The 137,679-nt window shown below is 52.1% G+C and overlaps 2 protein-coding genes and 1 pseudogene across 13 annotated transcripts; all 3 read left to right on the top strand.

Moving 5' to 3' along the window:
- Window positions 1-11,555: 11,555 nt before the first annotated feature.
- Window positions 11,556-40,243, top strand: ACER1 (alkaline ceramidase 1). 2 transcript variants are annotated; one of them, XM_024237681.3, is made up of 6 exons: window positions 11,556-11,656; window positions 33,500-33,614; window positions 33,709-33,850; window positions 36,419-36,556; window positions 38,987-39,124; window positions 39,391-40,243. In XM_024237681.3, the coding sequence occupies exons 1-6, from the start codon at window positions 11,564-11,566 to the stop codon at window positions 39,557-39,559; spliced, it is 795 nt and encodes a 264-aa protein (XP_024093449.1). In that variant the 5' UTR covers window positions 11,556-11,563; the 3' UTR covers window positions 39,560-40,243. The 2 variants fall into 2 exon arrangements, with proteins under 2 accessions (XP_024093449.1, XP_054397296.1); XM_054541321.1 differs by lacking the exon at window positions 11,556-11,656 and adding an exon at window positions 32,318-32,525.
- Window positions 40,244-66,384: 26,141 nt separating this feature from the next.
- On the top strand, window positions 66,385-136,462 carry MLLT1 (MLLT1 super elongation complex subunit). Of its 11 annotated transcripts, none has more exons than XM_024237300.3 (12): window positions 66,385-66,582; window positions 75,566-75,746; window positions 83,973-84,055; window positions 115,990-116,133; window positions 119,634-119,759; window positions 124,021-124,578; window positions 128,675-128,762; window positions 130,202-130,310; window positions 132,710-132,809; window positions 132,951-133,022; window positions 133,438-133,509; window positions 133,677-136,462. In XM_024237300.3, exons 1-12 carry the CDS (start codon window positions 66,571-66,573, stop codon window positions 133,803-133,805), a joined length of 1,674 nt encoding a protein of 557 aa, XP_024093068.1. In that variant the 5' UTR covers window positions 66,385-66,570; the 3' UTR covers window positions 133,806-136,462. The 11 variants fall into 11 exon arrangements, with proteins under 11 accessions (XP_024093068.1, XP_063575945.1, XP_054395430.1 ...); XM_063719875.1 differs by having other exon boundaries at window positions 66,398-66,582; window positions 132,951-133,085; XM_063719874.1 differs by lacking the exon at window positions 66,385-66,582 and adding an exon at window positions 73,629-74,114 and having other exon boundaries at window positions 132,951-133,085.
- On the top strand, window positions 134,461-136,462 carry LOC100939148 (uncharacterized; annotated as a pseudogene).
- Window positions 136,463-137,679: the final 1,217 nt, after the last annotated feature.

The raw sequence follows: 137,679 nt of genomic DNA, 5'->3' as shown, positions 1-137,679 counted from the left end.
TAGTAGAGACGGGGTTTCACCGTGTTAGCCAGGATGGTCTTGATCTCCTGACCTCGTGATCCACCCGCCTCGGCCTCCCAAAGTGCTAGGATTACAGGCGTGAGCCACCGCGCCCAGCCCACCCTTCTAATTTTTAAATTGATTGTTGATTAGGCATGGCGGCTCAGGCCTGTAATCCCAGCACTTTGGGAGGCTGAAGTGGGTGGATCACTTGAGCCCAGGAGTTCGAGACCGGCCTGGGCAACATGGTGGAACCCCAACCCTACCCCACAAAAATACAAAAATTAGCCAGGAGTGGTGGCACACTCTTGTAGTTTCAGCTACTTGGGAGGCCAAACAGGAGGATGGCTTGAGCCCAGGAGTTGGAGGCTGCATAAGCTATGATCGTACCACTGACTCCAACCTGTTCAAAAGAGCACGACCCTATCTCAAAAATAAAATAAAAGGGCTGGGCGCGGTGGCTCACGCCTGTAATCCCAGCACTTTAGGAGGCCAAGGCGGGCAGATCACGAGGTCAGGAGATCAAGACCATCCTGGCTAACGTGGTGAAACTCCATCTCTACTAAAAATACAAAAAATTAGCCGGGTGTGGTGGCGGGCACCTGTAGTCCCAGATACTTGGAAGGCTGAGGCAGGAGAATGGCGTGAACCCGGAAGGTGGAGGTTGCAGTGAGCCGAGATCGTGCCACTGCACTCCAGCCTGGATGGCAGAATGAAACTCCATCTCAAAAAAATAAACCAATAAATAAATAAAATAAAATAAAATAAAATAAATTGATTGTTGTGAAATATATCTTCACAAGAGGATATATAACATACATATATGGTTTAAAGAAAAAAACAACAAAATAATCCAACAATTGTGCCCCCTGGTATTTACCTAGATACATTGAAAATTTATACACACACAGGCCAGGTGCGGTGGCTCACGCTTGTAATCCCAGCACTTTAGGAGGCTGAGGCAGGCAGATCACTTGAGGTCAGGAGTTCAGGACCAGCCTGTCCAACATGGTGAAACCTTGTCTCTACTAAAAATACAATAAAGTAGCCAGGTATGGTTGTGGGCGCCTGTAGTCCTAGCTACTAGGGAGGCTGAGGCAGGAGAATCCACTATTTACTTAACGAGTCTTTATTTAATAAATAAATAAATTTATTTATTTATTGAGATGGAGTTTTGCTCTTGTTGCCCAGGATGGAGTGCAATGGCATGATCTTGGCTCACTGCAACCTCTGCCTCCTAGGTTCAAGCGCTTCTCATGCCTCAGCCTCCCGAGTAGCTGGGATTAAAGGTGCCCCACCATGCTTGGCTAATATATATATATTTATATATATTTTTTTAGACGGAGTCTCGCTCTATCGCCCAGGCTGGAGTGCAGTGGCGCAATCTCGGCTCACCACAAGCTCCACCTCCTGGGTTCGCGCCATTCTCCTGCCTCAGCCTCCCATTGCCTGGCTAATATTTTGTATTTTTAGTACAGACAGGGTTTTACTATGTTGACTAGGCTGGTCTCGAACTCCTGACATCAGGTGATCCACCCGTCTTGGGCTCCTGGGATTACAGGCGTGAGCTACCATGCCCGGCCTACTTATCAAGTCTTTAACTCAGGGATGCTTGTGAATAGTTCCATGGTTTTGCTATTGCAGGCAGGGCTGCTCTGAATAATCTTGTACCGGAATCCTGGGTCCATTTGTGGGAGTTTCTCAGGGGGACATAAATCCAGGAGATGAGTTGCCGGTTGTAGGACATGTTCATTTGCACCTTCACTGAATGTGATGGAGGCAGCCTGTTGTGGTTTAAAGATTCAGGCTCCCTTCCCACAGGGTAAAGTGGATACCAGGAAGTGGCTGCTGTGCCACAGATTACATTTCCCAGCAACCCTTTCATCTAGTGGAGGTCATGTGACTAGTTCTGACCAATAGGAGGTACAGCAAAGCCATGTTGGGATTCAGAGTCACAAATTGGGAGGAAGCCCACGTTTTGTTAGTGGAAGCCACACGTTGAGATGGAGGCATCATGAGAAGGAAGGAAGGAGCCTGGATTGCTAAATTCCCACTTGCCTGAGCCTTCTGGGACAGCTTCACCCTCCATACTCTTTGCTTATGTGAGATGTAAACTTTTAGGACACTGATATTTGTGGAATTGTCTTGTTCTAACAATTGAGCTACTGTACCCAGTAATGCTCTAGGTAATGTCAAATTATTTTCCAAAGTGGTTGGCCTCTTCATATTTCCACCACTCCCCCACTTCCCATCCTCACCAGTACTCGGAATCAGCAAGTTAAAGAAAAAACTTTCGGCCGGATGCGGTGACTCACGCCTGTAATTCCAGCACTTTGGGAGGCTGAGGTGGGCGGATCACCTGAGGTTGGGAGTTCGAGACCAGCCTGACCAACATGGAGAAACCCTGTTTCTACTAAAGATGCAAAATTAGCCGGGCGCAGTGGTGGGTGCCTGTAATCCCAGCTATTCGGGAGGATGAGGCAGGAGAATCACTTGATCTCGGGAGGTGGAGGTTGCAGTGAGCCCAGATCGTGCCATTGCACTCCAGCCTAGGCAACAAGAGCGAAATTCCGTCTCAAAACAAACAAACAAACCCACAACTTTTTATCTTAAAATAGTTTGTTTTTATTTTATTTTATTTTATTTTTATTATTTTTTGAGATGGAGTCTCGCTCTGTTGCCCAGACTGAAGTGCAGTGGCACGATCTCGGCTCACTGCAAGCTCCACCTCCTGGGTTCACGCCATTCTCCTGCCTCAGCCTCCCGAGTAGCTGGGACTACAGGCGCCCGCCACCACGCCCAGCTAATTTTTTGTATTTTTAGTAGAGACGGGGTTTCACCATGTTAGCCAGGATGGTCTCGATCTTCTGACCTCGTGATCCGCCCGCCTCGGCCTCCCAAAGTGCTGGGATTACAGGCGTGAGCCATCGCGCCTGGCCTGAAATAGTTTGTTTTTAAAATGAATTATTATTTTTTTTTTTAGAGACACAGTCTGCCTATGTTGCCCAGGCTGATCTCGAACTCAAACAGAGATTGCAGTGAGCCAAGATCAAGCCACTGCACTCCAGCCTGGGTGACAGAGTGAAACTCCATCTAAAAAAAAAAGAACCAAGATACTCTCTTACACAACCAGAATTCATTTATCTACTTCAGAAAATAAATACGGACACAATATTATTATCTATTTTATATTCCATGTTCAAATTTCACCAATTACCCAATAATGTCCTTTGTGACTTTGGGCATTGTCAGACTAAAATTTTCCCGATCCGTACAGTAACCATTATTGACTTAAACATTGTCTTTCAACAAGTTCACTTTCCAAAAACATTAATGCATACATTTACTTCAAAAGGAAATTTTATATTGCTCCACTACGTGGAAAGCTACTAAATAAATAGAAAGCAAGTATTAAAACCAACACTGCTGGGTGCGGTGGCTCACGCCTGTAATCCTAGCACTTTGGGAGGCCAAGGCGGGTGGATTATGAGGTCAGGAGTTCGAGACCAGCCTGGCCAACATGGTGAAACCCCTGTCTCTACTAAAAATAAAAAAAATTAGCCGGGCATGGTGGCGGTTGCCTGTAATCCCAGCTATCTGGGAGGCTGGGGTGGGAGAATCGCTTGAACCCAGGAGTCAGAGGTTGTGGTGAGTGGAGGCCGCACCATTGTACTCCAGCCTAGGTGACAGAGCAAGACTCCATCTCAAAAAAAACAAAAACAAAAACAAAACAAAAGAAAACAAAAAAAGCCCAATGCTAAGATGGGTATACTTCCTTTTTTCTTTTTTTTCTTTTTCTTTTTTTTGTGTGACAAGGTCTTGCTCTGTGGCCCAGGTTGGAGTGCAGTGGTGCACACATAGCTCACTGCAACTTCGACCTTCTAGGCTCAAGCAATCTTCCCATCTCAGCTTCCTGAGAAGTTAAGACCACACGTGTGTACCCCCACTGGCTAATTTTTAATATTTTGTAGAAACGGGGTCCCCTGTGTTGCCTAGACTGGTTGTTGTTGTTGTTGTTGTTGTTTTTGAGATGGAGTCTTGCTCTGTTCCCCAAGCTGGATTGCAGTGGTGAAATCTTGGCTCACTGCAACCTCCACCTCCTGGATTCAAGCGATTCTCCTGCCACAAGAATTGCTTGAACCCTGGAGGTGGAGGTTGCAGTGAGCTGAGATCGCGCCAGTGCACTCCAGCCTGGGCAACAGAGCAAGACTTTGTCTCAAAAGAAAAAAAGAAAGTCAGAGAGAGACTGGAAGAGGCTGCACTGTGGCTGTGAAGGTGGAGGACAGGACCCTGAGTTGAGGGACATGGGTAGCCTCTAGACACTGGACAGGGCAGGAAACGAGGTGTCTCCTGGAGCCTCCACCAGGAACACAGCTGTGATGACACCTTTAGCCTGTAAGACTCATTTCAGAGTCCTGACCTGTAGAAAGGTAAGATGATAAGTGTGTGTTGTTCTAAGCCATTAAGTTGGTGGCATTTGTTACAATAACTGCTGAGCGCTCACACGCCTCTGTTTGTCACCCTCTCTCTAGCCCCTCCTCTCCCCCTAGCAAGGGAAGAGCTCTCCCCGGGCTCCCACCCACCTGCCTGGCTCCTCTGTCCTCCCTAGTCAGCACCATGATTGCCCAAGTTCTCCAGTCTGGGCTGGGCGTGGGCGCCAGTCACTACCTTACTGCCTGCTATTAAACCCTCGCCAAGATTCAGGATCTCAGCAGCTGGGTCCTCTTCCAGCTATGAGCAGAAAGGGGCCTCAGAGACCATCTGCTTCACCCACACACAGAGCAGAGCCTGTTTCAAAATTACTCCATGTGGAAGGAGTCAGGGTTGCTACTGGGGAGCTGGGGTGGCAGTGGTTGTGTCTGTTTGCCCTCCTGGTCCACCTGGGAAGGGGATTTGGGGGCTAGGGCTGGAGCTAAATGGTGTACGTTTGTGGAGGGCTGCTATACAGAGTCAGGTCAGGCTTTTAGTTCTGTTTTTCTCCCTCCCTCCCTCCCTCCCTTCTTTCCTTCCTTCCTTCCTTCCTTCCTTCCTTCCTTCCTTCATTCTTTCTCTAGTGGTGCGATCTTGGCTGACTGCAACCTCCACCTCCCAGGTTCAAGTGATTCTCGTACCTCAGCCTCCTGAGTAGCTGGGACTACAGGCACGCACCACCACACCCGGCTAATTTTATTTTTTTATTTTTAGTAGAGATGGGATCTCACCATGTTGGCCAGGCTGGCTTTGAACTCCTGACCTCAAGTGATCCACCCGCCTCGGTCTCCCAAAATGCTGGGATTACAGGTGTGAACCACCATGCCCAGCCCCAAATCCCTCTTTTAAAAACCTAAATCAGGCCGGGCACAGTGGCTCACGCCTGTAATCCCAGCACCTTAGGAGGCCGAGGCGGGCAGATCATGAGGTCAGGAGATAAAGACCATCCTGGCTAACATGGTGAAACCCCATCTCTACTAAAAATACAAAAAAAACTTAGCCGGGCTTGGTGGCGGGCGCCTGTAGTCCCATCCAGAGGCTGAGGCAGGAGAATGGCGTGAACCCGGGAGGCGGAGCTTGCAGTGAGCCGAGATGGCGCCACTGCACTGCAGCCTGGGGGACAGAGCGAGACTCCGTCTCAAAAAACAAAAAACAAAAACAAAAACAAAAAACCTAAATCATTACTTTGTAAAATTGTGGTAAAAGATACATAACAGGAAACGGATCATTTTAATCATCAAGTGCACAGTTCAGCGGCATTAAGCACATTCACATGTCTATGCAACTGTCACCACCATCCCCTCCAGAACTTTCTCATCTTCCCAAACAGAAATTCTGTCCTCAAGAAACACTCACTCCCTATCCCCCTCCCCAGCCCCTCATACCCCCTGTTCTACTTCCTGTCTTTGTGACTCAGGACTTTGGGGACCTCCTAGGAGTGGGATCACACAGAATTTGTCCTTTTGTGTCTGGCTTATTTCACCCAGCTTGATGTCCTCAAAGTCCATCCACGTTGTTGCCTGTATCAGAATTTCCTTCCTTTTCAGGGCTGAATAATATTCCATGGTATGGATGAACCACACACATTGTGTTTATCCATTCATGTATTAATTAAAAATCTAAATCAATCCCTTCTAAAAAAAAGTTTTTTAGGCTGGGTGCGGTGGCTCACGCCTGTAATCCCAGCACTTTGGGAGGCCGAGGCAGGCGGATCACCTGAGGTCAGGAGTTCCAGACCAGCCTGGCTAACATGCTGAAACCCCATCTCTACTAAAAATATAAAAATTAGCTGGAGGCCGGGCGCAGTGGCACATGCCTGTAATCCCAGCACTTTGGGAGGCCAAGGCGCGTGGATCATGAGGTCAGGAGATCGAGACTATCCTGGCTAACACGGTGAAACCCCGTCTCTACTAAAAATACAAAAAATTAGCCCGGCATGGTGGTGGGTGTCTGTAGTCCCAGCTACTTGGGAGGCTGAGGCAGGAGAATGGCGTGAACCCAGGAGGTGAAGATTGCAGTGAGCCAAGATCGTGCCACTGCACTCCAGCCTGGGCGACACAGCGAGACTCTGTCTCAAAAAAAAAAAAAAAAAAAAATTAGCTGGACGTGGTGGTGGGTGCCTGTAATCCCAGCTATCAGGAGGCTGAAGTAGAAGAATCATTTGAACCCGGGAGGTGGAGGTTGCAGTGAGCCAAGATTGCGCCATTGCACTCTAGCCTGGATGACAGGAAGAGACTCGGTCTTTAAAAAAAAAAAGATTTTTAGGCCAGGTGCGGTGGCTCACACATGTAATCCTAGCACTTTGGGAGGCTGAGGTGGAAGGATCGCTTGAGTTCGGGAATTAGAGACCAGCCTGGGAGACATAGTGAGAACCTGTCTCTACAAAAAATAGAAAAAATTTGCCTGGCCTGTGGTCCCAGCTACTTGGGAGGCTAAGGTGTGAGGATCACTTGAGCCCAGGAGGTTGAGGCTGTGGTGGCCTGTGATTGCACCACTGCACTCAAGCCTGGTAACAGAGTGAGACCCTCTATCAAAAACATTAAAAAAGATTGGAATAATTATAAACTTGCAGGAACCTGCAATAATAATATAGAACAATCCCAGGTAATCTTCACCCAGTTTCTCCCAGTGGTACCTCTTTTATAACTATACATTTTCACAACCAGAAAGGTGATATAAATATGACCTATAGACCATATTCAGATTTCAATAGCTTTTCCCATGCGTTCATGTGTTAGACAATTTTCTTTTCATTTTCTCAGAAAAATGGGAGCAAATCTATGCAATAGTATCACATGTATAGATTTGTGCAAACACAACCATAATTGTAGCACATATTTATTTTAGCCAGGGCACAGTAGCTCATACCTGTAATCCCAGCAACTTGGGAGGCTAAGGTGAGAAGATTGCTTGAGCCCAGGAAACTGACATTGCTGTAAGCTAGGATTGTACCACTGCCCTCCAGCCTAGGCAATGGAGCAAGACTCCATCTCTTAAAAATATATATATTTATTTTATTATTTTATTTTTATTTAATTAATTTTTTTTGAGACAGGATTTCGCTCTTTTTTTCCGGGTTGGAGTGCAGCAGTGGGATTAGAAGCATGAGCCACTGTGCTGGGCTGAAATATCATTATTTTAACAAGAAAACTTTGGGTCTGGGCATAGTGGCACAGGCCTATAATCCCAGCACTTTGGGAGGCCGAGGTGGGCGGATCGTGAGGTCAGGAGATCAAGACCATCCTGGCTAACATGGTGAAACCCTGTCTCTACTACAAATACAAAAAAATTAGCCACACGTTGGTGGCGGGCGCCTGTAGTCCCAGCTACTAGGGAGGCTGACGCAGGAGAATGGCATGAACCCAGGAGGCAGAGCTTGCAGTGAGCCAAGATCGAGCCACTGCATTCCAGCCTGGGCAACAGAGCAAGACTCCATCACAAAAAAAAAAGAAGAAAAAAAGAAAAGAAAAGAAAAAGAAAACTTTGGCAGGGCAGAGTGGCTCGCGCCTGTAATCCCAGCTACTCAGAAGGCTCAGGCAAGAGAATCGTTTGAACCTGGGAGGTGGAGGTTGCAGTGAGCCGAGATCATGCCATTGCACTCCAGCCTAGGGGACAGAGCAAACGCCATCTCAAAAAAAAAAAAAAAAAAAAGGAAACTTTGTAACCCTACTGTGAATGGAAAGTAGATATGGCTTACCATGAATACAAACTTATCAAAAAATAAATACAATGTAAACAAATCATGTTACTAAATTCTAACTGAATATTGTTGCCTAATGAAGGGCTTTTCTTTTCTTTTTTGTCAAAGTCATTAAGTGTTAAGAGACATAAAACATATTAGCACTGACTGAGCCTCTCTCCTCCAAGTACTGGAAATTGAAAAAGTTGATTACTTTCAGACAGTACAGTGATTTTTTTTTTTTTTTTTTTGAGAGGGAGTCTCGCTCTGTCACCCAGGCTGGAGTGCAGTGGTATAATCTTGGCTCACTGCAACCTCCGCTTTCTGAGTTTAAGCAATTCTCCTGCCTCAGCCTCCTGAGTAGCTGAGATTACAGGAGCGTGCTGCTACACCAGGCTAATTTTTGTATTTTCAGTAGAGACGGGGTTTCACCATGTTGGACAGGCTAGTCTTGAACTCCTGACCTTAAGTGCTCCACCTGCCTCAGCCTCCCAGAGTGCTGGGATTACAAGGATGAGCCACCATGCCCAGCCATTCAGTGATTTGGAATGCAGGGCAACATAGCACCACAATTTATCTTTCTTTCTTTTTCTTTTTTTTTTGAGTCGGGGTCTCCCTCTGTCGCCCGGGCTGAAGTGCAGTGGCGTGATCTCGGCTTACTACAACCTCCGCCTCCCAGGTTCAAGCGATTTTCCTGCTTCAGCCTCCCAAGTAGCTGGGACTACAGGCGCCCACCACCACGCCTGGCTAATTTTTTATATTTTTAGTAGAGACGGGGTTTCACCATGTTAACCAGGATGGTTTTGATCTCCTGACCTCGTGATCTGCCCGCCTTGGCTTCCTAAAGTGCTGGGATTGCAGGCATGAGCCACCGTGCCCAGCCCACAATTTATCTTTTTATGGAAACATCGCGTCAGCTCACTAACTCTTCACAACAGGCCTGAGAGGGCAGTACTGTTATTATTTTCACCACCTTACAGGTGAGGAAACTGAGGCATCAGAGAGGTGGTGTGCCTTGCCTGTCTCTATCACTTCCTAACTGTGTGACCTATGGTAAGTTCCTTAACTTCTCTGGGCTTTAGTTTCCTTGCTAGTGATTACTAGCAGGAGATAGGATCGCATGAGCTCAGGAGATCAAGACTGCAGTGAACTATGATTGCGCCACTGCACTCCAGCCTGGGCAACAGAGCAAGAACCTGTCTCAAAAGAGAAAAAGAGGCCGGGCACAGTGGCTCACACCTGTAATCCCAGCACTTTGGGAAGCCGAGACAGGTGGATCACTAGAAGTCAGGAGTTCGAGACTAGCCTGGCCAACATGGTGAAACCCCGTCTCTACTAAAAATACAAAAATTAGCCGGGCATGCTGGCGGGTGCCTGTAAATCCAGCTACTTGGGAGGCTGAGGCAGGGGAATCGCTTGAACCCGGGAGGCAGAGTTTGCAGTGAGCTGAGATTATGCCATTGCGCTCCGGCCTGGGCGACAAGCAACAAGAGTGAAACTCTGTCTCAAAAAAAAAAAAAAAGAAAGAAAAGGGATAACAATAGTTTCTGGCGCTTAGGATTTTTTTTTTTTTTTTTTTTTTTTGAGACAGAATCTTGCTCTGTTGCCCAGGCTGGAGTGCAGTGGCGCCATCTCGGCTCGCTGCAAGCTCCGTCTCTTGGGTTCATGCCATTCTCCTGCCTCAGCCTCCCGCGTAGCTGGGACTATGGGCACCCACCACCACGCCCAGCTAGTTCTTTTGTATTTTTAGTAGAGATGGGGTTTCACTGTGTTAGCCAGGATGGTCTCGATCTCCTCATCTTGTGATCTGCCCGCCTCGGCCTCCCAAAGTGCTGGGATTACAGGCGTGAGCCACTGCGCCTGGGGTAGGGTTGTTAAGAACATTAAGTGAAGGCCGGGCGCAGTGGCTCATGCCTGTAATCCCAGCACTTTGGGAAGTCGAGATGGGCGGATCACAAGGTCAGGAGTTTGAGGCCAGTCTGGTCAATATGGTGAAACCCCGCCTCTACTAAAAATACAAAAATTAGCTGGGCATGGTGGCAGGTGCCTGTAGTCCCAGTTACTCAGGAGGCTGAGTCAGGAGAATTGCTTGAACTTGGGAGGTGGATGTTGCAGCGAGCCAAGATCACGCCACTGCACTCCAGCCTGGGAGACAGAGTGAGGCTCCATCTCAAAAAAAAAAAAAAGAACATTAAATGAGATAATACTGAACATCAAGCACTTAAAAAAAGAAAAATAATATAATATATAATATTAATTATTATATTACACTATTATATTAATAATATTAAAAATAATATACTAAAATAATATTTAAAATATATAACAATATTATTTTTAACATAATAATTTTATATTTTAATATAATATTGCTATTATATAATAATTATATAATATTATTATTGTTATGCACACTTGCTAACCGCTTGCTAAGGCCAGGCTCTTTTATTATTATAATAATAATTATTATTATTCCCACAAAGTTGACTTAAAGTTCAAGATCAGCTTCAGTAAGAAAACCCTGTAATCCCAGCACTTTGGGAGGCCGAGGCGGGTGGATCACCTGAGGTCAGGAGTTCAAGACCAGCCTGGCCAACATAATGAAACCCCATCTTGGCTGGGTGCAGTGACTCACGCCTGTAATCCCAGCACTTTGGGAGGCCGAGGCCGGCGGATCACGAGGTCAGGAGATCAAGACCATCCTGGCTAACACGGTGAAACCCCATCACTACTAAAAATACAAAAAAAAAAAATTAGCCGGGCGTGGTGGCGGGCGCCTGTAGTCCCAGCTACTCGGGAGGCTGAGGCAGGAGAATGGTGTGAACCCGGGAGGCAGAGCTTACAGTGAGCCGAGATGGCGCCACTGCACTCCAGACTGGGCGACAGAGCGAGACTCCGTCTCAAGAAAAAAAAAAAATTAGCTAGGCATGGTGGCAGCGTGTGCCTGTGGTCGTGGCCACGTTGGAGGCTGAGGCAGGAGTACTGCTTGAGCCCGGGAGTTTGAGGCTGCAGTGAGCTATGATGATGCCACTGTACTCCAGCCTGAGCAACAGAGCAAGACCGTGACTCTAATAAATAAATAAATACATAAAAGATAAAAAAAGTTCCCTCCACTGCCCCCACCCCAATTCCTATTCCTGGGTAATCTGGATGGGAGGCCTCTTCCCTGCCTACTTCTGCCCCCTGCCCTACCTGGACAGTGCTAACCCCACGGCTTATGCTCAGGGCTGCTGTCACTGCACAGCCAGGCTGCCCTGGTGCAACTGGGGAGCGGCCCAGCAGGTTTTTCCTCTCAGTCTGCCTGCCGCGGGGCACCGGGCTGTCCTCTCCCCGCCTCATCAGGGCCCGGCCTTCCCAAGCTCGCCTTCTCCTCTCTGCCCGGCGCAGCCGGCTGGTGGTGGCCACTGAGACAAGATGCCTAGCATCTTCGCCTATCAGAGCTCCGAGGTGGACTGGTGTGAGAGCAACTTCCAGTACTCAGAGCTGGTGGCCGAGTTCTACAACACGGTGAGTGTGCGGGTGTGTGAAGGAGTCTCGCCAAATGCCGGTTCGAATCCCAGTTCCTACCCATACATCCTTACTGGGGAATCTTGCTGGAGTGGTTCACCTGTCTCAGCCCTAGTTTTCTCATCTATTAGCCAAAGAGTGCCAGCTTTCATTCATTTACTTGTCTTTACTTGATGCCAGGCTCTGTGGCAGGTTTTGGAGACACGTCGGTGGCCAGGAAAAGAACCGGTCTCTGCCTTCCCTAAGCTAACGCTGATGTGACTGCAGGCATTTGCAACCGGGAGCTATGGTGCCTTCTCGGAGGGCACAGAGGCAGCTGTGGTAGGGGGAGGCAGAGGGTGCCCCTGAGCCAGAGGGGGTGGGCCAGTCAGGAAAGGCTTCCTGGAAGAGGTGATTGTGTCTGTCTTGTTCGCAGCTGTACCCTCTGACCAACTCGTCCCGGTGTGCCTGGGACTATCCTGGTTTCAGTATTTAAAAAGTTTCACCTCTTGGCTGGGCGTGGTGGCTCACATCTGTAATCCTAGCACTTTGGAAGGCCAAGGTGGGTGGATTGCCTGAGCTCAGGAGTTCGAGATCACCCTGGGCAACGTGGTGAAAGCCCATCTCTACTAAAACAAAAAATTATCTGGGTACGGTGTCAGGCATCTGTAGTCCAAGCTACTCAGGAGGCTAAGGCACGAGAATCGCTTGAACCCAGGAGGCAGAGGTTGCAGTGAGCTGAGATTGTGCCACTGCACTCCAGCCTGGGTGAAAAAGCGAGACTCTGCCTCAAAAAAAGAAAAAAAAGTCCCACCTCCTGGGAAACTCCTGAGTTCTGGACATTCTGGGATGGTCTTCTTTTTCCCTGTTAAAACACCACATGGGAAGTGCTAAAAAGTCATGGATGGACCTAGCGCCATGGCTCATGCCTGTAACCCCAGCAATTTGGAAGGCAGAGGCAGGAGCATCGCTTGAGCCCAGGAGTTCCAGACCAGCCTGGGCAACATAGCAAGACCCTGTCTTTACAAAAAGTTTTTAAAAATTAGCTGGGTGTGGTGGTGCGTGCTTGTAGTTCCAACTACTTGGGAGGCTGAGGTGGGGGGATTTCTTGAACCCAAGAAGTGGAGGATGCAGTGAGCTGAGGTCATACCACTGCACTCCAGCCTGGGTGACAGAGGGAGACCCTGTCTCCAAAAAAAAAAAAAAAAAAAAAAAGGCCGGGCGCGGAGGCTCACACCTGTAATCACAGCACTTTGGGAGGCCGAGGCGAGCGGATCACCTGAGGTCAGGAGTTCGAGACCAGCCTGGCCAACATGGTGAAACCCCATCTCTACTAAAAATACAAAAATTAGCTAGGTGTGGTGGCAGGCACCTGTAATCCCAGCTACTTGGGAGGCTGAGGCAGGAGAATGGCTTGAACCCAGGAGGCGGAGGTTTCAGTGAGCCGAGATCGCACCATTGCACTCCAGCCTGAGGGACAAGAGCGAGACTTCGTCTCAAAAAAAAAAAAAAAAAAAACAAATGCACAAATGATCACGGCATTTAGCCAAAGCTTAAAGCCAAAGATCAGTGCAGCTATGCCATGCCCATACTGGGTGCTGGGAACACAGAGGTGTTTGCCTGGAGCCCTGGAGATGATGGGATCCAGGCATAGCGCTTAGTTCTTTTTTTTTGTTTGTTTTGAAACGGAGTCTCACTCTGTCACCCAGGCCGGAATGTAATGGCGCGATCTCGGCTCACTGTAACCTCTGCCTCCCACGTTCAAATCATTCTGCTGCCTCAGCTTCCCGAGTAGTTGGGATAACAGGTGCCCACCACCACGCCCGGCTAATTTTTGTATTTTTAGTAGAGACAGGGTTTCACCATGTTGGCCAGGCTGGTCTTGAACTCCCGACCTCAGGTGATCCGCCCACCTCAGCCTCCCAAAGTGCTGGGATTACAGATGTGAGCCACGGCGCCCAGCCTCGTAGTGCTTAGTTCTATGCCCTGCACATAGCCCTTGCTCGGTGAGCAGAAGAGTGCTTGCTGGCCGGGTGCTATGGCTCACACCTGTAATCCCAGCACTTTGAGAGGCCAAGGGGGGTGGATCATGAGGTCAAGAGATCAAGACCATCCTGGCCAACATGGTGAAACGCCGTCTCTGCTAAAAATACAAAAAATTAGCCGGCATGATGCTGGGCGCCTGTACTCCCAGCTACTCAGGAGGCTAAGGCAGGAGAATCACTTGAACCCGGGAGGCAGAGGTTGCAGTTAGCCAAGATTGCATCACTGCACTCCAGCCTGGTGATAGAGCGAGACCTCGTCTCAAAAAAAAAAAAAAAAAAAAAAAAAAAAGTGCTTGCTGTGTGCCAGGCATGGCCCTAAACATTTTACATGAAATACCTCCTTTAATCTGCACGGTGACATTGGGAGTTAGATGCAATCTATATGATATAGACTTCATCCCATTTTCCAAGTGATGAAACAGGTGTTCAAGGAGTTTGAAGGCTGTGCCCAGGGTCACCCTGGTTATTAGAGCCAGAATTTAAACTTGGTGAGTCCAGGAGACTTTTCTGGGAGGAGGGTCAGAGGCTCAGATTCAGGATGCTCAGGTTGCTCTGACCCTGTTACCTTTGACCCCGGGGCTTCCCATACCTGGGAAGTGGGATTATGAGACTCCAGGATCCTCATGGTCTCACTGATTCTTGCTCTTCCTTAGCCAGAGATATGGTTTCTGGTCCTCAGTAGTCCCATCTCTGGCATGGGAGGGAGCTGAATGATTGGTCCTCAGAGGCTGAGCCGATGGGTAAGGGCTCTAGAGCTCTTCTCTCTGGAATTCCCAGCAGCCACTGTGGTCCAGTGTTCTGTTTTCATCCTGCACACAGATGAGAGCCCCTGCAGAAGGCACTGAGAGGCTGGGTGTGGTGGCTCTCACTTTTAATCCTAGTACTTTGGAAGGTCGAGACAGAAGGATCACTTGAGGCCAGAAGTTCAAGACCAGCCTGAGCAACATAGCAAGACCCAGTCCCTACACAAAATTTAAAAACTAGCTGTGGGCTGGGCACCACTGGCTTATACCTGTAATCCCAGCACTTTGGGAGGCCAAGGCGGGTAAATCATTTGAGGTCAGGAATTTGAGACCAGCCTGGACAACATGGTGAAACCCCATCTCTACTAAAAATACAAAAATTAGCTGGGCATGGTGGCTCATGCCTATAATCCCTGCTACTGGGGAGGCTGAGGCATGAGAATCACTTGAATCTGGGAGGTGGAGGTTGCAGTGAGCTGAGATCACACCATTGCACTCCAGCCTGGGTGACAGAGCAAGACTCCATCTCAAAAAATTAAAAATTAGCTGGGCGCGGTGGCTCATGCCTGTAATCCCAGCACTTTGGGAGGCTGAGGCAGGCGGATCATGAGGTCAAGAGATCCAGACCATCCTGGCTAACACGGTGAAACCCCGTCTCTACTAAAAATACAAAAAATTAGCTGGGCGTGGTGGTGGGCGCCTGTGGTCCCAGCTACTCGGGAGGCTGAGGCAGGAGAATTGTGTGAACCCAGGAGGTGGAACTTGCAGTGAGCCGAGATTGCGCCACTGCACTCCAACCTGGGCGACAGAGCAAGACTCCATCTCAAAAAAAATAAAAAATAAAAATTAAAAAATTAAAAAATTAAAAATAAAATAAAAATAAAAATAAAAACTAGCTGGTAGGCTGAGGCAGGAGGATTGCTTGAGTCCAGGAGTTTGAAGCTGCAGTAACCTGTTACTGCACCACCGTATCCCAGCCTGGGCAACAGAGTAATATCCTGTCTCTAAAAAATAAAAAGCACCTAGAAAGGGCTGATTCAGGTGTGTCCTGAGCCTGAGTATAGCTGTGTGTTCTTATCTCAGGCAAAATTGTCCTCCACTGGATTCTCCTGCAGTCTGTCCCCAAATAAAATAAATTGAGCCACCTGTAGCTACCGGGTAAGGCTGCAGTTGTCAAACTCCTCTGATCACAACACCTATTAGGAAAGAAATTTTACATCATCATCACCCTGTACCTGCCTTTCCAGATGTATATCATACAGAAACAAAAGTTGCACAAAACGAGACTTACCCTTCCCTGGTACAAACACACCTGAATCTATTCTATTCTATTCTATTCTATTCTATTCTATTCTATTCTTCTATTCTATTCTATTCTATTCTATTCTATTCTATTCTATTCTATTCTATTCTATTCTATTCTATTCTATCAAAAAGCCTCTCTCCAAACAGGTGAGGGGATGAGGAAGAGAATCAGAGTTATGTGAGAAAGGGCTTCCCCAAGACCTTCTCCTCCAAAACGCTTCTGAGTATCCCAAACCCATAGCTAATAAATCATACAGTTCAAAAGGGTGGAGTGGGTGGCAAATTTTTTCTTTTCGTGTTTATTTTATTTTATTTTATTTTTATTTTACCTTTTTTAGAGACAGAGTCTCACTCTATTGCCCAGCCTGGAATGCAGTGGTGCCATCGTAGCTCACTGCAGCCTTGACCTCCTGGGCTTAAGTGATCCTCCTGCCTCAGCCTTCAAAGTAGCTGGGACCACAGGTACATGCCACCAAACACAGCTAATTTTTAAATTTTTATACAGATGGGTGCTGGGCACAGTGGCTCACACATGTAATCCCAGCACTTTGGAAAGCCGAGGTGGGCCAATCACTTGAGCTCAGGAGTTCAAGACCAGCCTGGACAACATGATGAAACCCCATCTCTATCAAAATTACAAAAAAAAAAAAATTAGCTAGGCGTGGTGGCATGCATCCATAGTTCCAGCTACTTGGAAGACTGAGGCAGGAGAATTGCTTGAACCTGGGAGGTGGAGGTCGCAGTGAGTGGAGATGGTGCCACTGCACTCCAACCTGTGCGAAAGAGTGAGACCCTGCCTAAAAAAAAAAATTGTTTTGTATAGAGATGGGGTCTTTCAATGCTGCCCAGGCTGGGCTCAAGTAATCCTTGTGCCTTCACTTCCCAAAGTGATAGGATTACAGACATAAGCCATGGCACCCAGTGCCAACCTTTTCTGTACAGGGCTAGCTAGTAAATATTTTTGACTTTTTTTTTTTTTTTTGAGATGGAGTCTCACTCTGTTGCCCAGGCTGGAGTGCAGTGGCTCAATCTTGATCTTGGCTCACTGCAACCTCCGCCTCCCTGGTTCAAGCAATTTTCCTGTCTCAGCCTCCCGAGTAGCTGGGACTACAGGCACCTGCCACCACGCCCAGCTAATTTTTGTATTTTTAGTAGAGATGGGGTTTCACCTTATTGCTCAGGCTGGTCTTGAACTCCTGACCTCAGGTGATCCACCCTCCTTGGCCTCCCAAAGTACTGGGATTACAGCCATGAGCCACCACGCCCGGCCAATATTTTTGGCTTTCTGGGCCATCCAGACTCTGTCTCAACTACACAACTATGCCACTGTAGCTGAAAACCAGCCATAGATAATAGATAAATAAATGAGTGTGGCTGTATGCCAATAATTTTTTTTTTTTTTTTTTGAGATGGAATCTCGCTCTGTCACCCAGGCTGGAGTGCAGTGGTGCGATCTTGGCTCACCACAACCTCTGCCTCCCAGGGTCAAGCGACTCTCCTGTTTCAACCCCCTGAGTAGCTGGGACTACAGATGAGGGCCACCACGCCCGGCTATTTTTTGTATTTTTAGTAGAGACGGGGCTTCACCATGTTGGCCAGGCTGGTCTCGAACTCCTGACCTCGTGATCCACCCACCTCGGCCTCCCAAAGTGCTGGGATTACAGGCATGAACCACCGCGCCTGGCCAATTTTTTTTTGATTGACACTGAAATGTGCATTTCATATAATTTTCACATGTCACAAAATAATCTCTTAATTTTTCAATCATTTGAACATGTAAACATGATTCTTAGCTTGTGGGACACATGATACAAGGCAGTGGGCTGAACTTCGCCCACAGGCCAAAGAGTGTTTATTTATTTTATTTTATTTTATTTTTATTTTATTATTTTTTATTTATTTATTTTGAGACGGAGTCTTGCTCTGTCGCCCAGGCTGGAGTGCAGTGGCGTGATCTCGGCTCACTGCAAGCTCTGCCTCCCGGGTTCACGCCATTCTCCTGCCTCAGCCTCCTGAGTAGCTGGGACTACAGACGTCTGCCACCACGCCTGGCTAATGTTTTGTATTTTTAGTAGAGACGGGGTTTCACCGTGTTAGCCAGGATGGTCTCGATCTCCTGACCTCGTGATCCGCCGGCCTCGGCCTCCCAAAGTGCTGGGATTATAGGTGTGCACCACCATCCCCAGCTAATTTTTGTATTTTTTGCAGAGACAGGGTTTCACCAGGTCATCCAGGTTGCTCTCAAACTCCTGACCTCAGGCGATCTGCCTGCCTCAATCTCTCAAAGTGCTGGCATTATAGGCATGAGCCACTGCACCCGGCCTGCTTTCTTGCTGCTCTGTTTGCGAGCATGCAGAGCCCAGCAGCTCATGGTCAGGGTTACAGAAGCAGGAAACACCCAAGAACTCACCCCAGGTGTTTGGAGACTTCATAGAAAAGGACATGTAGGAATTGGGTTTTGAAAGATGAATAGGAGTTTGCCAAGTGGGGAAGGATAGCAGGAGAGCGGGGAAAGATGTGCTCAGTTCTGGAAGTCAAAGAGGAGCTGGTCAGATTGAGAAAGCAGAAAGTATGTTCCTGTAGCTACAATGTGGGGAGAGATGAAGACGTAACGGTTTGCATGCTTGGTTAGAATGCTGGAAATGTATCCTGTGTTCACTGATGGACTCATTCATTTATTCAACCAAAATGCTATAAACCCACCGCTGCTGGGTGATCCTGGGATTCCAGGGAGGAGGCTCGGTGTCCCCAGGTTGTAAGAGACCCAGAACTAGAAACAGATTTCCTCAGCCCCATGGTTAGCTTGAGGCGGAGAGAGGAAGGGGGCTCCAGAAGCGGGGTGTCAGAGGAATGGGGCATAAGGTCTCTGCTTGCTGAATGGGGAAAGAACATCAACAATGCTCTCGGGGCAAGTGTGGTGGCTCACACCTGTAACCCCAGCACTTTAGGAGGCCGAGGCAGGAGGATCACTTGAGCTCAGGAGTTTCAGACCAGCCTGGGCAATATAGCGAGGCCCCGTCACTACAAAAAATAAAAAAAAAAAAATAGGCCGGGCACGGTGGCTCACACCTGTAATCCCAACACCTTGGGAGGCTGAGGCGGGCGGATCACGAGATCAGGAGATCGAGACCATCCTGGCTAACACAGTGAAACCACGTCTTTACTAAAAATACAAAAATTAGCCAGGTGTGATGGCGGGAGCCTGTAGTCCCAGCTACTCGGGAGGCTGAGGCAGGAGAATGGCGTGAACCCAGGAGGTGGAGCTTGCAGTGAGCCGAGATTGCGCCACTGCACTCTAGCCTGGGCTACAGAGCGAGACTCCATCTCAAAAAAAAAAAAAAAAAAAAATATATATATATATATATATATATATATGTAGCTGAGCATGGTAGTGCACACTTGTGCTCCCAGCTACTCCGGAGGCTGAGGCAGAAGAATCGCTTGAGCCCAGGAGTTCAAGGCTGCAGTGAGCTATGATCACACCACTGCACTCCAGCCTGAGGGACAAAACCAGACCCTGCCTCAAAATAAAACAAAAACAAAAACAACAACGAAAAACAACAATACCATGGAAACCAAGTCTAAAAAGAATGAGTAGATGTCCTCTAAGCCTTTGAATTTTGTTTGTTTTAGTGACAGGGTCTTGCTCTGTTGCCCTGCCTGGAGTACAGCGGTGTGATCATAGCTCACTGCAGCCTTGAACTCCTGGGCTCCAGCGATCCTCCTGTCTCAGCCCCCAGAGTAGCTGGGATTACAGGCACGAGTCACCACGCCCAGCTCAAGGCTTTGGGGGCAAAGGGAATAGCATATGTAAAGGTCTTTGTTGTTGTTCTTGTTGTTTTGAGGTGGAGACTGGCTTTGTCACCCAGGCTGTAGTGCAGTGGCACGATCTTGGCTCACTGCAACCTCTGCCTCCCAGGTTCAAGCGATTCTCCTGCCTCAGCCTCCCGAGTAGCTGGGATTACAGCACCTGCCACCACGGCTGGCTAATTTTTTGTATTTTTAATAGAGACAGGGTTGCACCGTGTTGGTCAGTCTGGTCTCGAACTCCTGACCTCGATTGATCCACCCACCTCAGTCTCCCAAAGTGCTGGGATTACAGGCATGAGCCACTGCACCGGGCCAAGGTCTTGAGGTGGAAGAGCACAGCCTGGCAGGAAATAGTGAGCAGCTTGAAGTGGAGCCCAGGGGGAGTCTCCCCAGTCGATGGGGGAGAGACTGAAGGGTGAGAGAAAGGACTAGAAAGGTTTTCAGGGGCCAAATTGGGAATGTCAGGCTGAGGACTGTGTGCTCTGTCCTGAGAGCCCTGGGGAGCCGTGGGGTGGCTTTTGAACAGAGGAGAGTCATGATGTGGGGTCAGCTGGGGCAACTGGTGGCATTTGGTGGATGGGCAGAGAGAGCCAGGAAGGGTCATCCAAGAGGAACAGAGGTCAGCAGTGTGGGAGGGGCGGCTCGAGTAGGGAAGGGGAAGAGGTCCAGGTGTGGGCTCCCTCAGTTTGCTCCTGCTTGCATTGGCCTGGTGGCCTCCAGGTGCAGCCTTCTTCTGGGTTGATGACAACTTAGGAGAGTTTCCTTCCTTCCTTCCTTTCTTTCTCTCTCTCTCTTTCCTTCCTTTCTTCCTTCCTTCCTCCCTCCTTTCCTTTCTTTCTTTCTCTCTCTTTCCTTCTTTCTCTTTCTTTCTTCTCTCTTCTCTCTCTCTCTTTCTCTTTCTTTCTTTATTTTCTTTTTTTTGAGATGGAGTTTCACTCTTGTTGCCCAGGCTGAAGTGCAATGGTTCAATCTCTGCCTCCCGGGTTCAAGAGATTCTCCTGCCTCAGCCTCCCAAGTAGCTGGAGTTACAGGCATGCACCACCACACCTGGCTAATTTTGTATTTTTTTTTTTAGTAGAGACGGGGTTTCTCCATGTTGGTAAGATTGGTCTTGAACTCCTGACCTCAGGTGATCCGCCTGCCTCGGCCTCCCAAAGTGCTGGGATTACAGGCGTGAGTCACCTCGCCTGGCAGAGTTTCAAATGGTGCAGGTGGAAGTTTCAAGGTCCCCCAGATCCTGGAGGCAGTGAGTTATGATCACATCACTGCACTCCAGCCTGGGCAACAGAGCAAGACCCTGTCTCTAAAAAAAATTAAAAAGAGGCCAAGTGCAGTGGCTCATGCCTGTAATTCCAGCACTGTGGGAGGCCAAGGCAGGCAGATCACTTGAGGTCAGGAGTTCCAGACCAGCCTGGCCAACATGGTGAAACCCTATCTCTACAAAAAATACAAAAATAGCCAGGAGTGGTGGCGCACACCTATAATCCCAGCTACTTAGGAGGCTGAGGCAGGAGAATCGCTTGTAGCTGGGAGGTGGAGATTGCAGTGAGCTGAGATCACACCACTGCACTCCAGCCTGGGTGACACAGCAAGACTTGGTCTCAAAAAATAAAAATAAAAAGAGAGAAATGAGGAGATCAGAGTCAGAAGGGGGTGGGGGGAGGTAGTCTGCAGTGCCACCATCTCCAACATTCTCCTCACCTCCTCTCCTGAGTCTCCTTGAGGCTGGCCTCTGCAGTGGGGTTCCAGTCCCAGCTCTCCCCTGAATGCTGTGTGACCCAGGAGGAGACCTGCCCCTCTCTGAGCTACATGCAGTGGCAGGTCTCATGAGCTCTAAATTACAAATATGGATGTGAGATCCACTCATGCCTCCCTGTTCTGCTGTCCTTCTTATCAATATCCACAGCAAAAGCGGTTAATTACTGGGCACCTCTGGTGTGCCAGGCCCTACCAAAAGCAAGATGGGAGGGCAGGAAAATGCTTCTCTGTATTAGTCCATTTTCAGTCTGCTCATAAAGACTTACCTTTATGTCTGGGCAATTTGCAATAGAAGAAAAAGAGACTGGGCAATTTGCAAAAGAAAGAGGTTTAATGGACTTATAGTTCCACGTGGCTGGGGAGGCCTCACAATCATGGTGGAAGGCAAGGAGGAGCAAGTCACATCTTACGTGGATGGCAGCAGGCAAAGAGAGAGAGCTTGTGCAGGGAAACTCCCATTTTTTTGTTTTGTTTTTTGTTTGTTTGTTTTGAGACAGAGTTTTGCTCTTGTTGCCCAGGCTGGAGTGCAATGGCATGATCTCCGCTCACTGCAGCCTCCACCTCCCAGGTTCAAGCGATTCTCCTCCCTCAGCCTCCCGAGTAGCTGGGCTTACAGGCATGCACCACCACACCTGGCTAATTTTTTGTATTTTAAGTCGAGATGGGGTTTGTCCATGTTGGTCAGGCTGTTCTTGAACTCCCGACCTCAGGTGATCCACCCACCTTGGCCTCCCAAAGTGCTGAGATTACAGGCATGAGCCACCATGCCTGGCTGAAATTCCTGTTTTTAAAACCATGAGATCTCATGAGACTCATTCGCTATCAGGAGAACAGAGCAGGACAGACCCACCCCCATAATTCAATCACCTCCCTCTGGGTTCCTTCCACAACATGTGGGAATTGTGGGAGTTACAATTTAAGATGACATTTGGGTGGGGGCACAGCCAAATCATATCATTCTCCAAAGAAGAATCTTTTGCTTTCTTGTTGCTCTGTTTGCAAGGAGCTGAGTCTGGGGTTGAGGTTGCAGAGCCCAGACACTCATGGTTGTGGCTACAGGAGAAGAAAACACCCGAGGAGTCAGCCCAGGTGTTGGGAGGCTTCATGGAAAAGGGCACCCAGGGTTGGGTTTTGAAAGATGAATAGGAGTTTGCCAAGTGGGGTAGGAGTTTGGGGAAAGAGAGCAGAAGAGAAGAAAAAGATGTGCTCGAGTCCTCGAAGTCAAACAGGAGCTGCTACATATTTCTGCTACGTATTTTGTCTTTCATTTACATCCTTAGATCAAAAGCATCCTTTTAAATAGCTGCATAGTATTTCACTAGAATGTATTCAGCCCCATGCACCTGGGTGACAGTGTTACAGTTTCTATTTTATTTATTCATTTTTTATTGCAATTACAAATGACTTAGGGATGAATTTTTATATAAATCTTGTTGACCCAGGGAAGACAGATGCCGTAAGTTGGATAATTACATGCATGAAACCAGTGATCTGGCCCATGATACTCCCAGGCAAGATAGGTTCCTCTGGACCTCCTTTCTCCTTTGAAGAAAACAGGTGTTGGTGATCCCTTCCCTGCAAGCATCCTGGGGCTGATGGAGGGGTTTGAGTTGTTGGGACAACAATTTCTTCTTTATTCAACAAGAATTGCGGGAGCACCAGGCTCTGTTCTAGGCTCTGAGGACACAGCAGTAATCCAAGCATCAAAACTCCCTGCCAGCTGGGTGCAGTGGCTCATGCCTGTCATCCCAGCACTTCGGGAGGCCATGGCGGGTGGATGACCTGAGGTCAGGAGTTCGAGATCAGCCCAGCCAACATGGTGAAACCCCATCTCTACTAAAAATAATTTAAGGCCGGGTGCGGTGGCTCATGCCTGTAATCCTAGCACTTTGGGAGGCCGAGGCGGGTGGATCACGAGGTCAGGAGATTGAGACCATCCTGGCTAACACGGTGAAACCCCGTCTCTACTAAAAATACAAAAAATTAGCCGGGCGTGCTGGCAGGCGCCTGTAGTCCCAGCTACTCGGGAGCTGAGGCAGGAGAATGGTGTGAACCTGGGAGGCGGAGCTTGCAGTGAGCCGAGATCGCGCCACTGCACTGCAGCCTGGGCAACAGAGCGAGACTCCAAAACAAAAAACAAAACAAAAAATAATAATTTAAAAAATTAACCAGGTGTGGTGGCACATGTCTGTAGTCCCAGCTACTTGGGAGGCTGAGGCAGGAGAATCGCTTGAACCCGGGAGGCGGAGATTGCAGTGAGCTGAAATCGCGCCACTGAACCCCAGCCTGGGCAACAGAGTGAGACTCTGTCTCAAACAAAACAAAACAAAACAAACAACCAAAAAAAAACAACAACAAACTCCTTGCCCTGGTGGGGCTGATGTTCTGGGGATGGAGAAGCAGAAAATAAGCCAAAGTCAAGGCTACAAGATGCCAGGCGGTGGGATGAGCAAAGGAAGAAAAACTCATGCATTCACTCTCTTTTTTTAAAAAATGTATTTCGGCCGGATGAGGTGGCTCACACCTGTAATCCCAACACTTTGGGAGGCTGAGGCAGGTGGACCACTTGAAGCCAGGAGTTCAAGACTAGTCTTGCCAACGTCTCTAAAGCAAAGCCCCATCTCTACTAAAAATACAAATAAATAAATAAATAGACAAGCATGGTGACGGGCGCCTGTAATCCCAGCTACTCAGGGGGCTGAGGCAGGAGAACCGCTTGAACCCAAGAGGCGGAGGTTGCAGTGAGACAAGATCACTCCACTGCACTCCAGCCTAGGCGACAGAGTGAGACTTGGTCTCAAAAAAAAAAAAAAAAAAAAGGGAAAGAAAATGTTCTGGAATTAGCTAGTGTGATGGTTGCACGCCTCATGAATATACTGAAACCCACTGAATTGCATAGTTTAAAAGAGCGAATTTTATAGTATGTGATTTATGTCCCGATTTTAAAAATAGGGATGTTAAAAAAAAAAAACCCACAGCTCTTGGCACATCCTAAGCACTGAATACATTGTAGCTATTCTTATTACAAGTGAATACAGCACCCAGAGATGTGAAAGTGACATTCATTAATTTTATTAGGTATTTATTCATTTCATTGAATAATTAGCACCAACTGTAATCCTCATAAAATCCTATGAAGTAGGTACAATTATGCTCCCCATTTTACAGATGGGGAAATCAAGGCTCAGAGAGGGTATATTTCTTTCCTAGGGCCACACAGTATGCAAATTACAATTGCACAAAAGTTGCAGCTTCTTAAAGAGCCCGGTCCTAGAGTCTCTCCCTTAACCACAGTGCTGTGAGACCACTTAATTACTGGGTGATTAGGAATTAATTGTGCACATGTTGGATGGCACAGCGGCTCACACCTGTAATCCCAGCACTTTGGGAGGCCGAGGCGGGCGGATCACCTGAGGTCAGAGTTTGAGACCAGCATGGCAAATATAGCGAAACCCGGTCTCTACTAAAAATACAAAAATTAGCCAGGTGTGGTGGCACACACCTGTAGTCCCAGCTACTCAGGAGGCTGAGGCAGGAGAATTGCTTGAACCTGGGAGGCAGAGGTTGCAGTGAGCCGAGATCGCGCCACTGCACTCCAGCCTGGGCGACAGAGCGAGATATACACATTTTAATTCATGCAATTAAGTCTTGTGCTGTGGCTGGTGCACACTTCGTCCCTCCAACATTAGCAGGCATGTTTGGAATGAATGCAGGTGGTTGTCCTCAACTGGTGACAGAGGCCAGGTGTGGGTGGTGGGAGGGAGTTTGAGCTTTGGCAATGAGGACGAAGAATGAGGAGATGTTGGAGATGTATTCAACAAACTTTTCTTTCTTTCCTTTTTTTTTTTTTTTTTTTTTTGAGACAGAATCTCGCTCTGTCACGGGAGTTGGAGTGCAGTGGTGCGATCTTGGCTCACTGCAGCCCCCACGTTCAGGCGATTCTCCTGCTTCAGCCTCCTGAGTAGCTGGCACTACAGGCGTCCACCACCACACTGGCTAATTTTGTATTTTTAGTAAATACAGGGTTTCTCCATGTCAGCCAGGCTGGTCTTGAACTCCTGACCTCAAGTGATCTGCCCACCTCAGCCTTCCAAAGTGCTGGGATTACAGGCATGAGCCACTGCGCCCGGCCCCTTCTGTATTATTTACGCGAATTCTTTTCTACTAAAATGTATTGGGCGCCTACTGTGTGCCAGACAGTGTTCTAGATATAGGGTGGGGAGGGGGCAAAACACACAGAGCCCCCTCGTTCCGTGGCACTTAACTCTGTAATCCTCACAGCAGCCTCTGGAAGTAGGAGCAGGAAAACCAGGCACAGGAGATCCCCTGCTGTCCTGACCGTATACACCCTGAGAAGGCAGGGACTTTGTTTTCAGACACTGGTATGGTCCTTGAGCACATAGTAGGTACTCAAGGGATGCTTGGACAAATGAATGAATGAATGAATGAATGAATGAATGAATGAACGAAGGGAGAGAGGTGATGTCACCTGCTGGAGCTGGGACCAAGAAGGTCCAGCTCACTTGTGTCCAGAGTTCAGGACTGGGCTGGCTTTGGATGGGATCCCAGACAGGTGTCTCCCCTGCCTGGCAGAGCCTGGGTGGGGTGAGAAGCAGGGAACGTGGGGGCTGAGCCCCGGAAGGCAGGGAGGGAGACCCTGGCATCCAGGCAGTTTCTGATGTTATCGGAGACTCCGGAGCTGATTGGGGACCTCCATTAGTCAGTATCTCCACCCACAGCTCTGTCCTCCTGAGCACTTAGGGACACTGTTGATAACTCCTGGCTGGACTCTGCTGGCCCCTAAGCTTGGAATAACGATACCCATAACAGGCCTGTTATTATTATTATCTCCTTCAACAATAACAACAGCAGCAGCCCCAGCTATTTTTTGAGCTCATACCACATCCTGGGCAATGCACTTCTGCAATGCCTTATCTTGTGCATGGCCTGCATCAGGCTGCAAGGTACCATTGATGATGTGCCCTGCTTTTACTGATACAAGCAAAGAGAAACCAAGAGGCATTAGTCACAGGGCCAGGCAACAGGGGAGCGCCCTCTTAGTCACCACCACCTGTCTAGTCTTTCCATCTTTGTTTTCTATTTTTTTCTTTTTCTTTTTGAGTCAGAGAGAGATGAGTTAGGAATAATTTTATTTTTATTTTTTATTTATTTATTTTTTTTGAAACGGAGTCTTGCTCTGTCGCCCAGGCTGGAGTGCAGTGGCGCGATCTCGGCTCACTGCAATCTCCGTCTCCCAGATTCACGCCATTCTCCTGCCTCAGCCTCCCGAGTGGCTGGGACTATAGGCGCCCGCCGCCACGCCTGGCTAATTTTTTTTGTATTTTTTAGTAGAGACGGGGTTTCATCATGTTAGCCAGGATGGCCTCAATCTCCTGACCTTGTGATCCGCCCGTCTCAGCCTCCCAAAGTGCTGGGATTATAGGCGTGAGCCACAACGCCCGGCTAGGAATAATTTTATAAGGCAAGTTTAAGAGTTTAGATTTTGGCCGGGTGCAGTGGCTCTCACCTGTAATCCCAGCACTTTGGGAGGCCGAGTCGGGTGGATCATGAGGTCAGGAGATCGAGACCATCCTGGCTAACACGGTGAAACCCTGTCTCTACTAAAAATACAAAAAAATTAGCCGGGTGTGGTGGCGGGCACCTGTAGTCCCAGCTACTCAGGAGGCTGAGGCAGGAGAATGACGTGAACTCCGGAGGCGGAGCTTGTAATGAGCCAAGATTGCACCACTGCACTCCAGCCTGGGCGACAGAGAGAGACTCCATCTCAAAAAAAAAACAAAAAAAAAACCCAAAAAAACAGTTTAGATTTTATTTACAGGAGGCATGAACATGTTATTTATTTATTTATTTATTTACTTATTTATTTATTTTGAGATAGAGTCTTGCTTTGTTGCCCAGGCTGGAGTGCAGTGGCGTGATCTCGGCTCACTGCAAGCTCCGCCTCCCGGATTCATGCCATTCTCCTGCCTCAGCCTCCCAAGTAGCTGGGACTACAGGCGTCTGCCACCACACCCAGCTAATTTTTTTTTTTTTTTTTTTTTTTTTGTATTTTTAGTAGAGGCGGTGTTTCATTGTGTTAGCCAGGATGGTCTCGATCTCCTGACCTCATGATCCACCCGCCTCAGCTTTCCAAAGTGCTGGAATTACAGGCATGAGCCACTGTGCCTGGCCTATTTTTTATTTTTTATTTATTTTTGGGGGACAGAGTCTCACTATGTCACCCAGGCTGGAATGCAATCATGTGATCTCAGCTCACTGCAACCTCTGCCTCCCAGGTTCAAGCAATTCTCCTACCTGAGCCTCCTGAGTAGCTGGGATTACAGGCATGTGCCACCATGCCCGGCTAATTTTGTATTTTTAGTAGAGATGGTGTTTCTCCATGTTGGCCAGGCTGGTCTCGAACTCCCGACTTCAGGTGATCGGCTCATCTCGGCCTCCCAAAGTGCTGGGATTACAGGCGTGAGCTGTAATCCACACCCGGCTAATTTTTTTTTTTTTTTTTTTTTTTTTTTTTTAGGACGGGGTTTCACCGTGTTAGCCTGGATGGTCTCGATCTCCTGACCTGGTGATCCGCCCACCTCAGCCTCCCAAAGTGCTGGGATTACAGGCGTGAGCCACCGCGCCCGGCCTGAACATGTTTTAAATGGAGATTTTTAGAGGCTGAGGTGAGTGGATCCGCTTTGTTCAGGAGTTCGAGACCAGCCTGGGCAATATGGTGAAACCCGGCCTCTACTAAAAATACAAAAATTAGCCAGACATGGTGGTGAGTGCCTGTAATCTCTGCTATTCGGGAGGCTGAGGCAAGAGAATCGCTTGAACCTGGGAGGTGGAGGTTGCAGTGAGCTGAGATTGCCCCACTGGATTCCAGCCTGGGTGATAGAGCAAGACTCTATCTCAAAAACAAAAAAACACAAAAACAAAACAAACAAAAAATAAAATAATCACCAAAAAAAAAGTTGGAGAGAGATGAATTATGGAAGGAATTTATAAGCCAAGTTTAAGAGTTTAGACTTTATTTATGGAAGGCCCAGACGTGTTTTAATGGATGCTTTTGAATCTGGGAGACTGGTTGGGTCAGTATCTTCAGGCACGCGTTGATATTCAAGGGCTGGTGTTTGACTGGAGGCAGAGGGAACATGGTGTTTGTTTGGGAGTATGTGTGCATCAGCACAAATGGAGGTAACTGAACTAGGGTCACGGGCTGAGAAGAGGCGCATGGAGGCGTTGCCATGGCCCCTGTCCCATCTGTCCTTGGACCACTGAAGAGAAGGGCTTGCAGTCCAGAACTGTAGTCGTAATCTATTTACTGACATTGTCCATTTCATATCAATCGCTTGTTTTTCTTTCCACACCTGTCTTAGTTCAGTTTGTGTTGCTATAAAGGAATAACTGGGGCTGGGCGCAGTGGCTCATGCCTGTAATCCCAGCACTTTGGGAGGCCAAGGTGGGTAGATCACTTGAGGTCAGGAGTTTGAAAACAGCCTGGCCAACATGGTGAAACCCCGTCTCTACTAAAAATACAAAAGTTAGCCAGGCATGGTGGCAGGCGCCTGTAATCCCAGCTACTCGGGAGGCTGAGGCAGGAGAATCGCTTGAACCCAGGATGTGGAGGTTGCAGTGAACCGAGATTGCACCATTGCACTCCAGCCTGGATGACAGAGTGAGACTCCGTCTCAAAAAAAAAAAAAAAGATGGGGAGGGAAAGAGACTTGTTTCTGAGCTCATGTGACAGTTTCATGTTTTTCTTTTATTCGTATAAATTGAAGAAGTACAAGTGCAGTTTTGTTACATGTATGCATTGTGTGGGGGTGAAGTCTGACCTCTTTTTTTTTTTTTTTTTTTGAGATGGAGTCTCGCTCTGTCGCCCAGGCTGGAGTGCAGTGGTGCGATCTCGGCTCATTGCAACCTCCGCCTCCTGGATTCAAGTGATTCTCCTGTCTCAGCCTCTGGAGTAGCTGGGATTATAGGCATGCACCACCACACTCGGCTAGTTTTTTGTATCTTTAGTAGAGGCGAGGTTTCACCGTGTTGGCCAGGCTGGTCTCAAACTCCTGGCCTCATGATCCACCCACCTCCACCTCCCAAAGTGCTGGGATTACAGGTGCGAGCCACCGCACCCGGGCTGATATTTAATTTTCTGTTTCTGAGTTGTTTCACTTAAGATCATGTCCTCCAGTTCCATCCATGTTGCCGCAAAGGCATTTCATTCTTTGTGTGTGTGTGTGTGTGTGTGTGTGAGAGAGAGAGAGACAGGGTTTCACTCTGCCACCCAGGTTGGAGTGAAGTGGCACAATCACAGCTCCTGCAGCCTCCAACTCCTGTGCTCAAGCAATCTTTCCTCCTCAGCTTCTTGAGTAGTTAAGACTACAGGCACATGCCACTATGTTTGGCTAATTTTTTTAATTTATTTTTTATGGAGGTGGGGTCTCACTATGTTGCCCAGGCTGGTTGCGAACTCTTGGCCTCAGGCAATTCTCCTGCCTCTGCCTCCCAAATTGCTGGAATCACAGGCATGAACCATCACACCTGGACTATTTCATTCTTTTTCCTTTTTTCTTCTTTTGAGACAGAGTCTTGTTCTCTCACCCAGGCTGGGGTGCAGTGCAACAATCTCAGCTCACTGCAAGCCTTGTCTCCTGGATTCAAGTGGTTCTCCTGCCTCAGCCTCCTGAGTAGCTGGAGTCACAGGCACACACCACTGTGCCCGGCTAATTTTTGTGTTTTTTGTAGAGATGGGGTTTCACCATGTTAGCCAGGCTGGTCTTGAATTCCTGACTTCACGTGATTTGCCTGTCTCAACCTCCCCAAGTGCTGAGATTACAGGTGTGAGCCACCACACCTGGGCTCATTCTTTTTTTAATGGCTAAATAGTATTCCAGGCCAGGTGTGGTGGCTCATGCCTGTAATCCCAGCACTTTGGGAGGCCTAGGCGGGTGAATCGCTTGAGTCCCAGAGTTAGAGACCAGCCTGGGCCACATGGCCAAATCCCATCTGTACAAAAAATACAAAAATTAGGCTGGGCGCGGTGGCTCACGCCTGTAATCCCAGCACTTTGGGAAGCCGAGGAGGGTGGATCATAAGGTCAGGAGGTCAAGACCATCCTGACTAACACGGTGAAACCCCGCCTCTACTAAAAATACAAAAATTAGCCGGGCGTGGCAGCGTGCACCTGTAGTCCCAGCTGCTGGGGAGGCCGAGTCAGGAGAATGGCGTGAACCCGGGAGGTGGAGCTTGCAGTGAGCTGAGATGGCACCACTGCACTCCAGCCTGGGCGACAGAGCGAGACTCCGTCTCAAAAGACAAAACAAAATAAAACAAAAATTAGCTGGGCATGGTGGTGCATGCTTGTAGTCCCAGCTACTTGGGGGGCTGAGGTGGGAGGATTACTTGAACTTGGGATGTCGAAGCTGCAGTGACCCATGATCGTGTCACTGCATTCCAGCCTCGGCAACGGAGAGAGACCCTGTCTGAATAAATAAATAAATAAATAAATAAATAAATAAATAAATAAGGCCAGGCGCGGTGGCTCACGCCTGTAATCCCAGCACTTTGGGAGGCCAAGGTGGGTGGATCATGAGGTCAGGAGATTGAGACCACGGTGAAACCCCGTCTCTAGTAAAACTATAAAAAAAATTAGCCGGTCATGGTGGCAGGTGCCTGTAGTCCCAGCTACTCCGGAGGCTGAGGCAGGAGAATGGCGTGAACCCGGGAGGCGGAGCTTGCAGTGAGCTGAGATCGTGCCACTGCACTCCAGCCTGGGTGACAGAGCAAGACTCCATCTCAAAAATAAATAAATAAATAAATAAATAAATAAACAAATAAATAAAATTCCATTGTGTATATATACCACATCTTCTTTATCCAATCATTGGGTTGATTTCATATCTTCACCTGTGTGAACAGTGCTGCAATAAACATATGAATGCAGGTATGTTTTAGTATAATGATTTCATTTCCTTTGGGTAGATACTCAGTAGCGGGATTGCTGGATCAAATGGTAGTCCTAATTTTGGTTCTTTGAGAATTCTGCATACTGTTTTCCATAGAGGTTTTGCCCATCTACATTTCCACCGATATTATATAAGTATTTGTCATATGAGAGACTTGTCGCAGCTCAGACATATCAGAGAGAGACTTTGTGGGGAGTCAAAGTCTGGCCTCAGCACGTCAGGGTCTTGAGCCATTTAATTTTGGGTGCAAATGTTCTTGTGACCTTTTTTTTTTTTTTGAGGTGAAGTCTCAGGCTGTTGCCCAGGCTGGAGTGCGATGATCTCAGCTCACTACCACCTGTGCCTCCTGAGTTCAAGCAATTCTTCCACCTCAGCCTCCCAAGTAGCTGGGATTACAGGCACCCACCACTACACCCAGCTATTTTTTTGTATTTTAGTAGAGATGGGATTTCACCATGTTGCCCAGGCTGGTCTCAAACTCCTGACCTCAAGTGATCTGCCTGCCTCAGCCTCCCAAAGTGCTAGGATTACAGGTGTGAGCCACTGCACCTGGCCAATTTTTGTATTGTTTTACATTATTGTGAAATACATATTCACATATTATTTATATATTCACAATATATATTCACATACTGTTTTGTAGAGTTTCACTATGTTTTTTGGGCTGGCCTTGAACTCCTGACCTCAGGTGATCTACCTGCCTCAGCCTCCCAAAGTGCTGGGATTACAGGTGTGAGCCACCATGCCCGGCCATCACCTGAAGTTTCATTCACTCATGTGTCTGACGACTGTATGGGGAAGGATTGAACCACTGGCCCTCCTCTGGCATCTCTCTCCATCTCAGTGTGGTCTCTACACATGGTTTCTCCAGCATGGTGGCTTCAAGGGTAGCCAGTCTTCTTGTGTGGTGGCCTAGGGTCTGGACGTCTTGTCCTATGAGATAGAGAAAGGTGGAAGCCACAGTTCCTTTTATGACCTAACCTCAGAAGTCACACAGTATCATTTCTGCTTCATGCTGTTTGTTAAAAAGGTACTGCATCATCTTTCCTTGTCTTCAAGGGCAAGGTCAACTCATGACGTCCATGGCCACATTTCAGCCCACAGGAAGAGGAAAGAGGGCAAGCTTTCCTTAAGTGGTTTTTGAAAGGACTGACCTGGAAGTAGTAGATGTCATTTACATTCTTATCTCATTGGCCAGAGCAGGTCACAAGGCCACAGTGAGCTGCAGTGAAGGCTGGGAAATGTAGTCTTTCATTGGGTAAGCTGTGTGCCCAGTTCAAACTTGGGAGATACTATTTTTACAGGAAAAGGGGCTAGGTGCAGTGGTTCATACCTGTAATCTCAACACTTTAGGCTGTGGTGGGAGGATCACTTGAGGCTGGGAGCTTGCAACAAGCCTGGGTGACATAGTGAGACCCCGTCTCTACAAAAAATAAAAGAAAATTAGCCAGGTGGGGTGGTGGGCACCTGTAGTCCCAGGTGCTTGGGAGGCTGAGGCAGGAGGATCCTCTGAGCTCAGTTGATTGAGGCTGCAATGAGCCATGATCACACCAATGCACTCCAGCCTGGCAGCAGAGAGCAAGATCCTGACTGTAAAATAAATAAATAGAAAAAGTAAAAGAGAAGGAGAATATATATGGAAGTTTAGTGGATAGTCTTTGCCACACTCACTGAATGAATGAATGAACCAATAATGGATTGAGAAATTGATCTATGGATGACCAGCTGATGGTCAAGATCAGCTGAAAAGTGGCTAGGTGCGGTGGCTCACACCTGTAATCCCACCACTTTGGGGAGGCCAAGGTGGGTGGATCACCTGAGGTCAGGAGTTCAAGAGCAGCCTGGCCAACATAGTGAAACCCTGTCTCTACCAAAAATATAAAAAATTAGCTGGGCGTGGTGGCACATGCCTTTAGTCCCAGCTACTCAGGAGTCTGAGACAGGAGAATCGCTTGAACCTGGGAGGTGGAGGTTGCAGTGAGCTGAGATGGTACCACTGCACTCCAGCCTGAGTGACAGAGCAAGACTCCAAGACTCCATCTAAAAAAAAAAAAAAAAAAAAAAGTGTCAGGTGAAAGGTTGACAGGTGAGTGATTGACAAATCCTGGGTTGATGAATTGCCTGAAATGCAGCAGGTAACCGACTGGCTGGTGACTGAGTGTCTGGACAGAGGGCAGCCTCCTCCGTCTCCCCTATCTGACAAGCTCCTCCCTATGGCTCTCTCTGCTCCAGTTCTCCAATATCCCCTTCTTCATCTTCGGGCCACTGATGATGCTCCTGATGCACCCCTATGCCCAGAAGCGCTCCCGCTGCATCTACATTGTCTGGGTCCTCTTCATGATCATAGGTAGGGAGGTGTGGTTCAGGTCTGTGACAGTCGGGAGGCAGTGGGGGTTTAGGAGGTGGCGGCCCCCACTGACCACCTGCCCTTGCCACTGCAGGCCTGTTCTCCATGTATTTCCACATGACGCTCAGCTTCCTGGGCCAGCTGCTAGACGAGATCGCCATCCTGTGGCTCCTGGGCAGTGTCTATAGCATATGGATGCCCCGCTGCTATTTCCCCTCCTTCCTGGGGGGGAACAGGTGGGTCAGGGGCTGGCCGTCTGGACAGGGTGGGGTCTGAGTCTTCAGTTGACTCTACCTGAGTTCACCTGAGTCCCCTGGGTCCCCACCCTTGACCCCTTTTGGGGCCCTTGGAATTCCTCCCCAGACCACTTCGGGTTCTCTCCTGACCCTGCCTGACTCACTTGGGCTTCTGGAGACCCCACCCCTGAGCTTACCTGGTTTCTTGGAATCCCTCCCTTGATCCTACTTTGATAACCTGGGACTTCCTCCAGAATCTGTTGTAGCCAACAGGAGTTCCAGGACCTCATGTCTACACTTACCTGGGCCCGAGGAACTCCTCCCTGAGTCTCTCACCTGGCGTTCCTGGCATCTTTCATCTGATCTTGTTAGACTCCCCTGGGTCCCTCTCTTGATCTAATTGATCCCCACTCCCACCCTTGACCCCTGTGAAATAATCTCCTTCTCCTTCTTCTCCTCCTCTTCCTCCTCCTTCCCCTTCTCCTTCTCCTTCTCCTTCTTCTCCTCCTCCTCCTCCTTCCCCTTCTCCTTCTCCTTCTCCTTCTCCTTCTTCTCCTCCTCCTCCTCCCTCCCCTTCTCCTTCTCCTTCTTCTCCTCCTCCTCCCCCTTCTCCTTCTCCTTCTCCTTCTTCTCCTCCTCCTCCTCCTCCTTCTCCTTCTTCTTCTCCTCCTCCTCCTCCTTCTCTTTCTTCTTCTTCTCTGCCTCCTCCTCCTCCTTTTTCTTCCTCCTCCTCCTCCTCCTCCTTCTCCTTCTCCTTCTTCTCCTCCTCCTCCTCCTCCTCATTCTCCTTCTCCTTCTTCTTCTTCTCTGCCTCCTCCTCCTCCTTCTTTTTCTTCCTCCTCCTCCTCCTCCTTCTTCTTCCTTTTTGAGACAGAGTCTCGCTCTGTCACCCACGCTGGAGTGCAGTGGTGTGATCTCGGCTCACGGCAGCCTCTGCCTTCAGGGTTCAAGCGATCATCCTGCCTCAGCCTCCCAAGTAGCTGGGATTAGAGGCACCTGCCACCACACCCAGCTAATTTTTGTACTTTTAGTAAAGACGGTTTCACCATGTTGGCCAGGCTGGTCTCGAACTCCAGATCTCAAGTGATCCACCTGCCTTGGCCTCCCAAAGTGCTGGGATTACAGGCATGTGAAATTCTCTTCTAACCCAGTTTAACCCACCTGAGTTCTCCAGGACCCCCCAGCCCACCCTATCATCCTCTGGGACCCCTGTCATCTTTCCTTAATCCCTACCGGGTCCTGGAGAGCCACTGTCTGACATCTCTTAAATTCACCTGGACCCAGGATCCCTCCTCTCAGCCCAGCTGGGCTCCCCTGAACTCCTTGCCTGACCTCACCTGGGCCCTGGAAACCATCACGCTCTCCCAGGCCCCTTGGGACCCTCTTCTCATCCTACTCAGTCCTCCCTGGGATCCCCCTTTAAATGCTGCCTGGGCTCACCTGGGCTCCCTGAGACTTTCTGCTGAGTCCACCTGGGAGCCTCAGGACCTTCTTCTTCTCCTCCTTCTTCTTCTTCTTTTTTTTTTTTAGATGAAGTCTCGCTGTATCCCCCAGGCTGGAGTGCAGTGGCACAATCTTAGCTCGCTGCAACCTCCAATTCCCAGGCTCAAGCGATCCCTGCTTCAGCCTCTTTAGTAGCTGAGATTACAGGCACATGCCACCACATCCAGCTAATTTTTTGTATTTTTGGTAGAGACAGGGTTTTGCCACGTTGCCCAGGCTGGTCTCGAACTCCTGAGCTCAAGCGATCCTCCCACCTCAGCCTCCCAAAGTGCTGAGATTACAGTCACGAGCACCATGCCTAGCTAGGACCCTTTTTCTTATTGTCGTTTTTGAGACAGAATCTCCCTCTGTCACCCAGGCTGGAGTGCCGTGGTGTGATCTTGGCCCACTGAAACCTCTGCCTCCTGGATTCAAGCAATTCTCGTGCCTCAGCCTCCTGAGTAGCTGGGATTACAGGCATCTGCCACCACACCCGGCTAAATTTTGTATTTTTAGCAGAAATAGGGTTTCACCAGGGCCGGGCGCAGTGGCTCATGCCAGTAATCCTAGCACTTTGGGAAGCCGAGGTGGGCGGATCATGAGGTCAGGAGATTGAGACCATCTTGGCTAACATGGTGAAACCCCGTCTTTAGTAAAAATATAAAAAATGAGCCGGGCATGGTGGCGGGCGCCTGTAGTCCCAGCTACTCGGGAGGCTGAGGCAGGAGAATGGCGTGAACCCGGGAGGTGGAGCTTGCAGTGAGCCGAGATCGCGCCACTGCACTCCAGCCTGGGTGACAGAGCAAGACTCCACCTCAAAAAAAAGAAATGGGGTTTCACCATGTTGGCCAGGCTGGTCTCGAACTCCTGACCTCAGGTGATCCGCCCACCTCAGCCTCCCAAAGTGCTGGGATTACAGACATGAGCCACTGTGCCCTGCCTGGCTAGGACCCTTTTCTGAGCCTATCTGGGCTCCCCGGAATCCTGTCCTTTCCTCACCCACCTGGGCCACGAGATCTCCAAGTGACCTTGCCTACAATCCCAGGACCTCCCTTCCTGCCTACAGCTGAGGCCCTTCCTCCCCAGGTCCCAGTTCATCCGCCTGGTCTTCATCACCACTGTGGTCAGCACCCTCCTGTCCTTCCTGCGGCCCACAGTCAACGCCTACGCCCTCAACAGCATTGCCCTGCACATTCTCTACCTCGTGCGCCAGGAGTACAGGAAGTGAGTGAAGGCTGCAGGTGCCCGGGCAGGAGGCTCCCATCCCCCTCCTAGCACCCCTGACTCCAGGCTCACGGAGGGGACATCCCTTCTCCAAGATCACCCACTAACAAGTGGCCCTGCCAGGATTTGAACCTGACTGACTGCAGAGCTTGTCTTTTTTTTTCTTGAGACAGAGCCTTGCTCTGTCACCCAGGCTGGAGTGCATGGGCGTGATCTTGGCTCACTGCAACCTCTACCTCCCAGGCTCAAGCAATCCTCCCACTCCAGCCTCCCAAGTAGCTGGGACTAGAGGCGTATGCCATCACACCAGGATAATTTTTGTACTTTTCTTTGTAGAAACAGGGTTTCGTCATGTTGCCCAATCTGGTCTTGAACTCCTGGGCTCAAGCGATCCGCCCACCTCAGCCTCCCAAAGTGCTGGGATTCCAGGTGTGAGCCACTGCATCCACCCTACATTATCTTTATTTATTTTTATTTATTTATTTATTTATTTATTTTTGAGACAGAGTCTCACTCTGTCTTCCAGGCTGGAGTGCAGTGGTGTAATCTCAGCTCACTGCAAACTCCACCTCCCGGGTTCAAGCGATTCTCCTGCCTCAGCCTCCCGAGCAGCTGGGATTACAGGTGTATGCCACCATGCTCAGCTAATTTTTGTATTTTTAGTAGAGACGGAGTTTCACCATGTTGGCCAGGCTGGTCTCAAACTCCTGACCTCAGGTGATCCGCCCACCTCGGCTTCCCAAAGTGTTGAGATTACAGGCATGAGCCACTGTGCCCAGCAGAGCTTGTCCTTTTTATGATGAAATCCAGAAACAGACATGCAAGCAGAGAAAATAGCCCCACAAACCTCCCCACGCCCACTAACCAGCCACAACAACCACCCACATTTTGTCACTCTGTTACATATTTCTCCCAGATTTCATACAATTTCACCCCTAATTTTTTTAATAATTTAACTCCCCTGATTACAAAAAATGTATTATTCTTGCTGGGCATGATGGCTCATGCCTGTAATCCCAGCACTTTGGGAGGTTGAGGCACACATACCTCTACCCCAAAACATACAAGCACCAAAGGGCTTGTTGGTTAAGAATAAATATTATGTAGTCAGAAAAACTTGGTTTAGATCCCAGCTCTGCCATTTACCAGCTGTGTAACCATAGGGTGGGGTGGGGCATAGTGCAATCCCTGTGCCTCAGTTTACTCCTCTACAAAGTCCTTGTGAGGACTGAGTTAATATCTTTTTTTTTTTTTTTTGAGACGGAGTCTTACTCTTGTTGCCCAGGCTGAAGTGCAATGGCACGATCCCGGCTCACTGCAATCTCCACCTCCTGGGTTCAAGCGACTCTTCTGCCTCAGCCTCCTGAGTAGCTGAAATTACAGATGCACGCCACCACGCCCGGCTAATTTTTGTATTTTTAGTAGAGACAGAGTTTCGCCATGTTGGCCAGGCTGGTCTCAAACTCCTAACCTCGGGTGATCTGCCCGCCTCGGCCTCCCAAAGTGCTGGGATTACAGGCTTGAGCCACCACACCGGCCGACTGAGTTAATATTCGAAGGTGTTTTATTTATTATTGTTACTTATTTATTTTTATTTTTTATTTTATTTATTTATTTATTTATTTAAGATGGCGTCTCGCTCTGTCACCCAGGCTGGAGTGCAGTGGTACAATCCCAGCTCATTGCAACCTCCGCCTCTTGGGTTCAAGTGATTCTCCTGGCTCAGCCTCCCAAGTAGCTGGGATTACAGGCGGCCACCACCACGGCCGGCTAATTTTTTTTTGTATTTTTAGTAGAGTCAGTGTTTCACCGTGTTGGCCATGCTGGTCTCAAACTTCTGGCCTGAAGTGATTCACCTGCCTCGGCCTCCCAAACTGCTGGGATTACAGGTGTGAGCCATCACGCCTGGCCTATTATTGTTTTTTAAGACAGGGTCTTACACTGTCACCCAGGCTGGAGTGCAATGGCACAATTACGGCTCACTGCAGCCTTGCACTCCTGGGCTCAAGTGATCCTCTTGCCTCAGCCTCCCGAGTAACCAGAACTGCAGGCATGCGCCATCATGCCTGGCTAATTTTAACATTTTTTTTTTTTTTTAGTAAAGATGGGGTCTTGCTATTTTGCCCAGGCTGGTCTTAACCTCCAGGGTTCAAGCGATCCTCCCAACCTCAGCCTCCCAAAGTGCTGAGATTACAGGCATGAGCTACTGTGCCTGGCTTGAAGGACGTTTGAAACTGTACCTGTTGTGCTGGAAATGCTCAGTGTTAGTTCTAAGCACGAGATTGGGCCGCCTCTGCTTGCACCCTCAATTCCTGCTCTTTCCCTTCTCCCAGCCTCTGAGCCTCATCACTGTGAAAGGAGGAATTTCCCATCAGCCCCCTCAGGTGCTGCTCTCTGAGCCAGCCCCTGGTCCCCCTCTCCCCTCTCTAGGACCAGCAATAAGGAGCTTCGGCACCTGATTGAGGTCTCCGTGGTTTTATGGGCTGTTGCTCTGACCAGCTGGATCAGTGACCGTCTGCTTTGCAGCTTCTGGCAGAGGATTCATTTCTTCTATCTGCACAGCATCTGGTAAGTACATGCTCTGAGGCTGTGGGGGGCCCAGAGTCAGAGAATCTTAGATGCCAGAGCTCGGAGTAGGAGCCTGGGGGCTGGGGGTGGAGAAGCAGAGAGACGAGAGCCAGATACTGGGACCTGGTGGTAGGGGAAGGCTGCAGTCAGGGGGCCAGACCCAGAAGGCTCCCTCGGATAGTCAAGATCCATGAGAAATAAAAAGAGGGCCGGCGTGAGGCTATGGGTATCTTGTGCCCTCCCCACCTTTGCTCTGCATTCCACAGGCATGTGCTCATCAGCATCACCTTCCCTTATGGCATGGTCACCATGGCCTTGGTAGATGCCAACTATGAGATGCCAGGTGAAACCCTCAAAGTCCGCTACTGGCCTCGGGACAGTTGGCCCGTGGGGCTGCCCTATGTGGAAATCCAGGGTGATGACAAGGACTGCTGAGACCTGCCAGCCTCTTGACTATCCAACCACCCAACGACTTGCCTGTGTCTTGAGAAGAGAGCCCTGGTCAGGACTTGCACCTGAGGGACACTTGTGGTTCCTTCCTCCGTTTCCCCTTCCGTGTCCTCCTTGTCCTGCGCTGCCCTGCCTTGAGGCAGATGATGGACTTTGTGACATCTCTGAGCAGCAGCCTGGTGACTGTGGGGGGCTGTCTCGTGCATCTCCCCTCCATGACCCCCCCATCCTCTTTCATTTCCTCCTCTGTGTCCACAGCCTCCCAGTGACCATTGTCACATGAGCTGGTGGGACTGAGTCACCAGGTACTGGGGTGACTGAAAGATGTGGCACCTAAATATTAGCTTCTAGGCTGGGCACAGTGGCTCATGCCTATAATCCCAGCACTTTGGGAGGCCGAGGTGGGTGGATCACCTGAGGTCAGAAGTTCAAGACTAGCCTGGCCAACATGGCAAAACCCCGCCTCTACTAAAAATACAAAAATTAGCTGTGCGTGGTGGTGCACGCCTGTAATCTCAGCTACTTGGGAGGCTGAGGCAGGAGAATTGCTTGAACCCGGGAGGTGGAGGTTGCAGTGAGCTGAGATCATGCCATTGCAGTCCAGCCTGGGCGACAAGAGAGAGACTCCATCTCAAAAAATAATAAATAAATAAATAAATATTAGCTTCTAAATATTGGTGATCACTACCAGACTCCCTCATCTGTCTTTGGCCATGGCAATGTCCCTGGTTCTTGGGGGACACCCCAGAGAATGAACATGACTTCCAGGCACCTCATTCTACATCCACATGTGCAAGTGGAGATGTTACACGCAGACCCACTCACCTCCTCCCATGGACTTGTGAGGTCCTCAGGTTCACAGCTGAGGACAGCAGAGTCCCAGACTGGGCCATCTGGGTGCTTTGGGGACATGTGGACATGAGAGAGGAGCGAGGGTGGCCAGGATAGTCTCTAAAGCAGTGGTGGAGTGGTGGGGAAGGGTGGTTTTCATGGTGGTTAAGAGCACGGGGCTTGGGGTCAGGCAGACCTAAATTAGAATTCCTGCTCCACCATTTTCTAGTTGTACAATCTTGGGGAAGTGATTTTTCTTGCCTCAGAAGCTCAAGGACATTGTCTGTGAAACAGAAATAATATTCCTTGTCTTGTGGGGGTTTTTGTGTGGTTAAAACAAATGAATGTGTGTGAAGTTCTTAGCATAGAGTTTGACAAACATCCAGCCACCCACTCATCTTTTAATTCATCTGCCTTATAATTTATTCATCCATTCATTCGTCTACCATTAATTTATTCATTCATCCATCCACCCACCCTTTAATTCATCTACCCATTAATTTATTCCTCTATCCATTCATCATCCACCCATCCTTTGATTCATCCATCCATTAATTTATCCACCTAACCACCCACCTACCCATCCTTTAATTTATCTACCCATTAGTTTATCCATCTACCTATCTTTTAATTCATCCACACATTAATTTCTCCATCCTTCCATCCACCCGTTAATTCACCCATCCAATACTTTATCCATTCATCCACCCACCATTGATTTATCCATCCATCCATCCATTCATCTATTGAACTCTCCATTGAACTATCCATCTATTCATCCTTTAATTTGCCCATCCAGTAATTTATCCAACCATTCTGCTTTTCACCTATTATCTATCCTTTAATCCACCTATTCATTCATTAATGTATCCATCCATCCATTGAATCATCCATCAAACTATCCATTCATCCATCCATCCATTATCAATTATTCATCATCATCCATCATTTATTATCCTTTCATTCATCCACCTATTAAGCCATTTATCCATTAATTTACCCAATTATTTATCCATCATCCATCCATCCATCCATCTGCCCACATTTAGCCATTCATTTGTCCGTTCATTTATCCATCCAAATCATTCAACCATCCTTTCATTCATCTACTTTTCAACTACTCATTCATTCACCCATTCAACACACATACATATATTGGGCTCCTGCTATATATCAGACGCTAGCCTCAGGGGATCCAAGACAACAAAGACATACAATGTCCTTGCCCTAATGAAGGACATAGATATTAAACAAATAAAAAGACACACACACAAAGCACTTCCAGACATTGATGGGCGCTAAAAAAGATAAAATACAATAATATTCTGGAAGATGATGGTTGTGGGAGCAGCACTATCACATGGGTGGTCCAGGGAGTGCACTTTGCAGTTGAGCCCTCAATGACAAGAGGGAACCAATGATACCAAAATCCGGGGCAAGGCCATTCTGGACAGAGGGAATGGCTGTGTGAAACCCCTGGGATGGGAATGAGCTTGCAAGCTGGAGCAACAGCAAAGACTGTTGGCCAGGCTCGGTGTCTCATGCCTGTTATCCCAACATTTTGGGAGGCTGAGGCAGGAGGATCGCTTGAGCCCAGGAGTTCAAGACCATCTTGGGCAACACAGCAAAACCCCCTCTCTATGAAAAATTAAAAAAAAAAAAAGTTAGCTGGGTGTAGTGGCATGAGCCTGTAGCCCCAGCTACTTGGGAGGCTGAAGTGGAGGATGGCTTGAGTCCAGAAAGTGGAGGTTGTGCCACTGCATTCCAGCCTGGACACATAGTAAGACGTTCTTATCTGGGGGCCCTGGATGGGTTTCAGGGTCCACAGACCACTTGACATTGTGTGCAAAAGATGGGTGTTTGGGCATACAATCTAGGTGCCTGGAGTGCATCACTTTAGATAGATGAGAATATTCTCATTTTATAGATGTGGCTCAGAGAGGGCAAGTGACTTGCCTAAGGCCACACATCGTGGACTTGAACCCAGTCTGTCCTTCTCCAAAGCTCTTTGCACTGCAGTGAGACAGTAGTGGGACTGAACTTGGATTCCTGATCATCTGCTTCCGGGTCCTTCTTCCTTTCTTGTTCTAGAAGCCAGAGGTTTTTCACTTGTGGCTCCAGGATGGTTCGTGGTGGTAGAAGAGGTGGGGTTGGGGATGTCTGTAAACTTGTAAAATCATCTGCAAAATGTTGTGTGTCTTGGTGTATTTGGGGGAGAGGAGCTGTGATTCCATGACATCCCCTGAAGAGGTGTTTGACCACCCAAAGAGTTGAGAACCTCAGTTCAAAATCTTCTTGGGGAGGGTGGCTGAGCACAGTGGCTCACGCCTGTAATCCCAGCACCTTGGGAGGCCGAGGTGGGCAGATTGCGAGGTCAGGAGATGGAGACCATCCTGGCTAACGTGGTGAAACCCCATCTCTACTAAAAATATAAAAAATGAGCCAGGCGTGGTGGTGGGCGCCTGTAGTTCCAGCTACTTGGGAGGCTGAGGCAGGGGAATGGCGTGAACCTGGGAGGCAGAGCTTGCAGTGAGCCAAGATCGCGCCACTACACTCCAGCCTGGGTGATACAGTGAGACTCTGTCTCAAAAAAAAAAAAAAAAAAAAAAAAAAATTAGCCAGGCGTGGTGGCGGGTGCCTGTAGTCCCAGCTACTCGGGAGGCTGAGACAGAACTGTTTGAACCCGGGAGGCAGAGGTTGCAGTGAGCCAAGATTGCACCACTGCACTCCAGCCTGGGCAACAGAGTGAGACTCTGTCTCAAAAAAAAAAGAATCAACAAACAAAATCTTCTGAGGGAGGAGGATAGAGAAGTGCCTGCCTCCTCCCCTGACCCCATGGCTGTTCCTCTTGTTTGCCAGCTTATGTGGCCCAAGTGTAAAATCATGTAAAAAAAAATCCCACTCTATCCCCAGTATCTGTCCTCTGGCTCCTGCTGGCCCCTCGTCACAGCCTTCTCTTGGGGCATGAACATAGCTGATGAGCAAGAGGCCTGGGTAACCTCCGCCTCCCGGTTCAAGCGAGTCTTGTGCCTCAGCCTCCTGAGTAGCTGGGATTACAGGCACACGCCACCACGCCTGGCTAATTTTTGTATTTTTAGTAGAGACGGGGTTTCACTGTATTCGCCAGGGTTGTCTCGAACTCCTGATCTCATGGTCCGCCCACCTCGACCTCCCAATCCAGTCTGTAATTCTTTTTTTTTTTTTTTTTTTTGAGACAGAGTCTTGCTCTGTCGCCCAGGCTGGAGTGCAGTGGCGCGATCTCGGCTCACTGCAAGCTCCACATCCTGGGTTCATGCCATTCTCCTGCCTCAGCCTCCCCAGTAGCTGGGATTACAGGCACACGCCACCACGCCTGGCTAATTTTTGTATTTTTAGTAGAGACGGGGTTTCACTGTATTCGCCAGGGTTGTCTCGAACTCCTGATCTCATGGTCCGCCCACCTCGACCTCCCAATCCAGTCTGTAATTCTTTTTTTTTTTTTTTTTTTTTTGAGACAGAGTCTTGCTCTGTCGCCCAGGCTGGAGTGCAGTGGCGCGATCTCGGCTCACTGCAAGCTCCACATCCTGGGTTCATGCCATTCTCCTGCCTCAGCCTCCCCAGTAGCTGGGATTACAGGCACCCGCCACCGCGCCCAACTAATTTTTTGTATTTTTAGTAGAGACAGGGTTTCACCGTGTTAGCCAGGATGGTCTCGATCTCCTGACCTAGTGATCCACCCACCTCGGCCTCCCAAAGTGCTGGGATTACAGGCATGAGCCACTGTGCCTGGCCTCCAGTCTATAATTCTAACAGGCTACATGACCCTTGCACATCTTAGTCTCCAGCAGGGAAGGTCTCTTGGTGACAAAGGACAAAATATTCAACTCCAACTGCCTGAAATCACAAACGGACAATCAGCATATATACTTTTTTTTTTTGAGACAGGATCTCTGTTGCCTAGACTGGAGTGCAGTGGTGCGATCTCAGCTCACTGCAACCCCCACCTCCTGGGTTCAAGCGATTCTCGTGCCTCAGCCCCCCAAGCAGCTGGGATGACAGGCACCTACCACCATACCCGGGTAATTTTTGTATTTTTAGTAGAGACTGGGTTTTACCATGTTGGCCAGGCTGGTCTTGAACTCCTGACCTCAGGGGATCCACTTAATCAGGAAGGTCTGTTGGTGAAAAAGGACAAAATATTCAACCCCAACTGACTGAAATCACAAATGGACAATCAGCAATATGTACTTTTGTTTGTTTATTTGAGACAGAGTCTTGCTCTGTCACCCAGGCTGGAGTGCAGTGGCACAATCTCGGCTCACTGCAACCTCTATCTTCTGGGTTCAAACAATTCTTCTGCTTCAGCCTCCCAAGTAGCTGGGACTGCAGGTGCACACAACCATGCCAGCTAATTTTTGTATTTTTAGTAGAGGTGGGGTTTCATCATGTTGCCCAGGCTGGTCTGGAACTCCTGAGCTCAGGTGGTCTGCCCGCCTCAGCCTCCCAAAGTGCTGGGATTATAGACGTGAGCCACTGTGCCTGGCCAGCATATATACTTTTGAAGTTCAGCCCAAGCTGCAGACCTGGCTGGGTCCAGGCTTCAAATGATGTCACCAGGGCCAGGCTCTCTTCGTCCCTCTGGCTGGCTTCATGGGTGGGAGCGGCCACCAGGAGGGCTAGGCTGCCTTCCTTCCTTCTAAGTTTAAAAGTGAACTCAAAAGCTCCAAGCACAGGCTGGGCTTGGTGGCTCATGACTGTAATCCCAGTGTTTTGGGAGACTGAGGTGAGAGGATTTTTTGAGACCAGACTGGGCAACATAGTGAGAACCTGTCTCTACAAACAAATTAAGAATTAGCGAAGCATGGTGGTGTACACATGTGGTCTTAGCTACTTGGGAGGCTGAGGCAGGAGGATCGCTTCATGAGCCAGGGAGGTGGAGGCTGCAGTGAGCCATGACCACACCACTGCACTCCAGCCTGGGTGACAGAGTGAGAACCTGTCTCAAAAAAAAAAAAAAAAAAAAGAAAAAAGAAGGAAAGAAAAGAAAAGAAAAATAAAAAAAGGCTGGAGCAGTGGCTCAAGCTCGTAATCCTAGCACTTTGAAAGGCCAAGGTGAGTAGATTGCCTGAGATAAGGAGTTCAAGACCAGCCTGGGCAACATGGTGAAACCCCATCTCTACTAAAATACAAAAAATTAGCTGGGCATGGTGTCACACACTTGTCATTCCAGCTACTCAGGAGACTGGGGCAGAAGAATCGCTTGAACCCAATTGGCGGAGGTTGCAGTAAGCTGAGATTGCACCACTGCACTCCAAACTGGGTGACAGAATGAAACTCTGTCTCAAAAAAAAAAAAAAAAATGCTGGGTGCGGGGGCTTACGTCTATAATCCCAGCACTTTGGGAGGACAAAGCAGGCAGATCACCTGAGGTCAAGAGTTCGAGACCAGTCTGGCCAACATGGTGAAACCCTGTCTCCACTAAAAATACAAAAAATTAGCTGGGTGTGGTGGCACACACTTGTAATCCCAGCTATTCAGGAGGCTGAGGCAGGAGAATCACTTGAACCCAGGAGGCAGAGGTTGCAGTGAGCTGAGATCACACCCCTGCATTCCAGCCTGGGCGACAAGAGCAAAACTCTGTCAAAATAATAATAATAATAATAATAATAGCAGCTCCAGGCACACATGAAGATGCTCAATATCATTGTTATTAGGGAAATGAAAATCACTGGTTAGGCACAGTGGCTCACAACTGTATTCACCACACTTTGGGAGGTCGAGGTTAGTGGATCACCTGAGGTTAGGAGCGCGAGACCAGCCTGGCTGACATGGTGAAACCCCATCTCTACTAAGAATACAAAGTTTAGCCGGGCATGGTGGTGGGCACCTGTAATCCCAGCTACTCGGGAGGCTGAGGCAGGAGAATCGCTTGAACCCAGGAGGCGGAGGTTGCAGTGAGTCGAGATCACGCCACTGCACTCCAGCCTGGGCGACAGAGCCAGACTCCGTCTCAAAAAATATATATACTTATGTATGTGTATTGCAACAGGTGGCTGTGTGTGTACTTTTGTGGCGGGCAGCAAACTGGGAGGTTGCAGGAAACAGGCTGGAGGCCAAAAGGAATTCCAAAAAGCATCCAAAAGAGGGCTGGACCATCTACTAGGCGAAATAAAAAGGGAACACTCAATGTTGTTCCTGAGGTGCAAATAAAGTGAACCACTAGAGGGCGGTAGAGACTTAACGTATTAACAGTAACAGTTCCATTACGGACCAAAAGCAACACCAGAACATCCAAAATGTTACTTTCTTTGGAGTTCAAGACCAGCCTGGGCAACACAGGGAGACCCTATCTCTACAAAAAAAATTTAAAAATTAGCTGGATGTGGTGGCGCATGCCTGTGGTCCCAGCTACTGGGGAGGCTGAGGTGGGAGGATTGCTTGAGCCCGGGAGGTTGAGGCTGCAGTGAGCTATGATTGTACCATTGCACTCTAGCCTGGGTGACTAGATTTAAAAATCTAGGCCGGGCGCGGTGGCTCACACCTGTAATCCCAGCCTGGCTAACACGGTGAAACCCCATCTCTACTAAAAATACAAAAAATTAGCTGGGCGTAGTGGCGGGTGCCTGTAGTCCCAGCTACTGGGGAGGCTGAGGCAGGAGAATGGCGTGAACCTGGGAGGCGGAGCTTGCAGTGAGCCGAGATGTCGCCACTGCACTCCAGCCTGGGTGACAGAGCGAGACTCCGTCTCAAAAAAAAAAAAAAAAAATCTAAAAAGTTGAATGGGTACAAGTATAGTTTGTCACATGCATACATTGCATAATGGTGGTCTTGGCTTTTCCTGTATCCATCACCTGAATAATATACTTTGTATCTGTTATACAATTTTTCATCACTTTCTCTCCTTCCACCCGCCCCCCCTGCCCACCCAATGTCTATCATTCTACACTCTACGCCTATGTGCACACATTATTTAGATACCACTTATAAGTGAGAATGTATAGCATTTGACTTTCTTTCATCCATCTCCAGAACTTTCTCATCTTCCCAGCATGAAACTGTCCCCATGAAACACTCACTCCCCAGCACCCTCCCTTGCCCCTGGCATCCACCAGCCTATTTTCTGTCTCTATGAATCTGTTGACTTGAGGGACCTCCTAGGAGTGGAACCACACAGCATTTGTCCTTTTGTGTCTGGCTTATTTCACTTAGCATAATGTCTTCAGGGTTCATAGATACAAGGTCTTGCTCTATTACCCAGCCTGGAGTGCAGTGGTGCCATTGCAGAATCCTTGGGATGGTGTCACTTTTCTGGCTGTAAACCTCTGTGGCTGGTGGCATCTTTGCCCGAGTTTTGCCCAGGCCCACTGGGCTCATTCTGCGTACTTGGCCTGGCAGGCTGCACTCGGCTCTTGCTGCCAGTCTGGATCCCACGCCTGCCAAGGGCGGGCCAGGTGTGGAGTGGCAAGGGGTGTGTGTTCGAGCAAGCATGGGGTCTAGCCCCTGTGCACAGTCAGGCACACCGGCTGCTGCAGCAGGGTGAGCAGCTCCAGGTGCCGACATGGGCACCAGCTCTCTGCAAGGCTGTGGCTTGACCAGGTGCACCACATGTAGCGTCCATGGCTGCCACCAGGTACCATGGTGGAGCCCAGAAGCTTGGAGAGTCCAAGCTTCATGCTGGGCCTCAAAGAGGGAGTCACAACCCTGGCTCAGGGAGCTCCCGGATCTAGGCTTTCTGAAGGGCTGGAGCTCTTCTCTCCTCATCACCGTCAACGTGGCAAGCAAGGGGCATGTTTCAGCCCTGTTTGTGTTATAGCTCTTCCAGTCCTGCCATTCGGCAGGTCCCAAGCTCTTGTCCTGTGTCCAAGAAGAATGAGGTACATGGACAAGTGGAGGGTGAGCAAAGTGAAGAGGAGCTTTATTGAGCAACAGAATAGCTCAGAAAAAAAAAAAAAAGGACCTGGAGTGGGTAGCTCCTCTCTGTAGCTGGTCGTCATGTCAAGTGTTCAGCTCTCAGCAGAGAGGAGGCCCCGGAGTGGGTTGCTCCTCTTTGCAGCTGGTCATCCCTATATCTGTCCAGCTATGGCTGAGCCCGGGGCTTTGATGGGCCTCAGAGGGGAGGAAGTCTATGCTGATTGGTCCATGGGCAGCCTGAAAAAGGCACCACAAGTTCCCACTCTGGTCTATGGGACTGGCAGCCTGGCCCCCAGGCTTCAGGGCCTCCCTGGCTTGAAGGTGGGACCTCACCGGGGATCCACCCCCTTCCACCCAGGAACCTGTCTGCCTCCTGCTGCTGTTCGTGGTGCCGAGGCTGTAGATGCCAAGGAGCACATGCAGGCCAGCACCGAGCTGCCCTCAACCCCTCCCTCAGCTTCCCTCCTATGCTCATCAGCACCCAAAGTCCAGAGGCGGCTGAGGCAGCAGGGGACTGGAGTGTCACCACTGCCCCAAGCATGTGCACACCCAGCTGGGCTGTGACAGTGCCCGGGCTTGGCCCCAACTTTGCTCTGCGACTGGAATGGGCACCGACAGCAGGGAGAAGCCAGGCAGTGGGAGCAGGCATTTCCAAGCCTGCGAGGGCAGGGAAGCCTTCCCGGGACCCCAAGAGTGCAGGGATGCCTGGGCCCACAGCCTGTGTTTAGGTGGCTGCAGCTGCATTGGGGGTGTGTGGGACTCCTGTTTACTCTGTGGAGTGGGAGGCCCGGCTCTGCAGTTGTGGTTTGGGCAGCTGCAGCTGCACCTGGAGAGCTCTCACCCCAACGCAGGAGGGGCGGGACTCCTGCTTGACCCTGCCACAGCCATCAATCTCCCCTCTGAAGAGTTATGTCTAACTGCCGTTAGGGTAGAGATGATGACTATTCTTTTTGTTTTTTTTTTTTCAGAGTTTCGCTCTTGTTGCCCAGGCTGAAGTACAGTGGTGCAATCTTGGCTCACTGCAACCTCCACCTCCCGGGTTCAAGCGAGTCTCCTGCCTCAGCCTCCCAAGTAGCTGGGACTACAGGCGCGTGCCACCACACCTGGTTAATTTTTGTATTTTTAGTAGATACGGGGTATCACCATGTTGGCCAAGCTGGTCTTGAACTCCTGACCTTGTGATCCACCTGCCTCAGCCTCCCAAAGTGCTGGGATTACAGGTGTGAGCCACCAAGCCTGGCTGGATGATGACCATCCTTAAATGCTTCATGCTGACAGGGAGCATTGTTTTCAGAAAAATGGCAGTCAAATTTTCCCTCAGGGGCCTATCTAAGGGCCCCCAGTAAAAGGGAGTCATCGTCTGAGGCTCCATTTGCATCACCATTTGGAGTTTGATAGTCTGTCCCTTTAGTTTCTTCTGAGCTGCAGTCAGAGATCACTGATTGGTTCACTCCTACAAATGTCAAAAGCTACAAATAGCTGGAAAGAAAAGCTTCCTGATTCTGAAAAACAAAACAAAGGATCCGCAATGTTCCAAGCAAAAAAATAAAGAATGATTACTTTGGTCTTCTATTAGTTCAATTCACCCAGTCAACTCCTGTTCACAATCTCCAAAGTTATCAGAAACCTGCACTTGAGGTCTATAATCCACCCTTTGAAGAAGATCAAAACAAGACAACAGCCAGGCATGGTGGCTCACGCCTATAATCCCAGCACTGTGGGAGGCTGAGGTGAGTGGATCACGAGGTCAGGAGATCGAGACCATCCTGGCTAACACGGTGAAACCCTGTCTCTACTAAAAATACAAAAAATTAGCCAGGCATGGTGGTGGATGCCTGTAGTCCCAGCTACTCGGGAGATGGAGGCAAGAGAATGGCGTGAACCCGGGAGGCAGAGCTTGCAGTGAGCCAAGATCGTGCCACTGCACTCCAGCCTGGGCAACAGAGTGAGACTCCATCTCAAAAAACAAAACAAAACAAAACAAGACAACAATTGTCTATGAATGTCAAAATGTCCTAGGGTAGTCACAGTCAAAATCATGATTGACAAAGAAATTTGGTAACCGCTGTGGTCTATAATAACCTAACACAATAACCCTAATTATGATTCATAACACATCCTCCGATGTCAGAACTTTAGAAATCCCATACAATTTTGGAACACACATTAACATTATTCACTGAAATGTGACCCACAGGAGACTAAACACCACCTTATTTTGACAATCCTATGTAGCTAAACATGTCAAATCATCCTGTCTACTTATTCCCTGGACACTCCAGGGATCCTCTGTAGCATCCAAAAGTTAGGGGTTAGAAAAGACAATTTTGAAGTTGAAATGTGATTTCGGGAAGCCTATCAAACATATTAAAGGCTTATAACATTTATTATGATATTGCAGATCAGTGCCCTAAGAATAGCAGATCATGCTTCCATTCCAATGTTCAACTCATAGGAAAACCAAATAATACCCTTTTGAATTTAGTCAATATGGACTGAGCATGGTAGCTCATGCCTGCAGTCCCAGCACTTTGGGGAATTGAGGTGGGCAGATCACTTGAGGTCAGGAGTTTGAGACCAGCTTGGACAACATGGCAAAACCCCATCTCTACTAAAAATACAAAAGTTAGCCAGGAGTGGTGGCATGCACCTGTAATCTCAGCTACTAGGGAGGCTAAGGCAGAAGAATCGCTTGAACCTGGGAGGTGGAGGTTGCAGTGAGCCAAGATCATGCCACTGTACTCCAGCCTGGGTGACAGAGTGAGACTCCATCTCAAAAAAAAAAAAAAATTTAGTCAATATTTTCACACACAGAATTCCTTTTATAAGATTAATTTTTACAAACCTTCTATAACTTGTTTAAACCCTTAGCTTTATCTCATCTAATTTAAAACAATCCTTTAAATCTCTAAACTTGGCAAAAATTTACATTCCCATGCCTTCTTATATGCTTTTACTAAAGACACAGTTTACTTTCCTTATATACTTTGCATGTAAGTCTATTTTCAGCAGTCTCAATTACATGTTATAATGGTAACTCTTAGCAATTCTTATTTTTGGTAAAAAGAAAACCTGGTTAAAAAAAAAAGAAAACCTAGTAAGTTATTTTAATTATGTCCTAGGTGCAGATAAGATCTGAATATTTCCAGCATATCTAGGGGTGTGATTAACTCCCTATGTCCCTAGTCCTTACCAAACTGTAAAGCAGGAAAGTCGAACAGTTTTCAAAAGCCAAAGAAGCAGTTTATGACTTTAAAGCATTTAGCAAACGTAATATCTGAGCTGCATAATTTGGACCACATGTCTACATTTTGAAGACATTTTTATTTTACCAATAATATTTAAGACCGTTTTTATTTCTCTAAGATTAAGTCATGAGAACTAAAAGGCATTGCAGTTTCTATTTTTCTTCAAGAATATTTGACCTAAGTGCTTATTTTTCCTTAAGCTAATCAGTTAGAGTTCTTTTATATAAACATCACACATACAACACATATATAACTATACGACAGACAGAAGGAGATCCAGTAGTAGTTGTAAGATTTTTCTTTTTTCCTTTTTCTTTCTTTCTTTTTTTTTTTAATAGACAGAGTCTCACTCTGTTGTCCAAGCTGGAATGTAGTGGCACGATCTTGGCTCACTGCAACCTTTACCTTCTGAGTTCAAGCGATTTTCCTGCCTCTGCCTCCCAAGTAGCTGGGATTACAGGCGCCTGCCATCTTGCCTAGCTAGTTTTTGCATTTTTAGTAAAGATGGGGTTTTGCTATGTTGCCAGGCTGGTCTTGAACTCCTGGCCTCAGGTGAATCACCCACCTTGGCCTCCCAAAGTGCTTGGATTACAGGTGTGAGCCACCGTGCCCAGCCTCTTGTGCCAATTTCTTAATTGGATTACTGGCCCAGGGGTGGAGCCCTTCGAGAACCAGGGCTAGGAAAACATGTAGTTTCTAAGGCCTAATAAGTAGGCATAGCTGGAAGACAAAAATAGATTTTGAGAGGGATCCATCTGCCCCTAATTCCTGAAGTTCCATGAGGAAAACAGAGGTTTTTCCCAAAACGGATCAGTGGCGCCTCCTCTATTTTTCCCAAGGAGTCCCAGGCCACCAGAAATCATCCTGGAACCCCTCATGTGTGCATTAAGAGTGGCAAGACAAAAATGGAGAAAAATTGTTCAGTTGACTGAGAAGAAAACATCTTTTTCCAGAAAAACAAAATCTACAAAGATAAACGACATAAAGGCTTTTTAAATATACCTATAGTTTGGATATCCTCCATCTTTAATTAAGCTGACTTTTAACTGTCACATTTCCTTTTTTTTTTTTTTTTTTTTTCGAGACTGAGTCTTGCTCTGTTGCCCAGGCTGGAGTGCAGTGGCGTGATATTGGCTCACTGCAAGCTCCGCCTCATGGGTTCATGCCATTCTTTTGCCTCAGCCTCCTGAGTAGCTGGGACTACGGGCATCCGCCACCACGCCTGGATAATTTTTTTTGTATTTTTAGTGGAGACGGGGTTTCACTGTGTTAGCCAGAATGGTTTCGATCTCCTGACCTCATGATCTGCCCACCTCGGCCTCCCAAAGTGCTGGGATTACAGGCACGAGCCATCACGCCTGGCCAACCATAGCACTTCCTTTTTAAGAAGTCCTGGCCAGGTGCAGTGGCTCATGCCTGTAATCTCAGCACTTTGGGAGACTGAGGCAGGTGGATCACCTGCAGTCAGGAGTTCGAGACCAGCCTGGCCAACATGGTGAAACCCTGTCTCCACTAAAAATTACAAAAATTAACCGGGCATGGTGGCACATATCTGTAATCCCGGCTACTTGGAAGGCTGAGGCAGGAGAATTGCTGGAGCCCGGGAGACGGAAGTTGCAGTGAGCTGAGATTGCACCACTGTATTCCAGCCTGGCCAACAGAGCAAGACTCTGTCTCAAAAAAAAAAAAAGGAAGTCCTTTAAAATATGTTACTACCTGACCTTAGCCATGCCAAATGGCCAATACTTCTGACTTTTGAACTCATGGAGGGGCAGAGAATACAGTGATTTTTGTCATTCCTACAACCAGCTTGCACAGAGAGAGAGAAGCCAGAAGTCCAACTGCTAAAAACTCTAACCCTTTTGTCAGCATGTCAGGCTTCTGGGTTCCATTCCCCTGAGCCATGCAGCCCTATTGACCCTGGAGTCCTGTGAAGGGGAACAGCCAAAGAGAAGTTGTCCCTCCTCAAGAAATTGCCAAGCAGTTTAAGGCTTGGGGAAATTTAAGGCTTGCGGGATGGATCCCAGGGGAGTATCCTGTGGTACAGAGGTGTGATTACCCATCTGTGAAGAGAGAACAGAGGAGGAATAAAGGAAAAATGTTTTTTTTTCCAGAGTCTGAGGGTCAAAGGAGTTCCAGTGACTTTTTTTTTTTTGGCAGAGTCATGCTCTGTCACCCAGGATGGAGTACTGTGGCACAATCTCAGATCACTGCAACCTCTGCCTCCTGGATTCAAGTGATTCTCCTGCCTCAGCCTCCCAAGTAGCTGGGATTACAGGCACGTGTGCCACCATGCCCGGCTAATTTTTTGTATTTTCAGTAGAGATGGGGTTTTGCCATGTTGGTCAGGCTAGTCTCAAAGTCTTGGCCTCAAGTCATCCACCCACCTCGGCCTCCCAAAGTGCTGGGATTACATGCATGAGCCACTGCACCCAGCTGCATTCCAGTAATTTAGAATGCACTTGAGAGGAGTGCAGGCTGAAAATGATTGGTTGGTTACCCATCTGGAAAGAGGGGAAAGACATCCCTTTGTTCCTCTCTTTCCAGTGAATAGCTGGGGCACGTGATGGAGATTTTTTTAAAAAGGCATCTCTTTTTCTTCTTCCAACCTTATATCCTCGAGTCCCAGTGACCTTTGCAGGTGCCACTCATAGCTGCGAGTGCAACCTTCACCCATGCAGTGGGAAGGCCTAGTGGGTAGGAATATTCGCACTTACCTGCATACCACCCTATCCTTCTGCTGTTGGTAACCTTTGGGTTCCCTAGACCTTATCTATGCTTCCATCCATGAAGCAGGAGGGCCTAACTGGCAGGAATTAGTCATGCTCACCTGGGCTGTGCCTCTCAACTCCGGCTGTCATCTGCCTCAGGTCTAATGTCCCATTTCAGGACTTCAAAGTGAAGCTTGGGACAAAAAAGGTGCCTCAGATGGGTCTATGGACCCATTAAATTAGTCCCATGTGGCCCTTGCCAAATTGCAGATAGCAACTGGAGGGGGCTGCTCCTCTACTGCCTCCCTATCATAAGCAGGTGAAGCTGTGGGGCCAGGTCCTCCTCAAACAAGGGAGAGAAAGGGAGTCCCAGAAATTGGGGACCTGACCTAATAAGGTGTCTCCCTGATATGGTTTGGCTGTGTGTCCCCACCCAAATCTCATCTTAAATTATACTCTCATAATTCCCACATGTTGTGGGAGAGACTCGGTGGGAGGTCATTGAATCATGGGGATGGTTTCCCCCATACTGTTCTTATGGTAGTGAATAAGTCTCATGAGATCTGATGGTTTCATAAAGGGTTTCCGCTTTCACTTCTTCCTCATTCTCTCTTGCTGCTGCCATGTAAGAAGTGCCTTTCTCCTTCCACCATGATTGTGAGGTTGCAGTGAGTTGAGATTGTGCCACGGTACTCCAGCCTGGGTGACAGAGCATGTCTCTGTCTTAAAAATAAATAAATAAATAAATCACTGGAACTCCTTTGACCCTCAGACTCTGGAGAATCTCCTCATGATGTGGAACTGTGAGTCCGTTAAACCTATTTTCCTTCCCAGTCTTGGGTATGTCTTTATCAGCAACGTGAAAACGAACTAATAAACTCCCTAAAGGAAACAAAGGTAACCCCACACATAGAAAAGCTCCCTGTAGTCACAAGACTATGTTGACTCCTGGCGTGGTGGAGGAAGAAGACCTGAGATGCTGCTTATGGTCGTGCTAAGAGAGGAAGAGGGCCTGGGTTGGGGAGGAGGACTGAAAGGCCTGCTCCAGAGTCCAGGAGGTGGCTACCTTCCTCCCTTCAACTTCCAGAATCACCCAGGGCTCCTGGATGGTAATAGTGGTCTGAACCATCAGAGCTTGGGAAAGGAGCCCTAGAATCCATCAGTCCTGCTGGACCATCTGGGAGTCTGGTCCTGGACCCGGCAACCTGTGTCTCCAGGGACAGGCTGCCCCTACAATGGTCCCCATTGCAAACCAGACAGGGTTGAGGTGGCCTCCCCGCACTGCCCAGACAGTCTCTCCTGAAGTGGCCTGGCCTGCCACATTTGCAGCAGACAACAGGTGCATCGCAGGGACTATGGAGTCCATGAAGCTTCAGGGCAGGTATTAGAGCTTTTGCCTTTTTTTCCTGCATCTCCTCTCTCTCTTCTGGACTTCCTCCAAGTTCCCATAGCAAAGTCTAAGGTGACCACTCCCAGGAGGCCCTCCAAAGTACCATCTGGTCCCGCAGCCTGTTTCTGAAGCTCCCTCCTGACATCAGGGCCTGACTGTGTGATAAACTCATCCTCTAGGATCAGCTGTCCTTCTCCTCAATCAGGACATAGGTGTGTTTTACCAAGGCCTCTCTTAGCCTTTTCAGGAAGGCAGTGGGACTCATGCATAATCCCTCTCTACCATGGATAGCTTGGTGTAATTGAGAGGCTTTGTCCTAGTCCTTCGTATGCCCTCTGGTATGCACACCTGAAAGTGTTTCCTCTTCCATTCTTTTTTTTTTTTTTTTTTTGAGATGGTGTCTTGCTCTGTCGCCAAGGCTGGAGTGCAGTGGCATGATCTCGGCTCACTGCAACCACCTCCCAAGTTCAAGTGATTCTCCTGTCTCAGCCTCTTGAGCAGCTGGGATTACAGGCATGTGCCACCACACCTGACTAATTTATTTTTGTATTTTTAGTAGAGATGGGGTTTCACCATGTTGGTCAGGCTGGTCTTGAACTCCTGACCTCGTGATCTGCCCACCTCAGCCTCCCAAAGTGCTAGGATTACAGGTGTGAGCCACCGTGCCTGGCCTCCTTTTCCATTCTTTTTTTTTTTTTTTTTTTTGAGACGGAGTCTTGCTCTGTCATCAGGCTAGAGTGCAGTGGCATGATCTCAGCTCACTGCAATCTCTGCCTCCCAGGTTCAAGTGATTCCCTGCCTTAGCCTTCCAAGTAGCTGGGACTACAGGTGTGCACCACCATGCCTGGCTAATTTCTTTGTATACTAGTAGAGACGGGGTTTCACCATGTTGGGCAAGATGGTCTTGATCTCCTGACCTCATGATCCGCCCACCTTGGCCTCCCAAAGTTCTGGGATTACAGGTGTGAGCCACCACGCCTGGCCCCATTCTTTTATATCATCATTGAGGTCCCATTCAGGGTTCTTAGTTACTGCTATTCTTCCAATCAGATAAGTCTCATCCCCTTCCCTGGCCCTATATAAGATATAAAGCTCATCCCCAAAATTCTCTGCCACTTTCAGGGTGGCCTGCTTTTCAGTGGTGGTCAGGGTTTGATTCAAAAGTAACATGAAGCCGGGTGCAGCTTATGCCTGTAAGCCCAGCACTTTGGGAGACCAAGGTGGGCAGATCACTTGAGGTCAAGAGTTTGAGACCAGCCTGGCCAATATGGTAAAACCCCATGTCTACTAAAAATATAAAAATTAGCCAGTGTGGTGGTGCATGCCTGTAGTCCCAGCTACTTGGGAGGCTGTGGCAGGAGAATCACTTGAACCTGAGAAGTGGAGGTTGCAGTGAGCCAAGAGAGTGCCACTGCACTCCAGCCTGGATGACAGAGTGAGACCCCATCTCAAACAAAAATAAAAACAAGAGTAACATGACATCCTTCCAGGAGAGCTCAAATACTTGGATTAAGTTCTGGAAACCCTCTATATACCTGTGAGGGCCATCTGAAAACTTGCCAAGATCTCCCCTTAAATTTGCCTTAAGTTCTATAGAGAAAAGGAGACCTGAACCTCAATGGGACCATATTCACCAGGCATCTGCTTTTGGGCAGTTGAGACTGGGACCTGCCTAAAACAAGAATTACTATGCTGGGGCAAGCTTGAGAGAGAACCTGGATAGGGAGGAGTTGAGGGGATTGATTCCCCTGCTGGAGGTACCTCTGGGGTATGCTTCCCTATTTCCCTGGGATCACCCCTTGCAGCTTCTCCTGAGAAGGCCATTAGGACAGCTGAATCAATCCTACAATGTTGGCAAAGGTCCAGATTACCCTGCAAGGCAAAGAAGGCCTGCATGTATGGGACCCTGGACTATTTATTTGCCCTTGTGTTTACAGAAAAGCTTCCTTCCTGAGGCCATGCTTCTGTTCTGTGCCTCAAGGTGCCTTGCACCAAGGTGGCAACCAAGGAAATGACAATAACATTTTCCCCACAAAATTATGTACAGATACCAAGGCACACTTTGCTCATCTGTGCTACTCTTAACCTTCCATTTTATACTTTTGATGACTAAGCCAAATGCTCATTCTACCCAGTAATTTCTCTGTTTTGCAGCAACATTCTTAACATTTAACATTGTAGGCTGGATGCAGTGGCTCATGCCTGTAATCCCAGAACTTTGGGAGGGCGAGGCAGGTGGATGACCTGAGGTCAGGTGTTCAAGACAAGCCTGCCCAACATGGTGAAACCCCATCTGTATTAAAATACAAAAATTAGCCAGGCATGGTGGTGCATGCCTGAAATCCCAACTACTTTGGAGGCAGATGTTGCAGTGAGATAAGATCACACCACTGCACTCCAGCCTGGGTGGCAGAGCAAGGCTCTGTCTCAAACACACACACACACACACACACACACACACAGAAATTTAACATTGTATATAAAGAAGAGATAGGAGCTGGGTGCAGTGGCTCATGCCTGTAATCTCAACACTTTGGGAGGTCAAGGTGGGTGGATCACCTGAGGTCAGGAGTCAAGATCATGCCACTGCACTCCAGCCTGGGCGACAGAGCAAGACACCATCTCAAAAACAAAACAAAAACAAAAACAAAAGAAGAGATAAGAACCTTGACAACCATGAAAGAAAGAAAGATATGAGACTGCAGGTCCTAGTGCCAACACCCAAATTGGCACTTAGGGACTTGAGTTGCAGGAGTTAGTCCAGGGGCCTTTGGATAACACTGAGGCATAGCCTCAGCCAGATACCCTCAGTTGCCCCAGGACCTCCTTCTGGTCCCATGTAACAGGTAGACCTCATGAAAGGAAACGGGATTGAAACAAACCCAACATTCTCAACACTTGAGGATAATGAGGGATTGACAGTGTCCTCCCTAGCAAGGCTATCATCCACGTTTTAAGTCCAGCAGCTGTGTTAGTCAATTTTAACTGGCTAATAGAGGCCTGGTATTCTTCTTTCATTTTAGCTATTGTTGAGTTTAGGGACTCCTAAAAAGGGACAGAAAGAGCAGATCCACTTTTACTCACCCTTTCACTCACCCTTCTGCAGATCCTGGACGAGCCCTCAAAAATGTTGCAGGATCCTTGGGGTGTTGATTTCTGGTTGGAAACCTCTGTGGCTGGTGGCACCTTTGCCTGAGTTTTGCTTGGGCCCACTGGGCTCATTCCACCCACACGGCCTGGCAGGCTGTGCTGAGCTGACACTACTAGCCTGGATCTCATACTTGCCAAGGGCAAGCCAGGCATGGAGGGGCAAGGGGTGTGTGAGCAAGCAAGCAAGCATGAGGTCCGGCCACTGCATGCAGCCAGGCACATCAGCTGCTGCAGCAGAACAGACAGCTCCAGGTGCCGGCAGGGACCCTTGCTCTCTGAGAGGTTGCGGCCAGACCAGGTGCACCACAAGCAGCTTCCACAGCTGCCACCAGGGAATGCAGTGGCACTCAGAAGCTTGGAGACTACAGGAACCACTGGGCTCCAAAGAGGGAGTCACAGCCCTGGCTCAGGGAGCTCCTAGGTCCCTGAAGGGCCACAGCTCTTCTCTCCTTCTCTTCACCCACAACATGGCAAGGCACATGTTTCAGCCCTGTGGGTTTTATAGCTCTTTCAGCCCTGCTGTTTAGCAGTTCCTGAATTCTTGTCCTGTGTCCAAGAAGAATGAGGTATGTGGACAAGTGGAGGGTGAGCAAGGTGAATAGGAGCTTTACTGAGCAACAGAGTAGCTCAGAGGAGGCCCTGGATTGGGTAGCTCCTCTCTGCAGGCAGTCCATCCTGTCATTTTCTGTGGCTCTCAGTGGAGAGGAGGCCCTGGAGTGGGTAGCTTCTCTCTGCGGGCAGGTTGTCCCATTGCTTGCCCAGCTTTCAGCAGAAGAGAGGCTCTAGAGTGGGTAGCTCCTCTCTGCAAGCAGGTTGTGCCATCGTTCCCTGCAGCTCTCAGCAGAAGGAGGCCCTGGGGTGGGTTGCTTCTCTCTGCAGGCAGGTCATCCCATGTTCGTCCCAGCTCTTAGCAAAGAAGAGGCCTTAGAGTGAGTTGCTCCTCTCTGCAGCTGGTAGTCCCGACGTCTCTGCAGCTTTGGCTGAGCCCAGGGCTTTTATGGGCCTCAGAGGGGAAAAAACGCATGCCAATTGGTCCATGAGCAGGCCTGGAAAAGGCATCACATGTTTCCACTCCAGTCCATGGGGCTGGTAGCCCAGCCCCTAGCCTTCAGGCCCTCCCTGGCCTGAAGGTGGGGCCTCACCAGGGACCCATCCCCTTCCATCCAGGAACCTGTCTTCCTCCTGCTGCTGTTGATGGTGCCCAGGCTATAGGTGCCAAAGGGTGCATGCAGGTCAGCACTGAGCTGCCCTCAGCCCCCCTTTGGCTTCCCTCCTATGCTCGTTGGTGCCCGAAGTCCAGATGGGGCTGAGGTAGCAGGGGGCAGGCATGTCTGTGCTGCCCCAAGTGTGTGCACACCCTGCCTGGCTGCAACAGCTCTGGGGCTCAGCCCCAACTTTGCTTTGAGATGGAGTGGGCACCGACAGCAGGGAGAAGCCAAGCAGTGGGAGCAGACATTTCTGAGCCTGCAAGGGCAGGGGGAACCTTCCCGGGACCCTAGGAGTGCAGGGACTCCTGATCCACAGCTGCAGTTTGGACACCTGGGAGGGAGGGTGGGGCTCCTGCCTGCTTCTGGGCCTGAGAGCCCAGTAATGCCCAGGTCTGTAGCCGTGGCTTGAGTGGCTGCAGCACCACCCAGGGAGCTCCCACCCCAATGCAGAAGGGGCGGGGCTCCCACTTGTCACCAGCTTCTGCCAGATTTATGGAACATGCAGTCCTGGCCGTGCCTCTGTGCTGCAGCTAGTATGATGGTGGTGGCCAGTCCAGATGGCCAGCCACTGCCATCAGTGCAATCATAGCCCACTGCAGCCTCAAACTCCTGGGCTCAAGCAATCCTCCTGTCTCAGCCTTCTGAGTAGCTGGGACTACAGGTGCACACTACCACACCCTATTTTCTTCCTTTTAAAGTTTGAATAAGCTTCCATTGCATGGATTAACCATGTTTAGTTTATCCGCTCATGTGTCAGTAGACATTCAGTTCCTTCCTCATTATTCTTTTTTTTTTTTTTTTTTTTGAGACAGAATCTCACTCTGTCGCCCAGGCTGAGAGTGCAGTGGTGCAATCTTGGCTCACTGCAAGCTCCGCCTCCCGGGTTCATGCCATTGCCCGGCCTCAGCCTCCTGAGTAGCTGGGACTACAGGCATCCACCACCACGCCCAGCTAATTGGTTTTTTTTTGTATTTTTAGTAGAGACGGGATTTCACTGTGTTATCCAGGATGGTCTCAATCTCCTAACCTCGTGATCCACCCACTTCGGCCTCCCAAAGGGCTGGGATTACAGGTGTGAGCACTACGCCCAGCCCTTCCCCATTATTCTTTTCGATGTTCAAAGTATTCCACCTCAGCCAGTGGGAGCCCGAGGAAGGCAGTTTTGAAAATCCCCAACAATTTAGAACCTAATTAAATGGTAATTTTCCAACTGAATAAGGGGGAGGGGGCTGAGTTCCAGAAGCTCATATTTGTAGCAAGTGTAGCCTAAAGGTTCTTTCCTGCAAGCTTCCTTCAAAGACAGATGCTGGCCAGGCATGGTAACTCATGCCTGTAATCTCAGCACTTTGGGAGGCCGAGGCAGGTGGATCACTTGAGCTCAGGAATTCAAGACCAGACTCAGAAACATAACAAGACTCTGTCTCTACAAAAAAAGAAAATACAAAAATTAGCTGAGCATGGTAGTGTGAGCCTTTATTCTCGGCTACTTGGGAGACTGAGGCAGGAGGATCATTTGAGCCTCGGAGGTGGAGGTTGCAGTGAATTGAGACTGTGCCACTGCACTCCAGCCTGGACAACAGAGCAAAACTCTGCCTCAAAAAAAAAAAAAAAGATAGATGGCTATCCCTGACTCCCATTTTTGTCCCTTTACCTGGGGCAGTGATTCTGAAAGTTAGGTGAGCCTCGGAACCATCTGTAGGGTTGGTTAAGCCACTGCTGTCCAAGCACGTAGAATTTCTGATTCCATAGACAAGGGTGGGGGAAGACCAGAATGTGCATTTATAGCAACATACCCAAGTGATGCTCACACTGCTGCTTTGGGGACTACTTAGAGCAACTGATCTACTTACATCCAGTGATAGGATTAAAAAAAAATTTTTTTTTTTTGGCCGGGCACGGTGGCTTACGCCTGTAATCCCAGCACTTTGGGAAGCCGAGGTGGGCAGATCACAAGGTCAGGAGTTCGAGACCAGCCTGGCCAAATATTGACACCCTGTCTCTCCTAAAAATACAAAAAAAATTACCTGGGCTTGGTGGCGAATGCCTGCAATCCCAGCTACTCGGGAGGCTGAGGCAAGAGAATCGCTTGAACCCAGGAGGCGGAGCTTGCAGTGAGCAGAGATGGCGCCACTGCACCCTAGCCTGGGAGACAGAGGGAGACTCCATTATGGCCCAGTGTAGTGGCTTATACCTATAATCCCAGGACTTTGGGAGGCTGAGGCAGCAGGATTGCTTGAACCCAGGAGTTTGAGACCAGCCTGGGCAAGACGGTTTTTTTTTTTTTGGTTTTTTTTTTTTGAGACACAGTCTCACTCTGTTGCCCAGGCTGGAGTGCAGCAGCAGGATCTTGGCTCCCAGCTCACTGCAACTTCTGCCTCCCGGATTCAAGCAATTCTTATGTCTCAGCCTCCCAAGTAGCTGGCATTACAGGCATGTGCCACCATGCCCATCTAATTTTTGTATTTTTAGTAGAGACGGGTTTTTGCCATGTTGGCCAGGCTGGTCTCAAACTCCTGACCTAAAGTGACCCGCCTGTCTTGGACTCCCAAAGTGCTGGGATTACAAGTGTGAGCCACTGCACCTGGCCATCTACAAAAAATTTTAAAAGTTAGCTGGGCGTGGTGTTTATGTGGGAAATAGGCATACCTAAATAGGTGCATGCCTGTGTTCCCAGCTACATGAGAGGCTGAGTGGGAGAACCGCTTTAGCCCAGGAGGTTAAGGCTGCAGTGAGCTGTGTTTGTACCACTGCACTCCAGCCTAGGTGACAGAGCAAGACCCTGTCTCAAAAAAAAAAAAAAGTATCAACATTAAATCACTGCTTATTTTCTCAGCATGATCTCCATTTTTTTTCTTTCCAGCACCACCTGCCCTTGATTGAAAAGCATGGTGGTGTTACCATGACAGCAACCTGACCTTCTTTAGAGTTTTTATCTGGACTTACTTTCATTCCATAGTCATTCATTTTCTGGTGCTGTTTGTTGTTCAGTGCAAACACTGGCCCCACTAGCTAATAAATGTTTGACTGACACTTAAGTGAGAAAATAATCTGTTTCTTTCTTTCTTTCTTTTTTTTTTGAGACGGAGTTTTGCTCTTGTCGCCCAGGCTGGAGTGCAGTGGCGCAATCTCTGCTCACTGCAACCTCTGTCTCCCAGGTTCAAGCAATCCTCCTGCCTCAGCCTCCTGAGTAGCTGGGATTATGGGTGCCCACCATCATGCCAGGCTAATTTTTGTGTTATTAGTAGAGACGGGGTTTCACTGAGTTGGCCAGGCTGGTCTCGAACTCCTGACCTCAGGTGATCCTCCCGCTTCAATTTTTTCTTCGTTTTTAAACAATTTTATTACTTTTTGCCCATGACACAGCTCACAGGAGATCCCAAGAACGTGTGCCCCAACAATCTGATTTTTTAAATAGGGGTTATTTATTTTTTATCCAACTTTTAAGTTCAGAGATACATGTGCAGGATATGCAGGTTTGTTACATAGGTAAACGTGTGCCATGGCAGTTTGCTGCACTGATCATCCCATCACCTAGGTATTAAGCCCTGCCTCTGTTAGCTGTTCTTCCTGATGCTGTCCCTTCCCCCACCACACCCCCCGACAGGCCCCAGTGTGTGTTGTTCCCCACCATGTTACCATGTGTTCTCATCATTAAGCTCCCACTTATACATGAGAACATGTGGTGTTGGATTTTCTATTCCTGCGTTAGTTTGCTGAGGATAACAGCTTCCAACTCCATCCATGTCCCTGCAAAGGACATGATCTGGTTCCTTTTTATGGCTGCATGGTATTCCATGGTGTATATATACCACATTTTCTTTATCCAGTCTATCACTGATGGGCATTTAGGTTGATTTCATGTCTTTGCTATTGTCAATAATGCTGCAGTGAACATACGCGTGCATGTGTCTTTATAATAGAATGATTTATATTCCTCTGGGTATATACCCAGTAATGGGATTGCTGGGTTGAACAGTATTCATGCCTCTAGGTCTTTAAGGAATCGTCACACTGTCTTCCACAATGGTTGAACTAATTTACACTCCCATCAACAGTGTAAAAGTGCTCCTTTTTCTCTGCGACCTTGACAGCATCTGTTGTTTTTTGACTTTTTAATAATCGCCATTCCGACTGGTGTGAGATGGTATCTCATTGTGGTTTTGATTTGCATTTCTCTAATGATCAGCGATGTTGAGCGTTTTTTCATATGCTTATTGGCCGCATGTACGTCTTCTTTTGAGAAGTGTCTGTTCATGTCCTTTGCCCACTTTTTAATGGGGTGGTTTGTTTCTTTCTTGTAAATGACAACCCGATTTTTAATGATAAGAAGGAATTAAAATAACTGCACAAGGATCCCCAAATCACAGGCAGAAGTCCTAATGTCCAAGAGACAAGTGGCTTATAAAGTCCTGAAAAAATGGGGTTATGCCTATTTACCACATAAACACAGTTTACAGGTCATTGTAAAATTTTGTGATCCTCAATAAATCAAAACAGTTTTTTGAGAGATGGGTATTATTTAAAATTTTGTGGATAACATGAGATTCTCTCTTTAAAAATTATATCTTTGGTCAGGGCGCAGTGGCTCATGCCTATAGTCCTAGCACTTTGGGAGGCCATGGCAGGAGGATTGCCTGAGGCCAGGAGTTGGAGACCAGCCTGGGCAACATAGTGAGACCCCTCTTTCTATAAATAAATAAATAAATAAATAAATAACCAAACTAGCCGGGCGTGGTGACATGAGCCTGCAGTCAGTCCTAATTGCTTGAGAGGCTGAGGTGGGAGAATTGTTTGAACCCAGGAGTTCTAGGTTACAGTGCGCCACGACTGTGCCACTGCACTCCAGCAGAGACCTCATCTCAAAAAAAAATGTTTATTGACAAATAATAACTGCATATATGTATGGGGTACACCTTGATGCTTTGATACATGTATACATTATGGAATAAACAAATCAGGCTAATTGACATATCCATCACCACATATACTTATCAATTATTAATGGTGAGAACATTCAAAATCCACTTTTAGCATTTTTTTTCTTTTTTTCTCTTTTTTGAGACAGAGTCTTGCTGTGTCACTCAGGCTGGAGTGCAGTGGCATGATCTCAGCTCACTGCAACCTCTGCCTCCCTGGTTCAGGCGATTCTCCTGCCTCAGCCTCCTGAGTAGCTAGAATTACAGGCACGCACCACCACGCCCGGCTAATTTTTGTATTTTTTTAGTAGAGATGGGATTTCACCATGTTGGCCAGGCTGGTCTTGAACTGCTGACCTCAGGTGATCCGCCCCCCTCAGCCTCCCAAAGTGTTGGGATTACAGGCGTAAGCCACCGCATCTGGCCACTTTTAGCAATTTTAAAATATAAAATAACATTATTATGTAGTCACCTTGCTGTGTGATGGATCGCCAGAACTTATTCTTGGTGTCTAACTGAAAACATGTGACTCTCTTGGGTCATTTGAATGTAGCACGATTTCAAATTTGTATCATTCAAATTAGCACGAAGAATCACACAGTACTGTTCTTCAACCTATTTCACAGATGCACAAACTGAGACTCAGGGAAAGGTGAAGAAGGGGCTGACCAGGTTTGCCAAGGATTATGCAGGATTAGAAAATTAATCTCCACTTTGGGAGGTTGAGGCAGGCGGATCACTTGAGGTCAGGAGTTCGAGACCAGCTTGGCCAACATGGCAAAACCCTGTATCTACTAAAAATACAAAAATTAGCTGGGCATAATGGCGAGCTCCTGTAATCCCAGCTACTCGGGAGGCTGAGGCAGTAGAATCTCTTGAACCTGGGAGGTGGAGGTTGCAGTGAGCTGAGATTGTGCTAGTACACTCTAGCCTAGGCCACAGAGCAAGACTGTGTCTCAAAAAAAAAAAAAAAAAGAAAAAGAAAATTAATCGCCAGTTCCGGAGCCCAGTGCTCATTCCATTACATAGCAGCATCATGAGGTCAGGAAACTAAAGTGTCACTACCGGGGGGCTGGGGGATCCCTCCACAGGGCTCGAACCCGTAACCTCAGTTGCAGCCCCCGGGACGCTCCCTCCCTGGAGGCTCCAGCCACGAGGCAGCGCCCCCTGGGGGCCGCAGCGCGCAGGCGCGGCGCGCCCGTCCCGCCCCCGCCCCCCTCCACGTGCGGCGCACACCTCGCGCTCCCCTCCGCCAGGCTCGCCTCGCGCCTCCCTCCCTCCCTCCTCCCGCCCCTCCGGTCCCGGCCTCCCATTGGCTGCGGGCTTCGTCCCTCCGACCGCAGCCCGGCAGGCCCCCGCCAGGCAGGAAGTCCCGCGCCACAAGCGGCCGTCCGCGCCGTCGATTGGCCCGGGTGGCTGTCAGTCGATGCGGCGGGCCCTAGTCGGCGGCGGGGGCCCGTGATCGGTGCGCGACCCGGGCTGGCGGTGGTTTCCGGTTCCGCGGGGCTGGCGGGCGAGCGGGCGGCCGGGATCGGCGGCGGCGGCGGCGGCGGCGCTTGACAGACAATGAGGGCGGCGGGGCGGCGTTGAGCGGCGGCGGCGGCGGCGGCGGCGAGCGACGCGGGGCCCGGGGGCGGGGCGGGGCGCCAGCCATGGACAATCAGGTGAGGAGCGGCCGCGCCGCCCCAGCGTAGCCCGCCCGGCCCCCTCCCGCCCGCCGGCCCGCCCGGCCCTCCCCGGTCCCGGGCTCCCCGCTCAGCGCCCGCCCGCCCGATTTGTGCGCGCCCGCCGCTCCCCGGGCCTTTATGTGGGGCGGGGGCTCCCCTCCCCCATCCGTGACCCCGGCCAGGGCGCCTCGGACCCCCTTCGGGACCCGGGCCGGGCCTGGAGCCCCCTGGGACGCCCCTGGTGACCCCCCAACCTGGCTCGGAGGCCCCCGGGAGACCCCTCGGGACCCCAGTCCGACCTGCATCCACCTGGGACGCCCCTGGGGACCCCAGCCCGGCTTAGGGACCTCAAGACAGCTCTCGGGACTTCAGCCTGGCCCAGAGCTCCTTCCAGGCACTTGCTGGGATCTCGGCCCTGTTCAGACCCCTCCCGGGAACCCTCGGATCTGCCCTGTAGACCTTTCCCTCTCTAGGTCCAGGGCCAGTCACTGTCTCCTTTCCTGTCTGGACCCTTGGCCCCGAGTCGCCTCAAACTCCCAGAGTCCCCAACCTGCTGCCTGTCCTCCCTTCAACCTCAGCTCAGATATGAGGCGTCCCTGGCCCCCTGGGACCCTGCTCTGCGGCCTCTCTCTTCCTTGAACCCAGGGCCAGCCTAAGCTTTATCTCCACCCATCCCCTACCTGAACCTGAGCCTTCTCTCCCCTCTGATCCTGCCCTGGCTCAGCCAGAGCATCCCTTTCTCCCCCAACCCCAGCCCTGGCCTGAGCTCCTCTGACTCCCTAGGACCCTGGCCTTCTGTCTTTTGCTGCAGGGACTCAGGCCTGTTTGGAGTGTCCCCTCTCTTTGTACTTGCTTTTTCAGACTTCTTTCTTTGACCCACCCTGCCGCCTCAGCCCCCTTCTAGTTTCAGGCCCTGGTCACTCTCCCTTGGACCCGGCGGGGCTGTCCCTTTTACCTTCAGACCCTCTGCTCTGAGACCAGGACCAGGAGCAGTTTCTTCTCCGACCTGGATCCCCCAGACCTTTGAGTCACTGATGGCCTGCTGTTCTCCTCAGCTTGGGCCCTCTCCGCCCCTGGGATCCTGATTTAGGCTTCCCCACATTTCACACCAGTCCACATCTCCCTCCCAGGCTGGTTCATCATGTCACAGTCCTGCAGTCTCCTGTACAACCTTTGCCTTCAGGGTCTCCCACTTCATCTAACGCCCATCATCAGCCTGATGAGTCCTGATGTCTCTTTCAGCCACTACCCTCTCCCTCCTTCCACCTCATTTTCTGTTTTTTTTCCCCCCAGGATCTTAGAGCCTCAGTTGAAACCCAGGGTGGGTGGGTTCCCCAACCTCCCTAAACGCTCTGGACGGCCCCTCCCCGTTGGTCTGTGTTGGTTTTCATAAACTCGAGGCCTTCCTGCACCCTAGCACCCCTTTACCCAATTCTGCGCTGCCTCTTCTCCAATACCCAAGCCCCTACCCCTCTTCCTCAAGCCCAGAAGCATTGCTGGCCCCCAACATGGGATCATTTCTTCCTCCTCTGCTGGCCTGGCTTTCAGGGGCGCCAGGCCAGGAAAGGTGTTGTGGGGCTATGGGGGTGGCAGCCAAAATCTCCGCCGTTAGAGAGGGCAGGTTGGGGCGTCCCTGGCTGCTGGCGCCACTGAGGTGGCACTGTGTGACTGTGTGGTTTCATGGGTGGGGGGCAAGAATCCTCCCTCCGGCCCATCTTGGCACCTGTGGCACAGGGTCATGGAGACAGGTGTCTCATGCTTCTGGCATCCAATTCCCACGCCTTCCCATCTGGTTTGGGTGTTGCTGCCTTCCTCTTAAGAGGTAAGGAAGAGTTTGCAGCAGTTGATTAGTGGATTTCCACGGCGTGGTGTGAGTTGATTTCCGTTGAAGGGACAGAGTTTGTTGCTTCCGATCTGTATTGAGTTAAAAACCCAAATGAAATGTACCTTTAGTGTCCACTTTCAATGAAGCCGGCCTCTGGGCAAGTCCCGTTGGGCACACAGAGGCATAGGGTATGGCCCCTGCCCTCCTTCCTTAGTCCCCGGGGGAGATGTCCTAGGCCAAAGCGTGTCTGTTCCCCTTGTGATGTGTGGAACCCTGGAGGTCTGAGTGGCTGTCACTTATGTAAGTGGGATGGTGGAAATGGGTGGCATTCCTGGTCTGCGACAGAGGGAGATAAAGGTCTCACTCAGGTAGACAGGTGTGGGAGAGAGCTGGCTTTGCACTGCCCGGTACCACAGTCACCAGCATCTGTGGCTGATTTACATTTAAACTAACTCGAATGACAACTTCAGTTCCTCCATCGCACCAGCCACATTTTAAGGCACTCAGTAACCACCATTACTGAGCTACTGAGCTACTGACCACCGTGTCGGGCAATGCAGATGCATTTCCATCATCGCAGAAAGTTCTGTCAATGGTGATGGTCTCCCTCCTTACAGAAGTGTTTGCAAGGGAAGCTGCTCCCAGAGGGAAGTGTGTTTGGACCCAAAGTCTGATTCTAGCTTCCCCAGCAAAGCTTTCATGCAAATTTGAGAGAGGCCCAAGGGTTCTGTCCCTTCCTCACAGAGCCGGAGGCCCCTGGGGAAACAGGAGAGAATGGTATCTTTTACTCAAGTAGGTGAGTTGGCGGTCAGTGTCCCTGTGGGACTCTTGGCACAGGGAAAATGCTTTGAATCCAGCAGAACCCGGGCTTCCGCTCCCACTAGCCCCCCAGATGCCACAAAATGTTAGTGCCTCATTATAGTGGGAAACAGCACAGCTTTCCACCCAGTCGCCGGCTTTGGGAGGCTTTGATTCTCTTTTTGCCTTCCTCTTTTACTCTCTAGGACTTTTAGACCCCCCCCTAAGAAGCAGGATTTCCCACTGTGCTCTGGGCTCCCAGCTTCTCAGCATTGACATCTTTTCCCTATGGCCAGGAAAACGCCTTTCTGGTTCTCTTTGCCCCAACTGTAACCCGCATGTTTGATTCCCCCTCCGCCCCAAGTCTGTGCTGGTGTTGTCTGTGGTATTTGTATTTTTTTTGGCAGGGGGATGAGCGAGTTCCCTGCTCACTTAAGGGTTATGTCTGGAAGGAGTGTGGTTTGTTTCCTGGGCTGGGGCCGGGGGAGGGGACTGGGACGTGACAGGGATAAGGCTGAGCAGATGCCGAAAAGAGATTGGGAAAGGGCCTGAGAGCAGGTCACGGGGACTGGGCTGCCTAGGGAGCTGGGAGGTGGTGTCAGCATCTGGGCGGTCACGTTCTTCAAAAGGACCGGGGAGCACCCCCACGCTCGAATTGCTGCTTGCTGGTCCTGCAGATGCTCTCCTAGGTTTGGATTTGAGAGCAGCTGCCTCGCAACGATGTTCTTCAGCAGGGAAAGTTTGTTTCTGATGCCAGGGGCCCATTTCACAGATGTGGAAATGCAGGCTCAGAAGTCCTACCAGCAGGCAAGGGTGGGTAGACTCTTCCTCCTGCAACTCGGCTGGTTCCCCAAACCTGCCCAAAAAGCTCCAAATTACCCAGGTTGCTGGCTGAGGTGTGACAGATTTCTCACCTGCTCCCAGCTCTGAAGCTACTCCCTGGAAAGCTGACCTGCCAGTTTTTTTGTCCTAAAGTGATTATATTGTGAAGCAGTTGAGGGCAGGGACCAGAGTCCCGTTTCCGTTTATGCCCGTTGTGGTTCGTAATGGGAGGTTTTGCACTCAGCTTTGCCAGCTGCCGGTTAAATACAAGTAACTAGGAATCAGTCCCTTTGCAGCCAGGCCCACCTGGTCTGGTGACAGATGCCTGTATTGGGGTTGTGCACATTCAAAAAGTCCACCAAGGCTCCTCCCCCTCCCCCCTGGAGAACCTGGGAGATAGCCGGTACACTGTCTACACATCTGTGGGCCCCTGGTTCGTAAATACTCTGTCCCAGGCCTCCCTGACAGTGTGGTCAGAGTCAGTCTTACCGGGAACCTGCAGACCCTATAAAGGGGAATTTGCATTTCCAGGTGGTCTGCACACCACTCTTAAAGAGTTTCCAGAGAGAAATTCATTGAGTGCCTTCTCATCGCTTTGTCATTGTGCCTTGGGTCAGAGGGACGAGGACAGATGGAGCCAGAAGAGGGGTGGAGGTGCTGGCCCCCAGCCCCAGTGTGCCAGCAGTCAGGGGACCAGGACCCAGTGTACCTGTCAGTGAGAGGCCCCTGCCTTCTGGGTGGGCAGCTCTCCGCTTCAGAGGACTGTCACGGAGGGGCACCTGTCTTTCCCCATCTCTTACATTCTAATTCAGTGGTTACCACTGAGGGCCCTGACTGGGCCTGGCGGGAGAAGGTTCCGCAGGGGGTTTTATTGGGTCTCATGTTGCCGTCACTCCATGGGATCGCCCAAGCCTCGTCACCTCTTCCTGTTTGTGCATGTGTGGCTCACACACATGCACGTGTTCAGCCCAGGAGGACCTCAAAATCAATTTAGGCTGAAGAGGGAAACAACTCCTCAGTGTTCTCCTCTACTGGGAGGGGAGGGGATCATTGCCTCCGAGGGAATTAGATGCAGTAGCCGAACTCCAGGTGTAATTCCACCACTGGGCAAAGTGCAAGTTCCCAGAGGAAGGGCATCTATTGAGAATTCCCACCAGAAGACCGGGGGAAACCTTCAGATGAACTGGTTGTTGAAGACCTGCCTTCAGGGCTTGCAGGAAGTGGGGTACATCGGCTGAAGGAATTGTGTGAAGCTGTTGGAACAAGGCTGGCTCGCGGCTCTTTGCCAGGCGGGGGCCGCTGTAGCCCACACCTGGGGAGAACCGCACGCTGCGTTGAGAAAGCCCCGGGGAAGCTGCCCTCGAGAGGCTGTTTGCCTGGTTTGCCCGATTTGGGATTTGGGCCCTTTGGTTCCAAGTGCCCTCTGCCAGCTGGCCTGGAGAGAGGGCAGTGTCCCAGCTGAGGCCCTCTGCCCAAGCCTAACTGTCCCCAGATGGCCCTCGGAGTGCTCGTGCCCGTCCCTCCGTCCGCTGTCTTTTGGATGGTTTCCCAGAAGTGAGACGGACAGCTCTTTCCGGGACAGTCCTGGAAGGTTCCCCTTTATCCTGGGCTTTTGTTGGGGAGTGGGTGTCAGGGTGGTCCCAGAGGTGCAGGGAAGTGGAAATCCCTGAGATCACAGCCCCCCATCTCGTTTCCAGCCGTCCATTCCAGAGGTTCCAAAAAAGTGGCCTCCCAGCAGCAGGCATTCCTGGTGCCTTGAAGGAACTTGCTGGGATAAAGTTGGGGGAGAGCTACTGACCAATCAGATTATTCATTCTAAGACATTCTGGAGAGCCTGTCACTTAACCTCTGCAGCCAGGCACCCTTCCTAGAGAGATAGCTAATTGATTAGCTTCAATTCTTTGGTCCTAATGGCCAGGGAAAGAGTCCAGGTGGCGTGGGGGAAGGGGGGTGGTTACCCTTGGCTATGGAATTGGCTTAGCTGTGCTAATAAATTATCATGACCTGACAAGTCAAAGGCGTTGGCCAGGGCTCCGCTTCTTGCCTCCCGTTGACGTGGCTTGAGCGTCTTACTGAATCCGTGATTCCTTTTTTACTACAACAGCAGAGACTCTCTTATCCCACCCTTCCGGGGAGTGCCCCCCTCAGCGCTCCACAGTCCCCTGGGTGCAGCAGGCCAGGCGCCCGAACTTCGCATCTGTTGGCCGAGTCTGGGGTGTGCCCTTAGCAGTGGGTGTTGAGGCTCAAGTTGGCGCCAGCCCCCAGGGCATCGATGTCGCCCGGGCAGCGCTTTGGGCCCGGCCTGCCGGCTGCAAAGATTACCCATCACTGCCTCAGAACCTTCCTGTTTACTTTGGCCACTGCGGTGGAGTTCTGGTGCTTCCATCCTCCCCCTCTCCAGTGGAACCGCGGTCTTTCACTCTTTCACAATAACTGCTCTGCCGCCTGCGTGCCCTGGGTAGGAACTCCCTGTCATCAAAAATGCCGGGAAGTCGGCCGAGGTCTGAGTGGCCGGGTCAGTGAATAAGCGATTCCAAGGAGACACTGTCATTGTGTGGGAGTCAGCTCCACAGAAGCAGGGGTCGTTCTCCTGCATCCTGGTGCTGTTCCCATGATGTATATGTACATTTAGTTTTCACCTGTAATGCTCCTTCCTGTTTTCTAGAGAAAAAGGCAGAGGCCCACGCGTGTAAGCATAGAGGGTGGTCACAGCCGCTTGGGGTTAATGTCAGTGTTGTTTTGGGTTTGTTGGAATGCGGTGCTGTTCAGGCAGACGCTCGTGCTTGGCCTGAGTATTGCCATGCCGACGCTCAGCCCTCACCTCGCGTGTTTGGTGGGGGTACTTTTACCTGAGATCCTCATGAATCCGCAGCGCCGGGGGTTTATGAGTGCGCCTGATCTTCCGTCCATCCCCACTTTCTTCCCACACTGGGGTCATCGGTGTCCCTGCTGCCTGGATCTTGGAGTCACCTGAATGTCCTCCACCCTCGGGTCCTGTCAGTTCTGCGGCTTCGGGCTGCGTTCACCCCTTTTTCCAGCCACTGCCTCTGGTTGCCTCCTCATGGGCTGGAGTTGCTGTTAGTTTGCCATTCGCCCTTTTCTGCCTGCACCCCAGGCCTTACACCGAGGGCCGGGGAGCTTTGACCCCGAGACCATTTCCCATATCCGTCAGCCACGGGTTATTTCTTTTGTCTCCGGCCTGATCCCAGGCACCCCCTGCAGTGTGCCTGGTCCCTAGGGAGTCCCTGCCCTCTTTTCCCAGGGAACTCCAGAGGGACAGTCGTCCTGAGCCAAGGGAATCCCCTCTGCCCCATTTCCTTTTAAAAATTAATTTTTAGTTGACAAATAAAAATTGTATATCTGTATCATGTACATGTTTTAATTTACTTTTTAAGTTGCCAAATAGAAATTGCACGCCTCCGCTTCATTTCTTATACCTGGCTTGCTGTGCACACAGACCCTCAGCCTCTCCGGCCAGTTCTTCCACACGCTGGAACTGGCCTGTCCTTATCTGCCACCATGGCCCTGCTATCTCCGAAAGCAGCATTCAGAACTCCCTGACCTGAGAGGCTCTCTGATTTAATCAATCCAGCATCGTCCGGGCCTCCTGTCCCATGGTTTCAAGATAGAGGCTAAGAGGACGAAGAAGACGTAGTCCCTGTTCTCAGAGAGTTCACAGAGGCCCAGGGGACTGCGCCAACAACCCAGGAGCGGGGGATGGGATGAAGGGGCTCCCGTGGAGCTGCCCACAGGCTTCTGTGGGGACTCAGGGTTGGTCTCCAGTGTGGCTACCAGAAAGGGTCCTGGAAAGGGCAGTGTGTGAGCCAGGACTTGAGATGAGTAGGGTTTTGAAACGAGCTTAGGGCACCCAGGCTGCAGCACTAGAAGAGATGAAGAGAGATAGGGGTGGCTGTTCCTGGTGTGTCTGGGGCTGGCTGTAGGATTGAGCTGGAATGTGCGTGTTTCCTGCATTTCCTCAGTTCTGGGACTCTGAGATACCAGGACAGCGCCACCAACTCAGGAGCAGCTTCTGTGTGCGCACATGTGCGCCTGTGTGTGCTGGCTGGACTCTGACTTCAAAAGGGTTAGGACGTGAAAAGAGACGAGTGTCTCAGACGTGAGGAAATACACGCGTGGAAGATGTGCGCGGGGCTCAGGCTTCCTTCTGAGGGAGTGACAAGCCGTGGAAAGCTTTAACATGGCGGGTGGGGGTGGGGGCGATAGGATCTGCCTGCCCCGGCGGCTCCATCGCGTGACAACTGAGAGCTCAGAGAGGGGGACGGAGAGGGAGAGAAGCCGGCCAGGCGCCGGGGCACTCAGCCAGGTGGCGGGGTCTGAACGGGGCCTTGAAATGCCAGAGAAGAGACAGGTACTGGAGGGATTGCAGCCACTGGGACACATGTGGCCAGTTGCCGAGCGATGGCGTGGAAAGGCGCAGATGGGAGCTGTCTGGTCTGGGGCCCGGGAGGGCAGCTCTGACGGGAGGGTGTGGGACTCAGGCCATGGTCTAGCTGGCTCCCGGCTATCTCAGCACTTAGAAGCAAGTGTGCACTTGGCTGCTGCTTTATTTTGTAACATTCTTGTATTTGATAGTGGGTGTCAGGGCCGTATCTATGAAAAGTCTGGGGAGGTTTTTACAAAGCAGGGTGGATATTTACTGTAGGTTCCCTGTTGGTGGTTTTGGCCAACCTAGGTATGAAGAGTGCTTTGAAGGCATGCAACTTTGTGTTCAGTGGCATGGAACTGGCCTGAGCTGCCTTGTATTTCAGAGCAAAGTGTCAGACGTGACATGTGCTCAGCGGAGGGAGCTGGGCTGCCCAGGCCACGGGTCCACCTGGGACCGGTCACCAGGGGGCCGCAGGCTGGCCTCTGTCTTCTTCTCGGGAACCTCCCATTCTGCTTTTGAAACTGAAAACCAGTGTTGTAGCTGATGACTTAGGGGAAGGAGAGGGGCCTCCGGGAGGCGCTGTGATGCGTGCGTGGGAATGAAAATGCTGGAGTCAACAAGCTTAGGTGGCAGAGACACTGACAGCCTTCAGCAAGATGACTTTTGATAATGAAAGTGCTCGGAAGAGCATCCTCTATGATAGAGTGATGGGAGCGGTGGTGGATGCTTTTGGATCGGTGGTCAGGGGAGGCTTCCCTGCAGAGGGACAGTCAAGCTGAGAGCCCAGTGACAAGAGGCGCCAGCGTGGGAAGTCTCAGGAGCAGAGGATCCTAGGCCCAGTGCGGTGGCCCTGAGGCAGGAGTGAGCTGGGCTGAGCTGGGGACCGGTGAGGAGGCTGTGCGGGTGGAATTGAGGATGAGGGGGCGGATGAGAGGAGACGCGGGGCCTGTGTGGGAGTACGGAGGGGAGAAGGCACGGGGCGTCTGCAGCAAGGTGCTGGTGCGCTAGGAAGCCATCTGTGTGCTGCTCACTGGGTTGAGAGCGTATCGTACTGCTGGGGGTCTTTATCGAAAGTTCTCTGGGTAAGGGGACGGTCCCCTGCTTGGAGGCGTGTGCTGACCTCGTCTCCCCACCTCTCTCTCCTCCAGTGCACCGTCCAGGTGAGGTTAGAGCTGGGGCATCGCGCCCAACTGCGCAAGAAGCCCACCACGGAGGGGTTCACTCACGACTGGATGGTGTTTGTCCGCGGCCCCGAGCAATGTGACATCCAGCACTTCGTGGAGAAGGTGGTCTTCTGGCTGCACGACAGCTTCCCCAAGCCCAGACGCGGTGAGTGGCCTCAAGCCCTGAGTGCCCACAGCATGGACCCATCTGACTTCACTCCTCCCAAGGCCAGGCTCCACCCCTCCCTCAGCAGCAGCAGGACCCCTCCAACTGTGAGGTTCCGGCTTGCGTCCCTCGGCGTGGGGGCATTGGAGCCGTGTCACCTCCAGCTGTTGAGTTAGTTGTAGGAAAAACTGAAGGAGGTGGTGGCGCTCTGTCATGTCATGATTTAGACCCGGACTCTGGGAAGCAGCCAGGGAGCACAGCCAGGTCGGCATGGGTGGGACAGGTGAAGTCAGCCGGCTGGTGAGTGATCAGGAAGTTGCTGACCGGGCCTGTGTTTGCTTGGGGGTGCCGTGTGAAGACTTCCCAATATTTGGGGCAGAAAGAATGCAGGAACTCACGTCACCACTGTCTTTTCTCTTCCGTGTCTTCCCTCTCCCTTCAAGCCTCAGGCCGTCATTGATTCAGCACGAGTGCCTCAGTCGTGTATTCTGTCAGCGTCTCCACCTGTGGCGTGGGAGCCCTGGCCTTCCTGGAGGGTGCAGTGTGACGGGGCACAGGCAGGAACTCACCCAGTTTATGATCAGGGACGCCCTCCTGGAGAAGTGAGCCCTAGGGAAAGGCTGTGGTGGGGAATCGGAGAGTGAGGTGGTGGTCTGGTGAGCGCCATCAGGGCTGGGGCCGCGTCTGCTTTTCTTACCGCTGAGTCGCCAGTGTCCCGGAGCCCGGCACATCACAGGGGTTCGATAAATGCTTCTTGGGCGATGTCTTGATAAAGGAATGAGAGACTTTCTGTAGGAAGCACTTCAGAGTGGGAAGAGCCCTGGCTGGGCTGATGACCCCTCTACCCTGCAATACGGGGGTCCCAGGAGCTCCAGGGGCCAGGGGAGGTGAGCCGTGCACAAGCGTGGGTGTGCTTAGGTTGAAGCAAGAGCTTCCCGGGACCCGGGACCCTGGCCCTGAGCCTGTAAGTGGTTTGCAGCCTAGTGGGGAAGTGATGGGCGTTGACAGCAGTAGAGGCTTGTCATTCTGAAGGGATGCCAACCTGCGAATCCCTCAGCCTGCGGCTTCCCTTTCCCTCTGCATTTCTCCTTTCCTGAGTCTTCACCTTCTCCCCTTTTCCTTCTCCCTCTCTAAGCCTCTTAGAGGATGGCTGTGGAGGCTCCTGACAGCGGCAGATGTTTATAAAGCACTTCCTAATCATGGGGACACATGCCATCTATCGAGCACTTCCTGGCCAGCCCTTCGTGCGCAGGATCGAGTTTTCTTCTCGCCACAGCCCTCTTCTGCAGACGGGGAGACGGGCCTAGGGGGCAGGCCGCTGCCTGTGCTTATAGCAGGGTGGGCAGGCTGGCCCGTGGGCTGGTCCGGCCACTGCCAGTGCAGCCTGTTTTTATTGGTGCACGGCCATGCCCGCCCGCGTAGGTGTCGCCTGTGGCTGCTTTCGCGCCACGTTGGCAGAGCAGGAGCCTGGCTGCCCCTCCTGCACCAGGCCCTCTTTCCTTTCTCTGGTGGCATCCACTCCACTTCTTCACCAACCCCCTCACCCCTCCCCTTTTCTCTGTCCCCGGAGCACAGGGATGGGCCCCGAACGCTGATTTCCGTCCACTTTGAGGCTGTTGATTTCACCTTTGTTCCCCATCACGTTGACATAGCACCTTCTCCAAGTACCTGGAAGATGGGGTGGTGAGTGGGGCTCACTCTCAAGGGTTAGTTTTTTGTTTTTTGTTTGTCGTGTTGCCCAGGCTGGTCTTGAGCTCCTGGCAGGAGCATGCCACCATGCCGGGCTTCAGTGTCAGTTTGCAGGCGGCCTTTAAATTAGTAGCTGAGCCCTGTTTGTTGCAGTCTGTCTGTGGGGCCTGGAGGCAGATAGCGGCCCCATCAAATGTATCAGAAAGTAAATTTCCAGCTCACACTCTGTTGCATTGAATAAAACTTTAGAGAGGGAGTGAACCTCTTAGAGCACTCCAGCCTCTGGATTGATACTTGAGGTACTTAAAAAGTATCTTTTACTTCGCCCAGGCTTACATTATCACAAATCAAATAGGGCAGAAACATGTAAGGTACAAAGTTGCTGTTCCTGGCCTCCGTAGTCCTCCCTCCCAGGGGCTGTCTTCCTAGCCCTCTCTGGACTCTTCTTAACACCAGCTCATTTGCTTCGTATTTCTTGATTTTTCAAATGTAGACAATACTTACTGATTCACCAGCTTGAAGGGTTAGAATTTATCCCAAAGTACCCCTTTTATCCACTGTCTTCTCTAAGTTTTTAATAGTCCAGTGACTCGCTTTTGCGTTGGTTGTCTTTGTGACTTTGAATGATGATGTGAGCCTGTTTACCTTTGGGATCCTTCACAGAAGAGTCCCACGTCACCCTTTTTAGGGAGTCCTCTGGCTGCCTGGGCTAAGTCGCAGTTTCTTTGCCCAATACACCCACACAGCCATATGCTTCTTAGCCTTTTTTTTTTCTGCTTTGGTTTTCTCCTTAGCACCATCTTAACATCTTGTACATATTACTTCTTTATCTTGTCCATCCCTCTCCCCACCCCAAGTAAGAGGTTTCTGTCAGTTTTGTTTGCTGCTACATGCTCAGTGCCTGCAGGGATACAGTAGGTGCTTACTAAGTGTTTGATGACTGAATGGACCCTTGCACCTGGTCAGCTTTTGTTAGTGTTTTCTGACTCTCCACTGAGGAAGGAAGGCAAGGCCACCAGTACCCTGTCTCTTTTTGACCCTGCTGCACCCCTCTTTTTGAGGCTACGCTGGATGTTGTTAAGCTTGTTGACGAAAACCAAGACCTTCACTCCCCGATTATAGAGTGACCGTAAGAGTTGGGAACTAGCAGTAGGCAGCATTGACGTGTTTGATGCTGTCACCGTCAGGCTGGTTGGGACGGCAGGACTTCATTCAGCCTCTGTTTCCCGTGTCCTGAACTCTGGGCCACTCCAGAGAGAAGGCTCAAAGTCAGGTCCGTGTGTGAAACGGGTTCTTTTTGGTCATTTTTGGTTAAAATTTGGCCCTATTTTAGCTTGCTTCACATTTGGTCTGTGGCTTTTGGAATACCCCCTTACTTCTCCTTTTTGCATTGTGTCTTTAGCATACCTTCATTTTCCCCCCATTCTCTCAATCATTTCATTTATTCTGTGGATTTTTTTTTTTTTTTTTTTTAATTTTTTGGCCGGGTGCAGTGGTTCATGCCTGTAATCCCAGCACTTTGGGAGGCTGAGATGGGTGGATCACCTGAGGTCAAGAGTTCAGGACCAGCCTGGCCAATATGCTGAAACTGTCTCTACTAAAAATACAAAAAAGTTACCCAGCTGTGGTGGCATGTGCCTTTAGTCCCAGCTACTCAGGAAGCTGAGGCAGGAGAATCGCTTGAACCCAGGATGCAGAGGTTGCAGTGAGCCGAGATCACGCCAGTGCACTCCAGCCTGGGCGACAGAGCGAAACTGTGTCTCAAAAAAAAAAAATTCTTTTAGAGATGGGGTGTCGCCAACTCCTTGGGCTCAAGCAGTCCTCCCGCCTCTGCTTCAGGAGTAGCTGGGATTACAGGTGTCAGCCGCCTTACCTGGCTTTCTGGCTTGTTTGTTTTGTAAAGTCTTCTGAGTGTTTCATGCTGGTTCTCTATGCCTTCCTTCTCTAATCACAATAGACTCTTCTCCAGCCACCCCTTTAGCCACCACCCTGGGCCTTTTCTCTCCTGTTCTCCTGAGGTTTGTTTATTGGCCTATGTTTTGGTTTATTTTCTCATTTTGGTAAGAGCAGTTTCTCAAGTAATATCCCAAGAGATTACTTAAGACATTTCTGGCTGGGCGCAGTGGCTCACACCTGTAATCCCAGAACTTTGGGAGGCCAAGGCAGGTGAATCACCTGAGGTCAGGAGTTCAAGACCAGTCTGGCCAACATGGCGAAACCCTGTCTCTATTAAAATTACAAAAAATTAGCCAGGGGCAGTGGCGGGTGCCTGTAATCCCAGCTACTTGGGAGGCCAAGGCAGGAAAATTGCTTGAACCTGGGAGGCAGAGGTTGCAGTGAGCCGAGATCGCACCACTGCACTCCATCCAGCCTGGGTGACAGAGAGAAGCTCTGTCTCAAAAAAAAAAAAAAAAGAAATGTTATAAGAAAGACATGTGGGCAGTAAACCCTTTGAGTCCTAGCATGTTTGAAAATGCCATTATTCTCTTCTCACAGTAGACTGGTTGGTTGGTTGGGTGTAATTTTGTGGTTTGGGAATTACAGGTTGAGAATCCGTAAGCTGAAATCTGAAATCCAAAACTTTTTTTTTTTTTTTTGGAGACAGAATCTCACTCTGCCACCCAGACTAGAGTGCAGTGTTGCGATCACAGCTTACTGCAGCCTTGACCTTTGGGCTCAAGCAGTCTTCTTGCCTCAGCCTTCCAAGTAGCTGAGACTACTGGCCTGCCACCATACCCAGCTAACTTTTTTATTTTTTGTAGAGACGGGATTTCACCATGTTGCCCAAGTTGGTCTTGAACTCTTGGGCTTAAAATCTTCCCGCCTCGGCCTCCCAAAATGCTGGGATTACAGGCGTGAGCCACCATGCCCAGCTTAAGATCCAAAAGTTTTTTTGAAACGGAGTCTCACTCTGTCGCCCAGGCTGGAGTGCAGTTGAGTGTTCTAGGCTCACTGCAACCTCTGCCTCCTGGGTTCAAGCGATTCTCCTGCTTCAGCCTCCTGAGTAGCTAGGACTACAAGCCCCTACCACCACCCCTGGCTAATTTTTGTATTTTTAGTAGAGACAGGGTTTCACCATGTTGGTCAGGATGGTCTCAATCTGTTAACCTCGTGATCCACCCGCTGCAGCCTCCCAAAATGCTGAGATTAAAGGCATGAACCATCGCACCTGGCCAAGATCCAAAACTTTTTTTGTTATTGTTGAAATGGAGTTTCGCTCTTGTTGCCCAGGCTGGAGTGCAATGGCGTGATCTTGGCTCACTGCAACCTCCGCCTCCCGGATTCAAGCTGTTCTCCTGCCTCAGCCTCCCGAGTAGCTGGGATTACAGGCATGCACCACCTCGCCTTGCTAATTTTGTATTTTTATTAGAGATGGGGTTTCTCCATGTTGGTCAGGCTGGTCTTGAACTTCTGACTTCAGGTGATCCACCTTCCTCAGCCTCCCAAAGTACTGGGATTATAGGTGGGAGCCACTGCACCCAGCCGATCCAAAACTTTTTGAGTGCTGACATGATGCTCAGAAAATGCTCACTGGAGCATTTTAGATTTTGGATTTTCGGGTTAGGGATGCTGAACCAGCAGAATGCGAATATTCCAAAGTCTGAAAAATCCCAAATTCACAACACTCCTGCTCTCAAACGTTTTGGGAGCATATATCACTTAGCGCTGTGAAGGCATTGTGTTAGTATCTTCCGGAAAGTCTGATGCCATTCAGTCCTCATCCCATTATACGTGACCTGTTTTTTTCTGTGGAAACATTTAGGATGTTTTTAGGACATTTGCTTTATGACATCATGGTGTTTTTTTTTTTGCTGCTGTTCACTATGTTTTGTGACATTTGAGTGTCCTTCATTTTAGCTCTGAAAGTTTCCTTCTATTTATTTGACAGTTTCCTTCCATCTGTTTATTTCCTCTCTTTTTTTCTTTCTGGGATCCTCATTTTATTTCTTTTTTCTTTTTTTTTTTTTAACAGAGTTTCGCTCGGTCACTTAGGCTGGAGGGCAGTGGCACTATCTTGGCTCACTGCAACCTCCACCGCCTGGGTGCAAGTGATTCTCGTGCCTCAGCCTCCTGAGTAGCTGGGATTACAGGTGCGCACCACCATGCCTGGCTAATTTTTTGTATTTTTAGTAGAGAATGTCGTCCAGGTTGGCCTTGAACTCCTGGTATCAAGTGATCCTCCCACCTCGGCCTCCCAGAGTGCCTAGGATTATAGGTGTGAGCTGTGGTGCCTGGCTGTAATTTCCCCTTTTAGAAGTGTCTTATTTTTATTTGTTGGATATATATCTCTTGAATCTGAGGACATTGACTCTTGGTTTTTATTTTTTTTACTTTCTTTTTGTCAAGCTCTCTGTGGTCTCCAAATTATTTGTTTCCTCGGACTCTTTCCTCCTGGTGGGAGCTCCTGGGTGTTCTGTGATGGGAGGGTGGGTTCTGCCTATCCACAGGCCTGAAGGCTCACGGGCCTCCTGATTTCCTAATGAGTAAGGCCTTCCTTGGGGTCTGGTTTCCACGCTACAAGCTTCAGCTTCCCCCAGATAGTTGGCTCCTTGAGACACAGACCATCTCAATTTCTCCAGAGGGAAACCTGAAACTTCCTGGGGTGGGGAGGGGCGGAGGGGGATGGGCAGGAGGGAGGGATCCCAGGGCTCCTGTGCCCAACACAGCCTTTCAGTTTGCCCTTTTGTTTTTTTTTAATAACCGCTTTATGGAGATGTAATTTACACATCATAAAATTCACTCTTGTAATGTGTAGAGTTAGCGTTTTCAGTATATTCACATAGTTGCGCGGCCCTGACCACTTGATTCCATCACCGCTAATTCCAGAACATTGCTGTCACCCCAGGGAGAAGCTCAGGCCCCGCAGTGGCAGTCACTCCCCTGCTCCCACCCTCCTCCCCCACCGTGCTCCCTTTCCCTCCCCCAGCTTTCATCCTCACTCCTGCCTTCCACTCAGCCAGTCCAGGACCTTCAGTCTTCTGGCACCAGTGGCTGTCCCTGCCCTGCGGCGCCCCCATGGCAGACTCTGAGCCGTCGCTTCCTCGTCCTGCCCCTTGCCCATCGTGTCCTCGTCCGACTTCTGCCTTTCAGAAACTCGCAGGTGGCTTGAATCTCCTCCCTCCTGCCTTCACTCTCATGGCCTTATTCCTGTCCTCTTGCTTCCTGTGGGCTCTCAGGCAGGAGAGTGGGCTGGTGCGTCTCCCTGGTCTCCCTGGTCGGACTGAACCCTGTCCCTGGCCGTTGGCTGACTGCCGTCCCTCTTGGCGCTGTCTGGGGGGATAGAAGTTCTCCAGGCTCGGAGTACCCATCACAGGACAGGATTCCTTCCCTGAAGGGGTGGGGACCATGAGATAAGATGTGACACTAGATTTGGGAAGCACATGACCTGGAAGTCAGAGGCAGAGGGACATGGGGTCTGTTTCTCGAAGGAGGTGGCCCTGCTGTTGGCCTTTGTGACTGGGTGGGATTCAGACTATGGGCGAGTGGGGAGAAGACGAGGCATGGGTGGAGTCTGAGAGCAAATCCCAGGCCACTGCCCGTGCCCGCGCCTCTTCTGCTGGGGACAGGCCACCCTTCCTCTGTTCTGCCTCCTCTTTCCTCCCCAGGTTCGGATTAAGTATTCAGTTGCCTGGCCCCATGCTGCACTTTATTTATTTATTAATTTTTTTAATGGAGTCTCGCTCTGTTACCCAGCCTGGAGTGCAGTGGCACAATCTCTGCTTACTACAATCTCTGCCTCCCGGGTTCAAGCCATTCTCCTGCCTCAGCTTCCTGAGTAGCTGGGATTACAGGTGTGTGCCACCACGCCCAGCTAATTTTTGTATTTTTATTAGAGACGGAGTTTCATCATGTTGGCCAGGCTGGTCTCGAACTCCTGACCTCAAGTGATCCGCCTGCCTTGGCCTCCCAAAGTGCTGGGATTACAGGTGTGAGCCACCGTGTCCGGCCTTTTTTTTTCTTTTTTAATCTCTGGGATCAGTGGGGTTTTGTTTGCGTCACTTGGGAATGCTCTTATTAGGTGCTAAACTAGAACCTAGGAGGAGGGTCCCAGCCGCCTGGGGCTCCCCCGTCTCCCAGCACGTGTCCGTGGTGCGGCAGGTGCTCAGCCCCCGTGCTGGAGGTGGTAACGGTAGAGTGTGTGGCCCTCCGTGCTGGGTTTCACACCTCACCCAGGTCACGCTTACCGACATCGACCCGAGTCGAGTAAACTTGTGCAGCCTTCTCTGGCCTCAGCCTCCTCGTCCTCTGCAGGAGCAAGTATCCTGATGACAGGCTAACGTTCCTTCTCACTCTCTGCTGACCACGCCGGTGGCCAAGTCTCCTTTCTCCTCTTCTTCCCTGCTGTTTTATTCCGAAGATCCCTTTGCCGTGGAAGTCAACCCTGTCAGGGGCTTAACCTCCTGAAAAGCCACTCCCGAGAGGCCAGCCAAGCCCCTGTGAGGAGGTGGTGGGGTTGAGGGGTGCGTTACTGCCGCTGGCTGCTGGGCCTGAAACAGGCAGGAAGCTGATGGATGTGTTTCTTCCTTTTCTTTTTAGTGTGCAAGGAGCCCCCCTACAAAGTAGAGGAGTCGGGGTACGCTGGCTTCATCATGCCCATCGAGGTGCACTTCAAAAACAAGGTAGGATCCCTGAGGGGAGCAAGCAGGATGCCTCTCTGTGGGGACCCCTGCTCTGGGTGCCACGGCAGTTCACAAAACAGGCCGGAGACCTGGCCGCTGCCTGTACACAGGCGTTCCAGTGAGTGCTGCGGGGAGTGCTGGTCGCCATCTCCATTCCTGGGGACGTCAGGGACCAGGACATGGCTGGTTTCATGACAGCAGGTGGGCGTGTCCGTTGGTCTGCTTCTCTAGGGGAGCTGCTGGTCCACCTCCTGTCCAGTTGCCTAGAAAATGTGCCAGCAGTGACATCCCCTGTCAGGGCCAGCTTCCTTGACAGTCCTAGACGGTTAATAACCGGGCCGTGTGTAGTGACTGAGATCGGGAAATAGCATAAATATCTGATTACGGTCCGATTACGGTGCGTCTTCTGGGCAGAATCTCTGATGACCTTCAGAATTAACAAAGCAAGCTACATATATAATACTTAAAGGAAAAAGGAGTTATCTCTATCCAGAATGTTGGTGCAGGTCATCCAGGTCATCCGGGTGGTGGGAGTCCAGGGGGTTTTCTTTTCTTTTCTTTCATCTGTAGTTTTTCACTTTTTTTTTTTTTTTTTTTTTTTGGCCCAATGATTAAAACAACTCGGAGCCTGCCCCTGCTCCTCCTCCCAGGTGTCACCACAGGGCCAGCGGTGACATTTCCTGGCTCGTGGCTTGTCCATGGCCGGCTGCTTTCCCACAAGTGCAGCTGGCCTGGCATGGAGGCAGCGCCGGGGAAGGAGGTGTCCCTGGGAGGCCTGCGGATGCCACCCCGCTTGGTTACTGAGTCCCTGGTTTGTACCTGGTGGTGCCAGGCTGCGTGGCTGCCGTTCCACTTTTCCACAAACCCCCTGGCACGAAGGGCCTTGAGAAGAGGCATTTGGCGTGCGGCCCTCCTAGGAGCTGGGTGACATTTCAGCTGGTGCAGCTTGGCCGATTTCAGATGCAAGGCCTCGCCCAGGGTCCAGTTCACAGAAACCTAGGTCATTCTGAGGCTTTGTTGGAATTGAGGCCCCGCTGGGAGAAGAGCCGAACCTGCCTGCAAGTGGGCCTCTTGAGGGGTGAGTGGTCCCTGCCCTTGGGCCTATGGGGCCACCCCCCTGCCAGGTGTGTCCCCGGGCTCCCAGTCTCCCCAGCATTATCCGGTGAGCGTGTGGAAAGGGAAATGAGAACAGCAGCCCCCTCTTGGGGCGGTTGAGGGGATTGCTCGAGCCCATCTGTGAAGGTGCTCCACAGCCCAGGCACTGGTATTCTAGCGGGTGGGTTGTGGGGCCACCGTCTGTATGGGCAGTTTAAACTCGCCTCTGAGGTGACTTAGATTAAGGTCCTCTGAGGTTCAGAAGCAGTTTGGGCCAGCAAGCCTTTTTTTTTTTCGTTTTTAGAGACAAGGTCTTGCTCTGTTGCCCAGGCTGGAGTGCAGTGGTGCAATCATAGCTCACTGTATCCTCAACCTCCCAGGCTCAAGCAATCCTCCCACCTCAGCCTCCCAAGTAGCTGGGACTACAGGCACGTGCCACTGTGCCCAAGCTCAGTGAGGTTTTCTGTGTTCCCAAACACCTGTCTGGTCCCTGACACGGCCTTCAGCCACCTGGGGACTGGTGGCATCCGTTCTACCTCCTAGCGCCCTCAGGCAAGGGGCTCTGGCTGCTGCCTGGCTCTGCCGTGGGCTGCCCGTGGATTTGGAGGCAGGTGGGGCGGGGCCTGGCCACTGCTGTTTGCTGCTTGTCATCCTTGCTCAGTAGGGGCAACTTCAGGCAAGATGCAGGCCAGCCGCTCCCAAGTGTGGCAGAAACCCATACTGTGTGGTGCCACCATGCCAGCGCAACAGGGGCCCTAAGTGGCTGCTGCTCAGGTGCCCCCACCTGCTGTGTCCTGCAGCACTCAACCGAGTCTGAAATGCAGACTCCAGGGCTGTTTCTGTCCTGCGTTCCTGAAGCTCCACCCTTGCATCCTGGCCCTGTAGAGAAAGGGAGCAGGGGGCCCTTTGACCATAGGATTGTCACTACTGGGCCCAGCATCCTCCCCTATATGGGGGTGTCGAGAGGGCAGAGAGCCCTCTCTGAATCCCTGCCTGCTCTTTCGGGATCCTGGGGGCTTCATTTAAGGTGTGGGGGCGTGTGGTCGCATGGCGGGCATGGGACCCCATGTTCCTGTAGAGCGCCTGTTGCTTGGTTCCTCTGAAAGGCCCCAAGCGTGGTGCCAGCTCCCTCGGTGCCCTTCAGCAGGAGCGTGTGCACCTCCAGCAACCCATGGTAACATCGTTGGGTTAAGATGTTTTCTTTAAGTCTAGTTTATCGAGGTATAATTTACATATAGTAAAATTCTCCCATTTTAGATGTGGCAGGTTTTTCAAATCTCAGCATGTGCTTTCATTGAGCCCTTTTGGAGGATGGCCAGTTTTTCTGTTTTTTTTTTTTTTTTTTTTAAGTCATGTTTCTTGGTGTTTATTTTTCTGAATAATTCCTGCAGAAGCCACGTAGCTGGTCCCGGAGTTCTGCCATGAGCCTGTGCTGAGAATCGCAGCGCTCCCTCTCTTTCAGGACACAGGCCAGCCGCTGCAGTGTACTATGTGCCCTATTGCCTGGGAACCCTCTCTTCCTGGGGTGGTTGTAGAGGGTCCTGCACCGGGAGTACCAGTGGCCCCATGGCAAGGTTCAGGGATGCAGGTCCTCCTCACAGCAGCAGTGGTGTGTGTGCTGTCCAGAGGTGGAGGAGATCCTGGATCCCGAGTCACTTGGTCAAGCCTCAGAAGTTGGCAGAGCTAGGATTGGAACCAGCTCTTTGTAAACACACACCAGTTGTCCAAATACCTGAGACAGGCATGACCTAGAATGACAGTGCTTGATGAGTTTCGGTGCCAGGGATAGGAGTGCGTCATGGCTGCAGGATTTGGTACACTATTAGGGACAGGGTCATAGTGCGTGGGTTTGCTGGCGGTTTTTCTACCTGGTGTAGCCAGGGCTCGCGTTTGGTGGTTAGCCACGGCTTACTTCTCGGTGGGAGGTCAGGTAAGTGGAATAAGGAGTAAACAGAGGTTGGGGATGGGGTGGGTTTGGGGAGGTGCTGGTGTGTCCAGACAGGGTAGGGAGAGAGCTGCGGAGACCGCAGTTTGGAGGTGGACACCCCAGGGTTCAGTCTCAGAGCCTGGCTGTGTCACTGTGGGTGGGTCACTCCTCTGGGCCTCAGTTTGTCTGTCCATAAGATGGGGTTTCTGGCTGCATCTGCTTCTCCGGCGTCAGGAAGATTAAGAGGGAGACAGCAGGTGCAGCACTTGACCCGGGGCCTGGCACATAGTAGGCATTTCATTCGTTCATTGTTGAGATGGTATCGGCTCCTTCCAGTCAATCTGGGCAAGGAAGTTCAGTGGAGAAAGAGAGCCTGAGACCTCAGAGGGCCGAAAGGAGGTTGAGGGTCCTGTGATGAAAAAGATGTTGTTTGGCTTCTCCGGTGAGCGTGGCTCTAAGACTGGAGCAGAAAAGGTGCTTTCTCAGACAGCTCTATTCTTGTATAAGCGTGAGGGTTTTTCAGTGAGTGCACTTGACCTTGAATATGGCATCGCCTGTAAAATGAAGGAATTGTGCTTTATGCAGTGTTAGGCACTAGAACTTAACTGAGGCCGCATTTTGTTTGACCTGTTGGTAGGATTTCCTTTTACAGAAAAATCACTCCTTTCTCTCAAGGAAAAAGAATTTGGAAGGCCTCATCTGATTGCAAAGTAATGCATGTGTGTTGTGAAGAAGTTTTTCTGAAGCAAGACGACAGCGTTGCCTTGCTTGACATCTGCTGGGAACATGCGTGTTGGGCAGCTCAACCTTTTTGCTGTTCTGGGTGTGTCTGCAAATGACTGTGAAAGCTGACAGTATCAGTTTGGGGTTTGCAAATGAACTTCAGTGAGGAGGTAAATTCAAAAGTATGGAATCTACGCAGAATGACGGACAGCTATACCATTCTGTGTTTATCCATTCATCTGTGGATAGACGTTTGGGCTGTTTCTACCCATTTGCTGTGGGGAATAGTGCTGCTGTGAATGTGTGTGTGTGTGTGTGTATGTTTGTACTTGTTTGAGTGCCCGTTTTCAGTTCCTCTGGGTGTATACACCTAGGAATGGAATTGCAGGCTCATACAATAATTTTCTGTTTAGCTTTCTGAGGAACTGCTAAGCCATTTTCCAGTGGCTGGATCCTGTCATAGTTCCACCAGCAATGTGCGAGGGTTCCTGTTTCTCCAGATCCTCAGCAATGCTTGTTTTCTGTTTCTTAAAAATTATAGCCATCCTCTAGGGTATAGAGCGGTAACTGTTGAGGTTTTTATTTGCATTTCCTTGATGACCCGTGATGTTTCACATCTTTTCACATGCTTGCTGGCTGCACGTATCTCTTTCTTGGGAAACGTCTAGATATATCCATTGCCCATTTTTGTTTGTTTTTTTCTGAGATGGAGTCTCACTCTTTTGGCCAGGCTGGAGTGCAGTGGCACCATCTTGGCTCACTACAACCTCTGCCTCCTGGGTTCAAGTGATTTTCCTCCCTCAGCCTCCCGAGTAGCTGGAATCATAGGCTCCTGCCACCATGCCTGGCTAATTTTCGTATTTTTAGTACCGATGGGGTTGCGCCGTGTTTGCGAGGCTGGTCTCGAACTCCCAATCTCAAGTGATCCATCTGTCTTGGCCTCCCAAAGTGCTGGGATTACAAGCATGAGTCACCATGCCCAGCCCATTGTCCATTTTTGGATTAGGTTGTTTGTTTTTGTTGTTGTGTTATAGAACTTCTTTAAATATTTTGGGTATGTGATTTCAAATATCTTATCCCCTTTTTTAGGTTTCTTTTTTTTTTTTTTTTTACCTTCTTCATAATGTCTGCTTTTTGAGCAGGGTCTCACTCTGTTGCCCAAGCTGGAGTGCAGTGGTGTGATCTTGGTTCACTGTAACCCTGACTTCCTAGGCTCAAGCAATCCTCCCACCCCAGCCTCCCAACTAGCTGGGATTACAGGCGTGAGCTGCTGCACCCAGCCCTGATAATGTACCTTGTTGCATGAATGTTTTAAATGTTTATGAAATTCTATTTATCTGTTTTCTCTTGTCGCTCACACCTTTGGTGTCAAATCTGTGACTCCAATGCCAAATCTGAGGTCATGAAGATTTGCCCCATGTTTATTTACACCAGTTTCATAGTTGTAGTCCTTATACCTAGATAGTTGATCCATTTTCGGTGAACTTTCATATATGAAGCGAGGTAGGGGTCTAACAGTATTGTTTTGCATGTGGTTTTCCAGGTGTCCCAGCACCATTCATTGAAGAGACTGTTCTTTCGCCTTCGAGTGGTGTTAGAGCCTTATTGAAAATCAGCTGGCCATAGATTTGGGGTTTAAAACTGGACTCTGAATTCTATTTCATTGGTCTATGTGTCTGTGCTTATGCTGGTGCCATACTGTTTTGATGACTGTAGTTGCATGGGAAGGTTATTTTTATTTTTATTTTTTTTGAGACGGAATCTCACTCTGTCACCCAGGCTGGAGTGCAGTGGCGCCATCTCTGCTCACTGCAAGCTCCGCCTCCTGAGTTCACGCCATTCTCCTGCCTCAGCCTCCCGAGTAGCTGGGACTACAGGTACCCGCCACCACGCCTGGCTGATTTTTTGTATTTTTAATAGAGACCAGGTTTCACCGTGTTAGCCAGGATGGTCTCGATCTCCTGACCTCGTGATCCACCCACCTCGGCCTCCCAAAGTGCTGAGATTACAGGTGTGAGCCACCGTGCCCCGCCTTTTTTTCTTTTTTTTTTTTTGTCAGACTCTTGCTCTGTCACCCGGGCTGGAGTGCAGTGGTGCAATCATGGCTCACTATAGCTTTGACCTCTTGGGCTCAGGCAGCCCTCCCACCTCAGCCTCCTAGGTAGCTGGGACCGTGGGCAGGCACTACCACATTCAGCTAATTTTATTATTTTTGTAGAGATGGGGTCCCATTGTGTTGCCCAGGCTGGTATTTTGTTTATTTATTTATTTATCTTTTTGAGACAGAGTTTTGCTCTTGTCCAGGCTGGAGTGCAGTGGCACAATCCTGGCTCACCGCAACCTCTGCCTCCCAGGTTCAAGCGATTCTCCTGCCTCAGCCTCCTGAGTAGCTGGGATTACAGGTGCCTGCCACCATGTCTGGCTAATTTTTTGCATTTTTAGTAGAGACGGGATTTCACCACGTTGGCCAGGCTGGTCTCGAACTGACCTCAGGTGATCCACCCGCCTCGGCCTCCCAAAGTGCTGGGATTACAGGTGTGAGCCACCGTGCCTGGCCCAGACTGGTCTTGAACTCCTGGCCTTAAGCAATCCTTTCGCCTTGGGCCCCCAAAATGCTGGAATTACAGGTGTGAGTCAGCGCGCCCAGCCTTGTAGGAAGTTTTGGAATTGGCAAGTGTGAGTCCTCTAACTCTGTGTTTTGTTTTTCCCTCTTCAATATGAGTTTGGTTCTTCTGTGCCCCTTGTGATTCCATATGAACTTGAGGTTTGACTTTTCCATTTTTGCAAAAAATTATATTGGAATTTTGATAGGGATTCTATTGTGTCTAGTCATTTTTGAAACATCTTAGCAATATGAAGTTTTCAGTCCACGAACGAGGAATGTCTTTCCACTTAATTAAGTCTTTAGGTTCTTTCAGCAATATGTTATAGTTTTCAGTATACATAAGTCTTTTACCTGTGTGCTTAAATTTACTCCTAGGCTTTTTTGCCTTGTTTTGTTTTGAAACAGAGTCTCTGTCCATCACGTAGGCTGGAGTACAGTGGCACGATCTTGGCTCACTGCAACCTCTGCTTCCTGGGTTCAAGCGATTCTCCTGCCTCAGCCTCCCGAGTAGCTGGAATTACGGGTGTGTGCCACCACGCCCGGCTAATTTTTGTATTTTTGGTAGAGATGGGGTTTTGCCATGTTGGCCAGGCTGGTCTCAAACTCCTGATCTCAAGTGATCCGCCCACCTCGGCCTCCCAAAGTGCTGGGATTACAGGCCTGAGCCACTGTGCCTGGCCTTATCCCTAGGTATTCTATTCCTTGGACTGCTATTGTGAATGGAATTCTTTCCTAATTCCCTTTTTGGATTCTTCATTGCAGGTGTATAGAAGCACAGCTGATTTTGTTTTTTGTTTTTCCTGTAGACCCCCTCTCTGGACAGCACAACCAGTTTTTGTGTATTGATCTTGTACCCTTCAGCTTTGCTGAATTTATTATTAGCTCTAGTAGGGTTTTTTTTTTTTGTGGCTTCTTTGGGATTTTCTGTATATAGAATCATGTCATCTGCAAATAGAGGTTCCAGTTTGGATGTCTTCTGTCAAAGTCTTTTCCTTGCTTTACTGCCCTGGCTAGAACCTCCAGCACAGTGTTGAATAGCGTGGAGAGGGTGGGCATCCTGCGTGGTTCCTGATCTCAGGGGAAGAGTTTCCAGCCTTTATCCATTGAGTGTGATGTCAGCTGTGAGCTTTTTGTAAATGCACTTTATCAGGTTAAGGAAATTCCCTTCTAGAAGAAGGAAAAACCTGTTTTCTTTACTCACAACATTTCTGACACCAAATGTGTGGGTTTCCCAGACACTACAATTCTCCAGTTCTCCACGGACACCACCTGGGGGTCCTACAGTTGAATTCAATGATGTTATCCATTACCTAGAGTTAGCGCAAGCTCCCAGGTTAAGAGCCCATTTTCACAGGACAGCCCCCGCTTCAGATGCCAGTCGCGAGTTCCAGACTGCCACCTGTACTCAACCGGCCATAATGGGTGTTCCCCCTCCTTATGTTCAACAGTTCTCTATAACGGCTCACAGAAGTCAGGAAAACATTTTACTTCCATTACTGGTTTGTTGTAAAGAGTGCGATTCAGTAATAGCCAAACCTTGCTGCATGAGGCAGGGTATGTGGGAAGGGTGCCGACGTTCTATGCCCTCAGACGGGCCACGTCGTTCCATGCCCTCAGACGGGCCAGCCTGGAAGCTCTCGGAACCCCTTTGTGTAAGGTGTTTATGGAGGCTTCATTGTGTGGGCATGATTGATTAAACCATTGGCCATTGGTGATTAAACTAAATTTCCAGCCCCTTTGCCCTCCCTAAGAGGTCAGGGGGTGGGGCTGAAAATTCCAGCTGCCTATCACATGATTGGTTCCCCTGGCAACCAGCCCCCATCCTGAAGCTATCTAGGGGCATTCAGTCACCAGGCATCTCATGAACGAACGAAAAGATGCTCGTATCACTTCCAAGATTTCAAGGATCTTAGAGGCCTTTGTGTCAGGAACCCAGAACCAAGACCCAATATTAAAACAAAACAGGCTTCTATCACCACCATCTCTCAGAAAGTGTTTTCGCAGCTCGGTGCCAGGACTAGGAGTAGAGACCAAATACATATATTTCTTACCGTGTCACACCTTCTTTTCCTAGTTTGCTGAGTGACGTTTTTCTAAATCATGAATAGGTGTTAAGTTTTGTCACATGCTTTTATCTGTCTCTAATATTTTTTCTAATGAGAAAATTTTCTAATATTTTTTCTAATGAGAAAATCATGTAGATTTTTTGTTCCTTTTATTAATGTGCTGTATTACGCCAATGGATTTTTATGTAGGAACCCCCTGCCGCCTTGCATTCCTGGGATAAATCCCTCTTGGTTATGTTATATAATCTTTTTAGTGTGCTGTTGGATTCGGTTTGCTAGTATTTTGTTAAGAATTTTTGTGTCTGTATTCATAAGGAATGTTGCTGTGTGGTTTTCTGGTGGTATCTTTGTCTGGCTTTAGTATCAGGGTAACGCCGCCCTCATAAAGTGAGTTAGGAGGTATTCCCTCCTCTTCTAAGTTTTGGTAGAGTTTGAGCAGGAGTGGTGTTTGTTCTTTGAATGTTCCGTGGAGTTCAGTGAACTGTCTGGTCTTGGACTTTTCTTTGTGGGAAGTATTTGATTTCTGATTCCATCTCTTGTTATCAATGTGTTGAGATTCTCCACTTCTTTTTTTTTTTTTTTTTTTTGAGATGGAGTCTCACTTTGTCGCCCAGGCTGGAGTGCAGTGGCGCAATCTCGGCTCACTGCAAGCTCCACCTCCCGGGTTCACGCCATTCTCCTGCCTCAGCCTCCCAAGTAGCTGGGACTACAGGCGCCCACCACGCCCGGCTAATTTTTTTTTTGTATTTTTAGTAGAGACAGGGTTTCACCATGTTAGCCAGGATGGTCTCGATCTCCTGACTTTGTGATCCGCCCACTTCGGTCTCCCAAAGTGCTGGGATTACAGTTGTGAGCCACTGTGCCCTGCCCCACTTCTTCTTGATTCAATTTTAGTAATTTGCTTCTAAGGTTATGTCTTATCTACATTATCTAGCTGGCATATAGTTGTCTATAGTGTTCTCATAATTCTTTTAATTTCTATAAGATTGGTAGTTCCCACTTTTATTTCTGATGTGGGTTATTTATGTTCCTTTTTTTAAATACTAGCCAAAGGTTTGTCAATTTAGTTGATCTCTTCAAAGAAAAAACTTGATTTTATTGATTCACTCTATGTCTTTTATTCCGTATTTTATTTCTGTTCTTTTTCCTTCTGTTAGCTTTGAGTTTAGTTCGTTTTCTAATTCCTTAGGGTGTAGAAGGAGTCACTGATTTGATGTCACTCTTATTTTTGAATGTAGGTGTTTACACCTGTACATTTCGCTCTGAGCACTGTGTACACTGTATTCCATATGTTTTGATATATTGTGTTTTGTTTTCATTATCTCAAAATTATCTTCTAATTCTCCCAGTGATTTCTTCTTTGACCCATTGGTTGTTGTATTTGTTGGGGTTTTTTCTCCGGACAAAATCAATAGGAGAGACAGATAGATAGATACCCAGATATGAGAGGGAACTTATTGGGGGAATAGGCTCACGTGATTGTGGAGGCCGAGAAGTCCTGTGACAGGCCACCTGCAAGCTGGAGATCTGGGTTGCCGGCAGCATAGCTCCCCTCAAGCTCAGACGCCTCCGCAGCGGGGAAACCCTGCTGTAATTCTCAGTCTGAGGTCGAAGGCCTGGTACTGAGGGTGTGAGGCCAGAGTCCTAAGGCCACAGAGAGAGACAGGCAGATGGAGAGATTGCCGTCCCTGACTTTTTGTCCCTTTAGAGACAGATCGCCATTTCTCTGTCTTTTTTGTCCCTTCTGGGACCCAACCAGTTGGATGGTGCTGGTCCACATTGAGGGTGAATCTTCCCTACTCAGCCCGAATTACATGCCAGTATCCTCTGGAAACACCCGCATAGACACACCCAGAAATAATGCCTTACCGGGTCTCTAGGTTCCTTTTTTTCTTTTTTCTTTGTGATGGAGTCTCGCTCTGTCACCCAGACTGGAGTGCAGTGGTAGAATCTCAGCTCACTGCAGCCTTGACCTCCCTGGGCTCAGGTGATCCTCCCACTTCAGCTTTCCGAGTGGCTGGGACTACAGGTGCATGTCACCACGCCCAGCTATTCATTCATTCATTCTTTCTTTCTTTCTTTTTTTTTTTTTTTTTGGTGGGAGGTAGAGATGGGATTTTGTCATGTTGCTCAGGCTGGCCTTGAACTCCTGGGCTCAGGTGATCCTCCCTCCTTGGCCTCCCAAAGTGCGGGGATTATAGGCATGAGCCACTGTGCCAGGTCCTCTAGGTATTTCTTAATTCAGTCAAGTTGACATCCAAAATTAACCAAAGCCTCTCATCTGAGTTTGGTTCTTCTTTATTCTTTTTTCTAACTCACTGTTCCTTTCTTTTTTGTAGCACACACGTGGATGTGTGTTTACTTGTCTGTGTGTCTCTACCACCCGAAAGTAAGCTCAGGACCAGGGCTCTGCTTTTGTTCTCGGCTGGCCTCTAGCGTGGAGGTGGCACTTGCTAAATATTTATTAAATGAATACTAAATGGATGAACCAGATTCATTCCAGAGGGGGTAGCCCTTGTATGTCCAAATATCAGAAAACCTCCTGGCACAACCAGTGAATAAGTGCCGCCGCCCCCCCGCCCCCAACCTTTTTAAGAACGGAGGTGAAATTCACGAAATGAAATTAACCATTTTAAAGCAAACAGTAAGTAAAGTGGCATTTAGTACATTCATAGGGCTGTACTACTGCTTTCTCCTTCTAGTTCTAGAGCAGTTTCATCACCCCGGAAGGAAACCTTGTGCCAGTAAGCAGCTGTTTCCCGTTCCCCGCCTCGCCACCGTTCCTGGCAGCTACTCATCTATACTGTGTCTTGGTGGATGGGCCTATTCTGGCAGTTTCATATAAATGGAGTCATACAGTACATGACATTTGTGTCTCGCTTCTTTCCTTCTTTCTGCCATATTTATGAGTTCATCTGTGTTGTTGCATGTTAAGAACTGCATTCTTTTTCACGGCCAAGTAACATTCTGCTGTGTGGCTGTCCCGCACTCTGTTTATCCATTCATCCACCGACACCCATGCGGGCCGTTCCCACCTGTTGGCTATTGTGAAGAAGCACGGCTTTCAACGTGGCTGTGCGTGTACGTGTTTGCGTACCAGGTTTCAATTCCTTTGGGTATACAGTTGGCCCTGCATATCCATGGGCTCCGCATCCGTGAATTCAACCAACCACAAACAGAAAACATTTGGAAAAAAAATCCACAGAGTTCTAAAAGGCAAAGCGTGAATCTGCCAGGGGCCGTAGAATCCACGTGAATGCAGTGTTGTGTAGACATTGTATTCGGCATGATGAGTGATCTAGAGATGATTTCAAGTATATGGGAGGGTGTGCCTAGGTTATCTGCAAATGCTGCTATTTTATATAAAGGGATTTGAGCCTCTGCAGACTTTGGTATCCAGAGGGTGTCCTGGAACCAATCCCTCACAGTTCTGAGGGATGACTGTATACCTTAGAGTGGAATTGCTGGGTCAGATGGTAATTCTATGTTTAATTTCTTTGAGGGAGTGCCAAACTGTTTTCACAGCAGCCAAACCATTTTATATTGCCACTAGCAACACACAAGCATTCCAATTTCTCCACATCCTCAGCAACATTTGTTATCTCCTGTTTTTTGTCTGTTTTTACTGATAGCCATCCCTGTGGGTGTGAAATGGTGTTTGTAGGTGGTTTTGATTCACCTTTCCCTGATGATTAATGAAGTCGAGCATCTTTTCATGTGCTTATTGGCCATTTGTGTATCTTTTTTTTGAAGATACGTCTATTCAAGCTCTTTGCCCGTATTTGATTTGGATTGTTTTTCTTTTTGAGTTGTAAGAGTTTTTTGTCTTTGTTTTTGTTCTTTTTGAAACAGGGTCTCACTCTGTCACCCAGGCTGGAGAACAGTGGTATAATAACAGCTCATTGCAGACTCCACCTCTCCCCTCAAGCAATCCTCCCGCCTCAGCCTTCTGAGTGGCTGGGACCACAGGTGTGCGCCACCATACCTGGCTAATTTTTGTATTTTTGTAGAGATGAGGTTTTGCCATGTTGCCCAGGCTGGTCTTGAACTTCTGAGCTCAAGCGATCCGCCCACCTAGACTTCCCAAAGTGCTGGGATTACAGGCGCGAGCCGCTTTGCTTGACAGGGTCCTTATATCTTCTGGATAAGTGCCTATTTTTAAGCATTGTCAGTAAAGCGCTTGCTGGGCAGACTAGATGTGTGATGGGAACTTCCCTGAGCTGGGGGCTCCAGCTCTTCAAGGGGGGATCCGGGTGGCCTCCCTCCCATCACATGCGGCCTCGAGGCTTCTGCATGCTGCGGCTGAACTGTTCTTTTGGAAAGTGGCCTTGACTGCAGCCTGGGAGGGCATGCTGGGGCTGCCCCGGGACAAGGTGGTGGCCCGGATGAATAAATCGGTTCCTCAGTGCACTTGGCCCAGTCAGATGAGGGAGTCTTGTTTAAATGCTCTCTTTGTATCTGTTTGTTGTCCTGGAAGTGGTCAGAGATATTTAAAGCCCTTCCTGTTCTAGTGAGTGAGTAACATCTCAGACCCCGGGCTGTCCAGTAGAAATCTTCATTATTATTATTATTATTATTTTAGCCGCGTTAAAAAAGTTCGAAAGAAGCAGGTGAAATTAATTTTAATAATTGGGTTAACTCAGTATATCTAAAACATTATCATTTCAACATATAATCAATATTTTTTAAGTATTGAGAGATTTTACATTCTTTTTTTATACCACTCTTTGAAATTCAGTCTGTTTATTATGCTTGCTACACGTCTCAATTTGGATACGGAAACGTCATCAGAAAGGCTTGATCTGTATTTAGAGTCCATGAAATTCACAGTTGAACAAAGAAGTAGATTCACACAGCCAAGCTGCTCCAGATGCATGAAAATCTTTGTTACTGAACCGAGCATGGTTCCTGACTGGGAATCTCTCATAGTTACAATTTTTTAAATTTGGAAATAATTTTAGACACAGAAGAGCTGCAAAGATAGTACAGAGAATTCCCATAGGACCTCCCCAACAACCCAACCTCCCTTAATGTTAACATCTCGCATAACCACGGTCCAGTGATCAAAACCAAGACAGTAACATCGGTACAATTGCCGTGAACTAAACTAGGGACTTGCCTTGGGTTTCCCAGTTTTCAATTCATGTTCTTTTTCTGTTGTGGAACCCACCCCAGGATGCTGCACTGTTGCCTGTGTCTCTTTCCTCAGTCTTTCATGACCTTGATATTTTTGAAATGTACTAGTGGGGTATTATGTAGAGTCTCCCTCAGCTTGCCATTTTGTCATGGCTAGTCTGTGGTTATAGAGTTCCATTAGAAGACCACGGAGGTAAATGCACTTCCTCTTCCATCATATTAGGAAGTGCCAGATATTAACATGATCCGTGGTTAACAGCGAGGTTGACCTTGATCTCCTGGTTAAGTGGTGTCTGCCAGGTTTCTCCACTGGTTGTTGCTTAGAAGAAGCAGGTCGCTAAGTCCAGCCCACACTCAAGGGAGAGGAATTAACCCCTCCATCCTGGTGGGTGTAGGTTAAAAACACTGCAGTTACTAATACCCATTTTGGGAGAGATACTTTGAAGCTGTGCAGATAACCTGTTTTGTTTTGTCTGTTTTTAAAAATACAGATGGAGTATCCCTAATCCAGAAATCCAAAATAAAAAATGCTCCAAAATCTCAGGCTGGGCACAGTGGCTCATTCTTGTAATCCTAGCACTTTGGGAGGCCAAGGCGAGTGAATCACCTGAGGTCAGGAGTTCAAGACCAGCCTGGCCAACATGGCACCCCGTCTCTGCTAAAAATACAAAAATTAGCTGGGCATGGTGGCGCACGCCTGTAGTTCCACCTACCTGGGAGGCTGAGGCACAAGAATTGCTTGAGCCCAGGAGGAAGAGGTTGCAGTGAGCTGAGATCATACCACTGCACTCCAGCCTGGGTCACAGAGTGAGACTCTGTCTCACACACACACACACACCAAAAAAAAAAAAAAAAAAAACAAAACACCAAAATGCTCCAAAATCTGAAACTCTGAGCATCAACATGACACTCAAAGGAACTGCTCACTGGAGCATTTTAAACTGCAGATTTTCAGATTAGGGATGCTGAACCAGTAAGAATAGTGCAGACATTTGAAAATCTAAAAAAAGATCTGAAATCCAAAACATTTCTGATCCCAGGCATTTTGGATGAGGGCTACTTAACCCATAGTACCACCCACTAATTTTAGCCTCCCCCAGTGGTGGCCTACTGGTGGTTTTAATTTCCTCCTTCCTTTCTACATTTATTAACTGGACTTTTTCGGTAAGGAAGAGCCGTCCCTTCTCTTCCGTTTATGTATTCAGTTATTTGTATCAACACGGATGGATTCATAGGTATTTGGTTTTTCTTTGGGGTTATAATCCAGTCTGTTGTTACCTGTTTGTTATTGAAATTGTTCTCGCATTTGGGCCTGTCATTTCATCATGTTCCCATGGTTTTGGGGGTGCTTTCACATTCTGGCACCACAGGCTCACCTTGTATTTCCCTGCCTCAGCCCTAGAATCTTCCACTGCTCCCAGGAGCCTTAGTTCCTGTTGCTGGAGAATGGTATTTAAAAGCCAAGATCTGGGAGCTAAGTGTGCTCACTGCTGCTTAGTTGTCGCTGCATTTAGGTCCTCTCAGATGACAGAGCTAGGAAACCACCCCCACCCTTTACATCTGTGTTTAGTTCTGTATCTATCTGTGTAATATGAAAACAAACGTACGTTCCTCTGAGGCTGCCAACTCCATCCAGCACCAGCGGGCTCATTCATGCTTTCCCCAGTTGCTGCCTTGTAGCTGTCTCTGAAGGGGGAAGCCTGGCTCCCGTTATCTGTACTGTGTTTGTTTACCCGTTTAATTCCAGGATACCTGGAAAGTAGTTTCAGAATCAACAGCCAGCCCTCCTGTGTTGGCAGCTAGGGCTCAGCATTGGCATGCAGCTCTTTCTGTCAAGTTAGAATGCTGCAAGGGTACAAGGTTATTTGTGGCAGCCCTTTCCCTGGGGTGGTCATATCATGCATTTGTAATACAGTTAGCTTCGTCAGTCTCAGTTGCATTTCATCTTGGGTCTGCCCCCTCTGCCCATCTGGTTATTAGTTACTGATTTTTTAATTTGTATTCTGTGACGTTTACTCTGGGTTTCAACATGCAGAGAGTCATGTATCTCCTGGGACTCCGCCTCTCCCACCTCCGATTCCCACTTGCTGTCCCTTTGAAGTCAGTCCCCCCTCTCACCCCTAGCCCTTACAACTGCTCATCTGTTTGCCATTCTTGTAGTTTACCTTTTCCAGATTGTCATAAGACTCAGACAATATGTAGCCCTTTTGTATCTGGTTTCTTTCACTTAGCAAAGCGCACTTAGATTTGTCCATGTTGCTGTATGAATGAATCTTTGTGTTTTGTTGTGTTTTTTCGAGGAGTGTTCTGCTGTATGGATGCCTTACGGTTTGTTTATTCGTTCACCTGTTGAAGGACGTCTGTGTTGTTTCCAGCTCTTGTGATTATGAATAAAGCTGCCCTAAACATTTGCGTGCGGGTTTTTGTGTGACCATGTTTTCAGTTTATTTGGGTAAATGAGTGGAGATTGCTAGGTCACATGATATGGGTCTATTTAACTTTTTAAGAAACTGCCTAGTGGTTTTCTTCTAAAGGGGCTGTGCCATTTTACAGCCCCATCAGCAGGAAGAGTTCCTGTTGCTCCAAATCCTCACCAGCCCTTGAATATGGTCAGGTTGTTTTCCCTTTTTTTTTTTTCCTCTGTTTTCTTTTTATTTTCTTTTTGAGGTGGAGTCTCGCTCTTGTTGCCCAGGCTGGAGTGCAAAGGCACAATATCGGCCCACTGCAACCTCCACCTCCCGAGTTCACACGATTCTCCTGCCTCAGCCTCCCAAGTAGCTGGGATTACAGGCATGAGCCACTGTGCCCGGCCAACTTTTTGGGTTTTTTGTTTGTCTGTTTTGAGACAGGGCCTTACTGTGTCACTTAGGCTGGATGGGGTGCAGTGGTGCAGTCACACCTCACTGCAGCCTCTGTCTCCTGGACTTAAGCAATCCTCCTGCCTTCGCCTCCCAAGTAGCTGGGACTACAGGTGCATGCCACCACACCCAGTGAGTTTTTCTTTTTTAAAAAAAAATTAATTATTTATTTTTTGAGACGGACTCTCGCTCTGTCGCCGAGGCTGGAGTGCAGTGGCACGATCTTGGCTCACTGCAAACTCTGCCTCCTGTGTTCACGCCATTCTCCTGCCTCAGCCTCCCAAGTAGCTGGGACTACAGGTGCCCGCCAGCATGCCCGGCTAATTTTTTTGTATTTTTAGTAGAGAGGGGGTTTCACCGTGTTAGCCAGGATGGTCTTGATCTCTTGACCTCGTGATCCGCCCACCTCGGCCTCCCAAAGTGCTGGGATTACAGGCGTGAGCCACCGTGCCCGGCCCTCACACCCGCTGAGTTATTAAAAAAATTTTTTTTAAGGGCTGAGCACGGTGGCTTATACCTGTAATCCCAGCACTTTGGGAGGCTAAGGTGGAAGGATTGCTTGACCTCAGGAGGTTGAGACCAGCCTGGGCAACATGGTAAAACCCCATCTCTTAAAAAAAAAAAAAAAAAAAAAAAAAGAAAGAAAGAAAAGGAAAGGAAAGGAAAAAAGAAAGAAAGAAAGGAAAAAAGAAAAGATTTTTTAATTTTTTTTTGTTGTTAAGAGAGTCTCACTGTGTTGCTAAGGCTGAGCTCAAACCCCCAGCCTCAAGTGATCCTCCTGCCTCAGCCTCCCAGAGTGCTGAGATTATGGGCGTGAGCCAACACACCTGGCCCCGTTCTTTATTTAACTTTTTGAGTAACTGCCAGACTGCTTTTCAGCAGCTGTACCATTTTACATTCCCCACAGCCAGGTATGAGGGTTCTGATTTTTCTACATCCTCACCAGCAACTCATTTTCTGCCTTTTTGATTATAGCTGTCCGTCCTAGTGGGTGTAAAGTGGTGCCCGGTTAGGTTTTGATTTGCATCTCCCTGACGGCTGACGGTAATGAGCATCTTTTTCACGTGCTTATTTGCAACCCACATATTCTCTTTGGTAAAGTATCTGTTCAGAATTTTGCCCTTCCCTCTCATTAAAAAAATTGGGTTAGCTGTTTTCTTGTTGTTGAGTTTTAAGAGTTCTGTATATACTCTGGATACAAGTCCTGTACTTGGTATATGAGTTGCAAATATTTTCTCCAGTCTGTGGCTTATCTTCTCATTTTCTTAATAGTATATTTTTGTCTAGCAAACGTTTTTTATTTTGATGGACGGCTTACTGTTGTTTTTCTGGCGAGTGCTTCTCGTTTTGTGTCTGAAACCCTTTGCCTCACTTGAGGCCCATGCCTCTGTTTTCGCTGTCCGCTGGCAGCATGCACCAAGCCCACTGTTGAGAGAGGCGGGGGAGACTGCCAAAGGGTAGCGGGTATCTAGTAAGGGAGGCCCTTGTCATTTATTCTTCGCAAATGGGTTTTTGTTTGTTTTTTTTTTAATGTTCGTTTACAGTGAGGAGGAGGAATTGCTTTTCTTCCGTTCTTTGCTGGAGTTTCATGGATTTCTTCATGTGACAGATATTTACCAAGTCCAGGCTCAGTGAAGACCAAGTGAACACGTTCCCCTCTCTTGTGGAGTTCACAGACTGACAGGGCAGGAGACAGCAGACACACGGGAGAGGAGGTGACCCATCAGAATGAGTTCCAGGAAGCCCAGGGGCTGGGTGCTATGAGTGTGTCACGGGGACCCAGTTAGAAAGGGGCGGGTGGGTTCTCTTAAGAAGCGAGATTGACTTCTTTTTTTTTTTTTTTTTGAGGTGGAGTCTTGCTCTGTCGCCCAGGCTGGAGCGCAGTGACGCCATCTCGGCTCACTGCAAGCTCTGCCTCCCGGGTTCACGCCATTCTCCTACCTCAGCCTCCCGAGTGGCTGGGACTACAGGCGCCCGCCACCACGCCTGGCTAATTTTTTTGTATTTTTAGTAGAGAGGGGGTTTCACCGTGTTAGCCAGGATGGTCTCGATTTCCTGACCTCGTGATCCACCTGCCTCGGTCTCCCAAAGTGCTGGGATTACAGGCGTGAGCCACCGTGCCCGGCCGATTGACTTCTTCTTACGTGAGGCTGAGAGGATGGGGTGGTCCCTTCTAGGGGGAGGGGCAGCTGTTTGAAAGGCAGAGTCTAGGTGATGAAGCGGGGGCTGGGGCGAGTGTGAGGGAGGTGAGCTGGATGGGCAGAGCTGCTCATCCGCTGGGGGTGACATGGTGGCATTTGCCATTAGATCCTGCATAAGGGGTTGAGTCTTCCGGGTTCCCCTGCCTCTTTGGGCGTAAGCTCTGTGGCCGTGGCTTCAGAAGCCCCAGCCAGGTGCCTGTCCCACGCCTGTCCCGTGATGTTCTGGAGTAGGTCAGTGACATTATAATGCAGACCTGGCTCCATCTCTCCCAGAAGTAATTCAGTGGCTGCCAAACAGGAAGTGCTTGTCTGTGCCCTGGAGTCAGTTAGGAGGCAGGGTCAGGGCCTCGGGAGGGGCTGCAGAGCTGACCTGGGGGGCTTTGATGCCCTGGTCCTGGGCAGGGCAGGGGCCTGGGGCTGCCGGCCTCCCCGAGCCTTCCCGGGGTGGGGGCCCCCACTGACATTCATGGCCCTGCTCGGGCTGGGACCGGCTCTCAGGGTCTCTTTCAGCTTTACCTCTTGGTGACCCCACCACGTTCCCACTTTACGTTCCCAGCAGACTTTAGCACGGTTGATTTTTGTCTGCTTTGTTTTGAGGCATTAGCCAAGATCAGCAGCTGGACTCAGGAGCTCTTCTCTGAGGCATCATTTGATGTGACTTAATTTCCTTGGCAATCCTTTTAGCCCTCACCTTTGTCGCTTTCATGCCAGTGCTGGCTGCCAAGTAGTCCTGCGTTTCCGGCTTAGTGTGCTTGGCAAAACTGAGGGGTAGAGAGAGCTGCTGTCAGACGGGGAGAGGGGTCGTCTGAGATGACAGTGGCCTGCTCTCCTCTCCTGTGGCTGGCGTTGGTTCGCAGCCCCCCCAGGTGCCCTGTAGATGCAGTCACATGAGGGGATGCCAGTCGGGGCACTTGTTTCTGTTGAACCCGGTACCAACAGCACCAGGAAAGGGGAGTGTGGCTGTTTGGGGCGGTAAAACTTGCCCTGCCCCTGACCCCAGATTCCTCTTCCTTCAGTCTAAGTCTCCTGTGACTTCAATTGAAGGAACCCATCCTGAGAGCAGGAGAAAAAACACACGAGGGGTACGCACTGATTGTGAGAGACAGTCCAGTGTTAGAAACGACCAAGTGTGAAAAAGTTTATTTTGGTTATTTGCCACTGATATTAGACCTCCTCCCCAACCCCTGCAACAAGCTGTCATTGGACAGGGAGCCACAGCCGTCACCAGTCCACCGTGGCCTCCCACACGCAGATGTCTGAGGGCACAGGAAGGGCGTTACGTGGAGAGTTTTAAAAGTAAGTTAAACCGCACTGGCCTCAGAGCCTTAAGACCCTCAGAGGCATCTTCCTGACACATCCTGGGTGGCTTGTGTTGGAGGGCCCTAGGCAGTCACACATGCCAGGGGAGGTTCCAAGGACACCAAGCCGGGGTGCCCTGCGCAGCCGCCACCCTCTGTAGAGTGGAGATGGCTCTCAGCTGCAAATGCTGCCCTATACGGGTTCCACTTGGGCTGCCCCTGCGTGCGCTCAGTTTGAGACTGGGGAGAGCAGGTCTTGAGGCAGGGAGGCAGGGAGCCCCCTCTGGGCCCCCATTGTCTTCTCCCCTTGCCCCCGACCTGCTGGCGCAGAAGCGGAGCAACGCTTCTGCAAGCAACTCCCTCCCTGGCTCCCAGGCTCCCGGGGCCTTGCAGAGTTCAGGAGGCGGGCAGCCCCTCTGGTGAGCCCATAGAGCACTCCGCCAGGGAAAATCGGCCGGTTGATGTGGCCGAGGGGGAGGCCTTGGCTGGTGGATTGCCGAGGGAGCCAGAACAGAAGCCACATTGTGTGCGGGGACCCAGGGCAGGGCCGAGCTGCCGCGTTGTGACAAGCCGCATGGATGCGTGCCAGCTGTGGCGCAGTCTGTCTTTCCCCAGAGCATCCTTCTGTTCCCTGAAGTGGGTCCCCAGACGCATCTGTGTTTCCTAGAGGGCGGGTCTGGAGCCGGGCAGAGAAGCACAAGGAAAGAACGAAGGTGCCCATCGCTGCAGGGAGAGAGGAGGTGCTGCGCAACCCTGCGCTCGCCACGGCCACCCCAGGACCTCCGAGGCTGGGACGGTGGGACAGCCCAGAGGCCCAGAATGCCTTCTCGTGGGTCCCTAGAGAAGGGGCTGGAAGAATTGGCTGGGCATTGAAAGCGCCTATTATGTTCCCCAAATTTCCTATCTCGGCATGTGCCTGATAAAATTCTTTCCTGGCTTCTCTGAGGCCGTTTTTCCTGACTGATGTTTGTGCCTCCTGTAGAGACAGGGCCGCAGGACGAAGGCATCTGCCCTGTGGCTCCCAGAGCAGGGAAGGTGCTGTCCAGAGGGGGTGCTAGGGGCCTGGTGCTGTGGAGCCCTGAATGGACCCTGCCTCCAGCTGGACTCTGCCTGACAGCGGCCTGGGGGACACGGGCTCTCGGGATGGGGTGGGGGTCTAGGAGCTGTGGGTTCTGGCGGCCTCAGTTCAGGGTAGAGAGAGGCTGTCCTCATACTGGGCGTGAGGGAGGCAGGAGGCCCCGGGACTGACCACTCGCAGGTCTCAGCTCAGCTGCTCTCAGCCTGGCAGCATTGGGCCGGTGACTTTCATGGGCTCATCTTGGGGATACCTCCTCCTGTCTTCATTTGTTACGGTGCAGATTTCAAACTGCCATTTTACACGTGTTTACGTTGCTGTCTGCTTTCTCCCCTTTCTGGTGTCAGACTGAGGAGAAATCATTAAGTTTGGCTTCCAGTTAATAGAAGCCAACTTTAAGTCTAAAAACGTCTGTTTCCATGGAGAGCATTTTAAAATGTGGTGTCTGCCTTTCTGCCTCCTCGTTTTGGTTTCTAATTGCTCATCGATGCAGGAATTGATTCTGGTTATCAGAAATGCGAAGCACAGAAGGACGCAGGGTAGGAACTGGAGCTCCTCCCTTTTCCATCCCTCTGCCCCTGAATTCTCCTGCTCTCTCGGGAGGTTCGTAGCTGAGTGTGGGGTCCAGTCTCTCCCTGTGCGTCTGACATCACCCCCACAGCGCTTTTGAATCTGAGAGCTGTAGGGTTCCGTGGTGCTCTCAGTCTTGTGGTTTGCTTTCTTCTCCCAGCGGTGTGTCCCGGGGGTCTCTGGGCCAGCGTGGGATGAGGAGTAGCACTTGAGCGCCCGTATATGGGGTGGGTTCTGCCTTTCCCACTTCACAGGTGAGGACGCTGAGCACAGACGGGCAGCGTCACCTGCTCCAGCTGCATGGTGAGTGCCGGGGCCAGCTCCGCTTGGAGCCCGCCCTCTGCGTCACCTGCTGTGTCTGTCGAGCTCCTTCCAGTGGCGGCAGCGTGCTCCACAGTGGAGTTTGAAGTTCAGGGGTACAAGAAGAAAACTCCCCCGCCTCCCCTGACCAGGGCCAGCCTCTTCCAGGCAGGCCTGTAGGTGGCTGGCTTTCGCTGTTTCACATGGGGCTGCAGGCCCTGAGCACACGTGTGGGAGGGGGCGGGGCCGCTGGGGTCTCCCTGGCCTCCCACGCTGAGCAGTCAGGCAGGCATGAAGGGGCCTGGGCTAATGCTGCCCACACTGTCCTCCCAGCCAGAGGCACCGCCGGCCTTTCTGCCTCCTTCCTGTTTGATTCCTGCCTCTCTCTGAGGCTCAGAGAGGTGCAGCAGCCCATCCAGGGTCACACAGTGAGCCAGTGCTGAGCCACTTCAGCACCCAGGAGTCCTCTGACTCCTGGTCACATTGTGCTGTTTTACCTAAGCCTTAAAAAAAAGAAAGTTTTTCTTTTGATGACAAAGCCAAGGTGATATATGCAGATTACAAGGAACTGAAATCCTCTCTATGATAAGCAATGTTTGTCCTTCCGAAACAGTTCTCTGTGTGCGTGAGTCTGAGTGTGTGTGTGAGTGTGTATGTGTACAGGTGTGTGGATGTGAGTGGGTGTGTATATGTACATAGGTGTGTGTGTAAGTCTGAGTGTATGAGGGTGGGGGTGTTTGTGTGTTCACGGGTGTGTTTGTGTGTGTGTGTACACAGGTAGGTGAGGGATGAGTATGGATGTGTATGAGTGTGTGTACATGGGTGTGTGGGCGGGTGGGTGTGTGCATGTGCATGTGTGAGTACACAGGTGTGCATGTGGGTAAGTGTGGGTGTGTGTACGCATGCGTATGTGAGTGTGGGTGTGAGTGTGACTCACACCTCTGAACTCCCTGCCTGTGACCCTCCAGCGTCAGCACAGGCCGCTGTGCCTGGTTCTGGCCAGGGTCCATGTCGTGTTCCCTGGCATTTGTGTCAGCTGTCATTTATCTGACTGTTTTGGGGGGGACATTTGGCATCTCGGGGTCTCCCTCTGCAGGGGTGCCTCGGTGACCCCTCGTACATTTGTTTGTACTCTGTGGATATTTCGGTCGGATCGCATCCTGGACGTGGGATTTCAGGGATGAGGTCGTTTGCCTCTTGGACGTCTTTTTTCCACATTTCTGTCTTCCCTTGCTTTCTCGCCGGACTGTGTGTCAGCCCCATTCCAGTTTGCTGTGGACCAGTGAACGCGAGAGCCTAGTGCCTTACAGCTGTGTGCAGAGGAGAGGCAGGGCTCTGTGGACGCGAGAGGCTTTTGATGTGTGGACTAGGGGATTTGGCACTTACTGGTTCTGTGAGGCCTCGGTAAATGGCCAGATGCCACGAAATCTGAGCTTCCTCTCCTAGCAGCTGGTGAGAGAGTGATGCCCTCCTGGAGTGTTGGTGTGGACTGACTAAGGCATGGCAGGGTAAGGCCTGTGGCCCCACACCCAGCCCCACAGGGCTCGCTGCCTAGTGCCAAGGTAGCCTCCTGAAGCAGAGCAAGGCGTTTGCCGCTGGCCAGAGAAGGCCCTGGCGGAGGGCTCCATCTGGGCTCCATGGCGGGGAGTTGCCTGGTTCCCCACTGTCTTCCCAGCTCCAGGACAGGGCCAGGGTGGAAGGGACACAGGTGGTGTTGAATTCAAATTCAGAGCTGTGAGGCAGGCTGGGGGCCAAGCCAGGCATATCTATTTAATTCTCCTTTCTAATATAGATGACGTAAAAAACATACACAGAAGCAGAGAGAATGGCAGAGCAGCCGCCCCTCACCTCCGGCTCCCACAGCCGCCAGCCTGCATGGGGTGCTTTCTCCTCTCTCCCCGCAAGGGTTGTTTTGAATCAGGTCCTAGACATCACGTCTTCTAATCTGCTAATATTTCCTGCTGTGCCTGTAAGAGATAAGATTCTTAAAACAAAACAAAAACCTTAACCACAATATCATTCTGGCTAGAAATTGGTAAATTAGTAATTCTTTAACATTATCACATGCCCAATACCATCAGTTTCCCCTGTCATCTCTCACACACACAGTCAGCTCTCTAGAGCCTGCAGCTAGTTCCCTGCAAAAACTGAGGGAGGCTCTGTGTGTGTGGACATACATCTTTTAAAATTAACGTGTTCACGTCAGGATTCAAGTAAGGTTGGAGCTTCTCTCTGTCTTTCCCTCTTTAAGTCAGGGTCTCACTCTCGCCTAGGTTGCATGCAGTGGCCTGATCATAGCTCACTGCAACCTCGAACTCCTGGGCTTAAGGGATCCTTCTGCCTCAGCCTCCTGAGTAGCTGGTGCTACAGGTGCACTACTACTCTCAGCTAATTAAAAAAAAATTTTTTTTGTAGAGATGAGATCTCACTGTGTGCACCAGGCTGGACTCAAACTTCCGAGCTCAAAGCGATCCTCCCGCTTCAGCCTTCCAAAGTGCCGGGATTGCAGGCGTGAGCCATTGTGCCAGGCCCAAGCATTTCTCTTGATTGCTTTGTCTCTTAAGCATCTTTTTTTTTTTGAGACAGAGTCTCACTTAGTCGCCCAGGCTGGAGTGCAGTGGCTCAATCTCCACTCACTGCAAGCTCCGCCTCCTGGGTTCATGCCATTCTCCTGCCTCAGCCTCCTGAGTAGCTGGGACTACAGGCGCCCGCCACCACGCCCAGCTAATATTTTTGTATTTTTTTAGTAGAGACGGGGTTTCACCGTGTAAGCCAGGATGGTCGCGATCTCCTGACCTCATGATCCTCCTGCCTCGTCCTCCCAAAGTGCTAGGATTACAGGCGTGAGCCACCGCGCCCGGCCTCTCTTAAGCATCTTTGAACCGTTTTCTTCCCTCCATCTCTTTTCCACTTTCTCTCTCTCTCTTCCCCTCACCCTGCCTCTCCCCCCGCCACCACCACTTCTTTTTTCCTCCCTTGTGAAAAATTTTTTTTTTTTTTTTGAGACGGAATCTCGCTTTGTCACCCAGGCTGGAGTGCAGTGGCGCGATCTCAGCTCACTGCAAGCTCTGCCTCCCGGGTTCACGCCATTCTCCTGCCTCAGCCTCCCGAGTAGCTGGGACTACAGGCGCCCGCCACCATGCCCGGCTAATTTTTTTTTTTTTTTTGTATTTTTAGTAGAGATGGGGTTTCACTGTGTTAGCCAGGATGGTCTCGATCTCCTGACCTTGTGATCCACCCGCCTCAGCCTCCCAAAGTGCTGGGATTACAGACGTGAGCCACCGCGCCCAGCCAAAATGTTTTTTTTAAGCCTAGCATGTGTCTGTGAACCCTGGGGCCTCAGAGGGGAATGCTGGGCAGCCACTGGACGAGCTTGGCAGGGCAGAGATGGCCAGGAGACAGCCGGGGTCGGCAGGAGCTGGAAGACCTTGCGGGAGGGCTGGTTGCTCTCCCGTCACATCCAGGATTGGGAGGGAAGGCTGGGTGTCCTCCAGATGGGGTGTGGGGCAGAGGGAGTGTGGCCTCTCAGAGGTGGTGGCAGCAGCAGGCACTCCACGCGTGGCCCGCTGACCACAGGGCCTTTGCCTTGCTGTGCCTCGTGCCAAGGCCGGCCTGGCCACTCGGCGCCTGTGTTCCTCATCCCAAGGAGCACCGGCAGGCGTGGCGGGCTCGCTGCCTGGACTCCCCGCCCCGGGCACGGGATGGTGCATGCTGCGGCCTTTGGCGCAGGCACCTGTTTGGCCAGTTCCTCTGCATCTTAGTTTGCCGAGGCCAGAGAGATGCTGGCTCGTGGCCAGCAGCCTGGGAGTGGGGAGCTGCTCGTGACCTGGCCCGGCCCGAGAACACGTGACTCTAGGAGGCTACTGACATTAGTGGGTCACAGCACAGTCCGGCTGGAGTCGCTAAGGGTGTCCCACCTAGGCTGGTTGGCCAGCCACCTTTGACTTTGCCAGTGTTCACGGAGCCTGCTGCCAGCCCTCAGGGGCATGAAGGAGCTGCTGTCCCGACATCTCCCAGGAGGCTGGTTTCCAGGGGTAGCCAGGAAGGGGTTCGCAGCCCCCTGGGATGCTCCTAAGCTTTGTAGGCCCTGGTCTTGTGTAGAGGGCGTGCCGTTTAGTCATTCCCAGTGCCTGTGACTCACTGGCAGCTTCTAGCAGCCAATTCCAATCCCAGGGTGCTGGCCGCAGGCTGCTTCGGGGCGTGACCTCTACCTGGCCAGCAGGGGGTGCCCTCCTTGCTTTTCGGTGCTGCCCCTCTCTGCAGTCGTTAACATGCCGGGTCTCCTCGTCGTGGCTGCCTTCCCTGTTTGGTTTGTGTGGGCAACAGGAACCTCTCCAAGACCTGGGGCTTCCCAAGAACCTCTGCCGGGGTGCGCTGGCTCTGCTGCTGCCCAGATCCCCTGTCCGATTCAGCATCTTCATCTGTGACGGGGGGACACCAGGAACACCTGGGTTTGGGGCTGTGAAGCATTCATATCCGCTGAGTGCTTAGAAAGTGCCTGGTCACTGTCAGAGCTCTGCAGACACTGTGACACGGTACAGTTGGTGTCACACAGGTGTCACTGCCGCGTGACTGTTTCGCCTTTGTGTGCTCTGACTGTCCGTAAGATTAGAGACCTCTCCGCTCTGTGATCCCTGCTGGGATCTTATGGTAGGCGCCTATGGCATTTTTGGTGGATACATGAGTATTTAGGGATGTTCAGCAGACATGGTGCTAGTCCAGCACCAGGCCCATCAGGAACAAAACAGGACAGTCCCATTGTGTGTGGTGTTCATGGGTCACTGGGATGCAGGGACAGAAGACAGACATGCTTCGGACTGTGAGGAGAGCTGGCAGAGAGTGAACTGTGCTCTGTGCTTGGGGACAGCAGCAGGCCGGGGTAAGGATGGGCGGGGGTCAGGAAGGGGTGAGCTGGGTGGAGGAGGCGTGGAAGAAGGCAGCATGTCGCGCTGGCTGCACCGAGGATGTGGAGCCTCCTCCAGGCTCATCGAGGCCATTGGTGGGCTGGGGTGAGCTCTGAGCCCATGGAGATACCGTGGCCTGAAAGGGGCTGTGGTGGAAGCGGGTGACGGTTAGGAGGCAGGTGGTCCAGGAGAGAGGGGCTGGCCAAAGAGCTCGGGAGAAGCGGCTGGACTCGCCGTGCAGCCAGGGTGCACAGCCGTGGCCAGGAGTGTGGAGAGGAGAGGACCCGGTTCTGAGCCCCAGGGTGCCCTGTGCCAGGCAGTGGGCAGAGCTAGGGAGCGTCCCTGGGGTGTTCCAGTGCTTTGGTACCGTCTGGCTGCGCCTCCCCAGGTGCCCTTCTTAGCCCAGGCTGCTTTGTGGGGGCACTCACGGTTTCTGTGGGCGCTAGGCAGGGTGCTGAGCGCTGTGGCTGCGGCATTGCAGCGAATCCCCCCATGCTGCCTGTTAAGAACCTGAGGCCTAGGAGGCAGGACCGTGGCCAGGCTCCCACTGGTGTCCGTCAGGCCCCAGGCTTTCTGCACGAGGATGCCCCCCAGCCGCGGTCATCCTCTGCACAGCCTTGCTGCCCAGCGTCCACTCAGAAGTTACCAGGGAAAGTTTGAAGCATTTACAGAGGCAGATGCAACAAACCCCCTCGTAGCCGTCACCCACCCAAAGGTGGTCCCTGCACAGCCAAGCCCGTTCCAGTCTGCACAGCCCTCCTGGTCATTCTGGAGCAAATCCCAGACGTCCTCATTTCATGTGTAAATATTTCAAAAGGGGCCTCTAACAAGACAGTGCTATCAGGACCATACCCATGAATTAGTAATCTCTTATGTTACCGTATTACTTGGTTATATTAATTGATGATTAATAATTCCTTAGTCTCTCAATATGCCAGTGTTCAAAGTCTTGTTTTTTTTTTGTTTGTTTGTTTGAATGAGGATGTTGATGAGATCCACACACTGTGATTCTTTGGTTTGTCTCTTAAATTCCTTTCTAGATTCTCCCGCCCCCTTTTCATTCACGCACTCTTTTTTTGCTTTGCGATTTATTTGGTGAAGAGTCAGGACCATGTGTCCCACAGAGCTTGGTACCATCTGGTTTTTGCTGCTTGTGGCCATGCAGTGGCACTCAGGATCGCCCTCTGACTCATGTGTCCGTGTCTCGGGGGCCTGAATCTGGAGGCTTGGTCTCTCTGTGTGACTGCCCACATCTCTGCTGCCGGCCGAGTGGATGGTGAGGTGCTAGGATGCTCTCACAGTCCTTCTTGGGTCAGCTGGGACAGTCTGTGCAGGTTAGCTGCTTGCCTTCTCCGGGTTCACCTAGTGGTGTCACTTCTGTAGGAAAGGCAAGACAAGAGCTCTCCTCCCCCACCTCGTTCCCCTTTATCTGCCAGGTTCCAGCCAGCCCTGCGCCCAGAAGTGCCTTTGCGCCATAAGCCGGAGGGTGTGGCTTCCTGAGACATGGATGTGACCGTTGCTCCTGAACTGAAAACCCTCCTCCACCTCCGGACAGGGTTCCCCCTCCGCAGGGGCGGCCAAAGCCCTTCTCCCCAGGGTCGGCGCCACCACCTGTCTCCACCGCAGCCGTGCTGGAGCCCGGGGGTCCCGTGAGGACACCACAGCCCGTGCCACTGTTTCCTGTGTGAGGCCGTGCATGCTCCTGGCGGTCCAGCCTGGGCACCCATCCACCTCTTAACCCTTCTTGAGCTGACCGGCTGCTGGCCATCCTTCAACCCCACCACAGCCTCCAGGGAGCCTTCCCAGCCCCTCCCACCCCTGCTGCTGGACCATCCCCCCTCCAATCTGCCCTAGCATCTCACTCAGTTGGCTCACTTGGAACTAGGCCAGCTGCGCACCTCGGGGGAAGACAGGAGAGGAGTCCTCACAGCCCCAGGTTCCCAGTTTGGCAGGGACCCACGCCCCTGGGACAAGTGTCTCCGTAAAGGCAGGGGGCACAGAGGAGGGGCACGTGGCCACATTTGAGTCCTTAAGGAAAGCTGCGCAGGGGAAGTGTGGACTTGGCGGGGGGCGTGTCATTTAGGGATACATTCAGTTGCTCGGACCAAGTTTGTAGCGGGGCTTCCTGTAGGGGCTGGTCTTCTTACAGGACAAGAAGGCAAGAGGCGCCAGGGGCTGGCATCCCTCCACATAGTCCTGTGATGGAGGCCGCCCCCACAGGCACCACCTCTCGCGTTTTGGCAGGACAAAGAGAGGTGGTGAGAAACTTTGTCCCTGCAGTTTTGTTTATGACTTGGGAAGGAAAGCCCTCCCTAGGCCGCCCTCCCTTCCGTCTCCTTACCCAAGCCTAAGTCACATGTCCCCTCGGACAAGGGGAGGGAGCCCTAGCCTGGCCCAGACAGGTCACGCCTCCCCGCCTGGGGCTGGGGCAGAGACCCACTTTTCTGAGATCGGGGCTTTCCACACAAGGTCACTGTCGGCCACACTGGCTGGCCTTGGATCGGGAACCTGTTCATGTTCACTTGTCTGCTCTGACTGGACTCATGGTTCTGGAGGCTCCTTCCCATGCAGGTGCACTTGGGACTCGTGGGCGGCCGCAGGAGCTGCCGCTGCCAACTGTGTTGCTAGCTGGGCCCCGACTCCCAGGAGACACCTGTCCCCAGAGCTTGCGGAGCCTGGTGCCACCCGTGCGAACCGTCCGGCACTGCAGGCAGGCTGGGGAGAGACGGCACGCTGCAGCACCTTGAGCCCCTTGGTCTGTCCCCTCTCACCAGGACTGAGGGTGTGGTCGTGCACCTGCGAGCTTAGGCTGCTGGGGAAAGGGCTGAGAATAAAGAGGGTGCAGAGGACGCTGGGCCTGGAGCTCTGCCCTGCGTCTCCACTGCTGACCGAGCCGGTGTGATGTCTCGAGCTTCTCAGCAGTGTTCCTCAACTCAGAAGTCTTCACAGGATACCCATCCTCTTAGTTATTTCTATCCCGGTGGACTGCATTTTAACAAAGAGTGTTGTAATTTACCTACCATAAAATTCAGCCTTTTAAAGTGTATAGATTTGGTGGTTTTAGGATATTCACAGTGTTGTGCAATCATCACAATTTTTAAATTCCAGCATGTTTTCATCACCCCCGAAAAAAACCCTGTGTCTGTTAGAGCCACTCCTGCACCTCCCACCCGCCCCCAGTACCCACTCACCCGTGTCTCTGCATTTGCCTCGGCCTCCCAAAGTGCTGGGATTACAGGCATAAACCACGATGCCTGGGCCAAAATTTTGAAATGTTTCCAAAGTTCACGTGATCTAATTTTCCTTAGTTGCCTGTGCTTTTGGTGTTGTATTATAAGAAACAATTGCCTAATGCAGTGTCGTGATTGATACCTGTATTTTCTTCTGAGAGCTGTGTGTCATTAGTGCTTACGTCCAGGTCTCTGATCCATTTTGAGTTGTTTTCTGTGTGTGGGTGGAGTAGGGCCACCACCATTCTCCCCCGGGTGGGTATCCAGTTGTCCCAGCACCATTGGTTGAAGAGGCTCTTCGGTCCCCATTGAGTGGTCTCGTCACCCTTGTCAAGCACCAGCTGCCCATAATGGGAGGACGTGAGCCTGCACGTTTGTTTGCTTGTTTGTTTGTTTGTTTTTCAGACAGTCTTTCTCTGTCGCCGAGGCTGGAGTGCAGTGGTGCGATCTTAGCTCACTGCAACCTCTGCCTACCAGATTCAAGTGATTCTCTTGCCTGCCTTAGTCTCCCGAGTAGCTGGGATTACAGGCTCCTGCCACCACGCCCGGCTAATTTTTGTATTTTTAGTAGAGACAGAGTTTCGCCACATAGCCCAGGCTGGTCTCAGACTCCTAAACTCAAGTGATCCGTCTGCCTCAACCTCCCAGAGTTCTGGGTTACAGGCGTGAGCCACCGCGCCCGGCCCGTGCACATTGTTTCTATGAAAACCTCCCTTCCTCCGTGTGACATTCGGGCTTGTCATAGTGCGGTTCTTCCACACTCCCCTGGGACCTGTGGCTTACATCATTTGGGATGGGGCAGGGTTCTTAAGGAAAAGCAGGTGAAATTGTCTTGCTTCGGCTGGGCGCAGTGGCTCACACCTGTAATCACAGCACTTTGGGAGGCCGAGGCGGGTGGATCACGAGGTCAGGAGATTGAGACCATCCTGGCTAACATGGTGAAACCCCGTCTTTACTGAAAATACAAAAAATTAGCTGGACACGGTGGCAGGTGCCTGTAGTCCCAGCTACTTGAGAGGCTGAGGCAGAAGAATGGCGTGAACCCGGGAGGCAGAGCTTGCAGTGAGCCGAGATTGCGCCACCACACTCCAGCCTGGGCAACAGAGCAAGACTCCATCTCCAAAAAAAAAGAGAAATTGTCTTGCTTCGAAATTTCAAGGTTCACAGAAACGCAGCCCCTGCACATGCTGCTGGGCCTCCACAGGATCCCGTTCACACAGCTGCTTCCTGCAAGCCTGCCTGCCCTGAGCCCTCCTGGCCTTTCTGTATTCATCACAGCCCGTCACTCACAGCCCTTTTCCAGGCCACCCCATCAACTCCTCACACCTTTGTGCGGAAAATCCATCAGCACCTGCCCCACGCCAGGAGAGCGTCCCCCTGTCTTCTGGGCTGGCGAGGGTGTGGGGCGGCACCCAAAGTGGACAGAGCCTCCTGGAAACTGGGTCGTGACCTTGTACTTTTGCCCCCTCTGGGTGCTGCTCTGTCGTTTGAGTCTGCATCCTGCGTCCTGCGTCTGTTGGGCTTGGCCCTGGCTGCAAAGGAAGCAGGGAGTAGAGGTGGTGAGATCGTGGGCCTCAGAAGTCTGGGGCAGGTCTCAGTGCTGCCACGCGTTAGTTGGTGTCTTTGTGCCTCGGTTTCCCTGTCCGTTAGTGGCACTGTGAGGGTTGAAGGGGGTACATGTTTCCCGTAACAGTCCAAGAGCATGGCTATGAATGAGCTTTGTTTCTGCCATGGGGCCTGCAAGACCCAGTTAGCTGCACATAGTAAGCTGGTCGATTTTGAATAAGGGCAGGGCAGGAGGTTCCCTGAGAGAGAAGTGGGTGCAAATCAGAGGGAGGGGAGCAGAGGCCTGGTGAGGGAGAGGGGAGGACCAGGGCCAATGGGGAGCTGTGTCCCTGCCCCACGGCCACCCTCTGATGCAGACTTTCTTGTTTTGTCTGTTTCAGGAGGAGCCGAGGAAGGTCTGCTTCACCTACGACCTGTTCCTGAACCTGGAAGGCAACCCACCTGTGAACCACCTGCGCTGTGAGAAGCTCACGTTCAACAACCCCACCACGGAGTTCCGGTACAAGCTCCTGCGGGCCGGCGGGGTGAGTGTGCCCCGCCCCTGCCCGCCAAGGGGCTGCCCCACCGAGGCTGCTTTGCTTCGGCCCCCTGTGCCCAGCCAGAGGTGTCGGTGCTGGGGGCCGAGACCCGAGACGCAGGTCACACGGCAGCGCCCAACAGAGCTGGAGGGGACCTGGGAGCTCCACAACCTGTGCCGGGGCGTGGTGGCTGCAGGTGACTCGTTGCGGGTCACCCTGTGCTTCTGGGTGGCCGTGGGTAATTAGCACCTTCCTGCAGGAAGTGCTGGGAAGGGATGGGCGCGAGGCCGGTCTGACCGCGTGGCTGGGCCTGGAGCTGGCTTGTAACTAGCCGGGCAGGGCCTCCGCACAGGGCCCCTGCCGTGCGCATCGCCATCACCTCTGACTTCGGGAGGCCAGACGACAGTGCCAGCTCTGGGGCCAGGGCTCTCCAGGAGTCGTGTGGCCGGGACCCCCATGCGGTGGCTGGAGTTGAGCCCTCCGGACCCCGTGGGGGTGCAGAGTTCCCCACAAGGGCTCTTGGCAACAGGGTGGGCGCAGGGCTGGTGGTGGTTATGGAGGAGGGATGCGTGGAGGGAGGGACGTGCTGGCTGAGGCCTGGTCACAGAATAGCAATGCCACCTTCGGGGCCCAGGGCCACAGAGCCTTTGCCTGGGTGCCGGCCTGAGGCTGTGATGGAGCGGGCCGGGGTGGCGTGGTGTGTGTCGTGTGTGGTGTGTCATGGGTATGTACGTGTGTTGTGTGTGGCATGTGTCTTGTGTGTGGTGTGAGTGGCATGTGTGGTATGGGGTGTGTGTCGTGTGTACATGTGGGGTGTGACATGTACATGTGTGGGGTGTGGCATGTACAGTGTGTGGCATGTGTGGCATGTAGGGGTAAGTGGTATGTGGTGTCACATGTGGGGCGTGGGGTGTGTGTGGCGTGTGTATATGTGTGTTGTGTGGTATGTACATACGCTGTCTGGTGTGTCATGTATGGTGTGTGCATGGCGTGTGTGTCGTGTCACTTGTGGGAAGTGTGTGTGGTGTGTCACGCATGTAAGGTGTGACGTGTGTTGTGGGGAGTATGTGAATGTGTCAGGTGTGTATGTGGTATGTGTGACGTGTGGCGTATGCGGGTGGGGTGAGTCGCCTCCTGAGTGAATTTGGGGCACCGTGGCTGTGGGTGTCGGGCTGGGGAGTCCTCCTTCCTCCTCATGGGGCACGATCAGGTCCTTGGTGGCCGTCGTTCTCCTAAGAGGAAGGAGGCGTCTGTCCATGTAGAAGCTTGAGTGAGTCCTGCTGCAATCCTTGTAAAGCCCCGCTTGTGGTTCTGATCTGGGGAGGGCGGTGCCGGCGTGGGTCTGTGTGGATGGCGTGGCTGAGTGCTGGGTGGCCCGAGGATGTGAGGGCTGGGTCCCAGCGCCCTCCTGGCTCCGCTTTTCCACCTTCTTTGATGGCCAGGTGTTTTCACCACGTTTGCAGTAGGTGTTTTTGGGCGTCCCCGGAGGTTCCGTGGTGGCGTGGCTGTGGGAAGTGGCGTTCCCTGGGCCGCTCTGGGCTGCAGCCAGGACCTGGCTCCCTGTGGGAGGCGGCTTCCTTTGCTCCACAGCGATGAAGGCTCTGAGGGCATCGTCTCAACACATAAAAGCCAGGGGCGGGGAGGAGGCGCGGGGCAAGGCTGGGAGGAAGGGCCGGTCAGGAGGGAGCGCTGGCTCCACAGAGAGACGCGCAGGCTGAAGCGGGCGCCGTGGGGGGTCTCTGCCCCAGGCGCTGGGCGCTCTGCCCTCTGAGGGCGGGCTGTCTGGGGAGCTGGCTGGCTGGGCAGGAACTTTCCAGGCCTCCAGGGCTTGCCCTGGAGTGGGGCTCTCAGCCTTAGCAGCAGCCGGAGGCCTCGGTGGCAGGGGCTCCTCTCGGGGCTTCCTGGGACCAGGCAGTGGCCGTCTAGCAGCAGGTGACCCCAGCCCCCTGCCGTGGATGCTGGGAGACCTGGGAGGAGGGGCTGGTTTCTGTGTCAGCGAGCGCTGCTTTCTCTGCTCCTCTCACTGGGGGTCGCTTGGAGATCGGTAATGGGAGAGAGGGTAGGACTTCCCGCCGTTCCAGCCTTGTGCCCCTTAGGACCGTGTCTTTTCTCTGCCCTCATGGCTGAGGGTCTGTGTTTCCGTCGGGGAGCCTGGTCCTCCTGGCAGTGCTTGTTGGAGGTGGGAGTCATCCGCGTGTTCAGTTCCCAGTTCCTTTTTCTCAAGGGTCTGTGCTAGAGCGAGACACTGTGTGATCCTGAAACAGTCAGTCTAGGGCATTGTTTTGAGGGGAAAGAAGGTAAATTACCATGAGAGTTGAAGGAATGGGCCTGAGAGCGAATGGGGCTCAGCCTCCTGGCAAGCCTGTCTGTGCACGGCGGCCTTCTGTGGCTCCTCCGTGAGCCTGCATGGTGTGCGTGCTCCAGAGCGTGGAGGGCCTCCCGTGGTGTGTTTTCAGGGACGGCTGGGGCACATGTGCTGTCAGTGCTGAGTTGTTATGGTCAGACAGGCTCTGAGAAGCAGCTCAGAGCAGGGACCCTAGGGGTCCATGGCCTCTTTTCAGCCAATGTCCCCATGGCCGCATGACATCAGCGTCCTTAGATGAAAGGCTTGGCTGGCCGGGAACCGCAGGTGCTCAAGGCTGTTAGCGGTGCTTCTTCTACTGACTTCAATACTTTTTTTTTGAAGTGTGTTTTCTTCTTTTGTTCTCTCTTGCGGCCATCTGGGAGGCTTTTCTCTGTGGTGGTGGCGTTCCTTAACTTGCAGTGTTATTTCAAGACCTTGCTCCAAGCTTCCGCCTGCACAGCAGGTGTTTCCTGGGAGCCCTCCTGGAAGGACCCCAGAACTTTCGTCATCCGTAGCCTCTGACGGAGCACAGGAGCAGATGCCCCATGCTGAAGGCTCGCTGGCTCACTCGGGCCTGCTTTGCAGAGAGCCCCCTCGGTAGGCACAGGTCGTCTGCCTTGGTCTCGGCCTCAGTCTGGGTGCTCTTGCCCTGTTCGGGTCCGCTGCAGTCACCGCACACCAAGGACGGCTCATTCCCCGGGCACGTGGGACCCACTGGAGTTGCACCCATGTGCACCCCGGGAAGTTGCTGCCTGCCTGTCGCAGGCGTCTGGCTGGCCTCTCACACTTCTGAGCTGTTCCCCCTAAACCTCAGTGCGTAGATCAGGCTTCGGCCACAGCTGCCTTCTCATGATTCTCAGTGTGCTCCGCAAGTCTTCTTGGGCCAGCCCTCCGGTCCACTGTTCCCGGAAGGCCGCGTGGCCCCACCTGGTCCCAGCCATCCTGGGATCCTGGGCTTTTCTTCGCTCCCCACCCATGCCTGCTTCATCTGCGTGCTCAGCACCCAGTCCCCAGCAGGGAAGTGCCTGGGATTCTTTCGGGAAAGCGCTCAGGCTCTCCCTTCTCCCCTCCTGCAGAGGGAAGCCCCACCACCTTCAGCCCGGCCCGTGTGGGCCCCCTGCCCCCTGCCCATCGATAATGACTGTCTCTTCTCTGTCACTAGGTGATGGTAATGCCCGAAGGAGCAGACACGGTGTCCAGGCCCAGTCCCGACTACCCCATGTTACCCACAATTCCACTCTCTGCCTTCTCTGACCCCAAGAAGACCAAACCATCCCACGGCTCCAAGGTTAGTGAGGCGGAAGGCCCAGTCGCGTGGGAGCGCCGGGGCCCAGCTGTGGTGGGTCTGGCCCCGGCGCCCTCCCTCCACTGGGCTGGGCCTTCCGCACCTGAACTCGCTCCCTTGGTGTCTTCCTCTTTGAGCTCTCTGCACACCCCTCGCTGCGCACTGCCGCTTCCCTAGGATTTCAGGAATAAGCCCGTGATCATGGGCTCTTTGTCCTGTTCATCTTGAGGCCAGAGACCCTGCCTAGTCCTCTCCCGTTCTGCCAAGTGATGGCAGGGCCCCAGGACTGCTCGGCCTGAAGCCCTGAGACCTTCGCTGACGGCTGTTGGGGTGGCCGCTGGGTAGAGTGTCTCTGTCTAGGCTGCAGCTGCCCACCTCTTCCACCCTCCTGAGGGCAGCTGGGGCTACTCCTGCCCTTGGCTGTGCCAGGCTTTGCATCTCGGGCTATGGCTCACTGCAGAGTTCCGTGTGGGGAAGGGCAGGGGAAGCCAGGTGGGCGCCAGCTGAATTCCAGTGTGGAAGAAAGTTTTTACGGTCTCATCTCAGCCCAGTCAGTCAGGTGGGTGGCACTCGGCCTTTCTGAGGCTTCTCTCTCTAAACCGTCCCTGAGCGGCAGTTCAGAAGACAAGCTAGAAAGCCCTTTGATGGCATCAGTGTCCCTTTAACCCCTGAGCACGCCCCAGTCCTCCGTAGCCACCCACTCAGCGCAGCCGTTCCTGGAGGCTGAGTGGCACGGGCCCTCGGGGCAGCTGCCCGGTGCCCACCACCCACACATCTCTCCACTGGTCCTCTCCTTTCTCCTCGCCTCACTTGTCTGCCGGGCCCTGCGTGTGGGCCCGGCCATCCCAGGCGGGACAGGCAAGTCCAGCTGCCTCACAGACTCACCGTCACCCACGCGGGAGAAGAACCGCAGCACCCAGGCAGGTCTTTCTGGCTCTTTCCCCAAGGCCAGCAGGTCTTAGAAATCGTCAGACTTGCCAGATTCTCTGAGTAGGAAACGGAACCCTGGGGTCTCCCCACTCGGCCTCCTGGCCTGTCTCTCCCTGAGCCTTGTGGAGGCTCAATGAAGGAAAAGCTCTTGCTGGGGATCTTGGTGGTGTCCCTCTCAGCCACCACAACAGGATTTCTTCTGTACGGGTCACTTCAAGCCACCTAAAACCCTGCGTAGAAAGGACTTCTTGGTTGGAGAGGTGCCCTCCCTGGGGCTGGCGGGGCTGCGTCTGCTGGGGCTGCTGGTGGTGTCTCTTGCCAGAGTGTCTCTGAGACCCCTGGAGGCCCCAGCTGGTGAGTTTATCCACCAGGCTCGGGAGGCCTGTGGGCTCCACCCTCTCCGTCCCTGGAGGCTTCTCCAGCCACCGGGTGGAGAGATGTAGGCGGCATCTGTGGGGAGCGTTGGGCAGCACAGGGTCCTGCCGAGGCACTTGTCTGCTGAGGGCATTCTGAGAAAGCCCCTCTGCCCCGAGCCCTAGCCTGGCGAATGAGCTGTCGGCCCCACTGTGGAGCCCTGGGTGGCCTCTTGCCCGGCTGAGCGCCCTCCCTTGGTCACTGGCTCTCTGCCTGGAGAGTGAGTGGCCGGGCCATGTGCTCCGAGCAGAGGGGCCTCAGCAGGGTTCCCTGAGCCCAGAGAGATGGGATAGGTGGGCCTTTTGGGGCCTTGCCCATCAGAATCCCCAGGCCGGGGGACTGCTGGTGAGTGCAGCTGCGGCAGCTTTGGGGTACTCAGTCCTGGGGTTTTATCCCCACTTCACAGCCCCCACCCAAGAGTGGCGTGGCAGGCAGGAACCACAGCCTGGTAGAGGGGGCAGGACCCTGTCACGGCCTTGCCTGGCAGCAGCTGCAGGGAGCCAGGTGTCACCCCATGTAATGTCAGGTACTTGGCCTGGTTGCTCTTTCCCGGGGAGGTTCGCAGACAACCTTGCAAACGTGATGTTGATGGCTTCTCACCCTGGAGAGTGCTCACGTTATGCTTAAAATTTAGTGCCTAATTCGGATCACAAGGTTAGGAGATCGAGACCATCCTGGCTAACACGGTGAAACCCTGTCTCTACTAAAAATACAAAAAATTAGGCGGGCGTGGTGGCAGGTGCCTGTAATCCCAGCTACTCGGGAGGCTGAGGCAGGAGAATGGCATGAACCTGGGAAGTGGAGCTTGCAGTGAGCTGAGATCGTACCACTGCACTCCAGCCTGGGTGACATAACAAGACTCCGTCTCAAACAAAACAAAACAAAACAAAAAAACAAAAGAAAAAAAACGTAGTGCCTAATTTCAGAAGCTGTGGTGTCGGGTGCCTGTGCTCCTGTGTGGGAAGGCTCCTTCTAGCCGGGCAGGCCCTGGTGGCAGCGGTGGCTCAGCTGACCCCGGGCCAGGGGCACACAGTGGGAACTGTGTTAGGGGCCTCTGACGTGCCTTTGGAGTTTGCTCTCATTCTGCCCTTGGTGGCTGTGACCCCGGCTGAGCTCCTGCAGCCCAGCTGGGCATGTGTCCCCTGCTGGAAGAGGCCAGGGTGGCAGGTGGCATTGCAGTGTCTCACACCTCCCTCCTTGGGGAGTAGCTTGCTGTGGAGCACAGCCCCATTCCACACCCCAGCTCCCAAGGGGATACCCCCTGATAGCCCTGCATGGCCCAGGCCAGCTGGGGGGATTCTGGGGGCACTTCCACTGTCCCATGTGGAAGAGCCAGGCCAGGCACAGGGCTTGCCGTTTCTCCAAGGAGGTGGCAGAGGCCTCACAGCCACTGGTACTGTTCCTGAGCCTTTGACACTGAATGTGGGCTGTGGCTTTGCAAGAAGATGGCCAGCCCAGGAGACTGGCCATGGGGCAGCTGCTGTGTCTGCCCTGTGGTTTTTTGCTGGGAGGAGTCTGTCCCTGGACACTCAGGTGGTTTTGAGAGGCCTCTGCCCAGCCTGCCCCTCCCGCATGTCTTTGGGGGATCTGTGAAGTGTGGCCCCCCTCCTCCTTGGTACTCTCACTGCTCCCGGAGCCCCTCCCCAGGGCCTTCAGGGTCTGGCTGCTGCTGGCTTCTGTGCCGGGAGGCCAGGTACGCGATCGTCTGGACAGGCTCTGGGGCCGCCGTGCACCTGCTGGCCGCTGCTCCTTTCCTAGCAAGGGTGGAGCCCCAGGTGGCTGATGGCAGAGAAGCCTGCTCAGTGCTCCTGGGTACGTGGGGTGATACAGGGTCTCTGTAGGGAAGGTGAAGGCGTGGCTCCCACCGCGGGGAGTGCTGGCAGTGTGCCTGTCGGATGGGGTGTAGGGCAGAAACATACAGCATACAAGCAGCAGCGCCCAGGCTGGCCGCAGGCTGGGCCAACTCAGCCATGGTGCTGGCAGCCCCCACACTGCGTGCTCGCTGCTAGCCTGGCCTGCGCCGTTGCCCAGTGAGGTGGTGGCCTTGCCCTTCCTCGAGGAAGCAGGCACAGATGGCTGGGGTTTTCTGCCTGGGTCCTGCAGTGTGCAGGTCACAGAGCTGGGCTCGCTCCTGGGCCTGTGTCCTGCTGCTCTCTGCCATCATCTTACCTCTGTCCTCAGTGGGATCAGCCCACGAGTCCAGCTCCACCCTAAACCCTCTGAGGCGGAGACCTAGGAATGTCCTCGGTGTTTTAGGAAAGCGACCCAGGCGGTTTCCCTTCTGAGAAGCCCGAGAGCTGTTTGCTCCGTGCGGTACCTGGGACCCAGTGGGCGCTCAGCAATTGGCTCCCCGAAGCCAGGCCTGAGCTGGCTGGACCCTGGGGGTGTGGAGTCCTGGGGAGAGGGGCCGGCGGGGCTCAGAAAGGAAGGCCGTGAGTGTCCGAGCAGGAAGCACTGAGCTTCCCGCACGTAGCATGAGTGCTGGGTGAAGGAGGCTGAGATGAGGGGCAGGGCTGCATCCAGTGCCCGCCAGCACCCCGCAGTGCCAGCACAGCCTCTGACTTGCCTGGGCCCAGCTGCGAGGTGTTAGGGCGGGCGGGTGCGGGCGAAGTGGCCATGCTTTGCCTGACTCAGCCTGTGCTCTTCTTGAATCCCTCAGGGAATGTCAGTTCAATTCTGAGGGGAATCTTAGCCTGCAGCTGCTGGGGACCAGCTGACACTTCCTAGTAGTTTAAAGGGACAGCTCCATTTAAAACTCTCACCTGCTGCCTTACCTTTTTGCTTTATGGAAGAGTTTCTCTAGCTGAGGCTGAATCAGGTGGATTATGCTTTGTAGGGGTCAGGGGTGGCGGAGCAGGGCGCCCCGCAATGCCACGTGACCTTGTCTCTCCCCTTGCCCTCCCTGCTCTTGGCTTTGCAGGATGCCAACAAGGAGAGCAGCAAGGCCTCCAAGCCGCACAAGGTGACCAAGGAGCACCGGGAGCGGCCCCGCAAAGACTCCGAGAGCAAGAGCTCCTCCAAGGAGCTGGAGCGTGAGCAGGCCAAAAGCTCTAAGGACACCTCGCGGAAGCTGGGCGAGGGCCGGCTGCCCAAGGAGGAGAAGGCACCACCGCCCAAGGCTGCCTTCAAGGAGCCCAAGATGGCCCTGAAAGAGACCAAGCTGGAAAGCACATCCCCCAAGGGTGGGCCCCCACCCCCGCCCCCACCCCCACCCCGGGCTTCCAGCAAGCGGCCGGCCACCGCCGACTCGCCAAAGCCCAGCGCCAAGAAGCAGAAGAAGAGCAGCTCGAAGGGGTCCCGGAGTGCTCCAGGCACCTCGCCCCGCACCTCTTCCTCCTTCTCGGACAAGAAGCCGGCCAAGGACAAGAGCAGCACCAGAGGGGAGAAGGTGAAGGCCGAGAGTGAGCCCCGGGAGGCCAAAAAGGCCCTGGAGGTAGAGGAGTCCAACTCAGAGGACGAGGCCTCCTTCAAGTCCGAGGTGAGTGAGCACTTGGGGGCAGGGCAGCCAGGTGCAGGCAGTGTGGTGGGACCCGCCTCCCTTCTGGAACAGTGGAAGGAGGTGGGATCTGAGCCCGGACCTCAGGTCTCACCAGCTGCTCCTCCCACTGGCTCCTTGTAACCTGGGGCCTCCATGCCTCACTAGGCTTCGGTTTCCCTGTCTGTCAGGTGATAAAATCTGCCCCGTGAGGAGTCCCTTCTCGCCTCCTCGGTGGCATTTGTGGGTGGTTCTGGTAAAGCATGATGGCGTGGTCCTGAGGTTCTGAGCTCCCCTCCTCCAGCAGCCCCCTGCACGGGCCCGGGTCTTGGCTGCTGTGGTGCCAGTGGGCAAGCGTGTCTCACGGTTGCTCTGACCATGGCGCGGTCGGCCCGGCCTGGAGCTCTGCCAATAGGGCATCTGGGAGACTCACCCTTGTCTGGAGGGTTAATGATGAGGGCTTCAGACAGCCCCTAGCCATGAGGAGCAACAGGGCCGTGCCCGGCTCCCTGTTTAGGTGTCTGGTAGGGTCAAGAGCATCCCTCCTGCCCACACCCATCGCACACAGCTGTGACTTGGAGATACTCACATCTGGGCCCACCAGTGTCTGAGCTTGGGACGAGGACCCCTGTCAGGGACTGGCCTTGTCACCATGAGAGGCTGCAGGCTTGTCCCACAGCACAGCATCCGGACATTCTCAGAGGACTGCATCAGACATGACTTGAGCCGCAAGAGCTGGTAGCCACCTCATGGTCTTGTGGCCAGACCCTGTTTGGAGCTTGGGATGGCGGTGGTGTCTTCCAGCACTATTATCTGGCACTTGGCATTTAGACAACAGACACTGGGCGAGGTGAAAATGAATGAATGGATGGATGAGGGTCTGGCCATTTACCTCTGTTGCCAGCCCCAGCCCTCAGGGGCCTTTTGTGGGTCCGGCTTGCCCTCAAGGAAGCTTTGCCTCCGGGTCGCTGAGGCTTTGAAAAGCCGCTGGGGCTTTGAATGCAGGTCCCAGCCACAAAGCCAGAGGGGGTTATGTGGGCAGCGCTGATTGCCCCCAGGGCCCTCATGGAGGTGGTGGGGCTGGCTGGGGGTGTTGGTCCAGCCTCTGGGTAACAGTGCGTCCTGGCTCATAGACACATAGGCTGGCAAGGCTGAGTGCCCGGTGCTCCCCGTGGCTTGGCACTGGCTGAAGATGGCACCATCTGCTATGACCCTGAGGCGGTGGGGGGGCCGGTGCCACCTCCCAGAAGTCCCGGGCCATCTCAGTAGCCCTCCCAGCTGTGGGAGGGCCTGGCGGTGCCTGCTGCGCACTGAGCCTGACCCCTTCTCTGCCTGTGCAGCAACCACAGCCCTGGGCAGGCGTTTGTTCCCTCCCTTCTACCCCAGGGTTGGGGATAGGTACTGGGTGACATGCAGTCCCAGGCCAGGCATCTCCAGGCGAGGCCTTCTGGCACCTGGGGCTGGGTGTGCAGCACGCTGGGCAGCGGCAAGGTGGCTCCACGGCCCGCTCCACTCCCTTCTGCTTACCCAGCCTGGCCCCCGGCAGTGAGTGAGTTGGCTCCTGGCTCCCGCCACTAGTATTGTGAAACAGCTGGAATATTTTGTGGGGAGATTCCTGCCACCTCGCACGCCGCTGCTTAGAGTGGCTGGGTGGCCTTGAGGCTGGAGTTGCTGGAGGAGGCTTTGGGACCTCCTCCTGGCCAAAGAAGAGCACCCCGTGTGCTGAGAGGCTTCTGAGCAATGCGGCTTAGCGCCCCGAGGTCTGTGCGGGAGTGAGACCCAGGCCCCAACAGCACAGAGTCCCTGACGCCTCTTCCCCCAGGGGCCTCGCCGAAGCCCAGGCTGCTATGGTGAAGAAGCACATTGGCCTTCCAGACCTCGGGCCCCTTGGCTTCCCCTTGGCCGTCTTGGGCCGCCCCTCCCCGGAGGCTGTGTGTGGCTGTGCTACCAGAACCGGCCATCAGAGGAATCTGCACCAGCTGGGGTCTGGCCCACGCCCACCCTCGTAGGGCAGCTCTTTGGGCCGAGTCCCCGGGCTGAGCTCCCACGTCTTCCAGCTGCTGCCTTGGGGATCTGGAGTCAGTTTGCCCTGGCCCTTGGGGATCTGGAGTCAGTCATGGACCCAGTCTGCTCCGCCCTCCCTCTGAGCCCCGGGCGTGCTCTGGTGGCCCTTCTGACCACATCACCTTAGGGCTCTTCTGGTTGAGACCATTTCCGGATTCTTTTCCTCCCTGTCCCTTGGATTTGGACGGAAGGAAAGGGGGCGCGTGTGGCCAGCTGGCTTTCCTCTGTCTGGCATGGCGCCAGGACAGGCTCGGGGGCCTCTCGGGGCTCAGCATCCTCTCTGCTTCCATCCCTGCTGACCTTGCACAGCCTCTTTTGGCCACCTGAACTGCCCCCTCTTCACCCTTAGTGAGAAAGTGCATGGGATATGGGGCCAGGACCTTGGATACTTCTCCAGCCCACCTCCCTCCAGATTGGTGCCCACACCTCTGCCCCAGGGATTCCATCCAGAGGTCGAGGGAGGACTAGCCTTGGCCTCCGTGTGCAGGCAGCTGGCGGTGCTGGGAAAACTGAGGCTGACATAGGACGGCCTTGTTCTGAGTAGCAAGGCCTGCTGGTCAGAAGGCTGGGGTTAAATAGGCCGTCTCTCGGTCACCTCTTACTCACCCCCGGCCCCCAAGAACAGAAGTCCAGGCTGTGCATCACGCAGCTCCAGGCAGGCCCAGCCAGGGGTCCTGGACGCTCTGGGGTATGTGTTCGGGACTCAGGTAGCCTGAGTGGGCAGTGACTGATGGACACCACAGCAGGCTTTCCCAGTGACGATTCATCGGGGAGCGCCATGTGTTGCTGGAAAGGGGCGCTGGCAGGGGCTGGTTTGAGGGGCAGGAGGGGGCTGGGTTGGGCTGCAGTAAACCCTTGGGAAGTCCCTTTTTCCCTCTCAGGCACGGGTGAGTCTGGACCTGCTGCTTGGGAAGGCCTTGGGCTTTCGTGGGGCCCCTTCTGCAGGGTGGAGGCTGCCTCGTCCACATGCTAGGGGAGGGGCCGGGGGCTCCCAGGCACTCAAGGTCCTGAGTCCCACCGGCTCAGTACTCCGTTCACGGCTTCCCTTGCATGGCTGGCAGCTGCAGCGGCCCCTGCCAGAATCCAGCAGACCAGCTGCCTCCTCCTGATGGAGGGAGGACCCTGGAGGGGACTGGTCTGAGGGGCTCAAGCCATCTACTATCACCAGACGGGCCCCCAAGGTGAGGCGGCTGCCCTGGGCCCGCCGTGTCCTCTGGCACACCCCTTGGGATGAGCCCATTGGCAGAAATGTGGGCCTGGAACAATGGGCCCCTCCCCTTGCAGGTGTCTGCAGTGCCTGACTCCCGTCCACCCAGGAGCTGCACCTCTGCCCCATACACACCTGCCCCGCACTGTCACCCTCTGCCCTGGCATCGCACCCCTTGTGTCCTTGTTGTGGCTTTTACTGCCCCCTGGTGGCTGAGCCTGGAAGGACAGCTGCGGGAGGAGGAGGCGGGTGGGGCCGGGCTTGCCCATGGCTTCTGTCCCTTGTGCACACACGCTCCTCAGTGTCTTGGGCAGCTGGCGGTAGGAGCAGCGAATGGGTGGGGAGACAGAGCTCTCTGCCAGCCCTGAGCCCCAGGACAGCGCTGGGTCAGAACAAGAAGTGTCCACACCCAGCTTTCCTGTTCCAGACCTTTTTGCGACACCAGTCAATGCCTGCCCTCTTGGACGAAGGCAAGGCCCACCCACCTGTGGGACTTCAGGCCCCTGCCCCAGCCTCCCTCCCAGTCCCCTGTGCACCTGCCTGGGTAGACAGGAGAGCCCACGTGGTCCACAGGGTCTCCTGGCGCTACCGGAAACCCAGACATCCACGGGTGTCCTAGGGCTGGCACGGGAGGCTGTAGGCTGCACATGGCCTGGGCGCTGGCTCCCTAGTGGGTTCTCAGCAGCACACGTGGGTACCCTTGGGACCCTGGGGTTGTCTGGGGAGACCCAGTCAGCGTAGCCACTGCCAGGGGGCCCCCTTTGTCTCTGCTGAAAGGTGACAGCTCTCCCTCTCTCCCCTCCCTGCCCATCCCGCCATTGGGTGAAGTCTGCCCAGTCAAGCCCGTCCAACTCCAGCTCCAGCTCAGACTCCAGCTCAGACTCAGACTTCGAGCCATCTCAAAACCACAGCCAAGGTGTGTATGGAGAGCAGCTAGGGGGTATGGATGGGGCCGGGGAGGGCCCGGAGCTCAGGCCACGTGCGCACTCCTCAGCGTCCGCTGCCCGTGCAGGCCGGGTCCCGCAGATCTGTACATGGAGGGTTTTGGTGGCTTGGGGAAGTCTATATTTAAAAGCAAAGCAGGAACAAGTCACCGGACCTCCAGCCAGGCCCGGGGCACTGCTCCTTGTGGTGGCTGTTGGCGTGCACCCCGTGCCTGGAGCCGGGCTGGTGAGGGGCTTCTGGTGAGGGCCCTACCCATGGCCAAAACTCTCCCTGCACTGCTGGGGACCATGGACGGATGGCATCACCTCCTCCGCCCATCCCACCCACTCCCCAGGGCCACCAAGGCACTGGCTGCCTGTGGACGGCCGGGGTCTCCTGCTGCCGGAGTGTTTGGCGTGCCCTCTCCCTCTCCAGGCAGGCCATCCTGAGTAGGGGTGGCTTTCTGGGGAAAGGACATAGGCCCATTGGCTGCTCCAGCCTGCCCCAGAGTGGGGAGGGCCCTGGGGACCAGGCAGCCTGCAGGACACAGCAGGAGAGCTGCCCTGAGCCCCCGGCCCCAGCCCAGACCCCAGCACCCACTCCCAGGCAAAAAGCGTTTCCACTCCTGGATTGGAACAAGAGCCTCCTTCCCCCTTGGCCTGGAATCCTTTGCAGGGGGGCTGGGGGAGAGGAGTGTGCGGGGTTGTGGAGGGAGTCTGGCCTGGAATTCAGCCGTGCAGTTGCCGAGGGGGCTGGGGGATGGGGCCCTTGAAGCCCACACTCGCTCCAAGTGTTCTTATCTGCCGGGAAGGGAGGGGGACCTACTGAAGCGGGATCATGTGACTAAGGTAATTGAGGGCTTTGTGTCCCTCTGTTGCCTTGGTAACAGGAATATAAACCAAGATGCCGTCTGTAGGGGACTGGAACCGTGTGCCTCTGGAGAAAGGGGAGGACGGTGGACTGGGAGCAGCAGAGGGGATTACTGAGGGGGTGGGCAGGCCGGCGTAGGGCACAGGCAGAGAGATCTGTGACCCCAGGCCCAGCTTCACAGTCGGGCTGTGGCTCCCTCGCCCTCCCTGGGCTCTCGGCAGAGCTTCTGATCTCTGGGCCCCGAGCAGAGGAGGGGTTCTCCTCCGGCCGCAGCAATGGAGGGGCCCTGCGCGCCCACTGCCGGCCAGGCCCCTGAGGCCTGCGAGCAGGTCCAGGAAGGTAGGGAGGGGTGGGGGAGCCAGGGCGTTCTAGGGGAAGGGGGTGGCTGCCGGTGTGGGGGCAGTTCTTAGAGATGGGCACAGAGACCCCCAGGTGGGCAGGCGTGTGCATTTGGGGGTCACCAGTGTCAAGAAGCTCTGCGTGGCCTCATGGGCGAGGGACCCTGGAGGCTCAGTGGAGCCCTGCCGTTGTCTCCCCTCCCTCCCTGCCCCGCCTCCGCAGGACCCCTGCGCTCCATGGTGGAGGACCTGCAGTCCGAGGAGTCCGACGAGGACGACTCTTCGTCAGGCGAGGAGGCTGCCGGCAAGACCAACCCGGGGAGGGACTCCAGGTGACGGCCCAGCGGGAGCCAGTGGGCGGAGGCGGCCACCCGGGGCTACTCTGGCTGGGTCTGCAGTGATTATGGGGCTGGAGGTGGGGTTGGGACTGGAGGGTCCCCTGGGAGGGCCAAAGCGGGGATCCGTCCCCAGGCGGCCTCAGTCCAGCCTGGGCCTTGGGGTGGGCCTGGGGCTGTGTGTCCTCTCCTGGTCCCTGAGGCTGAGGGCCTCAAGGGCTGCCCCCATCTGGGGCCTTGGGTGGCATCCCTCCTCGTGGTAGCTGGCAGGTGTGGGCTATCTGGCAGGGAGGGGTGCAGGAGGGAGCCCAGGCTGGAGGTGGGGGGAGGGGAGCAGGCCTGTTGCTCTGCTCTCGGGCCAGGAGACTCCCAGTCCTTTCCCACCTGCCTTACACGGGGCGAGGATCCATGGAGAGCCCCGTCCTGCAGCAGCGGACACCCAGTGTGGGAGCAGCTTTGGCTGCCTGTGGGAGCCTTCCCGGGGCTTTGGCAGCCTTTGGCTGCCTTCCCGGGGAGGCACAGGGGTGCCGAGGCGCATCCTTGGGATATGCAGGACCCTTGGCGTGACCCCACCAGGGAGAGCTCCACGCTCTCGGCCTCCAGCCCAGCAACAGCGGAGAATGTGCGGGCCTTGGCCCCGGGCACACAGGCTTCAGCGGGCGGGGGTCCAGGCTTTTCCAAAGCTGTAGCAGAGCCGGCAGTCAGCCCCTCCTCCCGTGAGGCTGAGGCCTCCAGGCCTCAGTGGCTTCTATTGGAGACAGGGCTGGTTATCAGCCTGCACCCAGCAAGGTGCATGGGAGCCTCACAGACGCCTGCAGGTGTGTTGTTCACTAAAGCCACCTTCCTGCAAGCTGGGCGGCAGGTTCTGGTTGGTCCCCCGTGTGCAGCGCGCCGGGCCAGCAGGCACCTGGCAGGATTCCCACCCATCGCAGACAGAGCAGGAGCAGTGGCTCAGTGCAGGGGAGCCGCTGGTGGGAGGTCTGGGCCCACGACTCCGACAGGGACTTAGACTCTAGACACGAGGAGGGCTGTGGCGTCCCCGGGACAGGACCTGGAAGCAGGCTCCTGCCTCGTTTGGTGACATTCAGGGTGGATTCTGCTTGCGCCAAGAGCCGTGAGCGCAGAGAGGCTGACGGAGAGTTCGGTTCTAGAGGGGCTGGCAAGCATGGCACAGGGGCCGAGCCGCACGCAAAGCGCCTTTTGATTCCTCCCGGAACGTTTGTGTGGGCCCTGGGTGAGAGCTTGCCGGCCTTGTCCCTGTGTTGCCGGGGCAGGTAGCACACAGGCCGCACCGTCGGAGCTTCTGCACACCCTGGACTGCTGCTTGGGAAGCCCAGTCTGCAGCGGTGCCCAGCCGTCATCCCAGTCACCTGTGGGATGTGGGGCAGAGGCCGGCGGGAGCGCAGGCAGGGGCATCGCCTGGGCAACGTGAGCCAGACCTGGAGCCGCCAGAGCCGGGAGGCAGCTGCAGAGAGTGGCCCCAGCCTGAGGCCACTGAGGGGCAAGTTTAAGAGATGAACGGAGCCTGCGCCGGGGCAGGAGCAGGCCAGGAACAGGGACAATGGCTGTGCTGCCCACCGGGGAGTCCAGTGTGCTCGAGCCGCTTCTGGCACCTTGTTCACTAAGAGACCTGGAGTTTGCTGTGTTTTAAACGTGTTGTGAAGTGATAGTTGTCAGGGGCTCCTCTCACTGGATCAAGCCCAAAATATCCCTGGCAGAACGGGACCCCAGGCACGCAGAGTGAGAGAAAAATGGGCCCAGGCTCTGTGTGTGGTCATAGCAGCCTCCTTTCACAGATGGAGAAACTGAGGCAGAGGTCAAAGACCTGCCCCCCAGGGTGGGGGAAGTTGAGAGCTTGGACCTCTCCCCACACCAGATACCTCTGTTTAGGACCACACCCTCTAGGGTCAGGGGGCCGATGTAACTGACGGAGGCCTGCTGTCCAGAGCAAACCAGGGTCAGGTGGCCACGGGAACATCAGAGCGACGGGCGGCCATGGAAGCCCTAGTGCTGGGAGAAGAGGGCATGTTTTTCAGCAGGCAGCTCCTCCTCCCCTTGTTAAAGCCACAGAACCAAGTCAGAGGACCACAGCCCAGCAAGCCCCATCTGGCTGGGGGGCTTTGTGTCCCGGGTATCCCGGGCCACTCTTGGCCTGCTCGGGCGGCCCCCAAAGGGCCTTTGGGTGGCCTGGTTTTCTTGGGGTTCTTTCCTCTTGGTGGCCACACACACAGTACTTTTTTTTTTTAAGTTGAGGTTCCTGCGCAGAGCTGAATGGAGCTGTCAGGGGTGTGTGGGCTCAGGCACCGACTCTGTGCAGGGCAGAGGCTTGAGCCTGGGGGTGGGGTGGGGGCGGTGGGGGCGGCAGGGACCTGATGCGCCCCCGTGTGTCGGTTCAGGTTGAGCTTCAGCGACAGCGAGAGTGACAACAGTGCCGACTCCTCCCTGCCCAGCCGTGAGCCCCCACCCCCCCAGAAGCCTCCCCCACCCAACAGCAAGGTGAGCCTGGGGCCTGCAGGCAGGGGGTGCACCAGAGGCCGGGCTTAGCCCTGGGCCGGGCTGTCCTAGGAGGGTTTGTGGGGCCTTCGGGGCTGGGGAGGGTGTGGGCCACAGCTCAGCAGAGACCTGGGTTCCCCACAGGTGTCAGGCCGGAGGAGCCCCGAGTCCTGCAGCAAGCCTGAGAAGATCCTCAAGAAGGGCACCTACGACAAGGTGGGGGGCACCTACGACAAGGCGGGGGGGACCTACGACAAGGCGGGGGGCACCTACGACAAGGTGGGGGGCACCTCCGACAAGGTGGGGGAGACCTACGACAAGGTGGGGGGACCTACGACAAGGCGGGGGGGCTACGGAGGGGTGGGGGTGGGAGGTGCAGCCAGTGGAGGACCCCAGAGCCCCCCAGCACCCCACAGTCGGACTCTTCCTGGGCAGGAGCAGGGACAGTTCCTCCCCTCCCAGTGCGGCCTTGGAGCTGAGGGGCTGCCCCTGCAGCCTTGGGTCTTCCTTGGGGGTGGATGTGGCTACCTCTGTCCTGTGCTGGGATGGACTGGGTCATGGGTGGGGCTGGGCATGGGAGCAGGAAGGGTCCAGGGCCCCACACGCTGCTGAGACCTGCCCCCCTCCCCAGGCCTACACGGACGAGCTGGTGGAGCTACACCGGAGGCTGATGGCGCTGCGGGAGCGCAACGTGCTGCAGCAGGTATCGCCCCCCTGAGGGTCCCGCCCCGCCGAGGTCGGGGTGCCTGTGAGGAGTATGGGCTGCGGGGGCCCCTGGTGCTGCCCCAGGAGCCCCATACCTCTCTTGGGGAACAGGGCAAGCCCACCCTTGGCCTCCTGCCCCTGAAGCCACCTGCCACCACCTTACAGATTGTGAATCTGATTGAGGAGACTGGCCACTTCAACGTCACCAACACCACCTTCGACTTCGACCTCTTCTCCCTGGACGAGACCACCGTGCGCAAACTGCAGAGCTACCTGGAGGCCGTGGCCACATGACCCTGGGCCGCGTGCCGGGCCCCCACCGCCGGGGTCCTGGGAGGCTGCAGCCGGGCCTCGCCTGCCCTCGTCTCCCGTCTCGCCTGCCCGCAGCACTGCCTTAGCGACAGCCCTGTCCTCGCCCGCACGGCCCGCTGCACTTTCCTCGGCGGCTCCCTGCCCACTCTCCCCGCTCCATCGCCAGGAGCCTTGGGGCCGGGCTGGGCCACACGCGAGCCGCCCCCCGGGCTCCCCTCAGAGAGCGGCTGGTGTTGAAGGCAGCTCTGGGCAGAGACAGGGCCGGGGGCCCCTCGCCCAGCCTTGGGACCAGCCCCCACTGCTCGGCGGGCTGTGCGGCAGGGCGTCGCTGCCCCAGCCTTTCTGAGCAGCGGACCGACGGCTGGGGGGCGTCTCCAGCCTCCCGAATGGTTCAGAACACACCCTCTGCCCACCCTGGACCTCAAAAGGCCCTGCCTGTGTGTCTGCGTCGTTGTCCGTGTAGACCTAGCACCGGTTCCTCCCTGGCTCGCGCTGCGCTGGGGTCCGTGCTGTATAGTTCTCTCTATTATATATGTGTGTGCACTGTCTGGTCCAGAGCAGTGTCCATGTGCGTTTCTGTGGCAGCAGTGCACGTGGGGTGGGTGGGGGGTGTGTACGGTGGGGCTTGTAGGTTAAGATGTCTGCGCGGTGTTGTTGTGGGGCTGGAGGCCGAGCCAGGCACGGCAGCTGGCCCTCTCCAGGCGCATGGAGGAATTCTCCCTTTGCCGTTCCAAGGATGCCGCCGCCTCCTACCGGGGCTCCCAGGGGGCCGGCCAACACTACAAAGGGCAGCGAGTCCTCAGGGCGCCCGGGAGCCACCAGTCTACTCTCGGGCTCTACTCAGACTAGCGCCAACAGTCTCCGCGGACAGACTCGCATCAGCCGCCCTGGGGCTCGGCCTCCTCCCATAGGCTCCTCTTCCTCTCTTTCATTCAAGTCTTCAAACTTTGGAAAAAAATATGAGCTTTTGCCAAATAAGACGGGATAGTTTATGGAGTTTTCTGGGGCGCATTGGACTCTGGTCAGCCTCTCGAGCTTGGGCTCGGCCATCAGCAGGCCCAGTGGGTTGGCGGGCTGGCCCTCCCAGGCTGCCTTTCTCTCTCTGGTCGCGGCCTGGTCCTCCCCGGCCTCCACCGCCACAATTCATGCTGGTGCCGCGCCTGCAGCCCCACTCCTGGTATGCCTGAGATTCTCCAGGGGCCAAGCCGGTCCTCCTTCCCAGCCCACTCTTCCAGGGCCAGGACGCTCCCGTGGAGCCAGCCCACCTTGGCTGGGGGTCCCAGGGGCTGGAGGCCTGCCTGGTTAGCCTCTGTTTCCCAGACATTGACTCGAGGCGCCTCCAGTCCTCTCAACCCCCTGACTTTCAAGTCCTTTCAGATCCTTGTGCCCCGACCAAGTTATGAGGAAAAGAGGGCTGAGGGCCTGGAGGTGGGCTCGCGCCCCCTCGAACCCACCTAGATGTCTCCTCCCCAGCCTGTGAGTTCAGACTTGGGGGGCTCCATCTGTTCCTCCCTGAGGTCCCTCATCTTGTCCCTGCTCTGATTCTGTCAGCAGATCCCGAACACTCCTTGGTGGGGACCCATGCCTCCAAGGCTGCCCCCAATGCCAGCTGTCCTGGGGAAACTCCCCAGAACTCTCGGGGAAAGGCCCGAGAACCTTCGGAGGAAGCCTCCGGGACTCCTCGCCATCTGCTCTGTTTCTCTCCCGGCCCCACTGCCTTCAGGTATCGGGAAGAGGGCAGGCCCCTGTGCCCCCTCTCCGCTTCCCAGGGCGGCCAACAATACTCCACCGTGGGGCGCTTCCTTTTTTCTCTGGAAACTAAGACATTGGACTGAAGGAACTGGCCTGAGGGGGGCTGACCAGGGGCCCGTGCTGCTGGGTGCTCTACGCACAGAGGCCGCCGGGGTCACGGACAGGAACCTCAGCCCAGGGTGCTGGCCTTTCTCCTTCGCAAGAGTCCCCCAAGATCCACACAGCGACTCGAGCAGCCTTCCGCTCAGCCAGAGGAGGGCCGGGCTCCCCCGCCTGCTCTCGGTGGTGGCGTCTGGCCCTTCCTGCCATTTCCAAGGCCTCCGGAAGCACCAATCCAGTTCTCAGTTACCTCCTCTGGCCGGAAGGCCTCACGTTGTCCTCCAGAGCTGCTCTGGGCCCAGGGCTGGCTCCGTGACCACCCAATGGACGTGCTGGGCAGCATGGGCTCCAAAAGCAGCATCCCCAGCTGCTCTCCCACCCCACCCCAGCTGCCCGGCGGCTGGGCCCATGAGGGCTCTGGGGACACTTCCATAGGAAGGGGCCCGGCACTTTGTGATTGCCACGTGTTTCGTGTTAAGCCGCCTGCCCCCAGTGCAAATCTCTGTGTTTTGCTCTCTCCTGAACAAAAATGTAAACCGACGCCGGAAAGCAAATGGTATCGAATACCTTTCTTGCCCATAAGGGTTTTTACAAAGAATGTGTCTCACTAGGAACTAGGACACTCATCGGCCCGAGACCAACTCCTGGATAAAAGGAATAAGGAGAATCGTGTTTGTTAACGAGTTACAGGATTGTTTCTTTCCTGGATTTTAAACTTTTGTTAAATTGTGAAATTATGGAGGAGTTTTATAGAAAAAAAAAGTGAAATAAAGTCAGATGGGAAAGCAGACGCATGCATCTGCCTGGTTCCTCCTGTCCAGTCAGTGGGCAGGCGTGCGAGGTAGCCTGGGGCCCCCTGCCCCAACTACCTGTCCCAGTGCCCCCAGATCAGTGACCAAAAAGGGGAAGGAGGGTTGGGACCAAGCCTGGTAGGGGCGGGGAGTGTGAGCAAGGCTGGAGACGACGCCACCAGCAATTCAAGAGGGCAGAGAATTATTCGGCTCACATCCTGCTTCTGATGCTGTGCTCTCTACTTGGAAGCAGACAGCAAGGTTTGGGTTGAGAAGAAAACTTCGTTTCATAAGGTGGATGCATGGATGATGGATGAACAGATGGGTGGGTGAGTGGATGGGCGGTTTGATGGATGAGTGGATGATTGGTTGGGTGGACCATGGATGAATAGATGGGTGGGTGGGTGGAAGAAAGGATGGAAGGATGGATGGATCGATGGGTGGATGAAAGGAGGGAAGGAAAGGAAGGAAGGAAGGGCAGATAGGTGGATGGATGGGTGGAAAGGATGGATGGTAGGAAGGATGGATAGATGGGTGAGTGGATGGAAGAATGAATGGATGGGTGGATCAATGGGTGGGTTAATGGGTGGATGGGAGGAAGGAAGGATGCCTGGATGGATAGATTAATGGGTGGATGGATGGAAGGAAGGAAGGATGGATGCGTGGATGGATGGATGGATGGATGGAAAGAAAAATGTAGGCAAAGACATTTTTTCCCAGGAGCCAGCGTGCCATCTCCTAGTTTCCCTATGGTGGGTTTTTCTCTGGCCTCAGTGTGGCAGAGCTCAGTGAACCTCCAGGAGACAAAGCTGTCACTGGCCCCATTTGAGCAGATCTGTCCCTTCTGTGCTCCAGCTCCAGCTCCACCCAGAGGAGCAGGAGTTCCATTCCTGAGCAGCCCACATTGCAGGATCACCGTGGCAGCCACTGATTGAGATCACTTTTGTCAGCAGGCAGCAGCTGGGGACTCAGCTGGGCTCAGCTTAGCGCTGGGGACTCTGGAGCATGTCTTCTCCCTTCTACTCTAGAACCAAAAAATCCATTTCCAGCATCAGAGTGTGGCTTTCCCTGCCCTGTGCCTTACCAGAGAAAGGTTCTTTTAGGCCTTTGGGGTATGGTTTTGGGTCTGAGCTCCTAAAGTAAGAATATGGAGTGAAAGAGGGTCTACAGTGGTTCCTTCAGGGTTCCCAGACCCTCCAAGGTGCAGTGGAAGG

Source organism: Pongo abelii, chromosome 20, assembly GCF_028885655.2.
Source record: "Pongo abelii isolate AG06213 chromosome 20, NHGRI_mPonAbe1-v2.0_pri, whole genome shotgun sequence".
Classification (NCBI taxonomy): domain Eukaryota; kingdom Metazoa; phylum Chordata; class Mammalia; order Primates; family Hominidae; genus Pongo; species Pongo abelii.
This window is presented reverse-complemented; position numbering and strand designations above follow the sequence as displayed.

Coding starts and splice junctions, on each gene's coding strand:
- MLLT1 (XM_063719871.1), top strand. CDS start 74,229: ATGGCGGGTGGGGGTGGGGGCGATAGGATCTGCCTGCCCCGGCGGCTC. Junction 128,763..130,201: donor ATCTCAAAACCACAGCCAAG/GTGTGTATGGAG, acceptor CCGCCTCCGCAG/GACCCCTGCGCTCCATGGTG. Junction 130,311..132,709: donor AACCCGGGGAGGGACTCCAG/GTGACGGCCCAG, acceptor GTGTCGGTTCAG/GTTGAGCTTCAGCGACAGCG.
- ACER1 (XM_024237681.3), top strand. CDS start 11,564: ATGCCTAGCATCTTCGCCTATCAGAGCTCCGAGGTGGACTGGTGTGAG. Junction 33,851..36,418: donor TCCTTCCTGGGGGGGAACAG/GTGGGTCAGGGG, acceptor CTTCCTCCCCAG/GTCCCAGTTCATCCGCCTGG. Junction 39,125..39,390: donor TTCTATCTGCACAGCATCTG/GTAAGTACATGC, acceptor TGCATTCCACAG/GCATGTGCTCATCAGCATCA.